Genomic DNA, 108,528 nt, shown 5'->3' on the forward strand with positions numbered 1-108,528 from the left:
TTTTTTTTTTTTTTTTTTTTTTTTTTTTTTTTTTCTTATTCTCTACCTCCTTCTTCCCTTCCCCTGTCCTTTCTTTTTTGGTTTTGTTTGTTTTGAGAGTTAGTCTCGGTGTATCTCTGTAGTTGGCCCAGACTAGCCTGGAGTGCTCAGTTCTCCTGCTTCTGCCCCCTCTAGAGCTAGGGTCACAGGGGTCAGCCCCCACATCCACATACAGGTTTTGCTCTCTGTGAAATCAGCCTAACCAAGCAGCCCAGAGAGCAGCCGATAGGGAGGGTGTCTTAGTCAGTGTTCTATTGCTGTGAAGAGACACTGCGACCATGGCAACCCTTATAAAGGAAACAGTTAATTGGGGCTGGCTTACAGGCTCAGAGGTTTAGTCCGTTATCGTCATGATGGAAAGCATGGTGCAATGTAGGCAGACACAGTGCTGGAGAAGGAGCTGAGGGTTCCACATCCAGATCCACAGGCAGCGGGAAGAGAGAGTGACGCTGGGCCTGGCTTGAGCATTTAAAACCTCAATGCTCACCCCCAATGACACACTTCCTCCAACAAGGCCACACCTACTACAACAAAGCCACACTTCTTAATTATGCCACTCCCTGTGACCTATGAGGGCCATTTCCACTCAAACCACCACAGAGGGGCTTCCTGGTCAGGATGCCCATCCTGAGACCAGCCACCTCTGATCTCTGGGCTTCATTTACACAAGGAGGATGGCTGTTTGACCGTCTCACCTCTCAGGGCAGTCATGGGAGTAAAAGAGCTAGCCACAAGAGTGACACGGTGCTCCTAGTCCTCCCCCTACCACGGGGCCTAGGCTTAACATCTTCATCTGGGATTGTTGTTCAGACATGTTGAGGAGACTTTTTTTTGCTGCCCCTGTTCTATTTGTCTTGCATCGGGTTCCTAAAGTAGCAAAGTTTGAGCCGTGGGTTCAGGAAGATGCCTGTCAGTAGCTACTTGTGTTACTGTTTTCCAAATCCATCTTGTGGGGGCTCAGTGCTGCTGCCCACTGAGAAGCTAATGCCGGGCCCACGATGTGGGTTATATGGGCTGTGGAACTGAAGCTGGGGAGTAGCCTTGCTCAGAGCGGCCCTGCCCACCAGCATATACCCTTTGCCTTTCTCAGCTGCAGAAGGCTGCCGAGCCCTGGGTCCTGAAGCATTCAGACCTGGAGAAGCAGGACAACAGCTGGAAAGAGGTGAGGGCATCGCTGCTCCCCATGCTTCATCGGCTCCAGAAAATTCCTTGCTCGTGGGAAACGTGAGAGAAGGGTGCTAACTCTGTCCCCAAAGCCACACCCTTCTTACACCTTGGGCTTCTTAGCCCCAGGATCACTGCCCTATGATTCAGACATGGGAAGGGTCCTCCACTGGGGCCGGTCTGACCATGCCTGGGAGAAACTCCCGGCTAGTTCAGTTAGACATCAACAGAAAGCAAGCCTTCATAGTAGTTGTGCGGTCTTTGGTAAGTCACTGTCAGTCTCTGGGCCCCAGTTGTCTCATTGCCCTGGCCTAGTCCTGAGTGGGGACGGTAGGGTCACGTTGGAGGAGTTCTCACGCAGGTTCAGGGGGCATTGTCCATAGAACACAGAGCTGAGTTATATACAGGCCCTTCACATCGTCCTTCCCCCTCAGGATGGCATGCTACGAAGAAAATGGGGCTAGAGAGGGCAAATGCCTATGCTGGGGATCTGAAACACAGTATTTTGCGGGGACCCACAGGGCTAGCGATGCAGTTCTGATAACTCATAGGCCCTAAGGGCTGTGTCTGTAGACCTGGGGAAATGTCACCATCTCTGTCATCGCCGTCAACTGTACAGCACTGTCACAGAATAAGTTCTAAGTCTCAGACAGTCCCTCTTTCCGTGGTCCCTCATTGCCCTCCAGGTACCAGAGCCTGGGTCACGTTGCTATTGTAAGGGATTGCTGCTGACCGCATCTTACACCCCGGAAGAGAGCGTGCACGTGTGGAGTCCTGGGCTCAACCCCCACACTGGTCTGCTGTCACCTCCCTTTCACAGACTGGTCTCCAGAGCTAACCCTTCTCGTCTCTTTCTTTGACAGACACGAAGTGAGAAGATCCATGACAAGGACGGAGTTTCTGAAGCTGAGCTTGGGGGAACCGGCTTAAAGAGGTGCTGGCCGCTCACCCCTCCCCCAGTCCTGGCCCCACCCTGCAGCTCTGGCCCCAGACCCGTGGACCTTTGGCTTTGAGTGTCTTCACTCCCCGGTCCCATGCGTCCACTCCTGCCTCCATGAGAGTTGGGAGAACTACCAGATGTTTTTGGTTGTTTTTTTTTTTTTTTTTTTTTTTGCCTTTGGAACCTCAGTCCCTCGGGAACTGAAAAGCTTGGGGCCATGAGGATTGCAGCTTTCTGTTTAATATTGATTCTGAGTATGGAAAACTGGGGCCTCAGCTGCATTTGCTGGCAAAGAAGCCATTCGGCTCCTCTGGGGGATCCCTGTTCCTCCCTGGACTTTGAGTCATGGTAGATATCCGTGCCTGGGATTGTTGGGCAGTGTCCACTGTGCCTCATGCGGTGGCCAAGGGGTCACCCAGGGATAGTGTTCCCACCATTAACACCCTCCATGAAAGAAGTGAGGGGCTGTACTGAACATTGTGGGGGGGGGTCACTGGAGCCAGAGGACCAGGCTTTAATTCTAGCTCTGCCATTTCCAGCCCTGGTGCCTGGGTACATCCCTCTGTCTAATGGGACAGTTGGAGATGCCCCCAGAATTGCCTAGTGACCAGTCATGTCTAGAGGACTCAGTAGCCAACCCTACCTGGACGTGAGACAGGGAATGAAGGCAGCAGGTCAAAGGAATTTCAAATGGTTGATGGATGGGGGCCTGGGGTACTACCCAGTTAGGCAGTGGGTACTTGGAGCTCAGGATTGCTGAGGAACCTGGGAGCCAGCAGAGGCTGAACCAATCGGATCTACCCCAGCTAAGGAGGCCAGGTGTTTACTCCAGATCCCACCCATTTTGTGCTGAGGGCTGTGTTCAGGGGGATTGAACTGGCTTGAGGTTGAGTGTGAGCCTGGTGTCCGTGCCTCTTGAGTATATGGGTAGTAGTGCAGAGAGGGTCTGAGGGGCTACCAGCAGGCTTGTCTCTAAAAGATAGTCGAGACTGGCGTGGCCCCCGCATGCGTGTCCAGGTAAGTGGACTGGCATGCTCGACCTGTTATTTTTCCACTAATTCCATTTTCTTCCTCTCTTCTTCCCAGGACCAAATCAGTTTCCTCCATGTCTGAGTTTGAAAGTTTGCTCGACTGTTCCCCCTACCTTGCTGGTGGAGATGCCCGGAACAAGAAGCTGCCCAACAGCCCTGCTTTTGCCTTTGTGAGCACTGAGCCCGTGGAGCCTGAGAAAGACTCCAAGGAGAAGCCCGGGCTTTCCACCCGGGACTGCAGCCGTGTGGGTCCCCTGGCCTGCCAGGAGCCTGCAGGGAGGCAGATGCAGCGCAGTTACACTGCCCCAGACAAGACAGGCATCCGAGTCTACTATAGTCCCCCAGTGGCCAGGCGCCTGGGTGTCCCTGTGGTCCACGACAAGGAAGGCAAGATCCTCATTGAACCAGGCTTCCTCTTCACCACAGCCAAGCCCAAGGAGTCAGCCGAAGCTGACGGGCTGGCTGAGAGCGCCTACAGCCGCTGGCTTTGCAACTTCTCCCGGCAGCGCCTGGATGGAGGATCCGGGGGCAACAGCCAGGGTTCCGGACCTGCTTTCCCTGCAGCCTTGCATGACTTTGAGATGTCGGGCAACATGAGCGATGACATGAAGGAGATCACCAACTGCGTGCGGCAGGCCATGCGCTCCGGCTCGCTGGAGAGGAAGGTAAAGAGCACGTCCAGCCAGACGGTAGGTCTGGCCAGCGTGGGCACGCAGACCATTCGGACGGTCAGTGTGGGCCTGCAGACTGATCCTCCCCGCAGCAGCCTCCACAGCAAGAGCTGGTCGCCCCGCAGTTCCTCGCTCATGTCTGTGCGCAGCAAACAGATCTCCTCCTCCCTGGACAAGGTCCACTCTCGCATTGAGCGGCCATGCTGCTCGCCTAAGTACGGCTCACCCAAGCTCCAGAGGCGATCAGTATCCAAGCTGGACAGCACCAAGGACCGCAGCCTGTGGAACCTGCACCAAGGCAAGCAGAATGGCTCGGCCTGGGCCCGCTCCACCACCACACGGGATAGCCCGGTGCTGAGGAACATCAATGATGGGCTGTCCAGCCTCTTCAGTGTGGTGGAGCACTCGGGGAGTACCGAGTCAGTCTGGAAACTGGGCATGTCTGAGGCCCGAACCAAGCCCGAGCCTCCCAAGTATGGCATCGTGCAAGAGTTCTTCCGGAATGTGTGTGGCCGTGCACCGAGCCCCACTACCGCAGCAGGAGAGGAAAGCTCCAAGAAACCAGAGCCCCTGTCCCCTGCCAGCTACCACCAACCCGAGGGCGTAGCTAGGATCCTGAATAAGAAGGCAGCCAAGGCAGGTGGTAGCGAAGAGGTCAGACCCACCATGCTCTCCCAGGTGGGGAAGGATGGTGTCCTTCGGGACGGAGATGGAGCATTGGTCCTTTCCAGTGAGGTAAGGATGGACTTAACCCTTCTCTCAGAAAGGGGGATTAGCCTAGAGTTCAAACTCTTCCATCTTGTTTTGTGCTGCGTTTTGTTTTGTTTTGTTTAAAGTCAGAGTCCTGTGTAGCCCAGGCTGACCTTGAACTTTCTTTGTGACTGAGGATGACCTGATTCCCTTGCTTCTGTACTGGGATAACAGGTATGTTCATGACATGTAGTTTGTATATGGTGCTGAGGATGGTATCCTAGGCTTTGTGCGTTCAAGGTAAACATTCTGGCAACAAGGTTCATCTCAGGACCCTCTTCTGACTCTTAAACTCAGGGAAGATATTTGTGTGTCTTACAAATATCTCTGGAACTCATTCCATAGATGAGGTTGGCCCAGAACTCATAGAGACCAGCCTGCCTCTACCTCCTGAATGCTGGGATTAAAGGCGTGAGCCACCACAGCCTGAACTTAAAGAGTTCTTATGTTGAGTGGGATGGACGTGAACATTCTTGACCTGAGATAGCACAGACCCAGTGTGAAGAGACTAGTGGGTGCAGCTCAGCTATCTGCCTTGCCACCATGCCACAGGGGTTGGCAGCGTCCCCCAGAGAAGGGATGTGCCTATGGAGTAGGCTCGTTGGGCATTCTGTGTTTAGTGGAACTATTGCCTTGGTAGTTTAAGATTGCTGTAGTAAGAGGATGAATGCCAGAAGGAAAAAAAAAAAAAAGGCTGTAAAAAGCTAAACATCAGGGCCCCCCTCCCTCATTCTCAGAACACTGGCTATAACACACTCACTAACGGCCACTTCCCCACCCCAAGACTTCACATCTGAGTCCTAGGAGAATGTCTTGCTACGCACCCCACTCCTGATACCGATTCTGTTGTGTTAGGAATTATCTGAGGTTTAGTATAGGAATATGTCTAAGTTAGTGTTGGGGGTGGGGGGGAAGGTGTGGTCTCTGCAGGATGAGAGAGTCTTATGGAACTGAGAGTGGGCCTGACTCTGTACAGAGCATCTCTCTCTCCTCTCGATTGAATCCCCCCCCTTTTTTTTTTCTTCCAAGACAGAGGGATTTGAGTCAACATCTCTTAGGTGCTTGAACTGGAAGCTATAAAACCAGAGTTCTGCGGTGTTCTACTTGGTCCTTAGGCAAATTCAAGGAAGGGAGGAAAGAAGGGGGGAAGGAGGGAGGGAGTGGGGGGGTCTAAAGGTGACTCAGCAGTTAGGAGCCTTTGCTGTTCATGAATAATACCAAGGTTTGGTTTGCAGCACCCACATCAGACTGTGCACAGCTGCCCGTAACTCCAGTTTCAGGGACCTGACCTCCTCTGGCCTCTGCGGGCACCTTCATACACATGATGCACAAAGGCCCATGCAGACTCACAGACATATACGCAGATATAAAACAAATAAATCTTAAAAGAAGAAAAAGGAGATTGGAGAGATGGCTCTGCTTGCTCTTCCAGAGGACCCAGGATCAATTCACAGCACCTACATGGCAGCTCACAACCGTCTGTAACTCCAACTTCAGGGGATCTGAAACCCTCACACAGACATGCATGCAGGCAAAATAAAATGTGAAATTTTATTTTCACATTCAGGTGAAAATAAAATATTAAAAATGGAAAAACAGAAAGAACGTAAGAGAGGAGAAAGCTGGGTGGTGGTGGCGCACACCTTGAATCCTAGCACTGAGGAAGCGGAGGCAGGTGATCTCTGTGAGTTTGAGGCCAGCCTGGTCTACATAACAAGTTCCAGGGTAGTCAAAATTACACAGAGAAACCCTGCCTTAAAAAAAAATTACATTTCAGATTATTTCATTAAGTTTGATTTGCAGAAATAGGATAAAAGAATATTTGGAGATCTGTGAGGCATTTGTTGTACTGTCTAATAGTATTTCAGAAGAGATTGTCTAGATCAGTTTTTTATTCATTTGTGCCATATAAGTCTAGATGTGAGGCCGTGGGTTTAGTCCTAGTACATTAAAGAGGGAGAGAAGAAGAGGGGGAAGGGGAGAGTGAGAAGGAGGGGAGAGACAATATGAATGAACATTAGAATGAATGAGAGTTTCGATTTTAAGAGTCTTGTATAGGGTCTGGCCAGTGGTTTAGTTCCAGTCTGAGTCTCAAGGCCTGAGAACCAGGAGAGTTAATGACTTTAACCCAGTCTAAAAGCGGGCATCCTCATGGCCAGAAAGTGTTCTTGTTTCAGTTTAAGTCTGAAGGCAAGAAAAGGGAGCAGCAAAAGGTGCTTGCCATCAAATATGATGACCTAGGTCCAATCCCTGGCACTCACAGGTGAAGTAAGAAAACACTCAGGAAAGTTGCCCCTGACCTCCACTGCATGGATGCATACACATATATCCCACAGTGCAAAATAAATGAATAAACGTGTTTAAATTAATTAAAAAAAAAATAGAAGCAGGAACAAGAATCCAGTGTTCCAGTCTGAAGATTGTCAGCTATGAAGAATTTGCTTACCTTGGGGGAGAGGCAACTGTTTTAAGAGAGCTGATTGGATGAGACCCTCCCGCATTAAAGATGGTAATTTTCTTTACCTAGCCTGAAAACTTAGGTTTCAGTCTTACAAAAATGCACCCTCATATGAATGCCTAGAATAATGTTGGTCGTGGTGTTTAAGTGCCCCGTGTCTTAGTCACTATGATATAAAGTGAGCCATCACAAGCCAGAGGTGGTGGCTCATGCCATTGATCCCGTATTTTGGAGGCAGAGGCAGAAGGGTCTCTTATCAGTTTGAGACCAGCCTGGTCTACGTGGCAAGTTCCAGACCAGCCAAGTCTCTGTGGTGAGACTTTGTCTCCAAAAACAAAGCAGCAATAACAAGCGCCATCACGTTCATAAAGCTGTCACAGCGGGACAGAACAGTGAGGGTCCGGGAAGCTGGCCAGCAGTTAAGAACATTCACTGCTCTTCAAGAGGACCTGAGTTCAGTTCTCAGCACCCACCGATGACTCACAGCCGCCTATAGCTCCCGTTCCGAGGGATCCTATGCCCTCTTCCGGCCTCTGAGCGCTGCGCGCACGTGGTGCATTTACATACAGGAGGCAGAACACTCAGACACATACAACTAAATACACCTCTTTTCAAAAGAGAAGGGAAGCAGGGACAGAACAGGGCTGGAGTGTAGTTTGATGGTGAAACCACTTGCCCAGCACACAGGAAGCCCTGAGTTCAATTCCCAACACTTAAAAGGAGAAAGGAAAGAACAAGGAATGTGTTGCTGAGATGTGTTGAGTGCCTAGTAAGTAATGAGCCCTGTCATTGCATGTCATGCTTCACTTGACCGACACACTGCTGAGAAACACAACATGTCTTTCACCATAGAGAAGAGGTAAAGGCTTGTAGATGTGTCACTCGCCTAGTAAGTGACAGAGCCAGGACTGAAGAGCAGTTGGGTTTTGTAGCAGTGCTGTTGAACCATTTCTGGGATCTGATAATAATTTAAAGAATGAGTGAGACCAATATGGTGGCACATGCGAGGCAGAGGCCGGTTGGATCTCTGAGTTTGAGGCTAGCCTGGTCTATAGGAAGGGCTACACAGAGAAACCTTCTCAAGCAACAACAACAACAACAAAAAAGAATGGCTACCTAAATACACATCAAGAATGAATCAGGGAACCCCCAGTACTGCTTGCACATGACACTGCATCCCTGTAATCCCGGCTCTTGAATAGTTGAGACAGAAGCACCGCAGGTCGAGGCCAGCCCTGTCTGCATAGAGAATCCAAGGCCAGCTGGAGCTTCACAGTATGACCCTGACCCAAAGAAACTAACTGAAAAGTCAATTGGAGCTGAGGATGTAGCTCGGGGGTAGAGCGCCTGCCTGGCTTGCTCAAAGCCCTAGGTCCTACACTGGGGGAGAGAGGGAGAGGAAGTAAATTGGAAAATATCTATTTCCATTTAGTAGAACACTGTAGAGACCCGGGAGCTGGAGAGATGGCTCAGCAGTTAAGAGCATTTTTTCCAGAGGAAAAAATGGCTGTTTTTCCAGAGGAGCTGGGTTCGGTTCTCAGAATTCACATGGTGGCTCACAACTGTCTATAACTCTAGTTCCAGGAGATCTGACACCTTCTTTTGGACTCTGTAGGCACCGCATACTTGTGGCACATAGACATACATGCAAGCAAAATGCCCAAACTCAATAAAACAACAACAAAAACAAACCAGCAGAGACCTAGCCATTCACAGCAGCATCTGAAAAATGGGCTTTGGGGATGACACCATGCTGGTCAGTGTATGCTGTAAAATGTTGAGAATCTCAGCTGTAGACAATGGCTGCCTTCTTCTTTACAGACTTTATTAAAATGTGGATCCATTGCTACCCTAACAGGATCAGTGTGATAAAAATCGGTCTAGAACAGGCTTGCAGCCCCTGGGAAGCAGTGTGAGAGATGGCTGAGTCCTGGTTACTGGGTGGCTGTAGCCTCCTGCTCCTAACCCTCTTCTCCCTGTCTCTTCCAGGATGCCGTTTGTGACTGTAATTCCCAGTCACTGGCCTCCTGCTTCGTCCGGCCATCCCGCAACACCATCCGGCATTCTCCTTCCAAGTGCAGGCTGCACCCTTCAGAGTCAAGCTGGGGTGGGGAGGAGAGGGCAGCCCCCCAGTGAGTCACAGAGCAGCTAAGCTCCCGCCTCAAGCAGCCCAGACCCTGAGATGAGGCAAGGGGTCACAGCCTCAGCCTCGCTCTGCCCAGGAGGAATAGCAGCTGTACCACTGCCAGAGAAGAGCTTTCACATCAAGGTAAAGCAGGGTGTCCCACTGACTGCTGGGAAGAGACCTCTGATTTCCAGGGGAAGGCAGTGAGCAGGAGAAAGACCAACCCTGGCTAACCAGGACTGGGCCTCAGAAGCACCTGAAGAGCTCGGCAAGTCAGCTCTGGATCTTAAAGGGGGCCTGGCACCACCCTCACCACTTCTTAGAAGGATCCAGAAAAGGAGGCATTTCTGGCCAGGCTCCAGGAAACAGGGCTTACAGAGATGCACCCTACTGACCACATGTGGAGGAGAAGATACCACTTTGCTTAGGGCCCACCTCAAGGCTCTTGGGAGAGCTGGGCCTGGGGAGTGTCACCATTGCTTTCTCCTTCCAGCCCTATGCTCTGGTTGCAAGGTCTTCCTGGAGCAGGGAAGGGGGATATGATAGAGCAGAATCCAGGGCCAAGTCCACTTGGAATCCTGGAGCCCTGGATCCTCCCTGCCTGTACCTATATGTAGCAAGAATCGGGAGGCAGGTAGAAGTGTATAGGGTTTAGAGTTAGAGGCCAGAAGAGCTGACTCCCTTGCCAGGGGCACATGAAGGCCCAGCTTCCGTAGGAGATCCATGAGAGCAGAAATGGGTGTCGTCCATCTCAACACCTGATGTAGGTAAATGCCTACATGCTGTGCCTCGGTCCGTAGGGCCTCTTTCTTGGTAGCATGGGTGGGTGCCACAATCCTGCAGCAGGCAGAGGGCAGAAATGCTCCCTGGGAGAGACTCTGTCAGGCCAGAGAGAGCGCCAAGAGGCCAGTGTCCCCGGACGTAAGCCCAAGACAAGGGCCTACAAACATTTCTTGCCTAGATTGTTTATTTGAATTTTTCATACTATAAATATTTAAGGTGATTTACTTTATTTTAATAATTTAACTTACCTTCCCCCAAAGCCCCCAAGGTAATTTATTAGAGGTTTTCTTGCCACGGGGACAACGCGACACCATGACGTTTCCCCATGTGGCTGAGGCAGCTCAGCACCGGGCTCAGATCTCCTGGTTTTGTCAGAAGGGCCCCTTGGCAGAGCTCAGGCTCTGTACCTCGTTCCTCCAGTACCACTGGCCATCCGGTCTCAGAGCACTACTTTTCCCTCCTCAGCCGGTACTTGGCCCGGCCTCTAAAGGCCAGACTGTAAATGCTTCAGACAAAGTGCAGGCCAGAATGATGTCACCGCTCCCCCAGCCATCCTCCATGATCCTTCGCATCCCTCCCCTCCCTCCAACATCTTTCCTCATGAGTCAAACCCGGAGGACCGCAGCTCTGTTCCGAGCACAGCGACCCCTCCACGTTCCCCAAGAGAGAACTCGCAGGAAGCAGAATGAACGTCTAGAATGTTGTCTGTTGCAGCTTTGCACATGGATCTGAGAGTGTCTACCAGACTGCCAGCCTGTTCACCAGCCCTTCTCTTAGCCTTATAGCCACTCATGGCTCTTCTAGCCCAAGCTCTACTGCCTGTCTTTCCTACAGCCCTAGGAGTTGCCTGAGCCACGCCCGTAGAACTCGGCTGCAGTATGGGGAGGCTCGCGTGCCTCCCCTTGGTGCCAGTGAACCAATTTCAGTTGTACACATGTGATGTGCTACCCTCCCGTCCCTGGCTGGGGATCTGGACTCATCCAGGGATGGGTTGGCTTTTGCGCAGAGTTCCCCATCAGAAAGGCAGAGATCCAACTGCATAGCTGGTTTGCTTCAGGACTAGGGAGATGCATCTGCACTCCCACCTACCAGTTCCCAGGCTACCTTTTAAGGAACACCTGGACCAGCCACCCAAAGCCCCTCGGCCCCCTTCCCTATGGGCAGTATATCAGGGTCAGCCCGTTCTACCAGCTGTTGCCTCATGTCCTAATAACTTGCATGGGCAAAGTCAGCAGGCCGGTGGACCATGGGCCAGGTCCCTCCAGGATGCTACTACTCTCCTTGAAGAGGTCAGAGGCCCCTCTAAGGTTATTTCCAGCTGAGGGGAACCACACCAGGCCACAAGCCACCAGAGGCCTTCTGCCACCTCCCAGAGCTGCTGAGAGCCAGGGAGGCTTGGAGAAAGGTCCCCATAGGCCTGAACCCCAGGGCTTAGGGACCATTCAGCCTTACCATCGTCCTCCATCTGGGTTGTCGTGCATTTCCATTGTCTCAGCACCTGGCTCCTGTGGCCCCAACAGGTGTTGCAAGCTCCAGGTCTTGGTTTTCAGTCCCTGTTTCTAATTCTTGCTTGCCACTGTGCAAGGCTGCTTGTCACTGTCCCTACAGAAGCCTTTGGACGTGGGGCTTAATGGGGTTGAAAATGTTGTGTGTAAATATTGGTTTGGTTTGATCTTTAGCGTTTTACTTGGTAACTGGTTCTGTTTTCTTTTGGGGGGAGGTGGAAGGGTTGGTTTGTAAATCTACTCTTTAAAAATGTAATTTCTAAGTTTGTTTGTTTCTTCAAATGCTTTTTATGTCTTGGTAACATTCCCAAAGCAGAAAATTGCCTGGCTTACAGGGCCACGCCCCTGGAGGCCTGCGGTCGTGGGAAGGAGCAACACCCTTCCTCCTATCCATCCTGTCTGTGCACCTCTGTTTTCTCTCCTCCTTCAGCTTTCTACCTCCTTTTTCCTCCCTCCTCTCTCTCTTCTTTCTCCCTCCCTCCCTAATGTTCCAAGGAGCCTTGGGGTCCAGCCCTCTAAAAGATTGTCTGGCTTGTGCCCACGGGTTGACACAAATTGGCTGGGGACATGAGGATGAGTTACATGACTGAAACTAAACTATGTCTTCTCACCTCTTCTAGGGATAAACCAAATTAGACTGTCTTGGAGGCAATGGTGACTGGTTCTGAAATGAAGTTCAGAGCTCTTTGGGAGCCCCTGACTGAACAGGCATTAGAATCCATTTTCCTTTGCCCTGTAGCCTTCCTCCTAGTCCTTCTTCCACTAAGGCTGCCATCCAGAGATCGTGTTCTATAGGCCCTAGAATTGGGCCCTGTCTCTTGGTCTCTCTAGGGATGCTCATCTTCAGGAGACAAAACTGAGTATTCTAAAGATTTGACTGGGTGCCACCATGCCGCTTTGTGTACCTTTCATGGACATAGCTGTCACTCAGCTTTGTCTCCTGCCCAGAGACCACCCAGACTCTTCCTCTTCCCCAGAACAGATCTAGTTCCAGCCTTAACTGCCCACTAGCTCCCTCTGCCACCTCGCTGTAGTAACAACCATCCCCCACCATCCTCTCTAGAGCACTTTACTGTTGAGGGGTCACATCCCCCCATCTCTCCTCAGTCTCTCCTCGTCAACTCTTAAGAGGCAGTTTTGACATGACAGGGCTTAGTGCTCTCATTCTGCAAGTGAGAAAACAGGTACAGTTCTCACCTGGAGCCTGGAACCAGGAAGTCACCATCTTTACAGCAGGACTCTTTCTTATTTTCTGTACAAACTCACTGGGACACTGGCTAGATTCGGGGCATCCCAAACATAACACTGCCGAACCCAGAGACAAGAAATGCAATTCTGGACCTTTGTTCCAGTGGGTAGTCCGGGACCCCTACACCTAACCCCTGTGAGCATCCTGCAGATTCCTTGGGCCTTACCTTCCGGACAGAGGACCTATAGGGTTAGCTCCCTGGGAGATAGTTAAGCACCAGTGACCACGGTGTTCACACTCACAGCCTCAGCCACTCAGAGCTCTTGCGTTTTCAGCCAGTGTTCATAGTTCTAGGTTCTGAACAAGAGCCCTGAGCACTGAGCTGGGATATTGGGGGGAGGGGTATGTTTGCTGTAAATTTGAAAATAAGTGTTGGGCTATGTAATGTTTATCATTAGCTCTAAGATTTTTATCTGGGCTGTCTTCCATCCATGATCCTATGGTACTTGCTTGTATTCCTTATCCAGGCCTTTTCACGCCATTATTGGAGTCCTTCCTCCCAGCCCATTTTTATTAACAACAACAGGGTGTTTCAGGCAAACTCTGCTTTGGGTAAATGACCCCAAGGATTTACAAAGGGCATCAAAAACAGTGTCCCACCTTAGTCGCATGTAACAAAGCCAGAGCGTTGAGGCTGATGACACAGGCTCTAATTCCAGCTACTCAGGGGCTAAAGCAGGAGGATCAAGTTCAAAGTCTGTTTGGTCTATAGAGTGAGTTCATGCTCAGTCTGGGCAGTTTTCTGAGAACTTATCTCAAAGTTTGTAGAAAGTGCTGGAAATCTCAGTGTTAGATGATTGCTTCACCTGGGGTAAGGCCCTGTGTTCTCTCTCTAGTATTGGGAAACAAAACTAGAAAATCAAAAGGTGAGAACTGCAGATATAGATCTCAGTAATATATATCTATTGAGATATATATTATATCTCAATTATATATATATTATAAATATATCTCAGTCTTGCCCAGGACTGCCAAGAAAAAAAGAAAAAACTCATTTCCCCGATCTACCTACTATAATCCTCATATCACACAATTTAAATTATACTCCATTGCTTTTTGTTTGCCTGACTGCTTTTATATTTTTAGACACGATCTCGCTGTGTATCCCTAGCAGATCTGGAAATTGCTATGCAGACTTCAAATTTGTGTTAATTCTCCTGCCTCTGCCTCCCAAGTTCCAGAATTATAGGCATGCACCACTATACCCAGCCTTAGGTTTCATTCTTGAGTTTCCTGGAGACCATGGTAAGAAGAGAAGCATGCCAGGCTTTTCCTGTCTTCATCAGTCAATCACATGAGGCAAGCCTATTCGCTCCCAGAGATGGAACTAATGTGGAGCATCAGCTCCTTCTTTAACGACCGCGGAGCTGATTGCTGGTATGCAGGCTCACCTGAGATAAAGCATGCTTTCCAGGTGACTCCTTACAAAATAATAAACTGCACCAACTTGAATGACTGTTGCCAAATCATGTGGCTAGCTATGCCTCAGTTTCCCCAGCTATGACGTGGTGACTATGGTGAAGACCAAATACATCATGCCTGTTATCTCCTTCAAAAAAAAAAAAAAAAAAAAAGAGCTGACGTTCTATATACATTTTATTTTTTTTTAGTAATCGTATTTTTTTTTATTCTATATACATCTCTTATTTGGACTTTTTATGTGACCTTTGAAGTCTCCTCCCTGTCCCTGTAAACTTACATCCCCACACCATCCGGGAAGTGCCGTGTCCAGTCCTACCTCCCAATTCCAAGCTTTGCTCTCCAATATGCAATTACCTTGTCTTGTGTTTATATTGTATTTCTCTCACTAGAGCCATCCTCTTTCCTCCATGCATCGTGCAGTGCCATCTCTTCCGGTCCCCCTCACCAGACTCACCCCACTCTCTGCCTCCTGTCTTCTTGTCGACCATCTCCCCATAACAGCCACATCACCTTTTACTGGGAGGATGTGTGATGAACATGAACTTGCTCTTCACCTTTGGGTCTTCTCTGCCCTGCCCGCTCTTGGCCTTGGTGTAAAGCAGGAAAAGCTTGACTTCTTTTTCTTTGGTCTGTGTCTATCTGTGCATTCCGTTGATTCTCTCCTGGCCTTCATCTCATCCAGATCAGCTCATTTGACAGAACTCCCCCCCCCCCCCCAACCAACAGCATTTTCAGTTTGCAGAATCCACAGACTCACAGAAGGGGACTGAAGATGTGACACTGGGCCGCAGACCTCTACCACTGATCACTTTCCTTCCTCACCCTCCTGGGACCCTCTGCCTACCCCATTGACTCTGTCCCTCTTCCTGCCCTTCCCTAAGGGAAGAGACTTTGGTTTCCTCCCAATATCCTGGAAAGACTGAGGCAGTTGAGTCTGGCTCCCTTGTCATACCACATCTTAAGCTGCCACTTACATGAAGGGAGACCTCAGCTGGCAGTCTAGAAACCGATCCCAAGTTGGAGTTTCCCAGTTTTATGGTCCGCTCAGAAGCACCAGGATGACCCTGTAGGCTTCAAACATTCTTTGTGTTTTGGGGTCCTTCAGCCTCCACTGGATACGGGGCTCTGGCACCCCTTGTTCTTTTCTTGGCTCTACTGTTGATCTCTTCTCTGAACAGGGGTCTCACCCACTACATTATTCCTATCATCTATCCAGATCTTTTGGTGCCTCTACAGCTGGGCCTTGCCAGTATGGCTTGCCTTAGGAGTACCAGGTTGCCAAAGACACCCCTGGCGACTCTGTTCCCGCAGTAGAAGCATCACTGGGAAAGCTGACAGAAGTGCAGATTGTTGGCCCCCACCTGGAACCCACTGAAGTGGGCCCAGCAAGTTGGGGTATGAAAGCGCGTCCAGTTCATTCTGATGGAGACAAGTGCGCCCACAGCAACAAGGTTGCTGGCCTAGGTGAGCTGTTGTTGCAGCTTGGGCAGGAACTGGGACTGGCCTGAGCCATGAATAATGGAAAACAACCAGACAGCAGGACTCCTCCATTCAGGGCCTCTGGGCCCAGCAGAAACAACACTATGACATCTCCTCTCTCTGGAAGCTGGAGGGGGAAGGACGGTCTTGCAATCTTCCCTGTTACCTTCCTGGCTTCATTTCAGCCCAGTTCACCATCCCCCACTAATTTGGGTTTTGGGGAAAGCTGCACAGGTGGTCACAGCAGGCAAAGGGGAGAGTCTCTGGAGGCAAGAGGCAAAAAGGACCCTTTTTGTTTATGCGCTGGATCCTCACCTTCTCCAGAGGGCCTCTGTGCAAGGGGAAAGGAACCTAATGCTGCAGGAGAGCCCCCTGCCCACTCACCACCAGCATCCCACACCGTACCTCCTTGACCTCTCGATTCCCAGGGAGACCTTGTAGACAGTGCCAAAAATCAGTTCCAACCCCCAGTGCCTGGGGAAGAGCTAGAAACTGCCTTTCCTCCTCATCCTGGCTCCCCTCCCCAACCTGGCCAATACTGTGAAGCCCTTTCCTGCTCAGCCCGGTTTCCTGGTGAGGGTCCTGCAGTCGTGGGCCCTGGGGACCACTTAGGAGGGAAGGGACCAAGGGCATCCTTGGGCCAACTATCCACCTCTCCCTTCTGCTCTTCTTCCTTCCCCTACTTTTCTGTCCCCCCTTTCTCTTTCTTCTCCTCCCCACTCCGATACCCACCCCAACCTTTCTGTGTTTAAAGGCTCCTTCCGGGGACAGATGGAGTGGTAGGACTGCCGTCTAGTCCACCAGCTCTCCTCGCCCTGTGTCTTATTTCAGACATGAGAACTGTACAGTGTAAACTTACAAAGTGTTTTTAATGGTTGTAGATTGGAAATAAAGTATGTCACATAAACAGTTGCTTGTTCTCTGCTCTCTGCTTTTCCCTAGGGAGGCTGGTGGGGCCCCCAGCAGATTTGAAAGCTGACTCCATCCCACCTGGGGTTGCTTAGGAGGAAGGGAAACTGGTGCCAGCTGGCTGGTTTGGAATCACCTAGATGGGGCCGCCAGGGGCTCTGGTGGCTCATGGCTGGTGACTCAGTGTCTCCCAGGAAGTGTGTTCACCACTACTGAAGAACAAGTGCAGAACACTCAAGAAGGAGAGAAGTAGAATCAGGCTTTTCTGCAATACACTTACAATAATTTATTATGGGGGGGAGATACTTTTAGACACAACAGTGTGCAATTACCTATCCCAAATGTATTGCATCCCACCAGTGGTGTAGGGCTGAGGGTTTGGGAGCTGGGCAGTTCTAGTTCAGCGTTCCTGGAGGCTTCCAGTTAGGCTGTGAGTATTTGCCCCTTTTTGACTCTGGGGATGGAACACAGAACCTGTCTCATGCATGTTAGGCAAGTGCCTTACCAGAGAGCTCTAGGCCCAGGTAGCCTTGTATTGTTCATTTGTATTCCTGACTAGAGCTGAAGACTGCTTTACAATGTGGCTAATTCACAAACCTGGCAAGTCGCTACGGGCCATCGAGTAGGAGACTCAGTTCCTCAGCACGTGGAGAAGCTTGTGTGTCGCATTGCGGCTTCTAGCACTCTTCAGGGGAAAGGGTCATCGGGGCCGTCTTGGCAGCTGCCTACTTACTGTAAGTGGGGGCACAGTAAAGAAACTGCCAACAGGACCTCTCCGTGATAGGGTTAAGGCAGTAGTAGAGAACCGTGAGTTGTAAGGAGAATGACTAGATGGAGGGTAGGAAGCAGAGGAGCTGATGGGAGTTTAGGGTGGAGGAGAAGGTGAGGGCTAGCTGGTATAACAACTGCTTTTGGTAGTGAGGGAGCCGGCAGGGCAGCATGGGCTTTGCTAAGCTGATAGGTGCCACGGGTAGCCAGATGTCCCTTTGGCAGATGGAAACCAGTTTTACAAGTTTCAGAGGAATGCTGGTTTTCATTTAACTGCCAGAAATCCTTCTGTAGTCCAGTTTAGCTCGTTGCTGGATATTTGGACAGCCTGAGACCTAACACCTACTTTTATAGATCCTCTCTTTTTTGAGGGGTGGCAGGGCAGTGTTGGGGCTAACAACAGCCAGGCCTATGCCCACCATAGAGGATCTAATAGATGGTCCAGGAAAATAAGACATTAAGCATCAATCGGAGAAGCAGGGAGTCCCTGGGGAGCACACCCAGAGTTGGGATGCTGAGCAGACAAAGGGGATGGTAATGGATCATAGACAGGAAACAGGAGAGGGTTCAAAGAGAGAAGGAGCATGCCTGAAAGCCTGGTTCAAAGAGGCAAAGACAGGCATGCTGGCATACATTGGTAATCCCAATACTTGGGATGGGGGGGGGGGGCGGGCAAAAGGAGCAGAAGTTAACAGTGTCTCCTTGGCTGTATATTGAGTTTGAGGTCAGCCTAGACTACATGAGAACCTGCTCAAAATAACCAGAAAGGGGACAGGGTTATGAATTCAAGCAATAAAATTTTGATGTGGAACAAGGAAAAAAAATTATGCATCTTATGAACAAGATGGAGCCACGGGAGAATTCAAAGCAAGGATGTTTCCTGGGAGTGGATTCCACAAGGCAGTAATTTCAGCGTGTCCCAACATGGCCAGCCCTGGCTGGGAATACTGAGGTCTGTTTTGGGGACATCAACATGTGAGGTGCTGGGAAATAGGTGCATGGATAAAAGAAACCCAGCTCCAGAAAGTGATATTCAGGGAACCAAGAACAGATAGCTGTTGAAACTACGAGGCCAGAATGGCAGAGTAGACATTTCTGAAATACACATTCCTACCTTTTACCAGAAAACTTGCAAGGGACCACAATTACAACAGAGAAATAGCCAAAGTCATGCTTCAGCCACCTCTTGTTTATTGGAGCGTTTTTTGTTTTGTTTTTGTTTGAGACAGAGTCTCACTATGTAGCCTTGGCTAGCCTGGAGCTTTCAGGCTGGCCTCAAACGCACAAGACAAGTGTCTGCCTCTGCCTTCCCGGTGCTGAGATTAAAGGCATGTGCCACCACACCTGGCCCTTTGTAATCTTCCATATTGCTCTCAATTCAGCGTTCCCAAAGATCAGATCTGAAAGAAATCACTTCACTGTCTCATGAGGGCGTTCTAATGGACCCATACTTTGTCCTGAGGAAGCAGTCTGCTCTGTATACCCTCCCAGGCAAGGGAGAGTGGAGCAGGCGTGGTTTGGGCTTCTGGGTGCACAAAACAACTGGCCTTCAATATGGGGTCAACATAGATGGATAGAAACGGAAAGGAAGGCTTTCCAGGCAAAGAGTATGCTCCAACAAAGAAGCGGGAGCAGGGTTGGCCTGTGTTGAGGCTGGCAAGGTTGTGCTTAGTTTGCTTGGGTACTTAAGGACCATGGGGCGGGAGATAAATTGAGTTCAGAGTTCTAGTTCTCCTTGGAGAAAGTCACTGTCTACACTCTTTGAGTCAAAGAGCTGGGGGGGGGGGGGGGGGGAGCCATGGCCCGCAATAGGGGTATGGCACCAGATTCCCTGGCTTTCATAGGCTGTATAGCGGGGGAGGTCACCAAATTGCTGTATTGGAAAGGGCAACCCCCGGGCTAGCAGTAGCTACAGACGAGGTGATTGGGATCTGGTTGGAAACCACACAAGGTGGGCAGGGCTAGCGCGTGGAACAGCGGAGTACGCATGCGCTCTACCGGAGGCGCGGTTTGCGCGCCCAAGTCTCAGGACGCGCATGCGTAGTTGTTCGGCGGGAGTTTCGGAAGTAGCCACGGAGACGCTGGACCGCGGACCGGACTAACGCGGAAGAGCACCCTCTACGGTGACGCCGAGTTTGCAGAGGTGACCTTGGGCTTCGTGTTTCAGGAACGCCGCCCCCACCCCACCCCCGGACTGGACTGGCATCGCTCTGGGGTTCGGAAGTCGCAGACACCTCCCCGGATGTGGCTCACTCACCCCTGACCCGCCTCTCGGCCGCACCCTCCCACTGCTCCTGGCGCTTCCAGCTGCAGGGCCCGAGGGCTGGGAGACTTTCTCGAGGTGGGACACCGGGGGAGGGCCACGCCTCTCTCCAGGGCACAGCTGGCGGCCCTGACTCCTGATAGTGACCACAGGCAGATTGCTAGCTCGCATTGCTGTGCTCCGGACCTGGGCCCCCTGATAGAATAACAGTGCTCAGAGTTGTGGAACGTGCTAAATGGAGTAATGCTGTAAGAAGGCATTTACTTGGCACAGGCTCGTAAGCGCTTAAATGACTTATTCAAGCTTGAGCCTGTGTGATCAGGCAGAAGGATTGTGGTGATTTAGGTCGTGGAAGGACCCTTCAGTATAGCCCCTCAGCATGCATTCGTATTTCTTTACCAAGCATCCCCAATATTTAGATGTCTTTTGGGAGGGAGAGGTAGGTACTTGCGAGATGGAGAGAAGCCTGTTCCTGCCTCTCTTCGGGACAGTTGTTTGTGACAGGTGCTGGGAATGCGGTCTAGTCCGGCTGGGGAGACACGTAAATGAATTTTACAGCCAGTTCTATAGAGAAAGATGTTTGCCCACCGAATCTGCTGGAATAGTGACTTCATATTTAAGCTATGTTAGGAAGAGATGATTATGTTTTATGGGTAGAAGGACAAATGTGTGTACTGATTAAAAAGAATTTTCAGGAATGGCAGAATCTGGAGAGAATGTGTGGTGGTTTTGTTTGTTTTCTAACCTGGAAAACAAAGATCCTAAAGTCATCAACGGAATTAGGGGCTAGCGAATCACAAGGTGATTGGGAGCTAAGATAGGTTGTATGTAGTTAGCTCTGCAGGAGAGCAGTCAGTGACCCCAGCTGGTAATCTTGGAGGAGGCAAGTGAAGGCAGTTGAAGCACAAGACCTATTATGGGATATGAAGCCCCCTGTGAGACTGGAGGTGGAATGTGAAGAACAGATCACTTCATTTTCCTATTTTTATTTTTTTCACCCAGGATGACTTCAGTGACCACACCAGAAGGTGAGTTTTACAGTGAGATCTAGCGCCTCTTGCTTCGGGTTCAGGCTTTTGAACTGTCACAGAATCCTTGCTCCTGGTGGATTTGGAATCACACGAGTATGCATTGGCAGAATGGCTTCCTCCTTGTTTCCATCACCTGGGAAATAGATTTCCCTTCTTCCTTCTTTCCTTCTGCCTAGGCTCCTAGAAAGCTGATGCTACAAGTGTATGCCATCTTGTGGGGACGTGCATTTTCTTTTGTCACCCTTTGCTCAGACACTTAATTGTGGTAGGTTTGATTTTATATTTTGATTTTTCTGTAACAAATGCTAGACCAGGAACCAGTGATGTCCCAGACTCAGGATCATCAGTTGCAACCAAGTCTCAGCCCTTTGGAAGTATTGCCTAAATCCTCTGCCTCCCTGGAGATGATGACTCAAGGCATTTCAAAGGAGAAAAATCACCTAGATTGGCCTGAAGAGGGGGAAAGTTGTGTTGCCAACAGCCAGGAGAGACTTCAATTGGGGTTGTCTCATTTGTCCTTTGAAGAACCGTCTGTCTGTCATCAAACCAGGAGGCAGTCCTGGCGACGAGCAAGTATGAAAGAAATAAACCGACGGAAGTCATTGGCTCCCTTTCACCCAGGCATCACAGGTGGGGTGCTGTGTACATGAAAGAATGGAATTCCAGCCCAAATATGAGGCAGTGAGAAATGAATGGCATCGAGTGCAGAATAGACAGGACTTGGCTACCTTTTAGCTATGCAACTTTGAACACATCACCTTCTTGAGCGTCATTTTCCTTACCTATAGAATGGAGATAATCCTATGGGCATGTTCTTGTTCATAAGTCCTGATGCCACACACTCAGTGAGTGTTTAGTATTAATTGTCTGTATACATATTAGCTGCTATGAACAGAACTCCTGGTTGCTAATTGTTTTAATATGTCATCCTATCTAGGATCCTAGGAATTTGGGTTCTTCCTATGTCTCATACCCTAAAGTGGAACAGAAGGCCAGTGGATTGATGCCTGCTTGATTCCAGTCTTTTTAACTGGAAATGACTCAGAAGGAAGACACATTAAAAATACATTAAGTGGGGATAGGTATGTGGCTCAGTGGTGAGGCACATACCTAGTGTGCCTGAGGCCCCACGTTTAGTCCCCAGCACTAAAAAAAAAAAAAAAACAAGTAAAATGTCTTTTAGGGATTCCATATTTAAATGTAATTTGAGTAAATTTATAATCATTTGATGTGTCAGTATCTTTATATTCGTTTGATATGCGAGTTTCAGTATATGATGAGAGTGTAGAAAGTCTAATTTGAGGTTGAGCTTCACTTTCTTTGTCTTAAGTCCTTCCCAGTAACCTGGGGGAAATAAAACCACAGTACATACATACTTGGCAATTAGCAGACCCTTCAGTGTTGGAGCTAATGTGATTTCCTTTAAGGTACCACTGTTTTTCCGGGCTGTTGCATGTATAGAAGGGATCTGAGTAAAAACAGAAAGCATGCCATGGCACCCGGGCACATTGTCCCCTAGATGTGCCAAGAGAGTAGTTGTGTCCCCATTCTAGAGCCTCAGTTTGTATAACATGGAATCACCTGTGTAATAAGATGAATTATTTTTCTGGGTATCCCTGGCTACCTTCTAGGCTTCCTTGCTTATGGCTAGAAAGAATCTGGTTGACAGCAGCCAGACAGCCAAGGGGCAAGGGTTATTTTTAAAACAGCCTACTGAAGCTGAAGGGCAAGAATCCTTAACGCCAGGTACTTCCTACTGTACGGTAATTGTTTTTAAATGGATGTCGTTGAGAAAACAGCATCTACATCTTACAGTTGTTTGGGTCGGTGACATGATTACATAAAGCACCCACCCAGTGGGTTCTGATGACTTGCTGTATAATCTAGAGCAAGGAATCTAACCAGCCTGTGTGCCGCAGTGTTGTTAACCATCTGTTACCAAAATAGACTTGATGCCAGGTATGGTCAGTTCTTGCCAGTGATCTCAGCACTTGGCAGTCTGATGCAGGAGGATTGCCAGGAGTGTAAGAACAGCCTGGGCTACATTACAAGACTGTATTTCAAAAAAATAAAATAAAATTAACAAACCGAAGAGACTTGCCTTAAATTTTTAAAGAGCTGTGTGTAGCAGCGGAGGAAAATGTCCGCCCCACAGCAGGTGTTCAGCGGCCACTGGCTAATGTTAAATCACCACAAGGAACACACTGCTTGTAGAAAAGCGTCTTGCAGGCATACTTGGGCTGGAAGCATGACTTCTTCAGCCTTTCCTCAGACAGTTCATTTCCTTTCCTTGGCCGAGTTTCTCCATTTGTAACATGGAGCTCGTATTGTTTATAAGAAATCATCTTCACACTTCAGTGAAGATTCGAGTCCATGCACAGGTGAGGCAGCCCCATCCCAGCTCTGCAGGTTATATATTGAAGCACATTGCAGGGCCTGTTACAGAAATGCCTTCTGAGTCTCTGTCTTTTCTTTTTGGAGACAGGGTTTCTCTGTGTAGCCATGATTGTCCTGGAACTCACTCTGTAGACCAGGCTGGCCTCGAACTCACAGAGATCTGTCTGCCTCTGCCTCCCCAGCACTGGAATTAAAGGCGTGGGCCACCACCCACTCCTCAGTGTGATATTTTCAATCTGCCTTGTTAAACAAGATTTTAGTGTAATATATGAAAAGGTTCTAATAACGCTTGAAAATTTGGATTCATGAAAATGTAAGCTTTATTCCTTTGTGTGACTGGAAAAATTAGAATTCTCTCCTTACTCAGGTAAGGCAGCTTGTCTTTATTAGGTTACGTCAAGAGGGGGTAGATTTTCTGGTTTTGTTTTGTTGACCGAGTGTGATATTCCTTAAATGTGCTGCTTTGTGTCAGAGCTCAGCAGGTCCATCAGTGTGAACTTAGGAGAAAGCAAGCGGCTTGGCGCCCTCCTGCTCTCCAGTTTCCAGGTGAGATTTTCAGGGTCCAGAAGTGTTTCTCTTTGGTGGTGTTTGCTCTTGAGAGAGATCTCAATATCAGTGATGAACCGAGGAAAAGCGGTTTTTCCTGGTTGGAGCTGATTTCAAAGCCAGTTCTCACCTGGGCAGCTGTGCTTCCTGTGGACTAACCTTGCTGCTGCTGTTAGCTGAGCAGCTCAGAGGTTTCCCAGTGTCTTTCACTCATTGTCAGCAAGTGGTGAGACTTTAGAGTGGGTTGCAGTCAAAATCAGTTACTGTAGACATTTCAAGGCTAACTGCGTGGCAGACCAGTGTGGGAAGTATTTGTCTTTGTCTTGTTTTTTTAAAGTTGTGTTTTATGCCCCCCGGTAGCTTATGACTATTTAGATGAGCTAGTAATTTGTGTGAATTAAGTGAGCATTGTTTTCCCTGAGTTAAAAATGAAAATGTAAGCCAGGTGTGGTAGTACATACCTTGCAGTAGATCTGTGAGTTTGAGGCCAGCCTGTTCTACATCTGCAGAGTGAGTATTAGGACAGCCTGGGCTACACAAAGAAACCCTGTCTCCAAGAAACAAAAACAAACCATACACACACACACACACACACACACACACACACACACACACACACACAAATAAACAGAATGTGAACAACATAGCTTTTCCTACTGATCTATATGGAAAGTGTGGGGTGAAAAAGAGGCTGTGTGTGGTTTCATGAAGTTCATCATAAGCATCATGAAGCTACAGACAGCTGGCCTGGGAAACTTTGGTGGTTGTACATCAAGTGCTTTTCTTTATTTAGTTCTCAGTTGAGAAGCTTGAGCCTTTCTTAAAGAGCAGTAAGGACTTCAGCCCGGAATGTTTCAGAGCAAAAGGTGAGCTGTGAAGCACCTACAAGTGCTTTGATCCTGACCGACTCCTTCTGTTGAAGCCAGCCAGTCTGTTTTCAGTGTCCTCTTTTATGAAAGATGCTGTCTCTTTAAAACCAGGTCCCTCACCTTTTTAAATGTCGCCCCTTCCTACTACATTCCTGCCTTTACCTGACTTCTGTAATGCTTTCTCTTCAGGGACAGCGGTCACATTTCTGGGAAAAAGTAAAATTGTATAGAGATCTATGTTTAACTGCTTTTTCATGAGAAAAGTGTAGAAATACTTAAAAAGTTGCCTTCCATTTAGCTATCCACCCAAAGAAAAGGATAAATTTTTCTTTTGTATTTTCTTGTTGCACCCCCATCCACCCATATAGTTATTTTCCTATTACTGTGATAAAACATCATGACCAAGGTATTTAATTTCAGGGAGCTAGAGTACATGTTGGCAGAGCAAAGGCTTCGCAGCAGAAATATCTGAGAGCTCACACCTTGATTTCAAGTAGGAGGCAGAGAGCACACTGGAAATAGAACAAGGCTTTTGAAACCTCAAAGCCCACACCCCCAGTGACGCACCTCCAACAAGGCTGCACCTGATCCTTTCCAAACAGTTCTGCCAACTGGGGACCAAGTATTCAAACACAGAGCCCATGGAGCACATTCCCATTCAAACCACCACAGCCATCCCTGTGGTGCTGGTTACCAAACCCAGGGCCTTGAACTTGGCTAGGCAAGTTCCTCTACCATGGAGCTAAACTTCCAACCCCAAAGATAAATTTTTTGCATATTTACATGACTGTTTTATGTGAATGAGAGGGCTGGAATGCAATAGGGAAGCCTAGAGTAGGAGGAAACTCCTTAATGTCTTTGTCATGTTCTTCCTGTGAGCATTTGTAGTCTTTTTTATTTTCTAACATAAATTTATCCTCTCTAGCATCTTCTCTCTCTGAAGAATTGAAACGTTTTACAGAGAAGCTGGAAAGTGATGGAACTCTACAAAAATGTTTCGTTGAAGATTCAAAAGAGTAAGAGCAATTCCCTTTCCATCTAATTATAACGGAGTTAAAACTTGATAATAATTAATCCAGTGCTTACACAAACATTTATGTGTCACCTCTGTACCACGCATTCTTTAATTATTTTTGCTTTCTTGAGATACAGTCTCCGTGTAGTTTGGACTGGCCTTAACCTATTGGCAATCCTTCTAGCTCTACCTTCCAAGTGCTAGGATTAGAGGTATGAGCTCATGCTTGGCTTGTACCAGGCTTTTCAGGATAATGAGGAAAGGGATATAATAATAAATAAGTCAAGACCCTTTTGTCATATTTGTGTTAGAAGAGATAACAGAGAAAATCCAGTCTCGACTAGTAATAATCCAGGAAGTCAGCAAGTTGATAGTGACGTTGCTAGAGTGTTGAGAGAAGATCCCTAATAGTTTCACTTTCAGATTGGACACAAAAGACCTGGGTAGTGAAAAGTAACAGCTGTGGAAAGATTGAGGGGACCAGTCCTCAGACCTTTGACTGCCATGCAGAGGGCAGCTTATGTCCTGGTGCTCTTTGCAAGCAAGAGTATTAGCAGAATGGGCTGGCAAGATGACTCAGTGGATAAAAGCAAAAGCTCTTACTGGCACAAGCTTATGACCTCATTCCTATCCATACTTCCCTTGGTGGAAGGAAGCGTTCCTTTGTTGAAAGTAGTCTTTTTACCTCTACACACACTGTGTCACATACATACCTATGCATGTGCAAACACAAACATGCCACACACTGATAGTAATAAGTAGAATTTATTGTTAAAAGGATAACATCCCCTAAATTGGTAGTCCTTCAAGACTGGGGCTGCCATCACAACTCATAATTCTAAGAGTCATGCACTTGATCTGAATTTAGAAGTTATGCAAGGTCTGTCCTTTTGCAAGTTCTTGAGAGTGAGATTGCTAATCAGACATGAAATAGTTTGGCCCAACAACGTGTATTTAAGCGCAGGCTGCTGCATCTCTGCTAGAGATACTGCACACGTGCCTTGGTAGAAAGCAAGAATTGCAGCCCTCGTAATCTGTCTTTGTCAGGTGGAAAACCAAGTATATGTGCTGTAGGTTGGCATTTTCAGTGCCTGCTTCTTTCCCATTAGAAACAGAGTCATGAGAGAAATTGCTGAGCTGAGAGGAGCCAGAACACAGAAAGTCTTAAGAACCAAGTTAAAAGGTTTTGGTTTTTATTCTGTTTGCAGTAGTCATGGAATTTTAAAGCTAGGGAGAAAAAGTAAAGGACTATTTTTAGGAAGGTTAATCGCCATGGTATGAATTGGAATTGATGAGAAAAACAGATTTAGAAGCCATTTAGCAATTATTAGTACAAAGTAGATATTGTGTCCAAGATTAAATATTTTCCTAAAAATAAAAAATTATGAATATATTTTAGTGCTACTGAAATTATGTAAGACATTAAAAGCAAGTGTTGAAGGATTCATAGTAATCTCGTAATATCTGTATTCCAGAAAAGCACCAGATTTTTCGCTGGAAGCATCAGTAGCTGAAGTGAAAAAATATATAACAAAGTAAGTGACCCTTTTTTCCATCAGGGAAATAACTGAACCTGGAGAAGATCCTGGTAAGCATGGTAGACAACACTGTGCATCAGGTTAGGAGCTGGAAGGCTTACGAACAACCCTGACAGACAGTTTCAGAGGGTGGAGTCTAGGGCAGAAGGGTGTTAATTTGATTTTAACTGCGTGTGTGTTACTTGATTCAACTAATATCCTCTGAATCAGTTGAGCTTTCTAATCCTTTAATGACCTTTTAATACATTTAAAACCAGATTATATGCCTAAAGTACTTATTGCTGCCCTGAGTGATTAAAAATGTGACCAAAGTTAACTGAATTTCCCTTCCCAAATTCCACAGGTTTTCTTTAGAACGCCAGGCTTGGGATCAGCTCTTACTCCAGTACCAAAAGGCGGTTCCACCTAAAGAGATGCCCAGGTTAGACCTGAGAACTGGAAAAGAGCAGCTGTCTTTTTACTTTGTGGAGTTTGATTTGCATTCATTTCAAATCCATTTGTGCAAACTGAGAGATGGATCTGTGTTCATAATTCAGTCAACTTTAAAATGTCTTATTTGTGCAAACTGAGAGATGGATCTGTGTTCATAATTCAGTCAACTTTAAAATGTCTTATTTATTTTCTTTGGTGGAAAAGGAGGGACAAAAACAGAAGACATAAGTATTGCTGTTTTCAGACCCTGAACAGAATTGCTTCTGTGCTGTGTTTTCAGCTACCATTCCCAGTGCACAGGGAGATGGGCACATAGCTGCCTTGCACTGATTCACCTGCCACTGTGCCAACAACGGTCTTCAAGAGACTTTCTTGAGCTGGAGATAGGCGAGAGTCCCTTGGTTAAGGCCTTAGTGAAAAACACAAAGCCATGAAGGAAATGGCATGGGAGGTATGAGATGTGAGAGGCAGTCTTTGGCTAGGGAAGTCAAGAAGGTGTGAAAGCACTAGATTTTGGGTTACTTCAGCGTTTGAACTAGTTTTGTTAATTTAACATACAGACAGCCCAAGGTGGCCTCAAATTCACAATTCTCCTGTCTCAGCTTCCCAATTGCTGGGATTCCAAGTGTGTAGTACCACAAACCTCTCAGCTAGTATTTGAAAGCTTTTTTCCCCCAACTAAATCTCACCTACAAAGCCAACTATAAAATGTTAGGTGAAACCCTAATTGCAGAGGTGATGTAAAGAGGCTTTGAGGAATATGGCTTTTGAGCGGGGTCAGGGTTTCCTTCTCAAATGCACTCTTATATTGCTTCCAAAAAATGGTTATAAATTCCAGGAAACCTCTTTTCTTTTGTTTTTAGGGGATCAACTGAAAGCGAAGTCACTGAGGTCAAAGTAGATCCTAGAACATATCATGGGTCTTCCCAGGAGGAAGTTCTGAACACAAAGCCAGACTACCAGAAAATAGTACAGAGTCAGAACCAAGTCTTTGCCTCTATGGAGTTGGTGGTAAGTTGCTTCAGGCTTCTTAGGTTGATTACCCAGTTTCTAGGCTTGTCATCTTTTTTAGTGTTACAACATTCTGACAGAATACCTGAAGTGACTTATAAGAAGGAATGTATTATTTGGGCTGCTAGCTTCTGTTGAACCCTATTGGTTTAGACCTGTAGCCATGCAGCAGGTCAGTGGGAACATGTGACGTGGCAGTGCCCCTCATGATGATGGGAAGGGAGGGAAGGAGAGGATCAGGTCCTAATAGTCACTTCAAGGTCACACTCCCACAAACCTAACTACTTCTAAATGTCCCATCACCTCCTCCTGGTAGTAACACTGAGTAGCAGCCTTTTAAAGCGTGAGCCTCAGGGGACCCTCCAAATGCAAGTTAAAGCATAATCTTTGGAAGTTAAAAGAGGATACCAACCTCTCTACCTTGGGAAAGCCAGAAATTTTTTAAGTAAATATATGGTGTTAAATACTAATAGAACAGTAAAAGGGAAGAGAATACAGGAGGAACAGTGGGCTCCTAGCTTCCAGTGGCTATTAGCTCCATTGGGGTTATGCTCAAATGAAACCTAGAGCACCTGACATCTTGGTGGTGGTTTGGGGGTCAGTCTCCTGGGGCATGGAGCAAACTGGAGAAATGTGAGGTATGGTTCAGTGGGTGCCCAGAGAGAATGTCTGGCATTAGCACACCAGGCTGGAAGAGCAGAGTCTACAGCTCTAAAGCAGGAGCTTGCCTGCCCTGCAGCTCACAGGGATCTTTCCTCTGCAGATGGATGAGCTGCAAGGATCAGTGAAGCAGCTACAGGCCTTCATGGATGAAAGTACTCAGTGCCTCCAGAAGGTGTCAGCACAGCTCAGTAAGTGCATCCCTTGAGGGGACCAGAGCTTAGGGGTGGCTGTATCTGATACCATTTGGGATACAAACTGCCTTTTCAGGCATAAGGTCTTTAGACTTAAACCAGATGACTTGTTTTGTTCCCATAGTAAGTAAAATGTTGATAGGAAATGCCTCAATGTATTCTCCATAGAAGCACTCCATGAAGATATACACTGTTTTTTTACTGCTTTAGTGTTCAAGAATACATGAAGTAAAACCGAAGACCCTCCCATAGTTTTTTCCTGGATTCCTCTAGCCATTTTCTTATTTATTACACCATACTGGCCTTCCTCCTGCACTGCCATATCCTTGAGGACAAGGGCTTTATTTATCATTAGTACCCTTCTGTCTGGCATACTACCACATGCAGTTTCCAGTACATTTTACGTGAATTTAATTGAAATGTATATTTTGGCTCCTTTCCTTTGCAGAGAAGAGAAGCACGGAAAAATTAGATTCTTCACCTGCTCGAAAACTGCTCAGACTCCACCTACAGAACTCATCGACCACACAATGATCAGGATCTTGTCAGGGACCTGACCTGTACCTGTAATTTCTGCTGTGAGCTGCCTAGGAGAGGACAGGGACAAGTGTCTCCACACAGGGTAATCGCACAGTGGTCAGAGCTGACTGACCCAGCTGCACAGCACTTTCACGGTTCTGAGCGACAGCATGTATGCATCCAGAAGAATGTGTTGGACACATGTTGTAGAAATGTGCAAGACGCTTGAAATGACCTTCAAAACCAGTGGCCCGTTGCTCAAAATATCCTTATGGCCAGCACTTTTCATTCCATGAAGATATTGTCCAGTTTTAAAGAGCAACCCAAAGACATTTAGAACCAACCTTAATGAAATGTTTTAGGGGCCAAGTTGGGTTCCTGCCATAAAAGAATGAAGCTGAAGTTGTTGAGCGTGGCACTCAGTGGAGGATAGGGTGTTATTACATAATGGGTGGATCTGAGTCACGTCACAAAATTTCCTTTTTCTGAAGTGTTCTGATGTCTGTAGTGTACTTTAGTTTTCAATATTGAATTGATCTCCTGAAATTAAATTCATGGCAAGAAAGGGCTGAGACTTTTTTTTTCCCGTTTGGGAATCCCCTGTGCCTCCCTAAGAGTGGAGCCCAAGGCTTTTCCTGTGCTAGCCAAGGAAAAGCCTCACTAAGCTGCATCTTTACGTTGTTTTAGTTACTGAATGGTGCCTGGAACATAGTCCTATAAGCTCTGTTTTAAAACCAAGGGGGAGCAGTTACTTAACCCCTCATCTACCGTATTGGAAAAATGGTAGAATTTGCAGTATAAGGACGCTGTAAGGATTTGTTTAAAAGCCTAGAACGATATTACCAGTGTGTCACTGAAGACTTAAAAAAATGAATAGATAGTAGAATAGTTAATGAGGTGGCAAAGCTAATTCCTAATTTGGAATACCACATTGAGAACTCAAGCAGACTGCTCTATATACAGATGGAGACCTATGTAGTAAAGTCTTTTAAATAAAATTTAAAAGCTATGCCTAGTTATTGAAGACTGAAGATGATGTTGTCCAAAGTAGAACAAGGAAGAAAAAACTTTAGGCAACCTCCATGAAGCCAGTATTTAAGAGTTAAAGATGGTATTACTTTTCTTTCAAGAGCAGTCTAATAAAGGTGATTGTGCCTTCCTCCATTTTATTACAGTCTATCACATTTGTTTATTTATAAGTGTTCAAAGGTGAAGATAGGAAATGTGTTTGGTATCTCAAGTTAAAAAGGACTAGAACTCTGCCCAACAGCTGGCCATAAGTCTCAGCATCTGCTTTGATAGTCTGCAGGGCAGAGCCTTTCAGAGGCCCTCTGTGGCAGGTTCCTAACTTGTTTCCTGTTTTCTTCTTTGATGTCCATCCTCTTTGCCTTTCAGGATGGGGATTGAGCATTTTAGTCAGAGTCCTCCCTCTTGATTAGTTTCTTTAGGTATACAGATTTTAGTAGGTTTATCCTATATTATATGTCTATATGAGTGAGTATATACTGTGTGTGTCTTTCTGCTTCTGGGACAGCTCACTCAGGATGATCCTTTCCAGTTCCTTGCAGACTATCAAAGCAGATGCTGAGACTTATGGCCAACTGTTGGGCAGAGTGCATGGAATCTTATGAAAGAAGTAGGAAATAGTAAGATCTGGAGAGGACAGAACTCCACAAGGAGAGCAACAGAACCAGAAAAATTGAACACAGGGTTCTTTCCAGAGACTCATACTCCAACCAAGTACCATGCATGGAAATAACCTAGAACCCCTGCACAGATGTAGCCCATGGCAGTTCAGTGTCCAAGTGGGTTCCATAGTAATGGGACTTCTGACATAAACTGATTGGCCTGCTCTTTGATCACCTCCCCCTAAGGGGGGGAACAGCCTTACCAGACCATAGAGGAAAACAATGCAGCCACTCCTGATGAGACCTGATAGACTAGGATCAGAAGGAAGGAGAGGGGGACCTCCCCTATCAGTGGACTTGGGGAGGGGCATGCGTGAAGAAAGGGGAGAGAAGGTGGGATTGGGAGGGGAGGAGGGAGAGGTTTAGGGGGGGATACAAAGTGAATGAAGTGTAATTAATAAAAGTTAAAAAAAAAAAAAAAAAGGACTAGAACATTAAAGAAAAAAAACAAAGCCCCGAAACTTAAATCTCAGCAGAAGGAAGAGAATAAGGAGCTGAAGGCTCTTCTGGGCTACAAAGCAAATTCTAGGTCAGTGAGCTGTGTTAAACCCTCTCAGTAACAGTTGTTGAGCTCCAGGCATTATTAGTGCTTATCATTATCACAGCTTTATGACAGAGGCTTTGTTTTTGGCATTTATAGAACATTGTAAATTTTTCCCAATTTAGCCAAGGATATATAGGTAGTGAGGGTGGCCTGGCACCAGTTCAGCACTTAGCAAATGTTAACAGTTAATAGAAACCATTTAATAAAAGGCTGTCAATACTAGTTTTGCCTTCATTCAGATTGGATTGGGAATAACCACATGGCCTGTTCGTTTGATTTTACACCGTAGCTTGAGAACCTTTGCCATAGAGTGCTGTTTTACCAGCTTGTTCCCTCATGGCTTGTTCCGTCTTCTGTGTTATACCGTCTAAGACCGCCTGCCCACAGTAAGCTGGGCCCTCCCACATGGGTCATTATCAAGAAAATCTACTACACAGTATATTTTGGTGGGAGCATTTTCTCAACTGAGATTCTTCCCAAATGACTCTACATCAAATTGGCATAAAAGTGGCCGGCATTTGCAGCCTACATGTTCATTTTGGTTCTGGTCTGGAGAGGTGGCTTAGTGTTGTAGAGCGTGTAGTGTTCTTGCAGAGGACTAGAAGCATCAAAGCCCCCATATCTCACAACATTGTGCAACTCCAGCTCTAGCGGGAGGGAATCAGCGATCTCTGGCCTAGCTGGGCACATGCTATAATTTAACCAAGAGGGAGAGGTAGGCGGGTGTGCAGACTGACCCTCTTCAAGGCAGTTATGAGCCAGAGCCTCCGAGACACCGCAAAAAGAAAAACTACAGTCAAGATGGCGCTGCTAGGCTCTCCAGGCCTGGCCGCCATCTTTTTTGTAGTTCCAGGCTAAACAGGCGCCTTGCGCATGCGTAACCCCCGGCATTCTCAGCGCGCGTGCGCAGCGCAGCGCCCCCGCCGCCCCCCCCCCCCCCGCCCCTTGTTCCTCCTGCCGCTGCTGCTGCAGCTGCTGTTGACTGACGGCCGGCGCTAGCGCTTCAGGTGAGTGAGCGCCTCTGCCTCAGCGGGCGGAGGGCGCGCGGCGCGCTACACCCGGGTGGCGCTCCCCTGCGCGCGGCGGGCCGACGGCCACACGGCAGGCCCCGGGTCCTCGCGGGCGGCCTTCTCCGAGCCCCCGGCGCCCTGCGCGTTCAGCCCGGCCTCCCGTGCCCCTGCCGGCACCTAGCCCTCAGGGGACTTGGTGTGCGCTGCTGGGGTCGAGCCTCGCTCTGGAGGCCTACACCCTCCATCGCAGGGACCCCTCCCGAGAGCGTCACCCTCTTTCCGTCCCCCGCGGCGGAGCTCGGAGCTCCTAATGCCGAGCATCCACCTACTCCGCTGCCCCTCACAGCCCGGAGAGTTTTGACAGGGGCCTGGACTCGCCTTCGGTGGGTTCCGTCCCAAAGCCACAGAGGTATCCCTCTCTCCTGGGACCCCACGACCCCAGTTTGCATGAAGCCCACTTTGTAGCCAAGGAAACTGAGGCAAGGAGAGGTGAAATGCCGTGTCCAAGGTCATGCGACTGACGAGTGACACGGCCAGCTCTCTAACTCAGGGGCGTCGGGACTTTCACGGACTGCGTTGGTGGGATTTGATTTTGTATCTTTAAATTTTTGGGAAATACACTTGTCATTTGTAGGATTGCTTTCGGACGTCGTAAAAGTGGGCTCCGAATAGAATTATCTTCTTGTCAGTATGGTGGAAGTGCTGTTGTGATAACAATCGGGATGTTAATGTGAGCTGGCTCTCTCCCAAACACTCGCTTCGTGCCAGAGATCCTGCTAAGCGTTTTATTAAGATCGTTTCACCTTTGGACCGCACTGCTTCTTCATCCTGTGCTTCCCCCTTCTTTTTCTTGAAGCCCTTCTTCTCTCCCCCTTCCTGCCCCCCCCGCCCCGGACAGAGCTCTCCTCCCTATCACAGGTAGACTTGGATCCTTTATGTTTTAAGCAGGGAGGCTCTCCCCGGGTGGCTCCCTGACAGAACACAGTAAGCTTTGCCTGCGTCAACACCCACTCTACCCCACCCCACCCCCCAGCCCCCAAGGTATAATTAGCCTTCCTTTTCTTGCTGCCAGGACTAGGCTAGCTGGCCTGGCTGGACTTGTGGAGGTGACAGAGCAGATTTATCCAGTACTCACCTCCTTTTGGGACTTTCTGGCTCTACTCCAAAGCTGGTCTTGAACATTTTCAGGCTTTAAGATAAAAACGGAAAGTGTTGACGCGGTGGAGCAGATTTAAGACACCTCCTTTGATTTGAGTTCCAAATGAACAGCTATAAAAATGTGTTGATTTTTGCCCCCAAAATAACTAGCTCAAACTGCCTTTTCCTCCCTTTGCAAATCCTCCTCCACACTTCAAAGGCTCCACAAAATTTTCAACTTCCTTGTAAAAGCCTTCCCTGCTTAATTTTTCCAACTAAAATTAAATAACACAACAGGCTACAGGTCCGTGTCTTATCCTCAGTGCTATTATCCTCTTGAGATCAGACACCATCTTTGCACCCCCAAATGCCTGGCTCTTAGTATTGGTAAATACCGAATTTCCACTGTTGCTTGTTATTTCTCAGAGGGTGAGAAATAACCCTTCTGTTCGTCGTCTTGCTCTCCAGTTTCTCTTTGCTGTTCTTTCCTTTAGGTCTATCTTCTGATTATCCCCACTCAGCCTTGGTCTACCCTTTTGTTTTTGAAAGTTTGCAGATAATCTAGAAGTCTGCCCAGAAGTGGAGCTGGTGTATGCTTCTTTAGCCTACAGGGAAATTTTTATTTTTATGTGGCAGTAGGAGTGCCTGAGGCTTATGACATTTTAGTCTGTGCTGAAGTTCGTCCGAGATATGTTCCTTCATTCTTTTACTTTCTGTAGCTTATTACCCTAGGTGACATCAGAACCAGCATAGTTTTTATTGTATCTCAATACTTGGTATTTATAATAAAAATTCATGATATTCAGAAGGGCCTCTTGGGAACATCAGGTATGCGCATAGGTTTTTTTCATAAATGAAGCTGCTACCGTTTGGTTTGGTTTTTAGATTTGTTTCTCTGTTTGTGAGGGTGCCTGTGCCTGTGCCTATGCATGTGTTAGGGCACTTGTGGAGGTCAGAGGACAATTTTGGAGAGTCTACTCTGTGGGCCCTGGGGATTAATCCTCAGGTTATCAGGACTGGGGTAAAGTGACTTTACCAGCTGAGCCATTTGCCAGTAAAATTATTATTATTATTATTTTTAAGCAGAGCCTCACTTTGTAGGCTAGTCTATCCTAAAACTCATGATTTTTGTTTTGTTTTTTGTTTTTTTGAGACAGGGTGTCTCTGTGTAAGAGAGCCCTGGCTATCCTGGACTCACTTAGTAGATCAGGCTGGCCTCAAACTCACAGAGATCCTCCTGCCTCTGCCTCCAGAGTGCTGGGATTAAAGGCAAGTGCTACCATACCCAGCTTACTCTTGATCTTTTGATGTCAACCTCTGGAACACTAGGATTACAGGAACATGCCACCATATTTGACTTAATAAAGATCCTTTAAACTTTTTTAAATTTATTTATTGATGGGGCACACATGCTATGCTATGTATGTGAAAGTCAGAGGACAACTGTGTGGAGTCAGTTCTATCCATTCGCCTTTATATGGGTTTCAAGGATTGAATCCAGGGTGCCAGGCAAGGACCTAATAAAACCACTGAAAGACCTAATAAAACTTCTTAAAGAGGTTTTTGAAATTATTTTCTGATATTACTATAAACTATTATTGTATATAAGGCATAGTAGTGGATATTCTGGAAAATTCAGAATTGAATAAAATATGGTTCCTTTTTAAGCAGTTCACTAGCTAACTAGAGAACACTATTTAATTGTAACATATCTAAAACCTGCCTCATTACATTATAAGCAAAGCAAAATGATAATATAATGAGGTGGTATTCCAATGTGGTATATCCCAGGCTGGCCTTCAACTCCTGATTCTCCTTCCTTTATCTAAATACTGGGCTTACAGGCATGTGCCACCCCACACAGTTTGGAAAATACAATAAAATTATATTCAATCTGAAAACAAGCCTAACCCTCTGACTCTGTGTCCTTAGATAGTGCCCTTAGAACTGAATTTGTCCAAGGTCATAGAACTAGGCTTGACATTCCAGACTTTTTATTCATTAAGAATTTGCCAGGGCTAAAGAGGTAGAGAACATGACCGGTGTATGTCAGGCCTTCAAAATCATTCCCAGAACCGTTTTTATTTATTTATTTAAGTTACCAGTGTTTCATCTCTGCATGAAGACATTAACCAGCAACTCTAAAATTCCAGGTATGTGTTTAGATCAAGGAGTAGAGGAGATAAATACATTCATGGCTGTATGGAACATCTGGTCAATGAGGGAGAAGATAACTGTTCTTGACCACTGAAGACAGTATATAGATAATGTCAAGGCAGATGGTAGAGGGATTAGATGTGGTATGGGCTTTGGGGAAGAGGTCAACAGGAGTAGTATGCATAGCAACAGTGTGACCATTTTGGGGGAGAATTAGAATTTTCAGAGCCTGACAGATTGATAGTGTCAGAATTGAAAGGACAAGGAAAACATTTTGAAGTTTGGGTGATAAAACTGAGACAAGGTAACTGTGTCTGCCGTGGTTAAAGGATAAAAGAACAAAACAACAACAACAAAAACTTGGTGTAGTTGTATCAGAACGGTAGTTCTTAGCCTCTACTGTGCATCAGTCAACTAGACAGCTTATTAGCACATTGCTTGGCTTGCTTCTGGAATTTCTGATTCAGTAATTTTTAAGATGAGCCCTGAGAACTGGCAGTTCTAACCCATTCCCAGATCATGTTGGTTCTCCTAGTCTGAGGGCCACACTTGGAGAGCCACTAGACAAGAATGTTGAAAAGCTACTCAGAAAACACCAAAGAACTTGTTCCAGAGAGGGAAAGATGGAGCAAGAGTGAGGGAGAGAAGAAGGGAAGAAGGGAGGGAGGGAGTGAAAGAGAGAGACTGAGACTCTCTGAGACTGGGTCAGTTCTGGAAAATATATATATATAACACCGTAATAGTCACTTCAAAAAATGGGATGTAGGAGCCTAGGGAATTGAGTTTTAAAATTTATACCTTTGTATGTTTGTATGTTATTTTTGCATTGTGCATGAATTGCTTTTGTATTTTAACTGCAGCTTTTTTTTTTTAAGATTTATTTATTATTTATAGGGCATTCTGCCTGCATACCAGATCTCACTATAGATGATTGTGAGCCACCATGTGGTTGCTGGGAACTGAACTCAGGACCTTTGGAAGAATAGCAAGTATTAGTTAACCTCTGAGCCATCTCTCCAGCCCTGCTTTTGTATTTTAAAAAGCAAAGAACATGAGCCCTTGAAGATTTGTACTAAAATATTTATGTATTTTAAAAAGAGCTTGCTTAAAGTGATCTAGTCATACAACAAACATTTTAGTGCCTGCTGTGTGACAGATGCTGGTAGCTTCTGGACATACAAGCTTTTGCTAAAACTTGAAGTCTGGTGATAGGGCTCTGCAAATAACAACTCCAGTTAGGATCACATATGAGCTTCCCAGGAGTGGGAATCTGGGCCTAGCCCTTTGCTTAGCTGATAATACACACTAAATGTATGACTAGATGATCAAATCCAGGCAGGAAATGACAAAAGGAAAGAAAAGAACATCTGGGTGGTTTTGGTTTTGTTTGGTTGTTTGTGGGGCGTGTATGTGTGTGTGTTAAACCTAGATAAGCAAGATGAAAGGAAACAGTTCATCAGGAAGCACTGAGAGAAGCAGGAGGATCAAGAATTGAAGGTATTCTTGGCTACACAACAAGTTTGAGGCCAATCTCGACTGCATGAGACCATCTCAGAAAGGTGCACTGGGGAGGGGAAGGACCCTCTGAAGTCCAAAGATTAATAATATTATAGCTTTAATGTCAGAAAAGGTGTTACCTATTCTGAGAAATTCTCTTTCTTCTTTTAAGAGACAGACTACTTGAGAACAGCATACAAAAACTTGCCAAGATTGAGAACACGTATTTATAGATTTCAGGGTTTAGTCAGTCAGTCAGTCATTTGGTTAGTTAGTCAGTTAGTTAGTTTATAAGACAAGGTTTCTCTGTGTAGCCCTGGCTGTACTGGAACTTGCTCTGTAGACCAGGCTGGCCTGGAACTCAGAGATCTGGCTGCCTCTGCCTCCCAAGTGCTGTGAATAAAAGTGTGCATCACCACCGCACCTGCCAGGGTTTATTTTGGCAAGTGAAAAAACTTTAATTATAGTGCTAATATTATTGTATTTATAACAGTAACCTATACTTTTGTCATTACTTTTCTTTCATATGTGTTTATATAAAATTGATTGGTATATGGAGGATATGTTAAATAGAAAAATGAATTGCTTTGAACTGGGTATGTAACTCAGCAGTTGAGTCCATGCTTAGTATACCCCAGGCTCTAGGTTTGATTCCCAGCCTCCCTCCCCTGGAATGGTATTCTCTTTTGAAAAAATTGTTTCCTGTAATATGCAAGAGGACTCAACATATTGAGTCCTAAGTAAATATTTATTGTTGCTAGCTATAGGAGTGCAGTGTGGAGGAAATGTGTCTTCTTTACATGCTGAGTTGCATTTTGAATAAACATTAATTATAGTACTGAGCACTCTATGCTATTAAATCTAATGTGGGGCTGTGTAGTATAGAGCTATTAGTCTTCCTACCTATTTATGTATAGATGTTACTTTTTGTCTTTCCCAGAGACTTAATATAATAAATTAAGATTAGTTTTCTGGAGTCAACAAGATGGCTTTGTGGGTAAAAGCTCTTGCTGCAAAGCCTGATGATCTGAGTTTGATTTCTGGATCCCATATAATGGTGAAAGGAGAGACTGATTCTACAAGCTGTCTTCTGACCTCCATATGCTTGCTGTCTTCACACACATCAGACACACACACACACACACACACACACACACACACACACACACACTCTTTCATACATTTTTAAATATATTAATTCCCTAAGTGTAGAGTGGCTTCTCCCAGGCTTTGACAATGTCATTTACCACCCAATGCCCATAGTCTACAGTCTGAATTTTTTAGTTGATCAAGATTCAGTTCCTAATACAACCATTATTTATACTTCAACTTGTGAGACATTAAGACCTTTTGGTATATATTTTGTAGTATCCTTAAAGAAGATACTGTTTCAGCTTTTAGGGACATAGCTGTCATTTGGGGGAACTATCAGTATGACGGCTTACAAATCCAATAAATTAGGATAAGAAAAATTGTAAGTAGATCATAAACATGCAATGAAATTACTTCCCAATTGTAATTATAATTTAAGATTTGAAATCATGTCAGCTTCTTATTCATAATTGTGGTAATTTATCAAGAAGTAGTGTTTGTTTAAAAAACAGTTAGAAATGACAGTTTTATCCTTACAGTGTGTCTACATTTTCATATCTCAGGTTTCAGATCGTGATGAAAAGTGAATAAGCCTGGTGGTATAGCTCAATGGTAGTCTTTGTCGGACATGCATGAGGACCTAATTTTGATATCCAGTATGAAAAAGAAAAAGTTGAGTGTTTTGGTTTTTTTTTTTTAATGATAAGATCTTAGTGTCAGGGGCATTAATCTCTAAATTTTGACTCAGAGAGAGCTCAGGTTATTGTCTCTTCAGTCAAGAAGCTGGGGGTGGGGGTAGGGATGGGTTAGAGCTCCTCCTCCTAGTGTTCAGCCTTGGAAGATGCTGCTTCTTTAAAGGCACTATGTTGAGATGGTGTGAACCTTGTTGATGGTATCATAACTTGAGTCCTTAGACATCCAACAGGTAGATTGCTTTCCCGGCAACCCCAGGTAGGTGTTGGTCTCTTCTTTGTAATTATAGTCAAAGTTTGTATATTGCTTTTCTGTTTTAAAAAGTTGCTGATCATGAAATTCATAATAGACTTTAGAAATGTTATTTTTCTATTGCTATGGTAAAATACCATGAGCAAGGCAACTTATAAAAGAAAGAGTTTATTTGGGGCAGATGGTTTCAAGGAGTTAAGAGTCCATGACCATCATGGCAGGGAACATAGCAGCAATCAGGCAGTCATGGTGCTAGACCAGCATGAAGAGCTTATATTTTGAGTTACAACTAGGAGGCAGAGTGAGCTAACTGCTAATAATGTGGGTGAAACCTCCAAACTTCAATGACATACCTCCTCCAACAAAGCCGTACTTCCTCATCTTTCCCAAACAGTTCCACCAACTAGGGACCAAGTGTTCAAATATATGAGCCTATGAGGGCCATTTTCATTCAAATCACTACAGAAACCAAACCTGAAAGAAAAAAAAAAAAAAAAGAAGAAGAAGAATTAATTACCAGTTGGCATCAAACAGGAAAAACTGTTAACAGATTCTTGTCCAAGATCTGGGTGCAGATGTTAACATTTAAATCCTTGCTCTGCTGCTTCCTAACTGCATGGCCTGTGGCAAATACAAAGTCAAGCTGTGCTTCAGTTTCTTTATCTGTAAACAGGGGAGGATTATGCTGCCTAGCTTGTAAGTGTTGGGACATACCACGAAATAATGAATGGATAAAGTGCTAATCCCGGTACCTAACATAGGGAAAGCCCTCAGTAACTGTGGCAGGTATGAACATAAAGCAGTGCCTTGCAATGCCTTCCAGGCTCTTGTTTGTCCTTTACCCCATTCAGACTGTAGAAAGGAACAAATTGTTTTCAGGGATTCTGCCTTCAGCTGGTAGGAACCAGGAGCTCTTCCAAGCTCTGTACAGGCCTTGCCAGCAGCGCTTCCCTAGTGTCTTGAGCTTCATCCTTCAAGAGTAGAAGGCAGATGGGTGTTCTTCTGGTGCTAGAGTTACTTTAGATAAGCCCTGTGTTAGAAAACTCTCAGTTGGTTGGGAGTCTGTAATTAACAAGATCTCTCCATGGGGATTGCTTTGTTCTAGCAGTTATCTGTATCAAGACCCTGGAATGAATAAAATGAATACATAACGCAGACTCCGATTTCCAGTTTGGCAGTCTCTACAAATCTATTTACCACCTGCTGCCTGAACCCAAGAATGACATAGCAGAAGGGTGGGCCTGTTGTAAGGGGTATGGTTTACCTTATCCAGGGCCAAGGAGAAGCAAGGGTGTTTCCTGTTAGAATGAAGATCTCTGCCTTTGGCCCTCCCTCCCCTCTTTTGCATGTGTTGGGAGGAAGGTAGCTTCTGAAACTATTTCTCCCTGTAAAGACATATCCAGATTTTCATTTGCGCAGGAATAATCTGTGAACTAGATTTTAAAAGTTCTGTTTGTTCTATGGTTTGTTTATTTGGCTTCTCAGGTTGTCTCTAGAGATCCTTTGCTTTCTTAAGCACCCCCAGGGGACAGCAGTGAAACCAAACATCCATTACCCTAGATGCTTGGGAGGATGCTTAAGTCAATGGTTTTATGATTAGATTAATTCAGGCTTTAAGCCTGACAGAGCCTAAGAGCCAAGTCATCACATAATCATGTTTCTTATAGATGGAAGTATGGAATGTTGCCCAGTGTCCTGGAATATCTTACAGAATCTGGATTGGTGTCATAGCCCCACACATCCAGGTGTATGGATTTAGTCAAATCACTTAAACTTTCTGTGTTTCTTCCCTTATTGGAGGAGAGGGACACTGCTGAAGACCAGTGCTTCTTAGCCCTAGTTGCATTTAAGAATTACCCATAGACCTTTAAAAACAATGCCTGAGCCCCGCCATGACCAATTAAAATGATATTTAGGATTGAGGCCATGTTTTGATATTCTTTAAAGCTCTCAGGTCCAGTTGTAGCTAAGAAAACTCTGGACAAAGATGACCAAGGAGTTTGTTTGCTTTTAACTTAAATGTTTTAACCTATGAGAATTTTGTTTGCTTGGGTTTTTTGGTTGTTTGTTTTTGAGAAAGGATTTCTCTGTGTAGCCTTGGCTGTCCTGGACTCCCTTTGTAGACCAGGCTGGTCTCGAACTCACAGTGATCTGCCTGCCTACTTCTGCCTCTCTAAGTGCTGGGATTAAAGGTGAGTACTGTATTATATAATGTCCACCTCTTCCTCTTCTCCCTCCAGCTTCTGTATCTTCTTCTGTATCTGTCTCTAGGGACAAGGAGTTTGTCCCTGGAGAAAACTGATTGTCCCTCCCTCAGCAGCTATTGATCTCCTTTAGCTCTTCATCTAGTGTGGGCCTTGTGACATTCCCCCATCTATACTGACATGTCAACTGCTGTTGTCATTATGCGTGTCTTGTTTAGGCAGCCATATTATTGAGATTTCGGGGGTACACCGTTCCTGTCATGCCTAGAAGATGCTATCTAGCAGCGGGTATCCTGGTGGTCTGGCTCTTGGACTTTCTGCTCCCTCTTTGGTGATGTTCCCTGAGTCTTGAGTGTAAGAGTTGCATTGTAGATACATTGATTGGGGTCAAGCATCACATAGTCGGTTGTTAATGACCATTGTAAGCTGCTGTGCCGGACTGGGAATTGAACTGCCATCCTATGGCAGTTCTTTTGTTTGTTTGTTTTTTGTTTGTTTTTTGAGAAAGGGTTTCACTTTGTAGCCTTGGCTGTCCTGAGGCTTGCTCTATAGACCAGGCTGGCCTCAGATTTACAGAAACCCACCTGCCCTCTGCCTCCCAAGTGCTGGGATCAAAGGCGTGTTCTGCCAGCTGAACAGACAGTTCTCTTACAAATTAACCATCTCTCCAGTTGTGGATTTCTGCTATAGTTTTCACCATTTTTATCTGCTGTAAAAGGAAACTTTTTGATAAAAATGAGAGCTGTGTTTTTGCTTAGTTTTTGATTGTTGAGGCCATTAATATATAAAGTTAATTGAAATGTGTGGGTTGATTGTCATTATTTTGTTGTTGTTGTTCTGTTCTTAGTCCTATTTTGTGTTTCAGTGATCATAGCTTCATTTTTTTTTCTTTCTATGGTCTATGATTATTACTTTCTTCAGTCTGAAGTATTGCTTCCAATATTCTCTGTAGAGATGGTGTGGTGTATGTGAATTTTTTTTAGCTTGTTGGTATCGTAAAAAAATTTTCTTTTTCCTTCAACTACAGTAGATAGTTTTTCTGAGCCCAGTAGTCTAAGTTGGCATTTGTGGTCTTTTAGAATTTAAAGCACATTGCTCCAGGCTCTTCTGGCTTTTAAAGCTTCTATTGAGACATCAGCTGTTAGTCGTGTATTCATTTTCTTTCATATGTATTTATGGTTTTTCTCTTACAGCTTTCATTTTCTTTCTTCTTTTTCCTCAAAACAGGGTTTCTCTGTGTAGCTTTGGCTGTCCTGGACTTTGTAGACTAGGCTGGCCTCAAACTCACAGAGATCCACCTGCTTCTGACTCCCTGAGTGCTGGGATTACAGATGTGCATCACCACACCCAGTTTATCTTACAGCTTTCATTGTTCTTTCTTTGTTCTGTATATTTAGGACTTTGACCATAATATGCTGTGGGGAATTTCTCTTCCACTCCTGTCTATGGTGCTGTTGGCTTGTATGTCTTTCCTTAATTGGAAAGTTTTCCTCTCTTATTCTGTTGAAGATCTGGTCTGTGTCATTGACCTGAGATTATTTTCCTTCTTCTATGCCTGTAATTCAAAGATTTGGTCTTTTTATCATGTCACAAAGTTTGTGCATGTTTCTTTCATGGTTTTTGTTTGTTTTGTTTTTCATATTATTTGTTTGAATGGGCCAGTTCCTTTATTTTCAAGTTCTGATACTGTCTTCTACTTTATCCATTCTACTGATAAGGCTTCCCCCTGAGTTTTCCTTTTCCTTTCTTTTTGTTCTTGCTTTTTTTTTTTTTAACAATTTATTTATTTATTAGATATACAGTGTTCTGCCTGCATTTATTACACATTCAGTGTTCTGCTAGCATATATGCTGCAACACCAGAACAGGGCACCAGATGTCATTATAGATGGTTATGAACCATGTGGTTTCTGGGAATTGAACTCAGGACTTCTGGAAGAGCATCCAGAGGAAGCACTCTTTAACTTCTGAGCCATCTCCCCAGCAACACACACACACACACACACACACACACACACACACTATTGGGCTATTTCAGTTTTTCAGTTCCATCTCATTTTGGCTTAAGCTGTCTTCAGTATTTCTATCCCTTTACTGAGTTTAATTTTTGGATCCTCAATTGTCTTCATTATTTTATTCAGCCTTATACTTGTGTTTTCTTGGACTTCACTAAGAGTTTATTCCCATCCTCTTTAAGTTTACTGAAGCATTTGCTTATATCCTCTTTAAACTCCTTGAATTTTTATGTTTATGATTGTTCTCTTAAATTTTATGTCCTAGGGTTCACCCAGGTAATTCTCATTGGAGAACATTTCTATGGGAGTAGTGGGTTTGAGGGGAAACATAATATCTTGGTCTTTCATATTGTTTGCCGTGTGACCTGGGCATGTGGACCTCTTTTACTGGTTGTGTGTCTGATATGAGATTCTAGCCTGTCTTAGGCTGGCTGATACAGGACCTGCATAACTACAGTTTCCTCTGTAGCTTGTCTTCTCTCAAAGCTATAGTGCTATATTATGTGTGATACATTTTTTCTTTTCTTGAGTGTCCTCCTTTGTCCTCTCCTGCATTCTAATTATTCAAGTATATCATTTTAGAATTCACCATTCTCACCTCTGTTGGGAATCTCTTGGCCATCTTAGCCCTTAGTTATATCACTTCTGCACTGGGAAAGCTTCATTTAGCTCTTATGATATGTTCTAAACACTAGATGTGTTAGAAGCCCACCCAGTCAGCCTTCTTTCTTCCTGTTATGGTGGGAGATGCATAGAGATGCTACTTGTGAAACTTTCTAGGATAGTTTTCTTAACTGATGATCATGCCCTACAGAGGTTATTTGGCATTATATGGAGGCAGTTTTGGTTGTTAAAGCTTTTGGAGGAAGATGCTATTGCCATCTAGTTGTAAATGTCTGGAATATTACTAAATATGATAATGTACAGAACACCATCTTTGTCTATGGTGATCAGTGAGGCAGTGTGTGAAATGTGAAGTCAAGTCAGCATTTGCAGTTAGAAAACTTGTGTTTCAGTTCTAGCTGTGCCCATTAATAAGTGGTAGGAGTTCACTCAGTCTGTCTTAAGCCTCAGTTTTTTTTCATCTCTGTAATAGCAAAGATGACAGTACCTCTGTTTTTCATTGTGATAATCAATGAGCTATTAGGAGAGAGAAAGAGAAAAAGAGGACATGAATACATGTGAGTCTGTATGCTATTCCAGTGCTCTGGCAAATCCTCTGGGTGCTTCCTGCCTTTTTTGCTGAAAATGTTTCAGAACTAGCTGCAGTTGACCCCATCCAGCTAATCTCCCTTAGTGTGCCTCTTACTTGCTGCCTTCATTCTGTTTTGAAGGCAATTCAATCTGTCTGCAATCTTACCAAGACCAAAAGTGATTAACTTTGCCCCTAGAATACAAATTAATATCGTGGTGTTAGTATGCCCAGACAAAGCCAAAGACAGCAAATTACTTTGGTCATGGAAGAAAGCTATGAAATAAGACAGTACTTTATTACTGTTTTTTTTTTTTTTTTTAATGTTTTTAAGCACTAGAAATTTCACAGTGCAGACTTCCATGTTCCTTAGGGTCAGACCAAATATATCTGCCTGCTGATTTGGTGAGTGACCTTTACCGAGTTCTTGATTCATGCTAGGTTGCTAACTGGTTGACCCCTTAGAATTTCAATGAAGTGTGAAATATAAGGTGAGTACTTACCCTGAGAAAAATATGAAGTAAAGTACTACATTTACAGAGAATTCAGGATGTCAGCCCTGTCCAGGACCCAAAAAGATCATTCTGCCAATTTTTTTTTTCCAGATATAGAAAAAGAGGCCCAGAAAGGGAAAATGCTTTGACCAGTGTCACTCAACCAGTTATGGGCCTGCCTAGCTCAAGGACACTCCTGATGTCCTTATGAACTCTTTCTAGGACTGAAAGGATAGGAACCGTATATTTCCAGGCTTCTACTTTCTGAGTGGACAAAGGCTTGCATTTTGCATTTATTTCTTGTGATGCTAGGAGTGGAACCCAGTACCTCTTGCATGCTGCCACTGAGCTGTACTCCTGCCTCTACACTTTTAGACCGATGCGTTCTGCAGAGACCTAGCAGCCTCACCAGCAAGCACTTCAGCAAAGCTTCTGAGCTTTTCTGTGTTTTCTCCTTTTTATTTTTTATTTTTTTCAAGACAGGGTTTCTCTGTGCAGCCCTGGCTGTCTGGGAACTTGCTCTGTAGACCAGGGTGGTCTAGAACTCATAGAGATCTACCTGTTTCTGCCTCCTGAGTTCTGGTATTAAAGCATGTGCCACCACTGCCCAGCTTTTTCTGTTTTTTTATTCAGAGGTTTGCCACATTACTTATGTAGTCTCTGCTGATCTTGAGCTCACAGCATACCTGACTCTGTAGTTTTTCCCAACATAATATTTTTATTGGTTCTTTGAGGGTTTCACATCATACACTCCATCATATTTGCTTCCCAGCTCTTCCCTGTCCACCACCTTCCATCTTTGTGACCTCCTGCAGCAGCAAAAAATAAAATAAAAAGTCCAATTTTTGTTATTGGTCAATATTTGTTATTTAGTCAAACGCTCAGTGGCCTGCCCCTTAAATAGAGCTGAGTTCTTCCTTTCCCATACCGCTGCTGGAAGCCATCAATAGTGGAAAGTGATACTTAAGCATCCTATCACAGTTTTTAAGAGTTCTCTTCAATGGCTTCCTGTTTAGGCTATTAGGGAAGGGGGGATGAAGTCACAGAAGTCTTCCATGTCCCTCTTTCTCAGCTGTGCATCTGCAGTTATCAATATCACTGCCAAAGTAGATTATTTGCTCTTTACGGTCCATGGGAGCATGGATCATGGGCTTCCACATGATTTCCGGCATCACCACAGACCATGAATAGAGCTCCCAGTTGCAGGAGGGCCATAGACCCAGACAAGGCCCTCAGCTGCAGCTGGGATCACAGACATCAACATGGCTCTAGGCTGCAGCATAGACCACAGGCATCCACCTGGCCTTCGGTGGCAACATGGGCCATGGATATCACCACAGACCTGGCAGCAGTAAGACCATGGGCCTCCCTGGGTTTTGATATCTTTAATGTTTCTTGCGAGAAGATAAAGGCCTTTTCAGTTCTCAGCCCCCTCCCTTTTCATCATTTGACAGTTTTCTTCTACTCTGTACATCTCTTTTCCCTTGAATTCTTTGACACTGTTTCAGCTTTTCCTCCAGTGCCTCTGAACCTAATGGTTCTACTTTCCATCACTCAATTGTCCTTCTGAAGGACTCAGGGTCTGTAGTTTGGTGATGACCTGTAGGTTCATCTCACTAAAATTGCTCTTACTTGAACTGAGGTCTCTCTGATTCTGGCTTTAATTGAAAATTTTCATTCTTTTTCAGTTCCTCCATCTCCATTCATTTTGGGTCATTATTCTTTTATCTCTCTTAACCAGAAACTTTGACAAAAACCTGTTTCTTCTCTGACCTTGTGCTATTTTTTTTGAATCAACTTTTAATTTTCCTTTATGTTTATTCTTCAGTGATTCTGAGGCTCAGATCCTGTGTATGCTGGGTCAAGCACTGAACGTCCCTCCTAGTCCCTTCTTTATCCTTTACATTTGTTTTTTTTTTTTTTAATATTTACTTATTTTATTATGTATACAATGTTCTGTCTGCATGTACACCTGAACAGCAGAAGAGGGCGCCAGATCTCATTATAGATGGTCGTTAGACACCATGTGGTTGCTGGGAATTTAACTCAGGACCTCTGGAAGAGCACATAGTGCTCTTAATCTCTGAGCCATCTCTCCAGCCCATATCCTTTACATTTGTAATTCCAGCTGCTTGACAGGTTCCAGCCAGGTTCCTACAGACTGTCGTTTTTTGGTATATTCTCCTCTAGTTGATCTGGCCTGTTGAGTCTTTGTTCAGATCCATATAGTTTCTTATATAAAGAACACTTGAATATATTTTCTTTTTGGAAGATGGCAGGATGAAAATAATAAAGAGTCTCTGCTCTATCTCACTATCTCCATTAAAGATGCTGTCAGCGACCCCTCCTTCAGCTCACGCAGTCATCTCAGATGATCTCTAGTCCCTAACAACAGATCACATGCTCAGCTGTTATCCCTCAAAACTGATAAAAGCACCAACAGAGTGTACATTACATTTTGAAGCACACTATTTTTTTAATTTAATTTATCTTATTTTGATGTGCATTAGTGTAAAGGTGTCAGATCCCTTGGAATTGGGGGTATAGACAGTTGTTAGCTGCCATGTGGGTGCTGGGAATTGAACCCTGGTCCTTTGGAAGAAAGGACAGTGCTCTTAACCACTGAGCCATCTCTCCAGTCCCGAAGCATACTATTTTAACAAGTGAGAAGTAGCCCTGTTTTAAAAACTGGCTACCAAGCAATACCTGGAAGTTAATTCCCCTCTTCTTTACTTATTTCATGTTCTCCTTGCCCTTAATTAGCTACTGAAAGAATGAGGTCTTATCCTGGAGTGATGACTCAAACTTCTATTTCCAAAGGATCTGAGTCATTGTTGGTATGTATAGGATTGCTTTAGGCTTCCATCAAATTTATCTCTTAGGGTGCCACTGTGTGGGTGGGGAGGAAGGAACTGATCCAGGTTTCCATAACACAGTCTATGTGGCCTGGTACAGACATTATGGTATAGTGGAGAAAGAAAAAAAAAATGTCGTTTCCTTATCCCTTACATGTAGAATTTCAGAAAACTGGTCCAAGCCTAAGTTTCTCATTTATAAAGTAAATGAAGAGATCTTTCTGGGAGATTGATGTGAGAGAATTCCTGGCATGGAATTGGTGCCCACTTTTGCCCTTTTCTTTTTCTTAAGTTGAAGAGTGACTATGTTTATCACTCTTCATGCTTCCTCTCAAGGAAAGAGGGCACACATTTGTTGTCTACTGTAGCTTATGAAACCTTAACCAGCCTTTTGAAAATATCAGTACCTCTTTGTGCCCGGACGGGACCTGGCAGCAGATTCCGGAACTGCGGGCCACATACCCAGGAGGGAGGCAGTTTGTCCAGCTGAGGGATCTGGAGATGGAGTTTTCCACCATGTGATCTCACTTCTCTTATAGATATTATAAAACTGCTCACTGGCAAGGGCTCAAGATGGCAGGAACTAAGAAAAAAAGAATTCACTGGGTCCCTTCATATGTGGAAGGTAAATGCTCCTGTCTTCTGGCCAGTTTCTAAATAACCCTGGAGCAGCCCCAGCACTTCTTCCTTAATCTGCCCAGCTTGGGAAACAGTATTCTTGAGTTTGCATCTAAGTGTATACTGGCACAGTCATCTCATTTTCTTTTATTGTAGAAGCAGGAGATGGTCAGACGTGGTGACACATGCCTGCAGTCCCACCACTTAGAAGCAGGAAGATCAGTAGTTCAAGGACAGTCTCAGATATATATCAGGTTTGAGGCTAGCCTGGGCTATATGAAAACCTGGCTTAGAAAAGAAACAAAAAATGGAGAGGAGCAGTAAGTGGATATCTTGACTTTGGACCTGGGGTTCCCTGTCAGGTCCACACACCCACAATGAAGTTTCTTATGAGTGAATTGAACTAGAAAATAAAGCAGGTGGCATGGAAAACACAATGTCAGGATATCACCATTTTACATGGGAGAGAAGAACATCATGGGGACAAACTAAAATTCATGTTTTGAGACAAGTTCTTGAATAGCCTAGGATAGCATCAAACTTTCGACCTTCCTGCCTCTGCCTTGCTAGTGGTGGTAAATGGTTATCCTTAGATAGTAGAACTATTCTATCTATTCTGTTATGATACAACTATTCTAACTATTCTGTTATTTCACGTGGTCTAAATTATCATATGAAGTCCACATAAATAGCAGCCCCAGTTTATTTTATGATTAATAAACACAAAATGAATAAGTAAATCTCAGGCATTTTTTTTTCAGAGCTAGAGATTGAACGCAGAGCCACATGCATTCTAGAAAATTAGCTATACCTTCTGAGCTTTGAGTTTCTGTTTCTTGGGCTAGTGATATGTAGCACAATGCCTCTTGTCATGCTAGACAGAGGCAGCAAACCACAGCATCCGACAGCCTTGAGCATGGATGGCAGCAGATACACTGCAGTGCACTACATTGCAAGCCATGGTGTTAGCAGGATGGAAGTAGTAAATCATTTCTGTTCACAGTGGATCTCATCAGGATGTGATCTCATCATCTGTCAGGCATCACAGCACACCAGTCTCTTCTGAAGGCTTTCTTAATTCTCACCAGGTAGAAGCAATTGTTTCTACTTGAAACTCTTGTCTCTTATTTTTATTTATAATTTTATAAACCATTGTCATCTCTGCTGTTTTGTATGTTCCTAGGAGGCAGGGACACTCTCTAATCTTTCCTGGTGCTTTGCACAGTAGGTCCCCAGTAAGTGGTGTTTAATGGCTACATTCCAAACTCATTGAGTTAGCATTTTTTCCTGACTTGATGGGTCCAGGGACAAGACAGAAGGGAGAGAGTGTGGAGCTCTGAAGTCAGGGTGAGAATCATGTGCCTGCAGTATCCAGTGTTTATAATCTATTCATGGCAGAATGGTGGGATGAAGGAATGCTTTCTGGTTAGTTACTGTTTCTACCTCAGCCACTTTCCTTTCTTTGAACTCCACAGTGTGGTCCCTCTCTAATGGCTACCTATTGCTATAGAACATAGTGCTTCAAGACAAAATCATTATCTTTATAGTTTCTGTGCGTCACAAACACAGAAACAAGCTTCACAGAGTGGTTCTGGCCAGTGTGTCCTGTGTTTGCAGTCAGGTGTTTCTGTGGCTTAGACATCTAAACTCTGGACAGGGCTTTAGGATTCATTTGCAAGATCACTCACATGGCTAACAGGTTAGTACTGATATGTTGGTCTCTCTGTACAGATCTCCAGGTGTCTGTGTGTGCCTTCACAATGTACTAGTTTTCTCCCTTAGTGATAGAAATTCAACATCACAGAAACTATAATGTCCATTAATGGAACTCTTAAAAGTCAGATTTTATCACTTCTCTTGTGTTCTATTAGTAATGTAGGTCATTCCTGATTTATTTGGGTGGGAGATTATATGTGTGAATATCAAGAATCAAGGATAATAGGACTCACAAAGGCCGTCTCAGAGGTCAGCTACTATCCTCCTATCCACACTGAGATTCCTCAGTCGAGTTGTTGATTCATTTTCACTGTTGTTGCCATTATTAACCCAGGGTCTTATTCTGCATCATTAACATTCAGTTGTTGCCTTCCGTAACCCCCTCTCCACATTGTTGCCTCCAGAAGCATAGTTCTGAGGACATTGTTCTCTTACCACCTTTAGGAACCAAGATGTATACCACATGAATGCAAAGGTTATTGTATTTGTTGTTTCTTTGTTAAAATATCACCACAGACATAGTAACCTAGAACAATATACCTTTATTATCTCAATATTTAATGGGTCCCCACTAAGGATGCAAACGAGGTGTCAGTTAGGTATACCTCTCAGCTGAGTCTCTGTTGGGGAAGAATGTTTTCAGGGTCATGTGGTTGTTGGCAGTATTCGGTTTCTTGTAAAGATTATTGAACTGAGGGTCTCAATTTCTCTCTGTAGTTTTTCCCTTGCTGTTTTAAGGGAAGCTGCCCTTAGTTCCCTGTCACATGACCTGCTTATAGCAAGCCAGCCAGCTCAACAAAGCTAGCAGGGCAGAATGTCTTTCAGTAAGATAGATGTTAAAGTATTTTGTAATGTAACCACACAAAAGCACTGGTGTACATTCTATCTCATTTCCTTCATTCTGTTAGTCAAAAGCAAGACACAGATCCTGCCCACACTCTTGGAGGTGGGGTGGGAAGCTGTGAAAAGGTATGACTATCAGAGGGGAAGAATAACCATTTGAGAGTCTGTCTGCCTCCAGTCTGTGTCTGCTGCACTCTCTGCAGTACATGATATACACAGAGGAAATATACACAGAATATCTGAATGGATAGTGTTATGTTCCAACACTAGCTTAAGTATCTGTTTTCTCTTCCTTGTCTTCTGTTTCAGAGTTACTGGTTTATTCTTGATACTTACCCACTCTGAGCCCTCCTCATGGATGAACTTCAGGATGTTCAACTCACAGAGATCAAACCACTTCTAAATGATAAGGTAAAGACCGTTTTGCTTTAGTTAAAATATGTACAGGTGGTTTTCTTCTGCTATTAATTATGTTTATATCATCAAAATACTAAGTAAAATATTTAGCTTGATTTTTAGTTGTGGGAATACTGTAAAAAAACTTATTTCTTAACCTGCTCTTTGATGTCTGTCTTGCCTTTTCTTTTTCATAGGCAAATTCAGTCATATTTTGAAGTTTTTCTACTTTATAGAGATCTGAAAGAAAAAAAAATAATATGACCAACTTATATAAAAAGTGTGAAGGTAGTATTCGATTTAGAATCAAAATGTTTTGACTTTTAGTTTCTATAAGGAGATTTTAACATGCATGGCTAGTGATGTATACAGGCTACAGTGCTTTCTCAAAAGTTTGTTGAATCTACAATATGACCTTTTGATCAACATAACCATTTTCATCAGGGATAGATGCGAGTATTATGTCTCATTTTTTGGTGGTGGGGTGTTGGTTTTTGAGACAAGGTTTCTCTATGTAGCCCTGGCTGTCCTGGAGTCCACTCTGTAGACTGACCTCCAACTCAAGAAATCCACTTACCTCTGCCTCCCTAGAACTGGAATTAAAGATGTGCACTCCCACACCCAGCAGAGTGTACCTCATTTTTATCTTAGTGCTAGAGAATTTCATGACGAGTGGCATAGTTGACAGCCACCAGGACTCAGCAAATACAAGGCATGATGTGAGGTGTACACATCTGAAACTCTTTCCTACACTGTTCTTTTGGTTTATTGTCCTAGTCTTCTGTTAAATACTTGATAGCTTGGTGTGAGGAAAGAATTGAGTGTGTGGATAAGGTGGGTGGGTGAGAAGGGGTGAGAGCACCAAAAGATGTTGATGATAATTATCTTTTTCTGTTCAAATCAAGGCCTTTTATAACATCTAGCTCTGCTGACTTATAGTCTTACTGAATTATATTGCATCCTGCCAACCCCATACTCACCCCTTTTTCTCTCTGTTACTTTTTCCTAGATTTTATGTTCTCTCCTTTGGCAGTCTGTACTTTTTAAACACCCTCTTGACTTCTGCTGACTGCCTCACGATCTTTCCAGAAATCTCTATCCATTGGCATGTAACATTTCTGTGTATATGAAGGACTGTACCTAAAATGATGTGCCATGAAGAAGAGGAAGTAACTAAAATCTACAACTGTAAAACTCGTGTCTGGCCACAGAAATAAATATTCTCAGGGCAAGCAGGAGAGTTTAGCTTAGTAAGGAAGTAACCTCTCCTCAGTCTTGTTAATCATCACAGTCAGGCAAGGGATTGTTTAAAAATGCAGATCGCAGACAAGTCTAAGGGGTAAAGACTGCTCAGTAGGTCTCAGCTTTACTTATTGTTAGAACTACCTGTGGAGATTAAGGCTGATACCTTACTGGACTAGTCTGGGATATAGTATAGTTGCTTTGTTTGTACTGAGGACTGAACCAAGGAATTAGGATTGTCAAGTGCTCAGCCATTAAAGCCACTTACTGCCATCATCTTTGTTACTGTTTTGAGAGGGGGTCTCACTGTGTAATTCAGACTGGCCTTGTACTCTGGATTCTCATGTTGTGTCGTGTCTTGCTTGTTCAGCATTTTTTTTTAAAAGCTTCCAAGATTGAGACTGGACCATAGTTAATTTTGATTGTCCAATGGTAGAAACACATGGCCTGATTGACTTCAGATAATTGAGGACTGAGACACAAATAAGGGCGTTGGCCCTTTCCTGGCCCTGAATAGCCATATGATAGTTGAGGAGGCATATAAATACAGAAGTTAGTTGCCTGCGTATATCATAAAAAAGGCAGTTGGAGAAGGAAAGGGTAATGGTTGAGCCTATAGAAATGGACTGAATTGGGGCTGGAGAGATGTCTCAACAGCAAAGAGTGTGTATTTCTCTTGCAGAGATTTGAGTTGGGTTCCCAGCATCCAGGTTACACAGCTCATAAACTGACTATAATTCAGGCTCCAGGAGATCTTATGTCCTTTTCTGGCCTCCATGGACACCTACGTACCTGTGCCCATACCCCCACAAAGGCACACACACACACATAATTTGCAAAAAGAAAAGAAAACCCTTAACTAGTGTCTGGGCCTCTCTGAGGCTACAGGGATGCTTCAGCTTAGTCTAATATGTACCTTGATGTTATAGAGTGAATTGTGTTCCCCCCAATTTTACACATAAAAACTTTAGCCCTCACCACATATGACTGGAAAGCAGGCTTTTTGATGTTAGTTTTAACTGTTAACTTGATATGATCTAGAATTCCCTAGGAAGAGGGATTGATTATCTAGATTGAGATTGTCTTTGACATGACTGTGTGGGTTTGTTTTGATTATACTAAACAGTGTGGGAAGACAGCCTAGAAGAAGCAGGCACCATTCTCTGGGTTTGGGTCCTGTACTCTATAAAAAGGAGAAAGTGAACTGAGTAGTGGAAAGCACATATGTATTCATTATCTCAGCTCTTGCCTGTGGCTGTGACTAGCTGCTTCAAGTTCCTGCCACCTTGACTACTCAGCTTTAATGGATTATAACCCGGTTTGTTAGGTAAAATAAAACATTTCTCTCCTTAGTTCCTTTTGTCAGGATTTTTAATTATAGCAACAGTACAAAACTAAGACAGACCTTTATAGAAATGATTAAAGTTCAATAAGGTCTCAGAAAGATAAATCCTATCTGATAGATGGCCTCTCCCTGTTACCTTATGAGAACAGAGCCCTCCTTAGAAATTGAAACCTCAACCTTAAACTTTGCAGCTTCCAGAACTGTGAGGAACTAACTTCCTGTTGTAAGTCTTCCCATCTATGGTTTGTAGCTCAAATGTACTGACACCAAGCAAAGGCTCAGTCCCTAACATATGTCAGTTCCTCTTTGCTATGCTTCTTCTGTTCCCATCCGCTTTCCACATTCCATCTTACTTCTTTCTCCCTGAGACATGTGCCTGTCCCGTTTACTATTCATGCAAGTCCCATGTTAGGACAGAGTACACAAAAATCCCCGTTGAACAATGGCATTTCCAAAGAATTCTGCCTCTGTAGCCCTCCCACCTTCACTAACCACAGGGATTCCTAGAATTTGAAAACTGTCAGCTTAGCTCAGTAAGTTGGTGCTTTTGTATATGTTATAAGAGAAAATGATGAGGCAAAGTGCTTTGCACCCACCCATGGTTTCATTTGATGCTGTAAACGGCTTTAGAGAGGACAGATAAGGGCATTTCCATACTGCTGAGTAAACTAAAGCGAAGAAAGGGAGTGGCTCTCTAGATTGAGTTCCAAATAATGCTTGAAGGATTTCTTCATATTGGCACTGGTGTTGTTTTGGACTGGATATTGTTTGGGACACTGTTGTATGCATTGTAAAATGTTTAGCAGCACTTTATCCTGTATCCACTAGATGCTACTAACCCTCCCCTGGTGGTGACAAGTAAGAAGATCTCTAGATATTGCTAAATATCCTCTTGGGTGCAAAGTCCATGGTTGACACTCACTGGTATTGAAAAAAAAGCTTCTGGATTAGAAAGAGTAGATGCATTCACAAGCTTTTGTTGTTTTGTCTTTCTTCCCTCCTTCCTTTCCTCTCTCCCTCTTTTTCCTTCCTTACTCCCTTTCTTCCTTTCAGGTGTGAGCTATCCTGATATTGTTCATTTACTAAGTATTTTTTATGTGTCAAAAGCTTTACGTACATTCTTTGTTAGTGCTCAGATTATCTCTTTGTAGTAGTATTAATCTTCACTTAGCAGATAAAAATATCTGATTGATAGGTCAGCTTGCCCAATCAATAAATGGTAAATCTGGAACTGAAACCCAAGTCTTTCCTAGTCTAAAATGTTCTGCTCACTGTTGTGACCATGTAGACTTTGCCAGTGTGACTTTTCTTGACTCTTTAAAAAGGAGCACCCTAGAGATACATATTATTTTACTCCGTCTTTCTCTTCATAATTTGCTCTTAGCCTAAGACATTGCCAAACCCTTCCGAGGTTTCAGGGAGCTAAAGGAAATGTAGACCAACCCTATTACAAAGAAACATGTCCTGGGCTGACCATAAGAAGCATTTTCCATATATTTTAAGAGAAGCTCATGGTAACTTGTCTCATCACTTGTTGGTACTCTCCTGTTTTATTTTAGTATAACTGTAATTTTATCTATAGCTCAGACGTGTTGAGAGTGGGTGAATTTGCTCATTTTGGCTGCAGTGAAGAAAAGAAGCAACCACAATACAGAATGTATAGATCTATAGGTGTTCTGTTTTGTGTTTTCTCAAGTAACACTGTAAGCGTGGTGGTACAGAACTAGAATACCAGTGCTTAAAAAGCTGAGATAAGAAAACACCAAGTCCTGGATCACACAGCAGAACCCTGCCCTAAAAGAAAAAAGAAAGCCAGGCCTAGAAGCATACCCCTGAAATCCTAGCACCTGGGGGACAGAGGCAAGAAGGTTGTTAAGAGTCTAAGGCTGGCCTGGGTTGCATAGTGAGTTCCAGGCTAGCCAGGGCTACATAATAAGACTCTGTTTAAAAAAAAAAAATGTTTAGTCATTTTCAGAGTATTTTTACAAATATTATATTTTTCTCCAGCTGGGCATGGTGGCACACACCTTTAATCCGAGCACTCCGAAGGCAGAGGGAGTCATATATCTGTGAGTTCAAGGCCAGCCCGGTCTACATAGTTAGTTCCAGGACAGTCAGGGCCGTGTAGAGAAATCCTGTCTCATCAAAAAATAAAACAAAACAAGCAAGCAAACCAAATATTGTATTATTATTCTAGCCTCTTGTCCGAATATCAACTGTTTTACAGATGAGGTTCATATCTTGTTCAAAGCCAGTGTCTATTAAAGTGTTAGAGCCTAGACTAGCACCTTTAACTTTTAGCTTTGATCTTGCTCTGGGGGTCTGGCGCTCTTCTTACCATCTGCTGTTGGTGCTTGTTAGGTGTTCAACCACCTCACCCAGCAGATGTCATACCAAGCAGGAGAGCCAACCATGCTTCATTCTCCCTGTCTTTTAGTGTGCCTACTATTGCTTTAGATACTGCAGCACCTAGTAAAAGCCAAAAGCCAAGTATGGAAAAAAAAAAAAAAAGGAAGCCATCGTTGTCTTCTGAAGAACTGAAGATATATCAGGAAGGGGAATAAATAACCAAAGGGATAAATGGAAACAAGTTTTTCGCTTTTTTTTAGTTATTACAAAAAATTATGAAATAACCTATACTGTAGTTTAAGATTTGTCTTTCTACTAAGGACTGAGCATGTAAGCAAAGGGGAAGGGGATGGTGTAAGAATTTAAGAGAAAAAACTCTGGGATCAACTTAAAATATTTTTTAATTGATATGGCTGTTGTATCTGTGTGTATGTATCTTATGTGCCTGATGTCTACAGAGACCAGCAGATGACATTGGATCTCCCAAGAATCATAGTTAGAGATGCTTGTGAGCTGTCATGTGGGTGTTAGAAATTGAACCTGTGATCTCTAGAAGAGCATCATCAAGCATTCTTAACTGCTGTGCCATCTCTCCAGGCCCTAAGAGCAGCATATTTGTAAGCTCCAGGAGAACAGAAGCAGAAGCCTCAGAAAATAGTGATTAATAATTTATGCTAATTATCTTAATTATTAAAGACAGACGGGGTATTTTTTTTAAAGATTTATTTATTATGTATACAATGTTGTGTTTTGCATGTACACCTGCACGCCAGAAGAGGGCATCAGATCTCATTATAGATGGTTGTGAGCCACTGTGTGGTTGCTGGGAGCAGCCAGTGCTTTAACCTCTGAGCCATCTCTCCAGCCCCAACAGATGGGGTATTTTTAAAGCTTATTTAACCCATCTACTTGATCACTCTCATATTTTCATTTTAATCTGTTGGGAAGGATTTTTTTAAAAGAGACATGGCATGTTTTTCTTTTCTCTGGAAGGTTCTTTGTTATATTTTTTGCCCCAATCTTAAGGATGGAACCTAGGGCTTTTGGCATGCTATCCAGGCATGCTCCCCTTTAGAAAATTTTTATCTTGAGAAAGAATTTTGCTAAGTTTCTAGACTGGCTTGGAATTCATAATCATCCTGCTGCAGTAACTCATATAAGGTTGGATTACAGGTGTGCTACCTCACTTGGCAGACAATTTTTTATGTCATTTTATTTTTAAGATAAATTTATTTTTAAAACTCTTATTGTTGTAACAACTTACTATCCCAACTTTAGTTGCTTCCCTCTTTTGTATTCGTGTCTGCCTCAAATCCTGTATCTCTTTTGAGATGTTCATAACCTCTTCAAGATGACAGTTTTGCACTTGTTCAGTGTCAGGACCAAGAATAGATTGTGAGTCAGACTTAGACCACCTTCCTGCTTCGAAGTCACAGAACAGACAGATTCCCCAAGTCACTTTGGAGTGTTGCTTTTAAGGTCTTATAATCTCTCTCTCTCTCTCTCTCTCTCTTTTTTACATTGTGGCCATAACCTTATACTATGCTTCAGAACTTATTATACTTGTTTTGCCTACCTGTATGTGTGTGTGTGTGTGTGTGTGTGTGTGTGTGTGCGCGCGCGCGCGCTGGCAGAAGACAGATGGGACTGTCAGTTACAATGGTTATGAGCCACCATATGGATGCTGGGAACCATACTCAGATACTCTGGAAGAGCAGCCAGTGCTTTTAACCTCTGAGCCAACTCTGCCAACCTACTTTTTACATTTCTTGATGTGACATTGTATTGAGAGGAAAAATTTCTCTTCTCTCTAGTAATTATTGTTTCTTCCTTCCAAGTTTTTTAATTATTTGTATTTCATACCCCTCTTCTTTCTTTGACTGGTTCTTAGTTGCTTTTTTCTTACTCAGTTGGGGGAATTGTTTGCTTTGAAGTTATCTTTTTCTTTACTAGTTTGCTTATTGTTTATTTATTTATTTATTTATTTACTTATTTATTTATTTATTTATTTATTTTGGTGCTGAAGTTGGAACACAGGGTTTTGAATATCCTATGCAAACACCCTTCTATTGAGCCACATATAAAGCTCAGAGAACTGCATAAAGATGTTCTCTCTCTCTTTCATACACACACATACAATTAGATAAAAGAAAAATGATTTTTTTTTCCTTTTTCCCTGGGAGTCTAATCATTTGATTAAGATTTCTGACAACTCCACAACAAAGAAGATAGCTGGCACTTCTGGAAGAAATTGCTTGTTTCTACTTTTAACATCTCTATTATGCTCATCTCAGAGGCTCATACATTACAAAATGCCTTGTGATTGCTATCACATGATCACAAGGAAGCTGAACATATACACCCAGTGACAGCTGCTCCCGAAGAGTCCAATCAGATTAGAGGGATTTTCTTTAGTCTTTTTAAATAATCCCTAAAGGAACCTCCAGGAACACTGTAAGACTGAAACCCTAATATGAGCTGTCTTTAAATCTGTGCTTTTTTTGTTTGGTAAATTACAAAAGGGAAACACATGCTTATTGTAGAAAAGCATTAAGAGAATTAATCTCTATGCAGAACTAGATGGCAGCTAATGTTTTAGTATTTTCCTTCTGATCTTTGCTTTGTTTTTTGAGACATGGCCTCATAGTCTAGCCAGACTAGGTTGGAACTCGCCATGTAGCCCAATGTGGTCTTGAGCTCTCAACAGTCCTGCCTCAGCCTCTAAGGGCTGGGATTATAAGCTTGGACCTGGCTCATGTTTTAAAATTAGCTTGCTTATTGTATAAATCAAGGAATTCAACTGCTGGTCATTTATATCATACTGAAACCATCTACTTTAGTCTTTTCCAGAAATTAAGTGCAATGGCTTCTCTGGAGAAGTTATTATCTATATCCCTTGGGGCTAGTAGGAGGCATTCAGCAATATAATGGTTTTTTTGTTTTGTTTTGTTTTGTTTTTTTGCTTATAGTAGCCTTTTCTGAAATGTGCTATCCTTAATCTGCTTGGTTGTCATAGCTGTCTTCCCATCCTGTAATTGTATCAGATTTTAAAATTATTTATTCAATTTTAGTCAAGAATGATGCTCAGACCATCCTTCTTTGTTTGTTTGTTTGTTTGTTTGTTTATCATTAGTGGCACCTGAAGTTTCCTGATGGTTGACCTGTTGTGACTTTATTGTGTACATTTTAGAAAACCCAAAGCTGCTTTTCTAGAACCTTAGTCCTTCAGAAGGTCAGCAATATCATACAGAAGTTTCTGTAATCATTTTAAACCCAATAGCAAGATGTACTTCATATGCCTATAATCTCAGCACTCAGCAAGGAAAGAGGATTATGAGTTCAAGGTAAGCCTAGGCTACATAGTGAGAACCTGCCTCACAAAACAAAATTAAAAACAATGTAAAAACAATTATACACATACATGCACAACTTAGATTGTTCATGTAACTACTGGCTGCCATATTGGGTACCACTGCTCCAGATCAATCCAGCTGGTTCTACTAGTTCCCTCCTGGGCAGGATAGTTTGTTTCTTCTGGTGTGTGTACTCATAGAGCTCTGCCTCAACCTCTGTTTTATCTTGACAGCTGGGTAAGTGGCAGGATCAGGAAGAATGGTGTTTTCCTTTTCTTTTTTTTTTTTTTTTTTTAATGTTGGAAATCAAATCCAGGGCCTTGAACATAGTAAGCCAGTGCTCTCCTGCCGAGCTACAGCTCTGTCTCAGGGAAAAACTATTTTTAAGACAGTCTTCTTGAACAATCAGGTATCTAGAGGCACAGTGTTGAGAAAGGCGCTTATTAGCAGCTACATGCCTTCTGGAGGCTCTTAGGAAGATGAAAACATGGGCTATTATATAACAGTCTAAATAATAAGAGAGCTTTTCAGGAAAGGGCTTATACTTCATGAAAAATCAAGTCGGAAGAGTTTTCTCTTCTTTCCCAAATACATCACTTGTTACCCTTTTTGTACTCCTATGTTGTACCCTTTCAACTCTGGCATCTTAAACACTGCACAAGTACCTCTGAATGTCTCCATTGACTCCCTTAAGCATTACTATCATATAACCCCCCCCCCCCTTTAGAAGCTTGGTGAATTTCATTTGGAGCTTTCAGATATGTTGTACTTCTTAAATGATACAGTGATTTTTTTTCCCTCTTTTTTCTTACTGGCTATTTTGTGGGATATAATTATTATGCTAGCCTATGAAGAACTGTTTGGATGTTCTTTCCTTCCATAACTTTTTAGAAAAAACAGTCATTGATTTTTATTTATGTTTGTGTGTGTGAGCCTGTCTATATATGCACCGTGCACACAAAGGCTAGAAGACATCCTCATATCACTCAGAACTGGAGTTACAGTTACAGGTGGTTGTGAGCCACCTAACCTGGATCCTCTGCATGGAAGCATGTGCTTTTAACTGCTCAAGCATCTCTGCACCCCCTAACATCTTATTTCTTTTTTATGATTCACTGTTTTTATTTGTATTCATGTGTGTGTGAATATGAGCACATGCGTGGGGTGACTGCAGGGGCCAGAGGTTCTGGATTCCATGGAGCAGGAGTTACAGGTAGTGTGAGCTACCCCACATGAGTGCCAGAAACGAACTCGTGTCCTCTGCAAGAGCAGTGTGAGCTCTTGGTTTTTCAAGATAGGGTCTCTCTGTGTAGCCCTGGCTGTCCTGGAACTCATTCTGTAGACCAGGCTGGCCTCAAACTCAGAGATCCGCCTGCCTCTGCCTCCCGAGTGCTGGGATTAAAGGCCTGCACCACCCTCCCGGCTCCCAGCATTGCTTTTCTTAAAGAAGAAATCCAACAAACGTTATATTTGAAGTTTTCATTTACTGGCTTTGTCTTCTTCCTAATTGTTTCTTTAATTTATAGATCTGGAAACCTTTTTCTCTTCTCTATCACTCTCAGGGTAGCCTCCAATATCTTTCCTTTCAGGTACTTCCCTCGTGTTAAGGATGAGCTTTAGACTTTCACCCTTTTTCTGCACATCCTTACTGCTTTCTTTCCATAGGAGATATGGCACAAGATTTGCTGGGTTGTGAGGCTTTATCTTCGTATTAATCTCATGTCTGAAAATGTAGGCTGCAGTAACATATCAGACATCTACCCTCTCTCCAAACCTTTTAGCGAGAATGATTTTAGTTTGTGAGAAACAGAAGGCTGCACTACTTTTACTGTGAACTAAAGTTACTATACATTTGGAGAAACTGACTGTGTTTTCTGCCTTCTATTGACAGAATGGCACACGAAACTTCCAGGACTTTGACTGTCAGGTAAGGACTGTCTGAGCACCAAAAAGGCTCTGTACTGGATCCCTACAGTGCCTCTGTCCTTGTGCTGCTGGTCTTAGAGGAGTGGATCTTGTATTGCTGTTGATTGTTGTGTATTGTTTTGTTGAAGCAGGGGCTGTAGCCCAGGCTGGCCTTGAACTCATGACAATGCCTCTGTGCTTCAGCTTCCCAAATTCTGGATTTACAGGCATGAACTACCACACCTAGCTGGAAGTGTGCTCCTCATAGCTAATCATGACTTCTTAGTGTTCTTTTACTCACTGGATGAAGCTTATTTAAAGTGATTTGCTATCATATTCACGAAGTGTCTTCTAGGAACCAGTCTAAGGACTGTAGGTTACTTGGTTGAGCTGTGTCTTTGTGATTGAGATCTCCTTTTCTCAGATGACATCAGAGTCCTTATTTGTCACAAGTGGAAAATGGAAGGTTGTCACCAGACTGCAGTAAAATAGATGATGGGCAGTTTAGAGAAGAGACATCTTACTAGCAAAACTGTTTCCTAAACCAAATTATTATTAATACAAGATGAAGATTTTTCTTGGCCTTATGTTTAGAAATGCAAACTTTATCCTGGCTCAGTATTTTCCTACATGGAAATGTTCTTCATAATCTATTGCCAATTAGGAAAATCAGTAAAGTGAGCCAGCAGTTCTCTACCCACCTACTTATCTGTTAACTAGTCCTGAAAAAAAAAAATTCAAGAAAGGAACACACAGAGATATATAAGGAACGTTATGAGCCCACGCAGCCTGACTTTCCCATTCTGGGATTTGTGCCATTGCTATGACATGAAGTCGATTCAAAGGGTACTACTGGCAGGAAAGGATAGCACTTCAAACTGTAGTCCACGTTTCCAGTATCCGACCATCCTGCATATCCACAGCAAAGAATTATTTCCACTGTGTACTTATGTTAAGTATAGTCTTTATAGCATTAGCACCAAAATGAAAAGACAGTCTATGCAATTCTTGTTTTGAGAATTTTTTAAAAATACTGTTTGTATTGGCAAACCAATTCTATCATAATTATTGGTCCCCTATGATAGAGTGTCTACTAGATATGATCTTTGAAATGTATGTTTTAGAGAAGCAAAGCAATATTATAAGGTTTTTATTGTTTCTTTTTTCTGGGTGAAGATATTGCATGATTAGGACTAAAAAAGTTGCTCCTTCTAAATCCATTACTTTTTTTTTTTTTTTTTTTCTGGATAAGTCCAGAACTAACATTTAAGAAATTCACTTGTCCTTAGAGCTGAGGTTATGGGGCAGGTTAGATGTGGCTTACTGTGCAAGGGCAGACTGGTAGCATTGTCTTTGGGTTAGATGTGGCTCACTGTGCAAGGAGACTGGTAGCGTTGTCCTTGAGCCCACTCCCAGCTGGTTTTTATGTCAGTGGCAGAATCGCCCTGTGTGCTTTGGAGTCAGTCACTCAGATTTTAAAAGTCTTGAGAACTTTTGATACTTTGTGACAATGGGGCAGTCAAGGTTGTGTTTAGCTGTTTTTAATTTAATCTGACTTTAGTTATGGTTTGAGTCCAAGTTGAATGAGTTGGAGTTGATTGCTTTCAACATAATTTGCCTAGAAGGAGATCACTGAGATAGAGTGACAGGAGGACTCGGTGCAAGGCACTTTAGAAATAGTATTTGTGCACTCCTACCTGAAAGCACTTGCTTTCATCAGGTACCAAAAAGTTAGGCAATTTAAACCATCTATTTCTTCTGCCTCTGTCGTCCTCTCTCCCTTCCTCCCTTTCTTTCTCTCTTTCTCACTGTGTGTGTGTATGTGTGTGTGTGTGTGTGTGTGTGTGTGTGTGTTGTGCCCTCCGATCTTCACCTGGAGATGGAACCCAGGGCCTTGCTCATGCTAGGCAAGTACTCTGTTTTCATATGTAAATATATGTATAGATTTAAGTGAAATTAAAATTAATATTAAGGCTTAAAATTAGTCTAGCAAGGGCTAGTAAAATGGCCCAGTGCGTTAAGCTACTTAAGACATAAGCCTGATAACCTGGGTTCAATCCCTAGAACCTGTATAAGGTACAGGGAAAGACCAACTTCATAAAGCTGTTCCCTGACCTTCACATGTATGCTGTGATATGCATACACGTATGCAAGGCACACATTATAATACTCTAGCAGGGACCAGTGAGTATGTAAAGGCTTACTGCATAAATCTGATAATCTGAGATCAATCTCCAAAATCCATTTTTTTAAGCCACATGTAGTCAGCAAGATGGCTAAGCAGGTAAAGGTGCTTGCTGCCAAATTTTAACAACCTGAGTTTGATTCCCAGATAACAGGAGAGACCAAACTCTCACAACTTGTCTTGTTACTTCCATGTGCCCGCCATGGCATGTCCAGTCCCATCCCAGTAAATAAATAAATATAATAAAAATTTTAGAAAAAAAACCTAGATGCAATGGTATGTATCTATAATCCCATCACTCCTATGGTGAAAATGGAGGCAGAGACAGGAGAATATCTTAGAAGCCCACAGCCTACCTAGCCTGGAGTATACAGTATGACAAAAACAAGAGAAACCTTGCCTGAGCAAGGTAGAGGGAGAAAAGTGATATTTAATGTTGCCCTTTGATCTTCACAAGTGTACTGTGCAGTGCATGCATTCCTTAACAACAGCAGCAAGAACAGTAATCACTGCCGCTGCTATTGCTGTTCTTATTTTAAGTTGGAGCTGTGACATAACACAATTATAGAGCTCTTGCCAAGCATGTGTGAGGCCCTGGATTCAATCCCCAGCCCTGGAAATCAACAACAAAAATCTGTTTTTCTGCTTTATTATTATTATTATTATTATTATTATTATTATTATTAAGTCCAGTACTATTGTGTTTTGCCTGTCTTTGGAAATATGACATAACTTTCTTTGATTGACATACTTATCTGATTGATAAGAAAGTTTAAACCATATTTTCACCAATATAAAAATACAGTGGGTTTATTTTCCTTCTAGTACTGCTAAAAATAATTATTAATCTTGAAAAAAAAAGCATACCCAAAAGTCTTGATACTTTATGTGAAGCTTTAATATCTTCTGGCATTGTGAAATATAACTTTAGTTTAGATCTGATAGAAATAGAATGATAGCAGGTGTTTGTAATTGTCACATGTTTTTCAGTATTTTTGGATATACGGGTTCTCTGTGTTAAAAGAAAAAAAATGACTAGGGATGTAGCTTAGTGGTAGAGTTCTTGCCTAGCATGTGTAAGACCCTAGGTTTAATCCACAGCATTCACAGGCACACACACAGGAAATATCATCTGATAGGAGCCCTAAGGCATAGGAACTGTGATGTGAGACGTCAAAGATGGCCCAGCTTGGTTGAGGCTACTTTCAGTTTGTTTTCTTACTGTGATAAAGGCCATGACCAAGAACAACTTGGAGAGGCAAGGGTTTATTTCATTTTATAATGTATAGTCGATCCAGGAGAAACCAAGCTAGAAACTCAAGATAGTTACCTGGAGGTAAGAGCTGAAGCAGAGGCCATGTAGGAGCTCAGCTTACTGGCCTGTTCCCCATGGCTTACTCAGCCTGCTTTTTTATGTAACCCAGGACCACCTACCAGAAGTAGCCCCAGCCATTGTGGCAGATCCCTCTACATCAATCATTAACCTAGAAAATACAGACTTGTCTACAGGCAGTCTGATGGAGCCATTTCCTCAACTAAGGCTCCCCTACCACATAACTCTAATGTCAGATAGACCAAAAAAAACTAAGTGGGACAGCCTCCTAGACATCCATGGCCACTGCTAGGAAAGAGAGCAGAGCAAAAGTCCAGCCAGCACAGTCACTCGCTAAATGGAAACACCCTGTGGTGTTGGTGGTGTTCACTAGAACAACTGTACCACAGGGTAAACCGGTCTTTCCTTTGGCTCTTTGTTTTGCCTCAAAGAATCTGGGATGAAAATGTCAGACAGTCACCTCAGGATCATTAACCAAATGTACAACTTATGTCTAAACAGCAGTTTTCTCTTCTGTTTTCTTTCCTAATCAACTGTAGATCATACAGATCATTTCAGCAATGAAAATGTAATTAAATGTGTACTATTTATCTTGATTCTTGTCACAAGTGGTATCGTTGCTGTTTAGCTCCTCTGAGGCAAACAGAAGTTAGAATGTAGCTGTAGAGTAGTAAAGGAAGGGGTTGTTCGAGGTGATGTGGTTAGAATTGATGAGAGGGGGGAAAGCAATTACTGTATAATGACAGTGACAAGCATCTCACTGTCCCTTAGCCTTTGAGATGCTTCTTGATTCTTTTCTCTTGTTTGACTGCTTAGAAATTTGGAGGTAGAGCTGAAACAAATGCTGTAGCTCCTCTGTACATACATTATGTCACCATGTGGAAAGTAACACTTTTCCTAGGATAATCAATAGCAACTTAAGAAAATTCAGTCAGTCAGGTGTTGATGATACATGCCTTTAATCCCAGCACTCAATATTAGTGGATAGTAAGAAGCTCTTCTTTGGCAGGATATATCATTCCACAGAAGGAGCTGATAATGAATGATATAGAATAATCCAAGCTTGGCCAAGGATTGAATAATTCCACATTGCCTATTTAATATTAGTTGCTCTGAAGAGGACCCATTTGAGGAGCAGATAGCATCACTATAGTGTGAATCAGTGTATATGACCACTTCTATTAACATGTTCAAACAGCTTTAAACTTCTGTAGATCACGTCACTTGGCGAATGGCTTGTTACCAAATAAGAATTAAGTTGGTGTCAAGATGGGGTCTTTACAGAAAAATCTAAAGTTAAAAAAACAAAATAAAGAAAAAAAAAAAAACCAAAATCATAAATTACCACCTGCATGTACCCTCTGTAAGTAGAGGGTGTATTCATCCAACAGACCATATCACATTACAGATATGAAGGCTGCCAACTTTTCAAACATTCCAGCCCAGAGCCACAGTGCTAAGATCTCTACTGTAACATTATGATAAAGTCTAGGACATTGTTCTCATTGGTAGAGAAATGGTCACATATGAATGTCATGCACACCCCTGAAACACCATTAGAGAGAGTTCTGTGGTGTTGTACGGGGTTGGTTATTTGCTCTTTCTCTCTTCTCATTGTCAGCTAAGGTTGTGGAAAGAAGATATTGGAGCTGGTTCTGAAGGAGGAAAAGACTTTAGGTTGACATATTGCAAAAGAGTTTCTCACATGAAAAACGTGACTTGTGGGAAGGCTAGAATTGTGGGTGGCTGCAGAGCAACAACTAAATGCCTAAAAGTGTTGTGTGAACTAGAGTGAAAAGTGTGAGATGCAAGAGGGGAGAAAGTTAAGACTAGAATCAGGAAAAATGTGTCAACAGAACTTTAAACAGGGAACTTGATAAGGCAGAGACTAATTGGCAGGTTTTTTAGTTTGGTTGGGTTTTGTTTTGGGTGCGTTTGTTTGTTTGTTTGTTTGTTTGTTTGTTTGTTTGTTTGAGACAGGGTTTCTCTGTGTACCCCTGGCTGTCCTGGAACTCACTCTGTAGAGCAGGCTGGCCTCAAACTCACAGAGGTTCACCTGCCTCTGCCTCCTGAATGCTGGGGTTAAAGGTGTACACCACCACCACCAATGCCAATTGGGTCTTTTGCTGTGAGAGTACACAAGTGAGCCTTATCCCTAAGTACAGTAGTTAGGTAGTAAATGGAGCATTATATTAAAAAGCCCTATGTGTTGGCACTTGCTGTATATCTCAGAGGAAGTACAGTTGCCTAGAAGGACCTGAATTCTATACACATCACACATACACACACATACACACACACTTCCTACTTAACAATGGAAGACTCATACTCTAGCATGATAATTAGGAAGAGTAACATTCCATAGTAGCAGAAATGTTGCTAGAATGGAGAAGATAGTGGCAGGCATGAAGTGATCATACTTTAACAGATATCAGAGATAAAGGAGCAGTGTCACTGTGACAACTCAATTAGTTAAAAGGAGAGAACATGAGAAAGAGACCAAAGTTGGTGATTATGCAACTGGTAGCATCCTACCTCAGGTTACCGACAGGCTCTCTGACTACGGTGCCATCTTAGGTTGATAGGGCGAGACAGTCAGGATAGATAGAGATGCCAGCAACCTGTGTGAGCGTAGGTTGTCTCTTAAGCCCTGAGTGTGATGGGATGTGTTCATAAAGTACACAGCCTCAGAGGTGGACACCAGAGCCTGTGAGAAACCACCTTGAGCTCCACCCTCTGAGCACAGGCTGCCATTGTGGGCCACATTCTAGAATGCTGGTGTGGAAGTCCCTAGAGAAAGAGCCAGTAAGGCAGATGAGGGTTGACTACAGCAGAAAGGCGGTGGCAGCTCACACACTGTAGTGGCCGGACCATTGAATTAGGTCCAGAGCTGTGATCTCTGCACCTCTTCCCCTAATTTACAATGGAGATGTATTCACAAATCTCCACAGAGGTTAGTGCCTTCCTTCTCTTCATGCTGTTGCTCTTAGACCATTTACATTCACATTCTTTCAAAAGGGAAAGGAACTCCAAGAAAATAACAGAAAACAATAGACCCAAATGGGACAACAAATAGATAAGACTCTTGGCCTTTTGATGTTTTGGTTGTTATGGGGGAGTGGGGACTAAGCTCTCCCTGGAATGGATGAAATTTTGTTTAGGGCCCAGTTTTGATTCTGAATTTCATGTACATTGTGAGTGATCACAAAGCAGTTACATTGCCCTGTTCCCTTACTCATTTTAAGGTGTTTTTAACTCCATCTTTGACAACTCTTTTATTTTTAATTTTTTAAAATTTATTACAATTTATTCACTTTATATCTCAGCTGTAGCCCCTCCCTCATCCCCTCCCAATCGTGCCCTCTCTCCCTCTTCTCCTCCCATTCTCTTCCCCCTCCCCCTCCTTTTAAAGACAGAGTTTTTCTGTGTAACAGAGCTCTGGCTGTTCTGGAAATAGCTCTATAGACCAGGCTGGCCTCAACTCATGGAGATCTGCCTGCCTCTGCCTCCCGAGTGCTGGGATTAAAGGCAGCAGCTCCGTTTTTATCATGGTTCTGTTCTTCCCTTTTCAGTTTATTGTCCATACCTGAACAGGGAGGGACTGGGAGAATCCTGTGTTAAGGTCACATTGTAATTGAGTGTTTTCTTGGGTCTCACTCAATGGCTTATCTGAGGTCCAAGTGGACTGTTTAAGCAAGAGTTTATTAATGGCTTGGGTAAGGCAGAAGGAAAGTTCTACTAGTAAGTGGTCATAGTGACAAACTTAGGAGACCTTTTTTTGAACTATTATGTCAAGCAATTAGAGAATTTTTTTTCTCCCACAATTGTTACTCCATCCTATATATTTCTCAGTAAACAGAACGTGGAGATGAGATACTGTCCCCTTGAGTTCCCTTTCAGAATCCATTCCCTTCCACAAGGAAACAAAGGCCTAGGATTGGCAAACATTGCTTCTCTTCCAATACTGTATTTTTTAAATATTGTAAACACACACAATTCGTAGTGTGCTATGGAATGTTTTTTATGAATGATTGAATGATTTATTGTACACACAGTCTTATGCATCCTGTTTTCACTGGGCGCTGTCTTTTTAAGAATTTCTTGGACTTAATGCTTATACTGCTAGTTTACTAATTTTTACTTCATTATATAAATAAATTATAATTCATTAATTTCCTTGTTATATGAGTTTTTAAAAATAAACATGGTTGATCATTTTGTATATATAATTATGTTTGAGGATTGTTTAGATATACCTGAAATGAGGATTGTAACCAGGGACACATAAGATAGTCTTTTTTTTTTTTTTTTAAAGATTTATTTATCTACATGAATACTCTGTCTGCATGTACACCTAAAAGTTAGTAGAGGGCATCAGACCATATTACAGGTAGTTGCTGGGAATTGAACTCAGGACCTCTAGAAGAGGAGCCAGTGCTGTTAACCACTGAGCCATCTTTCTAGCTCCCGAGATACTTTTTAAAAATGTACTATCTTATTTTTTATGTGTGTATGAGTGTTTTACCTACATGTGTGTCTAGTGCCAGCAGAGGCCAGAAGAGGACATTACTGGAGTTACAGATGGTTGTGAGCCAACAGTGGGTGCTGGAAATCAAACCCAGGCACTCTGGGAGAGCAGCCAGTACCCTTAACTACTAAGCCATCTCTCTAGCTCCCAAGATACTTTACACACACACATACACACACACACACACACACACAAACACACACACACACACACACACACACACCTCTGAAAGTACAGCTGCTGTAGGTAGACCCTTCTTACTACAGAAATTCCAAACATTTCTCAAGAGCAGTTATTCTAAATTACCTGTCTGTCAAGTGTACATGTGTGTGCCTTTCTACATTCTTGTGTATAGCATTTTGTGGGATTTGGTTTGTGTTTTCCTGATAGCTTCTTAATTTTCTAGGGAAGTACTGTGTTTGTCATAAGCAGTTATTATGTGTTAGTTGGGTCTTTATTTCATTGGTTGACACTTTTCAAAATATAGTCTTTCTTTTTTATTTTTATTTGTTGGTTTATTTTTCGAGACAGGGTTTCCCTGTATAGCCTTGGCTGTCCTGGACTTGCTTTGTAAACCAGGCTGGCCTCAAACTCACAGAAATCTGCCTGTCTCAGCCTCTCTGAGTGCTGGGACAGACTATAGTATTTCTAAGGCAGAAATGACATTTCTCTGGTTTGCTCTATTAACTTCAAAGAGCCCAGCTCCGAATATAGCATATAATAAGGGTCCAGTCAGTAGATATTTAGTAAATTATTAACTTGGTGTGTTTGTATGCATGACACACAAGACACATACATGTATCAATCCCCTCAGTAAATCTGGCATGTCTATAAATGACAATAACATGGATTTATTTCTTATACTTTTTCTATTTAAACCTTATGATTCATTTTATAACCATTTCACAATACCCAAGTGTAGTCGTTACTTATTCCTTCCTTTATTTATGCCATTTAGTGGGCTATTGTAAGCCAAGTCAGTAACCAGAGTATCAAATAGTCAAGTATGCAGACCATGAATCAGTAAAGATCTCTTTCTTTTCTGGCCTGGAGCCTAGAATTTGAGATATACTGATGTCCTATTAGTATATCTTTTCCACATGAAAGAAACCAAAGCCATAACAAGGTTCACTATTAAATAGAAAATTATACTGCAAGCCCATTGCATTTGTTGAGATTCACATCGGCACAATTAATACTTTCTTATCCATGTGAAACTTTCCAAGACAGATGGAGACTTCAGCAGAAATTCACGAGGCTAGTGACCCGTCCCTCGGGCTAGTTGAACAGGGTCCACCTGAAAGAGGGAGTGGAAATTGCGGGACGGAGACGCGAAGAATGGAGACAAGACAGATTCCTGATCAAGTCTCAGTTTACCGAACGTACAGACAACACTTATAAAGGAAAGGGTACAAGCAAAATTTTTTCACAGTAGCAACACATCTGTGCCACCTGGCAAGGCATGCCGGAATTCACTCAAGGTCACACAAAGTCTGCTGTCTGGTTCCCAAGGTTGCAGGGAGCTTGCTATCTACTTCTCAGGCTCAGAGCACCCTGCTTGCAGAGACCACCAAGGACAGTCTCTGAGAAATGGAACTATGGATAAGACCCGCATCTGCCAAGGCCAGGAGGCAGAATTCCAATTACCAGACTCCTTCAGGCTAGGTGCTATATTTTTTTATATAAAAGTTGGAGAGGACTAGAATAAATCTCAGCATTCTGCCCCCTCTTCCTTTCCCATCCATCATTCTCTGTGCTGCAGGCATTCCAAGAGCACCAACTGCAAACCTTTCTGGCTTTATTCAGTTCCCTGAGCTCAGCTCTATTCTCACTGCTTCTCAACTTAATTTTGCTTTGGTTTGTGTCTTAGGGGATATAGAGAACGAACTTCCCAGTACACCTTAAGCCAGAAGCAGTCCAGGATGTCTCAGGGCTTAAGAGCACACACAGCGAGGACCAGGAGTTAGTTAGTGGAGGCCACCTGAAAGCTACCAAGATTACCCCTATTCCAGGAGAAGCACCAAGTCACAGATGTGATCTCTCAGCCTCAAACACAACTCCTAGGGAAGAATGCACAGCACATGGCCAGACAACTCCCTGCCTCTAGGAAGCCATGGACCAAAGGTTTCATTCTACAAACATGGCAGCCAGGAGCCACTTCCTGTAAGGGACAGATGAGATAGGACACACCCAAGAAAAGAGAGGGATTCTAGGCAGATACACCTTTCTTTTTTTTTTTTAATAATTTTTATTTTTTATATTAATCACGGGTTATTTACTTTGTATCCCAGCCATAGCCTCCTCCCTCATTCCCTCCCAATCCCACCCTCCCTCCCTCATCTCCTCCCTGCCTTGTTCCAAGTCCACTGATAGGTGAGGTCCTCCTCCCCTTCCATCTGACACTAGCTTATCAGGTATCTTCAGGACTGGCTGCAATGTCCTCCTCTGTGGCCTAGCAAGGCTGCTCCTCCCTTGGGGGGGGGGGTCAAAGAGCCAGCCATTGAGTTCATGTCAGAAATAGTCCCTATTTCCCTTGGATACCCTTGGGAACCCACTTGGATACTGAGCTACCATTGGCTACCAGATACACCTTTCTATGTCTACCAAAATTATCTGCAGGTGGGCATGTATTCAAGATCTTTGAAGACTCTGGCTTTTTACCTAGGAACAGTTTTACATCTTCAGTTCCTTAAGTGTTCTTTCCCTAAATATTTCCTCCTTTTTTTTATCCAACTTGCTACTCTTTTTCTCATTCCTGATTACAAATTCATGATCAACAGATCCTTGATTTTCTGGGCTCCTAAAACTGAGCTTTGAGGACAACAGGGGATCTTTTTCTGTGTATTTATTATCTATTTGATTAGTAGGATTAGAAAGTTCAAATTGTGTGAATAGCCCTGCTTCTCTCCGCTAGACTTATACTTCATTAAACCTTTCTGAGATTTTACATTGTCTTAATTACAGGAACATGACATTGAAACACCCCATGGCATGGTCCACGTCACCATAAGAGGCTTACCAAAAGGAAACCGACCTGTTATCCTGACATACCATGACATTGGGCTCAACCGTATGTATTTGATTTACAGCTTTTCATCATCATGTGCAATCTTTATATATTAAGGAAACAGTCTATGAGTTCTTAAAAAAACTTTATTTTTTGTATGTGGCTAAATGCTTTTAGTGAATGTATGTATGTGCATCATATATGTGCTTGATGCCTGTGGGTGTCAGAAAGGAGCATCAGATCTCCTAGAACTGCAGTTACAGATGTTACAGATGATTGTAAACCACCATGTGGGTGCTAGGAGCCAAACCATGATCTTAAAAGTAAGAGCAGCAAATGCTCTTAGCCATCTCTCCAGCCCCAATCAATGGTATTTTAATAGAGAAGAGATAGTCTTCTTTCTTGTGTTAAGGGAGGAAACTATTTATTTATTTATTTATTTATTTATTTATTTACAATTTGTTTATTTGTTTTATGTATATGTGTATGCTGTTTTTCATGCACACCAGAAGAGGGCATCGGGTCATATTACAGATGGTTGTTAGCCATTATGTGGTTGCTGGGAATTGAACTCAGGACCTCTGGAAGAGCAGCCAGTGCTCTTAACCACTGAGACATCTCTCCAGCCCCAGTCTTCTTTCTTAACACTCCATCTTTATTGTTATATGCAGGATTAATGTTCTTAGGTAGTATGTAGGAAAGTGTGCTTGGGGAATTTTAGAACTAGTTTTTGCCATTCTGTTATGTCTGCTTAAGGCTGAAAGACAAATCTGTCAGCTATTAAGAAAGTAGAGCCGCCAGGTACATTGATTGGCACTCACCTGTAATCCCAGCACTTGGGGAGGCATAGGCAGGCTGATCTTTGTAAGTTCAAGCCGGCTTGGTCCACAAAGGAAATCCAGGACAGCCAAGACTACGCCAAGATACCCTGTCTCGAAAAACCTAAAAGAAAGAAAGAAAGTAGAGCCAAAGTCCATGTTACTGATCCCATTGTGGTGGTTCTGGAGAATGAATGCAGGACTGCACTCAGGTGAAGTAAGTGCTCCACCACTGACCTACATCCTTAGCCATGGCTGTTGTTGTTTTGTTTTATTTATATGTTTGAAGTGAGAAGAATTTTGTTGTGAGAAACTCACAGCCTATCACCACTTTTTTAAGGAGGTGCTCCATTGTGGTACAGTTTGAGTATCCCTATTATCCAAACTCAAATGCAATACCACTATAAAATATTAAGCTGTTGTAGTGCTGCTCTGATGTTACAAGTAGAAATGTCCATGCCTGACTTGACGTAATAAGTCACACTCACCAAAGAGGTGCACTAAAAATAGTGCATACAATAATCAAAAGGTAATCTGTATTAGGTGTATGTGAGATACAAATGAATTTCATATTCAAGTTTGGCTTCCAACCAGAAGATCTCTCATTATTTATATGAAGATGTTTGAAAATGGAACATTCTTGTCACTTGTGTTCCAACAACAACAACAAAAAAAGCATTGCACAAAAGGAACACTAAACATGTGGTGTGAGATTAGTCTCTAGGCAGTGATAGTGTAATGCCAGCACTTGGAATGTCCTCTCAAGGTTAGGTTCTCAGTACAGTGCACACACTCTGCAGACATGTATCCTTCATGCTGCTCTGGCTTTCATAGCATTGAGTTAATGGCCCAGGGATGACCCTAAGTATGGGAAGTAAGGAAGGCCCAATGGTAAAAGAGTAAAAATGGAGACAGCATCTTCTCCACCCACATAGCAGTTCTGACAAGGGACAAAACCCCATGTGGTGAATATCAGCAGCTGAGGAGATCCTCTAGCCAGGGTCAGGCAAAGGTCAGTGTTCCCTGTCAGGTAGAGGAACAAGGTGCATAGAAGGCAGCACTGCGGGTAGATTATCTGGTTCCCCACCAGGAAACCCAGCAAACATCCACAAGGTAGTTTCTGCTGTGACCCCGTTGCATGGAACTGAGAACCAGCTGTTTGTTCTCCAGTCACTGAGGTGCCTCTCTGGAGTCTTCCCTTCGGCAGCCAGAGTCACAGGCTTTGTGCAGACCCCTCACTTGAGCAGACTGCTGATGAGAAGGGGGTGAAAGAACACTGGCACAGCACACAACTGGGGAGAGCTGGGGAACTCGTGATGCATGGGTGTTCTTGTCTCACAGATAAATCCTGTTTCAACACATTCTTCAACTTCGAGGATATGCAAGAGATCACCCAGCACTTTGCTGTCTGTCACGTGGACGCCCCAGGCCAACAAGAAGGGGCACCCTCCTTCCCAACAGGGTAAGTAAGGCCCCAGGGGAGATCTCTGGGAAGTATGCAGGCCAGGAACCAATGGGGGCTCCAGGGGGCAGCCTGGTGTTTCCCTCCCACTTGGTGGTGTTGCCTGCCTGTCTTTCTGCCCTAGGTCTCAGAAGCTTGTGTGTGCATCTGTGGAGGGCTCCTGGAAAGCCTCTTCATGACCAGGACTTGTGTTCCTGTAATCACAAGGCAGAGTGTGTCTAGATCACCCACTTCTCGCTGACTTTGATCTGTCCCCTGACTCATTCACTTTACATTTGTCACCTTTGTGTCTCTTCCTAAATTGCCAAATACCTAGGCTGATCCCAGACTCCTTTGAACTTGCCCTGGGAGTGCCCTCCCATCTGAATTCCCCCCTAGGGGTGGGTCTTGGACACCTGGGGAACCATTTATTCTGAAGCCACCTTGACAGGCAAGGGCACCATCTGCCTGGCCTTGGCGCTCATCATTATCCTAAACTTGCTCTGCATGTCAGAGTCACAGGTGCCCAGTGTCCCTGGACAGGGCCCAGTGAGAGTTTTTGGGGGAGGAGGGAGCCCTTTTCCTTGCCAGTGACTTCTGTAGACATTCCAGACAAGTGAGAGCCTGCCCCTGCACAGACACTGTTTAAATGCTTTGTGTTTGTTCGCTCCCGTGAGCCACACAACCCTATGGGATTCTGTGTCTGTGCAAATAAGTAGCAGAGCTGGGACTCAGCCCAAGAAGTCTTGTTCCAGAATCTTCGTCAGCTCTGTCCAAGGTGTTGTGTGTCTCAAATACAAGTTGTCATTTGTCCAGGTGACAGCCATCAAGATTGTTTTCTAATTTGTGCACAAACGGTGTGAGAACACTCCATCTCTTACAATGCTCAGCAGAAGCAGGCTGACTGCCCTGTTAGTTGTGACCAAACATGGGAGATTATCACACACACGCACATATGCATACACACACATACCTATGCACACACACACATATAAGCACACACATGAGCACAGTGTCATCTCACTGAAAAATATCCTGTCCCTGTCTGAATCTGTCACCTCTGTGACTTTCTCCTTACTCTTCCTGCTCTGGGCCAGCTCTGGGCTTGCCTGGCCATTTTATATCTCATCATAAATAAGTTCATATCATGAATAAGCAGTTCATAAAATAAACTTTATCTTGTACCTAGGTGGAAGCAATGAGCATTTATTCTGAGGAACCCAAGTTCTGTAGTGGTGCATAGGCCCAGGAAAGCATTATATCCTGTTACAGTTAACTGCTTCAGTATGATTGGTAAACTGTAAGCTATTTCCTTAGTTGACTCTTGCTGCTGGACATGCCTGAGTCTGGAAGTGAATGTTAAGGGTTTGGAAATAGCACATAGTGGGCCATCTACCCAGTTCTTTTCCTGTAACTTCCTCTGATACCAGGAGTGTGGCCCCTTGTATTTCTTCTCACATGGCAGTCATGGAGGATTATGGAGCGCACCACAGTATCTCCAGGCATTACATCATATTCTTAGAACCTTTTCTTTTCTTTTCTTTTCTTTTTTTTTTTTTTGAGACAGGTTTCTCTGTAGCTTTAGCTGTCCTGGACTTGTTTTGTAGACCAGGCTGGCCTCAAACGAACAGAGATCCACCTGCCTCTGCAGTACTGGGGTTACAGGCATGCATGACCACACCTGGCTGGGGAAAAAAATCTTATATTTCTCTAAGACTTCTGGACTGGTCAAGGTCTCCTAGTATCTGGGAACTGTGGGTGCTTTCTCATTCAGGAGGTGTTCTTCTGGGTTTCAGATATCAGTACCCCACCATGGATGAACTAGCTGAAATGCTGCCTCCTGTGCTTACACACTTAAGGTGAGTAGATGCTATGTTCTTCCAGTTTCTTCCTGGTCATTGCTATAAAGAAACCCAGGCTTTCACTCCAAATAAACAGATATTATTCCATTGATATCTGTATCCAGTTCTATCACTTTATTGTTTTATCTTGAATATAGTCATGTACCAAACAGAAGAGTCCTTTGTTCAGTGTGCTTAAGTGGGAGATAAGTGTAGTTGACAAATAATCACAACAAAATGCCTTAAACAAGGTGTGCCTGGGGGTGTATCTCAGTATTAGAACACGTTTAGCAAGCACTGTGCCCTGGGATTGGTCCTTAGCATTAAGAAACATCAGTACAAAAAAGTCAGTGGATATTATGCTAGATAAATGAGCATTTGTCTATCTACTTTAATAGATAAATGAAGCTAGCTAGGGAATGTCTCTCAGGTAGGTCCCATACAGGGCAGAATGCCAAGGCAGAAGAAAAGACTAATTATAAGATCAAGCAGAAAAATGGCATGTTGTAAAATCTGATAAACACAGACCAGATTCATCGGTCTGAAAGATCAGATAAAAGTTGCAGTGTCTTTATTGGCATAAAAGAAAGACATTAGAAGATTTTAATCCTGGACTAATACAGAACTTTTAAAATGATTGCCATATGTATATAAATTTTGAGTCAGTAAAACTACTTAACTTAAAAAAGGGATTATTCCTGCTCTAGTCATTTGTAGAGGAGTAAAAGAAAAACACATGAATGCAAGTTAAACAACCATAGTCATTCAAGAAAAAATGAGGATAGCTTGGAACTTGATTCTGTTAGGAGATGGATTGAAATACATTGTAAGGGCTGAAGAGAGGGCTCAGCAGTTGAGATTCCTACTCCTGCAGAGCACCTGAGTTTGGGTCTCAGGCACCCTGCCTGCAGCTCCAGCCTCAGGGGATCCAATGCATTCTTTTGGACTGCACAGGCTTGCACTCACCCTGCACCTACCCACACACAGATACACATAAACTTAACATCATCTTTAAAAATACAACAGTTTGTTTATTTTAAAAAGTTAAAATATAAAAAAGTAAAGGGGATAGTAATGAAAATATTCCTGAATAGTTTTGACAAGATTTGGTGATGAATTTTTAGGTAGTAGTAAAAATGGATTACAGGTTCGAGACGTGTATACATGCACACACACAGTTTTTTTGAGACAGAGTTTCTCTTGTAGCCTGTTGTCCTGAAACTCGCTATGTAGACCAGACTGGCCTGGAACTCACAGAGATTTGCTTGCCTCTCTCTCCCAAGTCCTTTAGTTTAAAAGTGTACATCACCACACCCATAGCATACTTTATTTAACTATAAAGCAAACTTGAAAGTAGGTGTTATCATCCTTGTTAACATAGGTAAGACGCTGAAGTTTGAGAAGTAAAAGAAGCTTAGCCAAGCAACTGTGAGATCCTGCAAATGCACCCAGCTTATATGCTCTCCAAAGGTAGTTGACTCTATAAGTTGTTTATCTGTCCTATTCACAGTATGAAGAGCATCATTGGTATTGGAGTTGGAGCAGGAGCCTACATCCTCAGCCGATTTGCAGTAAGTACAGGAAGGGTTAGTCTCAAGTCTCAAGTCCCCCAGGTAGTGTGTGGGTCCCAGCTGAGGGCTGTGCTAAATGGCTAGTGTTGCTCTGGGCTTCTGTTGCTGGTTCTGTAAGTTCTAGCTGCTCCAGGCACATGTGTGTGAAGGCTTGCTTTATGCGTAAAAGACCTGAAAGTCCACAAATGAGGACAGGACATTATAAAAAGACCCAGAAGCGGCTTCTGGGGAGACTGTTAAAGCCATAAAAAGTGAGTTTGAGAAGAACTTGAAATGACACCTTACTGTAACAAAACAGTGGGACTGCAGCTTCCTACCAAACCCTGGGGAAGGACTCCTGTTGTGAAATTTCTCCTGGGTGACAGGAAAGTGTTTTCTGGGATGGCATTGCCTGTTGTTCAGATGGCTTCAAGAAAGCACTTTCAGGGCCCATGTTGTAGCAAAGCAGCCCACATAAGCCCGAGTAGGCCTTATTATGCCAAGTGTTTTAGCACACTTGCCCAAAAGCAAGTCCCCTATAAGCCAAGCAACTGCAGCATGGTCCCCTCTGCTACAGCAACAAACATCTTGTCTTCCCCAAGCCCCACCCAAGGGAAGATGACTCAGTCTCATTTTGAGAGACTCGTTTCCAGGTGCTGGGTCAGGGTTCAAGAGCTATTGTCTGCAGATGCTCCAAAGCACCTCTCTGCAGTCTTTCTTTCAACATGAGGCGTTGAGGCCTGACAGACCTGTGGCCACTGCTTTAGAAGAAGTGGGGAGTGGGAGTCTCACACGGCTATCTTTCTCTCTCTCAGCTCAATCATCCAGAGCTGGTGGAAGGTCTTGTGCTCATTAATATTGACCCGTGTGCTAAAGGCTGGATTGACTGGGCAGCTTCCAAAGTAAGTACTAAATAGTGGTGTCCATCTGTTGTTTCCTGGTCCCTTAGAAAATTACCATTTTATGCAGTTTAAGGGCAAAATGAGATGTTTTGTTTTGTTGAGTGTTATGAACTGAATATGCTATACTAGTATTTTTAACATCTAGCTTCATCCACAGCCCCTCACAAAATGTTTTAATTATGTAACTTAAAATGTTTGCACATGTCACCACTCAGCCATAGAATCTCCTACCTTACCAGATCTCCTACCTTGTCCTGACTGACGCTCCTCGCCAGTTATTACCTTTCTTTGGCTTCTGTTACCAGCAGAGAGGTCTCATCTCTTCTGAAGCTTCATCTAATTGGTATTATAGATTATTTTCTTCTATGTCTAGCTTGTTCTCCTTATCATTGCAACAACAACAAAGGATTTCCTGCTATCATGTTTGTTTCTTTTTTGTATAGAGAATGAGTCCAGACCTTTCCACATGCTAAGCGAGTACTGTAATGCTATGCCACGCCCCAACCCTTACCATCTTTTTAAAAGTTATAGGTTAGAACTTGCATTTCCCTAAGAGGCAGTTGACATCACTGCCTTTTTGGAATATTTGTGTAAAGTTTCTTTTAAAATCTTCTGCCCCTCAGGTAAGTCTCTTGCTAAATTCTTGTATCTGAAATGTCTTCTCTTAGCTTGGCTTGCATTTTTAGTCTTGTAGTAGATAAAACGGATGAATAAATCATAATCTCTAGTAAACTCAGAAACAACTCTTTCCTACTATTCCAATAGTCATATGGATTATTAATGTTTACTATATGAAAAATGAAGGAATTTGGTTTCTTAAATATATGCCAGCAAAATAAATATGCCATAACCTAACAAATATAAAAATCTTCATGCTAAACTAGAATAAAAGAAAGATCATGGAAAAGGCATCATATTCTGTTACCATTGGGTTTCCCCATGCTAAAACACTGTTTACTGTTTTCAGTTGCAATGGAAGCAGTCCATTTTCTTATTGAATTGCGTGCTATTTCTATGATTTAATTTAAATCTTCGGGTGTTGAAGTTAAAGCAATGATATTTTCCATAAGAGAAAAATAACTTAAGCTTTCCTGGTCAAAGATGACTAATGTAATGATTTCATTTTTAAATAATTTTAATTACAATAAATTTGTGCTACTGAAAGAAGTTTCTCCAGAGTATTATACCTCATTTATCACATGTATCAGGGATTTTTATTGATACTCAAACCCATGATATCCAGTAACTCACTATGGGAGAACTTTATAGTGATGTAGATTTAAGTGGAGAACTAATAATGATATTTAAACAAATTAACATACCTAATTCTTACTGCTTAACAGCCACTGTTCTTAAATGATTTATTTTTATGTTTATACTGCTCTTCTCAGGAAAATCAAGCCAATTAATACATTATTTAAGGTATTAAATAATGGTAGAAACTCAACAAGCCAGGATATTTGTGAAAACATTGTAACACAAAAAGATAGACATAGTGTATATACCAATTATTAAAGGGTAACAAAAATTTGATACTAAGAATAGAATAGTATATGATCAAAAAATGATCTTATTTAAGCCAGATGTGAAATGGTGGTAAGAGTTTGAGGCCAGACTGGCATAAAGAAAAACCTATCCAGGCCAGGTGTGTTGGTGCACGCCTTAATCCTAGCACTCAGGAGGCAGAAGCAGTCAGATCTCTGTGAGTTCAAGGCCAGCCTAATCTACAAAGTGACAGCCAGTGGTACATAGAGAAACCCTGTCTCAAAAAACCAAGAAAGGAAAAGAAAAGAAGAACATACCCAGGCCAGAAATGGTGAAATCCTCCTTTAATCTCAGGACTCTGGAGGCTGAAACAGGCTACTCTGGTCTTCTTACTAAGTTCCAGGTAAATGAGAGCCTGTATATATTTTCTATCTATAGAAACCAGCAGACCAGGTTCTGTTCCCCACCATATTTATTACCATTTTGGGGAATATTGCCTTCCCTAGATTTAAATGGAATGTTCTAACAATGCTGTTGCCAGCTGCTGTGGAATTCTCCCACAGGCTAACTTATGCGACATGTCTGCCTAGAATGTGGATATACTCACTCCTGTACTAATGGCACTGATGGCATTCATAGAAAGCTTTGGGTCTCTGAGCGTTATGAATAGTGTCTTGGACAGCCTTCTGAACACCTGAAGTGAGCTGGGTGTTAGTCATCCTCTTTCATTGGTAGCCCATGGCTCACTGATAGCCCAGGGGAGATTTCAGGCCACCTTTCTTCCTTAACCTTTCACCCATGTCCAGGTCCTCAGTATCAATCCCACCCAGAGACCAGGAAGAAAGCTGACAGGGGAATGGCAAGATCATTTGAGGTGGAATTTTTTCTGAAAATAGACTGTCTCCACATTTACACAGATTGCTGCATTTATTAGATGCATCCTTTTGAGATAGGAAGAATTGAGAGAAAAGTGTTAAAAATGTGAGAACATTCTGTAAATATAGCAGCTATTCCTCCTACTCCCTGAAATAAAGATGGCTAAAACTAGAAGGAATTTTATTTTTTTGTCTCTTGGATGTCTTGGGTAGGGTTGTAAGTCAGTTTCTACCTGCCATCGACCCAGTGTAAATGCAGAAATAGGGGCAGGAATGAAGCAGCAGACTGACACAAGTTCCAAGTTGCATGTTTCAAAGGACTACCTGACTTTCCTTCATTCTTCCTTCTCCCTCTCTATTACTTTTCTCTCTTCCTTTTTTTTTTTTTTTTTCTTTTTTCTTTTCTGTTTGAGATAGGGTGTCCTGAGGTGACTCAAGTTAATCTCCAAGTCCTAGGCTAAAGTAAAGTAATCCATCCACCCTGGTCTTCTAAATGGGTGAGACTGTAGGCTAAAGTACAAAACAGCTTGCCTACAATACCCCTATTTCAAAACATGCCATATTACCCTGGAATAAAGATTTAGCCTTTTTCAGACTTTTGTTTCTTTTAAACTGCTGTGCCATACAAATATTTGGCACTAAATTGCAGGGTTTGATTTGTTTATTTAGGGAAAAAAAAAAAAAAAGAACTCTCAGGAGGCTGGAGAGATGGCTCAGCGGTTAAGAGCACTTCTTCCAGAAGTCCTGAGTTCAATTCCCAGCATCCACATGGTGGCTCACAACCATGTATTATAGAATCTGATGCCATCTGGCATACAGGCATATATGCACACAGAACACTCATCCATATACTACATAAATAATTTGTAAAAATGGTCTCTCTATGTAGCCTATGCTGACTGGTAACTTGCTATATATCTAGGCTTTCTTCATACTCATGGTGGTCCTACTTCAGCCTTTCTAATACTAGTAACTGGAGTTACAGTTGTTTATCACCATGCCTTGTGGTTCCTTTGTTTATTGAGGGATAAGGTATGTGCAGTAAAATACACCTTCCTTTAGTGGGCAGTCTGTGAAATGCTCACATATGCTCACTCTCTCAACACAGTTTTTATCTTTTAGCTCTCAGGCTTGACGACCAACATTGTGGACATAATTTTGGCTCATCACTTTGGGCAGGTAAGCAAGCACCTGTGCAGTCTCAAGAGCTGGGTTTATTGCCTTGCACACAAAGCCTCATTGTGCTTTAGGAAAGAAAGAGGGACCTTGCAATGTACCGCATCCTGGCAGATGACATGTCCCATGCAGTCAGAAGGGCATGTGGCCCTGCAAGGGCCAGGCCTGCAGGAGAGGCTTCTCTCAGCCTCACCGATCTTGGCACTTGGAGAGTGACAGAAAGCAGCATCTCCCCCACCTGTCCCCTGTGAGCAGAATGCCATCTGTGAATGTTTGACAACACTGGTGCCTCTCCAGACATCTTTCGAGCCATGAGGAGGTTCAGGAAAGGCTTACAGAAATAGAAGTTTCAGACGGAGAAAGCAAAGAACACTGAAATGTTATTGGGGAAAAGAGCTCAGAGATGATCGTATTCAACTTCCTGGAACTGACGGACTCTGAAATCTGCAGCAGGACTGACTGTTGTCCTGTGGATAATTAGGAGTGATGGAGACCCTGAGCAGTGAGGGCCAGAGCTGTGCGCTGACTGGAGTGTGGAGGGGCAGTTCCAGGGCAGGGCAAAGGCTGGTCAGTTATCTGCATACTTAATTCTAAATATACCTAAGGAAAAATGAAGGTTGGGCTAGATCAGGCTGCTGCCACCTACTGATTATGTATGTGCTAAGTAGTTTTTGTTTTGTTTGTTTTAATCTCATGAATGTGGTATAAGGCTGGATCCTCTGGAAGAACAGCCAGTGTTCTTTACCGCTGAGCTCTCTGTCCAGCACCTTTGGCTTAATTTTAAGAGAAGGAAACCAAAGGCTGGAAACACAGCATAATATGCCACCATTGTCTACATAGAAAATGATGGAGCTAACATTTAAATCAAGGTCCAGCTCCAAAGTCATAGTCTTCCTTTCATTGTTTTCTTTTATTTCATTATATTTTTATAAATGTTACAAATTTACACTTACTTTAGATCAAGGAGCTTATACAGTCTTATCACAGAAGATCTGCAACCCATTTCATTTCCTGTTTCTTAGAGTCAATCACCTTAGGTCTTCTGATTCCTCTCTCTCTTGCCTTTGAGACAATATATGTGCCCAGGCTTGGCCTCAAAGTTATATCCTCTTCCTTTAGCTTTGCAAGTGCTAGTATTTTAATCTAGTTCTTTGTGGGTAGATGGCCTCCATCCATATTGTTTTCTTAACAAAGAAGACATAACTCATAAATGCTATGATGCAGGTACTGTAAGTGCATGTCTTTGTCCTATGGATTCTCATGTACTGCCATATATATTATTATATGGAATATCTCTATACAAAGAGAACAGAAATATTCTCTGTGCTCTTCTTATTCATTAATCCCCCTAAACAGAGTAGTCGCTCTGTTTTGCATTACCCCTCTTCTTTATTTTGGCCTGTTTTTGAACTTAAAATAAGTAAAGTCATAGTGTATACCATGTGGACCTGGCATTCTTCGCTTATACAACTGTCTTTGGTATATACCATTCCATTTACCAGTTGGGGCCCTCATTTGACACACTATGGAACTGAGCTATGTTGAGGCCATCAGTGTTGTTGATGTTAAAAAGATGTCATTCAGTATATTGGTATTTTAGTAACTAATACACTCCATTCCAAATCCCCTCATAAGCAGAAAGTCTTTTTTTTTTTTTTTTTTTTTTTTTTTTCTTATGAGATAGGGTTTTTCTGTGTAGCCTTGGCTGTCCTGGAACTTATTCTGAAGTCCAGACTGGCCTCAAACTCACAAAGATCTACCTGCTTCCATCTCCCAAATGCTGGGATTAAAGGTGTGTCCAACCACCACTCAGTGAGCAGAAAGACTTTTGTCACTGAAAATACAAACTAAATAAGATGGACTTATTCTGCAGCTCAGTTTCCTGCTGTTTTCTTTTACTTATGCTAGGAGGAGCTGCAGGCCAATTTGGACCTCATTCAAACCTACAGACTGCACATTGCTCAAGATATCAACCAAGAAAACCTCCAGCTCTTCCTGGGTTCCTATAATGGGTAAAGTTGTTTCTCATCCGTTCAGTTAACTGTGTAGTCCAACTCTCAATCTGCTTGACATCTAAGCAAGCAGAGAGGAGAAATAATTTACTGTTTTACTGTTACTGTATAATGGTATTGCCTATGATGTTTGATAGAAGGGTTAGAAGAAAGATTTTTAAAAGAGCTTTAAAGAAGTAGACTGTGAGTTCTAAAAACAGTTGTAGTTTCTAGGTTGTCTAAGGGGAAAAAATAAACCCAAGTTACATATATTCAAAAAAAGCAAGTAATGTTGGGATCCAGAGGGAAGGAAGCATATGTAGGAAGACAAGGGAGAGAACACCTTGGTTGATGCTGTTTGCTGATAACTTACCACAAAGCAGGCAGACCCTTGATTATTTCAAAATTCACTGTGATATCTCTCCCTGTCAGAGTGTAGGCTGAGGAGAGCACTGATTCTTACCCTAGGAATGGTTTCTCCAAAGAAGGAATGTGCTGGGGAAAGGCTGCATGAGTCAGCTGTAAGTCTGAAGAGTTACACAGCCAGGAAGGCACAAGGCCAAGTTCTGAATCTGGTCTAGAGAGCTTTTCTATTTTTAATTGAAATAAAAAAGATAAAAGTCCTGTGCACAGCTATTATAAGTAAAACTCTCTTCCCACATAAAAATGTGCCATTCCCTCCTCCTAAGGGCTCATTCCTGCAGACCACTTAGAAAACTCAACTCAGACTAGAGGATTTCGGCACTGCTGTTTGAGTCTTAAATTCCCACCCCCCCCTTCTAGCATCCCACAAAATCCCTGTAGCATGCAGGGTGCCATGGAATTACAGCTCAGAGGACAGCTTAGGGCCCTTCCATCCCTGGGTGTGAAGAAAAGACAGTGTTCCTAGACCTCCATATTCTCCATTACATATCCAGGAGACACATGAAGGGCCATGATTTTCCTACAGATAATGCTGGTTCTGCTTTGCTTGTGCAGACGCAGAGACTTGGAGATTGAAAGACCTATACTGGGCCAAAATGATAACAGATTGAAAACATTAAAGTAAGTGCCTCAGTCTCCCCACTGAGTTGCCGACTATCTGCCTGTCATGGCTGATCCAGTGTTCAGGAATGTTTGCCCTTCCTTGCTGGCTGACCCCTCCTCTTCCACCTGTTCCTAGGTGTTCCACTTTACTGGTGGTGGGAGACAGTTCACCTGCTGTGGAGGCTGTGGTAAGTACGTCCTGGTATGAGGAGGCTGGGATTGCAGTGTAGTCGAGTGTGCTGAGACATGGGAACATGGCCACACTAGGTCATGTGTGTCTGATGGCACTTACCAGGTTTTACTGTTACATGTTTTGAAAAATCAGTTCCTCGGCAGTCTGCAGGTCTCCTTGGGTTGATCATTTTGGTTCTTGATGGCTCTGTGCTGGTGTCCACTCTGTGGCAGTTATTGTCAGATTTTTGCACTCAGCCTTCCACCTGGGGCAAGTTACCACCACAAATCCAGTGGGTGGGAAAGCTGCCGAGGGCCTGTAACCTCTCTCTTATGTTGACTTAAATAGCATGTTCACTTATTTTTTTAAAGGTAGTTTATCCAAATAGCCCTTTTTATCTTGTTTCTACATTCCTGTTTTTAGAGAGGTGGCGCCTCATCTGAAACTCCTCTAATCAGGGTTAGACCCTTGCCAGAGTCCCTTAGCCTCTGGTGGCAGGCACTTGCTAGATAGCCCTGGGATACAAGGACAAAGCCCACAAGCGCTAGTCAGGATGAACACCTGGTTCTGCTCACTAATTCAGCATCATTTTGAGCATCTCCTATACAGTGGTGAGGAGTGTCGGCTGGTATCTCTATTTGGGGACTGAGAAAATGCAAAGACAGGTCAAAGAGGCTGGGATGTAACACAGGGCAGAGCATCAGCGTGTGCATGGCCCTGGGTCCAGGCTCCAGCCCTTCTGGAACACACACAGTTCCGGTAACTGTGGTTAGTTAATTAAACATGGAGACATTGTACATTATATGAATTACGAAGTAGTGAAGGAAAGCATGGCTTATTACGCTAAACCCAGACATGGAAGCTAATTTATTAGGAAATATTTGTAGCTTTCTACTATATTCTGAGCACTGTGATATTAGCCATTAGATATCCATTTTAAAATTCTACCTGTAGGATCATCACATTTTCTATTAAAAAAGGTGCATTTGTTTATCATAACCTGCATTGTCATTCATAGAGCAGATTAATCTCTGATCTCGGTTCTAGACAATCTCTTAACTTTTAAAGGAGTTTTGTATACCTGCCCATGAGCAATCCCAAGATCCAAAGCTCCCCTGGATTTGTGATTCTTGCCTAGGTAACTTGAGCCACTCCCTGACGAGTTCACTGCCTCTTCCTCCTGCCACATGTGCCACTGCTCTCTCCAGCCACTCCACCCTGTCACCTCAGAAACTACCTTACCTTCCACAGTCAGCTCCAGTCTGCTCTGAATTCACCACTGTGTGTCTTCACTTCGTAGCACTGCTGTAGTGACATGTACGCACTGCACGATCCTCCCTTCTCTACCCTGGAAGTCTCCTGATGCCCACCTCTTCTTGTCTGTCTCTGAAAATCCCACTTGGCCTTCTTTGTCTTCATTCCACATAGCTGTAAGGTTTTTGAAGTTATTTCATTTTTCTTTGTGGTTTGTATAGTGAAACATACTCCTGGTTTCCAAGCTCTTATCACAGGTTTTATGTGTATAGTCTTAGAAAACGTGATAAGGGAAAGCTGTTTGATTAAGTGAACCATAAAATATTGACCATCTAGAGTAGAGGTATATGGCTCAGTGACAGAGCATATGCTCAGAGATTATCTTCCCAAACCGTTTTCTTTGAGGACACCCTCATGGATAGAAGGGTTCAAGATCCCAAACATGGAGATGTGCCAGATCATCATCCCTGATTTTGATGACCATCACAGTGGAATGGTTACAGAAGAATTCAGCTTCCTACTGGAGAGCCAGAGACCTTGAGGCAGAAGAGTCAGTGATTGGGGAGTGGCAGCCCTCCCCTCCAGGCAGGAGGGGCTGGGCAGGGAGTTGGAAACTGCTCAGGCCCAGCTGACAGGCCAGTTGTGCTGGGAAGACATGGAGGAGATCCCAGCAGGATAGGGCCATGATCCTGTTTACCTCTCAGAGAAGAGAGGTACCTTGCCCACATGTCATATTGTCTTTAGATTCAGCATGCTATTCATTAAAGTCTAAAAACATCAGGAAAGGAAATGGCAGAATTTAGATGAACTCTGAACCATCAGACAAAGTGTGCATTACACATGACACCTAATCTCTCTGGCTTAGAAGATCACCGGTGTGGTCATTCCAGAAATTTATGAAATTGTTTTCTTTTTCAGGTTGAATGTAATTCTCGCCTCGACCCTATAAATACAACTTTGCTAAAGGTAATGTGTTTTCTGTCACAGCTGACCATTTATGATGAGTGAGATACATTTCAACTCTGTGTTCTAAGCATCACTGTATGATTCTCTTCTCTCCACTCATGGGTGCCATGTTCTATGTGTGTGTCTCCCCTCTCTCTCTCTCTGTCTGCGAGAATAAGAAAAAATATTAATTACATTTATGTATTTATTGGGGGGGGGGACACAACACATGCCAAAGCACAACATGTGAGAGTTAGGACACATTGCACAAGTCAGTTCTCTCCTTCCATCATGTGGGTCTCAGGAATGGCACTAAGGTCAGCAGGTTTGGCTACAAGCACTTTATTCTCTGAGCCATCTCACCAGCCCAAAGAGTATATTTTCTAAATTAGTCATATCTTGCCCACTGAAAAATAAACATGTAGTGAAATATTAGTGGCTTTTTTTTTCCTGTATGTTTTTAGATCATAATATCAGAGGACCTCAGGGTCTGAGCATGGTGGTGCATGCATCTAATCCCAGCACTCAAGAGGCACACGTGGATCTCTAGTGAGTTTGAAGCTAGCCCAAGATACATGTAGACAAGATACCCTGTCTACAAAATAAACAAACAAATGGCTGGGATGGTAGCCTATGCTTATAATTCCAACTCATAGGAGGCTGAGGCAGGAAGATTGCTATAAGTTTGAAGCCAGCCTGAGCTACATGGTGAGTTCCAGGTGATCCTGCATTACAAAACAAACAGGCAATAAAGATTAGAAGATATTATAGCTCTATGTCTGTTTTCCTCCATTTATGTCATGAATATTTTTCTATTCCAATAAGAGTTAAGTGAACATACAAAATTACAAGAAATATAGTAATACTGAAAATGCTTTATTTCTTGAATCCTTTTTTTGTTGTGTTTTGTTTTTGTTTTTTCGAGACTGGGTTTCTCTGTGTAACAGCCCCTGCTGTCCTAGAATTTACTCTGTAGACCAGGCTGGCCTCATACTCACAGAGATTTGCCTGCCTCTGCTGCTCAATTGCTAGGATTAAAGGTATATACCACCATGTTTGGCCCCTGTTTTATTTTTAAGGAAAGTTTTAAGAATATCTTAGTGATAAGGCATACATTTGTTTTTCTCTTATGATTGTTATAAGTTTCTAGATTATCCAGATTCACCCTCATGAAGTATTCCCCGAGACAGAAGCTCTGGCTAAGCGTTGTCCAGACAGGATCATCTGCTCATCTATTTGGGGACCTGGGCTGCTGCTCTGTCTCCATCCACATGGCTCCTGCCTTCCTCCCTTTCTCTCTAAGTGTGTGTGTGAAAGGGAAGCCCTGTCACCAGAAACAATGTGTAACCCTCAGCACACACATAGGCTTTAGTGCTCTGAGCCTGCCAAACTCACACCACTCTGGACTCCAGATGATTGATGGGCTTCTCTAAATTATGGATAAAAAATGTATGGTTTCAAATTTGATTTTTACAAAGTATAGTGGTGCATGCCTCAAAAAAACAGATCTGAGAGTTAAAACATCAGGAGTTGAAGTTCATCCTCAGCTGCATGGCAAGTTCAGGCTATATAAGACCCTATCTCACAAAACCAGGGGCCAGCCAGATGGTTCATCGAGTAAAGGCACTTACTGCCAAGACTGACAACTGAGTTGATGGTAGAAGAGAACTGACTCCCACCTATTATCTTTGATCTCCACACACACACACCAGGCATGACATGTACACACACATATACACACACAATACATTAATGTAACTTTTAAATTTTAATAAAGGTACTAGGGGCTGGAACTCATTGGTTAAGAGTGGTGCATACTTACTCTTGAAGAGGATGCAAATTTGGTTCTCAGTACCCATGTCCCTCAGGCACACAAGTGCCTAGCTTCTGAGGATGTGATACATCTGACCTCTATAGGCACCTGCACTCATATGCACATAATTTTTTTTTGAGACAGAGTTTCTCTATTATCCTTGGCTGTTCTGGACTTGCTTTGTAGACCAGGCTGGCCCCAAACTCACAGGGATACAGAGATCCACCTGCCTCTGCCTCCTGAGTGCTGGGAGTACAGGTGTGCACCATCGCACCTGGCCAAAGATTTATTTTTATTTTATTGTTCTTATTGTGTTTGTGTGTGTACATGCATGGTGGATGTGACCCTCCTGACAGGATGCCAAGAACCAAATTTGGGTCCCCTGGAAGAATAGTAAGTGTTCTTAACCAATGTGCCATCTCTCCAGAACACATACACATAGTATTTTGGGGGGATTTTAGGAGCCTTTTTGATTGTATATTTTTGTTTGTTTTTTGAAACAAGGTCTCTAGCTGACCTGGACTTGCTATGTAGTAGACCAGGCTGGCCTTGAACTCAGAGATCTGCCTGCTTCTGCCTCCTTTGTGCTGGAACTAAAGTTATATACCACCATGCTCAACAGTACACACAACACGTTTAAAACAATTAAAATTTTAAAACAGTTAAAAAATAAAAAACTCATTTGTCAAAGAATATTTATTTATTTTATTTTTTTTTTTTAAGACTAGGTTTTTCTCTGAAGCTCTGGCTATCCTGGAACACACTCTGTAGATCAGGCTAGCCTCTAACTCAGAGATCCGCCTGCCTCTGCCTCCCAAGTGCTGGGATTACAGGTGTGTGCCACCACTGCCCAGCAATAATATTTATTTTAAGAAAGAAAAACTCCAATTAGTTTTCACTTCAGTAGCCATGAAGGTTTATTTCTAGGCACACACACCCATCCACGATAGCCTAGAGCAGAGCAGACATTTCCTGTGGCAGATTGAACAGATTCTCAAAACATCTGATGGATATCAGTGCATGAAATAGTTTTCTTGGGCAAGGTGTGTACTTCAGAGGAAATCTAGCAATCATGTGTTTGATTTATTTTCATTTTGTTTTATTTTATTTCTTTTTAAATTGTTCTTTAACAGTTTCAGGCATTCAGGCATTGTTTTGTTTTGTTATTGCGTTTTTTGTTTGTTTCTTTGGATTTTTTTGTTTGTTTGTTTTTTTGAGACAGAGTCTCTCTATATAGCCTTGGCCATACTGGAAGTTACTATGTAGACCAAGCCAAACTCACAGAGATCCATCTGCCTCTGCTTCCACATGCTGGGATTAAAGATATGAATCAGCACACCTGGTTCAGACATTTATAATATTTTTCATCACACTCATCTTTCTACCCTTTGTTATGTCTCTCCCACCAAATCCCCATCCCATTTTCAAGTCTTTTTGTTTTTGTTTTTACTTTGTAACCTACTGGGCTCAACCAGGACCACCAACATGGGCAGGATGTGGTTCTGTCCACTGGAGCATAAGTCACCAGTGGCCACACCACCATCTCCACCAGAAGCCCTCCACTACCTTTAGCTTCCCCAGGCAGGGTAGGGCCCTATGTCTCCTCCTTTGTTTTGTTGTTGTTGTTGGGGGGGGCTTGGTTTTTGTTTTTAAGAGACAGAAGCTCCCTATATAGACAAGGCTTGCCTGGGACTCACTATGTAACCTGAAATTGCTTTGCCCCAGATGTCCAGGCTCCCATTATAGGCATGTACAGCAATGTCTAACCAGTGGTTAGCTTCTAAACTTTGCAAAAATCCCAACCCACACTAGTTTGGTATATTTTATATTTGTGAGATTAAATGGTTGTTTCTCATGCTTGTTTTTCTCAAATTGTTCCTTCTTAACATCAAATTCTTATGCCTTCTATGGCATTCCCCTATCTTAATTAATGGCTCCTATTTAAATAAGGTTTTAATTCTAGCAGTAAAACAAGGGATTCATATACCTTTAAATAATTATTTTATTTCATGTGTATGAGTATTTTACATATATATGTATGTTTGTATGTATAGTATATATACCTATTGCAGACCTATTCAGCCAGAATCTCTGAGATGGTATCCAACAGTCAGCTTTAATAGAAGACTATAGTACATTCTAGCAGACCTCCAAGACTGCCCCATAAAAACCTTTTAAAAGTGAAGAGCAGCACAACTAAATCCAGCTGCAGGAGGTGAGGAGGGCGTGGACAGGTCTCCCCTCCTGGTGGCATCACAACCCTTCATCATAGAGTAAGGACAATAAAGAGATGAAGGGGGTTAGAAAGTAGACTTGGTGCCCAAGCACCCTGTCCCTGACTTCTTCTAGGGAAAGGGGCTTTACAAAGCAAATAAGTTTGTTTGGGTGCAGGCAGAGCCAGCATGAAAGTTGTAGCCGGCAAAGCTGTCAGCTCAACAAGAGGCATGAAAGCCTGGCCTAGCATCCTTTGGATGAGCAACACTGAATGTCTCTGTCAGGTTTTTGTCCAGTGGTATTGCCAGCATCAAGACCACATAGAGGGCACTGACATGGTATAAAAGGTGGATGCAGTTAAGCATCAAGGAACCTACAGTTCATTCCTGACCTCTTTGAAAGAACTTGGGATGTTGAAAGCAGTCCCCTCAGTGGAGGTCCTGCTGACTTAGTGTTCTTCCTCTTCTAGATGGCAGACTGTGGAGGACTGCCCCAAGTAGTTCAGGTAAGAAAGTGTTCAAGTAGTAATCACACATACACGCATTGCTACCTTTCTACCTATGCAAAAGTGAATGTGTTCTTTGTTTGTCCCCCCAGCCTGGGAAGCTCACCGAGGCCTTCAAGTACTTTTTACAGGGAATGGGCTACAGTGAGTACCATGTGCTTTCTGTTTACGGATGATAGGGTAAGTTTAACATCTGGGTGACCACGATTCTCAGGACACAACCCATCTGCTAGTCAGACCTTAAGTGGAAAATAATCAAGTCTGGAGCCTTCATTCATCTGTGCATGTGCTTAAGTTAGCCTGACGGCTAACATATGTCATCAGACTAAGAGGTGGGTTTGTTTGTTTGTTTTGTTTTGATTTTTGAGACAGGGTTTCTCCATGTAGCTTAGCTGTCCTGGAACTCAGTCTGTAGATCAGGCTGGCCTTAAACTCAGAGATCCGCCTGCCTCTGCCCCAAGTGCGGGGATTAAAGGTGTGCACCACCACACTTTCTCTAAGAAGTGAATCATCATAGCACACTAAGGCTCAGGTGTGTTCAGTGTGCTTCCTAGGGCAACCAGTAAGCAGCATAGTCATGACTGAACCTTCCAAGTCTAACCAGGCCTACATCTTACCCACTGAAGCTTTGGCTGCCTTGGCCATGAATCAGAGTATATGGTATATCTGAACCCAGCAAATTAAAGCTCCTGGCCCACAGAAACAACAGAGAAACTCCAGGAGAAAAGGACAGTGTCCTGAGTGAAATCTGTTTTGCCACAAGATGAGCTAGCAGTGTTTAAAGTACAACCACACATGTGCCCGCGTCATGTGCCGCTGTGCTGGGCTCTTATCTCTCAGACTCCTGAGCTTTCTCATTTGTCATAGAAACTCACACTTGCTTCTCTCAGGGGGAAATAAATAGAGAACCACCTTTATCCCCAGTACAGAACTCTTTACCCAGCAGGCAGTTCTTCCATCTTTGATGTCCATTGGATGTTGACCATTGGTGGGCTGCCTCAGAAGTTGGGCCCTGGGTTCAGAACTGTACCTTCCAGGAAGACCATGTGTGTCTTGTCTAGAGTGGCTATGTTGTCCCGTCTGTGAGCTGCTACCAACCGAGCCCACACACACAGCCCCCTGGCTCATCAGGAGAAGAAGTCCCCTCCTTACCTATTCTCATTCTTTCCCAAGAAAATACCTGATCATGCAGCCAGCTTCTAATCCAGGGTAGGGTGGCTATACAGAATGAGGGTGGAATAGCTTCATTTGTCTGTTTAGAGAAGTGGCATTAAAGGTACCTAAGCATTGATGCTCTTCTCTGGGACCTTTTAAGAAACTTTCATCCCTGGCTGAATATCCTGTCAGCATCTTCTAGGCAGCCAAGTTGTCACTTAGCCCTTGTGGGCCACTAACCTGCCTTTTCCTGTGTCCATCCTGCTTCCAGTCCCGTATGTGCAGCTCAGTCACCTCAGCAGCGAGTCAGGTACCTTCCTGTGCTGGCTATGCCCACCTCCCAACCATGCTCTTCCTGCTGCATTGGCTGCCTGCAGCATGTCCGCGGTTTCCTGTACAGTGAGAGCCCGATAGAACAGGGCTCCGTGTGTTCTAAGAGTTTACCATACAGATCAGGCCTAGTCCCTATATGAAAAGAGGATTCCATTGAACTGCCCAGGCCTCCTCTCACCCTCAGCCAGGGTAATAGCAGCAGTAGGGAGGGTCCCTCTTCCACCACCACCACCACCACCACCTGTTTGCTAATCCTTGAAGTGAGCCCTAGACAGGAATCAGCCTTGACTCTAGGTAGAAATGGTAGCATCTATACCCAGAGACCACCACAGATACTGTATCTTTTGACCCCAGTGATGAAATGACAGCAGGGACAGTGAATGATGATCCAGAATAATAGGCAGTGAGTTCTCAGGAAAGGACCTATTCAGGATATGCTAAAGCTAAAAGGATCTTAAAGTCAAAGTAGTAACAGTACAAAAAGGGAGTATAAATTAAATAATTCCAGATTCCTGTCCTCTCCCAACCCCTGATCCCAACAACCTGTACCTCATCCCTGTGTAGCGATCAGCTCCAGAACACCTTTTCCCCCTTCTTCCTATCCGTGTCTCCTCCCCAGAGGGCAACAGTAACCTGTGGACACGGATGGTAGTCTTGTTGTATCGGGCTTGCACTGTGTTTGTGAAATACCTCCCTACTTGTGTGGTTTGTTGTTCTTTCTTTGGTCTAGTCTTGCATGCACTGCAGGTTTTGGTGACCAGTATGTGTTCCCAAAGCCACCTTCCTAATCACTGTATGAATGGTGTGGGCACAGCTAAGAAGCTTTACTCTGCCCGTAGGGTTTCCCATCCTACTCTGAAGTGCAATCTGGGGAGAATCCAGATGCAGAGGATCAGAGCAGCCTTGCATACAGTCCCTCACCTAGAGCAAATAGTGCCAAGTGGGGTACCTCTTATGTCATCCTGGGCATCATCTTAGGTGGGCTGGGAAAGGTAGTCTTTGCTGCAGCTTGTAGATTATCTGAGCTTCACCAGGCTCCCCTCTAATCTCTTGGTTCTTTGTTACAGTACCGTCGGCCAGCATGACCCGGCTCGCCCGATCACGAACCCACTCCACCTCAAGTAGCATTGGCTCTGGAGAAAGTCCCTTTAGCAGGTCTGTGACCAGCAATCAGTCAGATGGAACTCAAGAATCCTGTGAGTCCCCTGATGTCCTGGACAGACACCAGACCATGGAGGTGTCTTGCTAAGCAGATATTCCTCCCTTGGACCATGCAAGTCCCTCCTCTTTGAAATGACCACTCCATAATAGAACATTTCATCCTGTCAGATGGCCTCCACTTTCACTCATGCATGGCCACAGAACCTTTCTCTAGTAGCCTGGATTTATCATTCTCTCCACACACCTTTTTGTATGTACCAAGAACCACACCCATGCCATTACTGTAACATTCCAACATCTTGAGCCGATCTGATCTCTCCATATTTTCTCTTGCCAGCCTTTCCCTGTGCTCCCTCAAATATGTATCTGACAAGATTCTTTGATTCCCAACTCCATGTGTGTGCGAGCACGCGTGTCTGTGTCTGTGTGCATAGTTCTGTGATTTTAGACATGCTTTCTTATAGCGCTTCTGCAAAGGGACTTGTTTGCATTCTCAGTGGCATTTTTAAGGGAAAGACACAGAGCAGATATCTGGTGGCCACAAGATTGAGTTTTGGTTCCACTTGGACAACGCTGTTTGCAGAGTGATTTCAGGAGAGAGCAGGTGGGAGACTGCAGTTCCTGTGTGGGCCACTGATTGGCTGAGACCAGCAGAAGGGCTACCTGTTACACAGAGAGGCAGGCAGGGAGGCAGGTCCCCAGCCCCCCATCCACGTGGATTCACACATGTTGTATAAGTCAGAGGGGAGGAGCTGAAGCCCATGAATGATGTCTGGTACACTGTGGAGTTTTCTCCAAAGATCTGTCCTAAGCTCTAGATTAGCCAAGGAAGATGGACGCAAAACACCAGACTCCACTCTGCAGAGTGCAAGTGCTGTCCCTGTAGCAGCTGCCACCACTTAGCAGACACCCACGTACCTGCAGGAAGCACCTCCCAGGTCTGGATGGAGAGAGGTTCTCCGTCCCTCAGTCCCAGAAAAGGGGACAGTGTTATTTAAAGATGCCATCAATGGTCTTAGTGGGGGAAAAGGAAGAACCATTAACACAGCATCATGATAATTAAGTGTAGCCTAGGTTTTAGCAGGCATAATGGAAGCCAAGTCACACTGAAGTGGAACCCATTTCTGGGGAAATCTTAAGCGTGCAGTGTCCCTTTATAGGAGGAAAGGGGACAATCTCAGGGCAGCCCTGTCCAGGTTAGAAATATTTTCACCTCTCTGTTATTGGTGAGGGGTCATACCAGCCAGGGAGACCCTTTGGAAAGGAAGCTGCCACACAGCAAGGACTCCTCTCTCATAAGTATCCAGATGTGAGCCTAGCCTAGCCAGGGTCATGTGGTTCCAAATCTGAAGAAGAGGTTTTTCACACACTCCTTGCTGACTGCTAAGACAAGAAAGGTGTCACTCGGCCAGAGTGTGACTTTTTACAGATTAAATAAAGCTGTATATGTCTCATTGTTACCTGGCTGCTGCTGTTATTTCTCTAAAGCAACTCTACAAGGGTTGGGGTGGGAATGAGTTTCTTTTACTGGTTCTGGACTATTCATTCTCTTATCTGTGATTATTTCTCCCATTCAGTGACTCTTAATAATGTGTTTGAGGTCTCACAGCTGGTAAGGGCAGACCATGCTGAATTTACATCTACCAGACACATCCTGTTCCTCTCAAAACTCCCAAGAAGACTTCCAGTGCTGTTCTTGATGAGAGGGAGCCAGAGTCTAAGGAAGCTGGTCCACATCGTATGTCCCATCATCTCTGGAATTAATGCTCTTAACTATCCTGTAATAATTTACAACCACTTTTCTGAGTTCCTCTTAAGATAGCAGGCTATACTTCTATAGACACTGTTGAACTTATGTCCTCTATAAATAGTTTTAGGAGGCCACCATCTTGTAGAGGGTAGAAAGAATGGCCCACTCTGAGACTAGAAGTGGGCTTTGCTTATATCAGGAATGAAGGATTCAGGAGGAAAACAGGTGGCTATAACAAGTTTCTAAGGTTCCATAGGAACATCATCTGCTCTCCCCACCTGCTTGCCTCCAGGAGACTTGCATTCTTCCATCCACCATGGCCTCATATACCTGCTGCTCCCTTCTGGACTACCTGCACATAGACTATTGGCCCTGGACAGTCTTCTAACATGACTGAAGAAGAGAACTCTGGGTTATCCTCCAAAGACACTGTAAGCTGCTTTATCTGCAGTTGCTCCCACAGGGTGAGATTCTCAGTTTGAAAAGGAGTAGAGATAGGAACAGATATGAGTGGGCCTTTTGAGTCCATTTCAAGCTCTAAAATAAAACAAAACAAAACAAGCCCACAAAATCCCAAGAGAGAGGACAGCCATCCTAGCTCTACACTGTCTAACCTGCTGCCTGAGCAGCAGGCAGCTCATCCTCCACAGGAGATCATTGAATACTCTTGACTTGGGACATTGCAATGAAAATGGTTTGGTTTCATTTTATTTTTCTCAATGCTCTCTTTTGTTTGAATTCTGAGCTGCTCAAACTTCCAGGGAACTGACCCTGAATTCTCAAATTCAGGCTCAGGAGCCTTATCAATGGAGCTATCCAAGCTTCCCTACAATGAAAATGGGATTAGAGAGAGGCAAGGCAGCCTGGGCACTGTGCAGTTTCTGCTGCCTCTTGCCCACACTCTGCCCACCCACTCACCAGGACACCACAGACATGCTGTGTTGCTCTGAAGTGCGCCAAATGATCTGATCTCTTCTACAAATGTGGCCTGCACCCGTTTCTCCTCGGCCACACTGCCGCTGCCTGGGCCTCTTCACCAGTAGTTAACATGTCTTGGTCAGACCAGGAAGACAAAGTTGCAGAGTCCTGGAGAGGTGCCCAGCAAAGATCAGCTCCCTTATGGCCCAAGAGTCCTGGAGGGCTTGCTGAACTAGAGCAAGGAAGTTACTCACCTCCAATCCCTTCAGCCCTGTGAGGTTAGTGTTAGCATCCATCATCACAGGAGATAGTGCAAGCTGCATGCTTTGCCTGAGGTCACACAGCTGGTCTGAGTTAGTCCCCCATGCTACCCATGGCAAGCATAAAGCCAAGCGCTTAGCCTGAACCTCATACTCATGGCCAGCTGAAATGGAAGAATTGCCCTGGCAGTGAGCAGATCCCAGCCCTCAGCGGGCAGCACCACCACCGCCCTCACCAAGGCTGCCAGTCCCCAAAGTCTGAGAGGAAGGGGCTGTACGGGGCCAACCCTGGGGCACCAGCCTACTTGGTGTTCCCAAACTCTGTGCTGTGGACACTGAGCTCCTGCACAGAGGCAGCAGAACAGATGCTGTTCCTCCAGATGATGCCATGGGGCTGCAAGACAAGTGCTCAGGGGGCTTGGCACAGAGGAGCTGTCGTCCCAGCAAGGCCGGGTCTCCACTCATTGGTAACTATTCCAGGTCATGGATGCCATCCCATGGCATTGCTGGACTCCACCCTCCTCCAGGCAGCATGTGGCCGAGGGCAAGGAAGGTTACCCCCCTGTATCCTCACACCATGCTGTGACCTGGCCCTTCCAACTGTGAACCCTTGGCAGTGCCTGACCAGCTGAAAGGAACCAAACAGGTGAAATTACATCTTGTCCTACTGAACGCAATGAGACCATCTGAAAAGAAGTAGAAGACATAGCTCCCGTCACTGAAACACTTAACATAGTGTTGGAAAATGCTTTTCCAATACACTGTTTCGATATAGGGCCTTTAGGGCCTTTCTTGAGCCTCACTCAATGTTGAGAACAGGAACACAGGATTATGCGGTAATAACAGATGAAACAAACACTCAAAGTGGAAATGGCGGTAGTCACAAGGTTCACTCAAAATGAGTTTGGAGACAGCCTGGGGAACATAATCCCCAGTTGCTTTCACTTTTAAAAAGCAAGAATATTTGAAAACTTCTTAAAAATGAGTGTGAAACTAAAACTTGGAATGAACCCAACAAAGCAAGTAAAAAAGGAAGAGTTCCTGCAAAAATGTGTCACAAAAGACATTCAAGACCAGGAAGGAAGTGTGGTCACAGAGCTGGCTATACAGGCCATTATCCACCAGACCCAAATGTCTGCTGTGGTTATCCCCACTCCTCAGATGAGGAAAAGGGGCACCAAGAAGGGAAGTGACAGGTCAGTCCCTCAGACACTTGCAAGCCACATAGACTGACGTAGACTCCCAACAATCTTACCCTGTGCTCTGGCACTGGTAACTGTATTCAGTGTCCTTCTGCTGATGACTCCTATCCTGAGCCTCTTGCTTCCCCCTTGGCCCATCTCTAACCCTAGCCGTGGCCCCAGACATGCCTACAGAGAGCTCAGTGTCTTTTGACCAGCCCTGCCACCAACTAACAGAATGTGACCCCAGGCCTAAGGGATGGTTCCTCAGGCCACAGGAATTCAAAGGAGGACAGCAAAGGCTGAAGACTGCTAGAAAGCTTTCTGGGAAAGGGTGCGGCCCAGACAGATCCAAAGAGAATGGAAAAGGTAGGCCAACCCATGGAAAGAGACATCACTAAAAAGACCTGAGCTCCTACACAGAGGCAGCAGAGAGCAGTGGTCTTCAGAATGAAGCAAGGCCACAGTCTAGGAAAGATCGATGCAGAGCAAACAACTTATAGCTTGCTGGCAGTCTCTGCTTGTGAAGAAAGGGCTGGGGCCTGAGCCTGACAGGAGGGGTCACTCCCAGTGTGGGTCCAGTGTCTGGATCCTAGCTAGTATCCACGGGCTGTGTCTCCACAGTAGCAGCCTTTTCCAGTCTCTTGGCAGTGCACTTTAGAGAGATTGCAGAGAAATGATGGGAAGAATGCCCAGTGGAGGAAAAAAACCTGTCCAGCCCAAGCTCTGTTTCATCTGGTCCCGGCCAGGGATAAGCAGGTAGGTCATTTCTGTGGGGTCACCAGGCCCTTCCCAGGCATCATGAGATCTCACCACCTCTGGAACTTTAGCCAACAACCCTGACACAACATCAAGCTCCAATGAGAGCCCACCAATACCCATCCCTGTGAGCCAGACAAAGGCTCCTGGCCTCTGCTGACCTTGCAGTAGTGGTAAGACCATCCAAGAAGCAGGTAAAAGAGGAAGTATGGTGAGCTGGGCAAGGAACTCGTTGATGGAGCACCTGGTTAGCACACAGGAAGCCATAGGTTCCATCTCCAGGCCCCACACATAAAATATTTAATTCCTCAGCCACACTGTCTGCATTCTCAGCATTCACCAGCCTCATGTGCTAAGTGGCTATCTTGTTGGATAGCACGGAAATAGGATATTTACATTGTTGCAAGAAGTTCTAGACCTAAAATTTGCTGTGAAATACTTGACACAAAATTTTTTTTCCTGCTGTGTATGTGTGTTTATTTTTAATTATGAGAGGGAGGTACACATGAGTACAAGTATTTCTAGGTGCTGGAAGCATTGGAGCCTCTGTAGCTGGAGTTTTGTGAGCCACCTGACATGGATGCTGGGAACCAGACTTGGTGCTCTGCAAGAGCAATGAGAGCCCTTGGCCTCTTAGACAGCTCTCTAGCCCTTGTTTCATTCATTCATTCATTCATATATACATACATACACACACACACACATATCTATATGAAAGCAGATAAATTTGCTTTGAACTCATAATCCTGCATCAGACTCCTTAATGTTGGGACCATGGGTGTTCACGAGCACTTGTGTGAGTTTAGGATTCCTTGGTGAAAAAAAAAAAAGTATGCAAAATACACATTACTATTATTTTCATTTATTTTATTAATATTTAATTATTTTTTCAAAATAATGGAATTTATACTTGTGATAAGTACTTTGATCATATTCACACTTTCTTATCCCTCTTGACCTCTCCCATCTTCCCTCTTCCTGAAGATTTTTTCTACTTACCTGTTAGAGGGAGAGAATGTTTATGCACACACATGATTTTATGTGACCTGTGTTCCACAAATGAGCGAAAACATGGAACATCTCAGTCTGGCTTATTCTACACAATGATCTCTAGCTGCATATATTTTCCTGAAAATGATATGCTTTTCACTATGAATGAATGAAACTCCATTATGTGTACACGATACTTTCTCCATTCATTTGTTCACAATCACCTAGGCTGATTCTAAAGCCTGACTCTCATGAAAGTGCTAAAATAAATATAAATGTGCAGATTTACCATGACTTGAATTTCTTCAGGTATATATGAAGGGGCATTAAAATGATTTTCTAAGATATCCCTGAGCAAAAGCTCCAGCATTTAAGATAGTTGGGTAAACAAATTATCCTAGAAATTTTAATATTTTTATGTCAAAACTAACTATGGGCTTAGGTTTAGCTCTTAATGCCTAAAATAGCCCATACTTACATTTTTTAATAAAAATCACTTTATTGTAAGTAATTTTCAAATAAAAATATCACACAGATTGACTAATATAGCCCACAAACAAGCACTTGCCTAGATTCAAAGTCTGTAGATCTCAGTGAATTTCTACATAGTTAAAACAACCATTCAGAAGCCATAGAGCTTCACTTTGGATTTTATACTTTCACTATTTTATGCACATCCACTCACACAAAAGGAAAAATCCATGATGGAGCTAAAACTAGATAAAAGGAGCTTTTTTGTGATTTGTATGGATTACCTGCATCCTGTCCTTCCTCACCATCTACAATGCCCTTTCCTGTTCTGCTGTCTACATGTTATACTATCCCACGTGCACCTGTGTGCATTATAGACTAGGATCCACATAGAACATATAATTTTTTTCTACAGTTGGCAACCTCCATATTATATCAATCTCTTCTGAAATCACTTCTTGATTTAGAGTTTCTGAATAACATATTAGGATTCTCCAGAGAAACAGGAACAATCCAGTGTGCATGTGGCTATGCATGTATGTGTATTTATATGAAGACTGACCATAAGAAATCTGCTTGTGTGGAGGTGAAGCTGCGAAGTTGGACTGGTGAGAAGGATGAACATCTGGGGACAGTTGGCACCACAGTCCTGGGCCACAGGGCAATATGGAGCTTAATGGACATGGCAGTTTGAGTAAGTAAAGCCCCCCCACCCCCCAGTCAGCTCACATACTTGAACACTTGGTTCACAGTTGATGGTACTGTTTGGGGAAGCTGTGGAACCTTTACGAGATAGAGTCTTGCTAGAAGAAGTGTCACTGAGAACAGACTGAGAGGGATTTTAGCTTCACCCCATTTCCAGTTCACTCCCTCAGCTTTGTGTTTGGGGCTGAAGATAGTGTCTCTCAGCCTCATACTTGCTACGATGCCTCCCCTGCTACTGTGGACTCTCCCTTTGGAATGGTAAGCTAAAATAATTTTTCTGTAAGTAGTTTTTGCTCAGGACGTTTTATCACAGCAGCAAAAGTAACTAATACAACATAACTGGGTCACATGCAATCCTGGGAAGCACTACGGCCAGGGAGAGCACTGAGCATTTTGTGGAGTTGGTCATTCACGCTTCAGCTCCTCATTGGCAACTAAGTCTATGTAAAGACTTAAGAAAGAAAAGTGTAATGGAAGCTTTGGTTTCTTTGTATGTTATGTAAATATACTTTTGTTTTAATCCCAGGTGTGGGATTTTAGTTTGTCCACACCTGTTAAATGTCACGTGTAGGGCGTGATCTTTGCCAGCTGGTAATAGCCTTCCACATGAGGCATGGAGAGGGGCGTGCTCTAGTACTCTGAGGGTGTAAATATGAAGCTGAGAAAGAGAGCAAATAATGTTTTGGAGTGGTGTTCTGTGTGGCATTCGGTGTTGGCGTGTGGCATGGAGCAGTCTGGAGAGATCAGAGACAATGTGACGGTTTGGAGAAGACATATGGAGAGAAACACTTCGGGGCACAGCAACATAGAGGAGACCGCTGGCTGCATCTGTGGTTGACAGAGATTGGTATAGAGCCCTAAAGAACCCCGTGACCCTAAACAGTCAGGGACGTAAAAAGGTCTGGATCCTCTCTCCCCACTAACCTTTTCTCTCTTCTACTTAAGTTTGGGGGGTTGGTGGAAAGGAGGTAGAGGCCTAAACACCCCAAATAATGTAGAGGTTTTTTAAAAGACCACTACAGGTGGATTTCTGCTACAGAAAAGAGTCATTTTAGGTTGATATTGCCAAAGAAGTTTTCAGATTGAGTGCGGCTAATGAGAAGAGTGGAGCTGTGATGTGCTGAAAAGCAGAAATGGGAATCCAAACGTATTGGCAGAACTAGGTTGAAAGGTTTGAGAGGTAAAAGTGGGGAGTTAATGCCAAGTCAGAGAAAAATGTGATCTAATGAGCCAGTGGCTAATGAGTGAATTATTTTACTGTGAGAGTGAATGCAGCTGTGAAAGCCAAAGGGGTGAAGTCATAGGATATTGTATCAAAAATTCTTGGAGTGGGCTGATGAGACTCCACCCATCCCTGAGGATCTGTAGAGAGCTAATGGTCACTGGGGGAAGAAGAAACATTTTTCCCTCCTGTGGTACAGTCAGGTACACTGATAAGGTGTTTCTGTAAATGACTCATATTCCTAAAAGCAATAACATGACACTCATCAGGACACACATGCACACACACAAATTCCTATATAACATTGGAATATTTGTACTCTAGTATGATAATTAGGAAGAATAACTTTTCATAGTAGCAGAAATGTTGCTAGAATGGAGAAGAAATAGTGGCAGGCATGAAGTGATCATACTTTAACAGATATCAAAGATAAAGGACCAGCGACACTGTGACAACTCAGCTAAAAGGAGAGAACATGAGAAAGAGACCAAAGTTGGTGATTATCCAGCTGGTAGCATCCTACCTCAGGTTACTGACAGACTCTCTGACTAAGGTGCCATCTTGGGTTGATAGGGCGAGACAGTCAGGATTGGTAGAGATGCCAGGATTGGTAGAGAGCGTAGGTTGTCTCCTAAGCCCTGAGTGTGATGGGATGTGTTCATAAAGTACACAGCCTCAGAGGTGGACACAGGTTCCCTTTGGGCAGGAATAACTTTGTATTAAAGAACATAATAATAGCATTCTAATAAAACATGCGCATCCATGCCCTGCCTCAATGCCCTCTTTTTATTAATGGATGGTTAATATTCCTGGGTTATGAGCAGGGTCAAGTGTGTTGGGGGAACTGGGATTACATTCTACATTTGGGTCATGTCTGTGAAAGGATAGATTATCTGATAAACTGAGTAATAAATTAGAACTGAGGTCTGATGTTTTTTAAGATAGGGTCTTTTTTAATTTTTTCAATTTTTTTATTTTTATTAATTACAGTTTATTCACTTTGTATCCTACCTATAGCTCCTTCCCTCCTCCCCTCCCAACCTTACCCTCCCTGCCTCTTCTCCACCTATGCCCCTTCACCAGTCCACTAATAGGAGAGGTCTTCTTTTCCTTCCTTCTGATCCTAGTCTATCAGGTCTCATCAGGAGTGGCTGCATTGTCTTCCTCTGTGGCCTGGTAAGGCTGCTCCCCACTCAGGGGGAGGTGATCAAAGAGCAGGCCAATCAGTTCATGTCAGAGACAGTCCCTGTTCCCTTTACTAGGGATGCACTTGGATACTGAGCTGCCATGGGCTACATCTGACCTGGGGTTCCAGATTATCTCCATGAATAGTCCTTAGTTGGAGTATCAGTCTCAGAAAAGACCCCTGTGCCCAGATTTTTTGGTTCTGTTGCTCTCCTTGTGGAGCTCCTATCCTCTCCAGGTCTTACTATTTCCCAATTCTTTCATAAGATTCCTTGCACTCTGCCCAAAGTTTGGCTATAAGTCTCAGTATCTTCTTCAAAACCCTGGAGGGTAGAGTCTTTCAGAGACCCTCTGTGGTAGGCTCCTGTCCTGTTCCCTGTTTTCTCCCTTTTCTGATGTCCATCCTCTTTGCTTTTCTGAATGAGGATTGAGTATTTTACCCAGAGTCCTTCTTGATTAGTTTCTTTAGGTGAATATAGGGTCTTTCTACAAAGCCATGGCTGGCCTAGAGCTCACTATATAGACCAGGCCGGCCTTAAACTTACAGAGATCCACCTGCCTCTGCCTTCCAGGTGCTGGAATTAAAGGTGTGCACAACCATGTCCAGCCTTGAAGTCTATTTTTTTTAACTTATCTTTATTTTATATTCATTGGTGTTTTACCTGCATGTCTTTCTGTGTGAGGTTGTCAGATCCTCTAGAACTGGAGATACAGACAGGTGTGAGCTGCCATGTGGATGTTGGGAATTGAACCCAAGTCCTCTGGAAGAGCAGTCAGTGCCCTTAACCACTAAGCCATCTCTCCAGCCCTGAAGTCTGCTTTTTTATTCATGTCTCAGGTTAGAAAAATCCAGAGTTAAAAGTTTTTAATTCAGTAGTAAAAGTATTCTTCCAACAGATTTTTCTACCTGGTATAGGTTGAGCAATCCCTAATCCAATAATTGAGAATCTAAAATGCTATAAATCTGACACTGAGTGCTGACAGAGAATAGGTAAGTACTCCAAAAGGCCAGCTGCACTATAATGCATAGTGTGTGTTCCTGTTCAGTGTCAGCCCCAGAATTATAAAAACATAGCCGTTACTTTAAAAATTACTTCAGGCTATGTGTATTAGGAATATGTAAAAATAAGTCTACCTTATGTTAATCTTTAAGTCAATCCCCAAGATGTCTCTTCCTGTGTCTACAAATATTTCCAAAGCTAAAATCCATACCAATCGGCTAGCAAGCATTTTAGAAGTGGCTGTGCAACAAACAGTACAGATGTAGGCTCTATCCTTGGGGCCAGAATCTGTAAATGTGTGTCTTTCCTATTGTTCTGGCTTCCAGAGGTGGCATGTGTTGAGTTGACAGCCCAGAGCCTACGCATGGGAAGTGAGGAAGGCCCTGTTGTATCTGAAAGCCCCCTGTAGCGGTCTTTTTTTAAACTCCTACTTTATTTGGGGTATTTAGGCCTCTACCTCCCTTCCACCAATCCTCCAACCTTCAGTAAGAGAGAGAAAAGGTTAGTGTGTGGAGAAGCCCAGACCTTTTTACTTCTCCCTGCTAATTAGAGTCAAGGGGTTCTTTTAGGGGTATACCGATCTCCATCAACCATAGATGCAGCTAGCAGGCTCTTCCATGCCACTGTGACCCGAAGCGTTTCCATCTGAGTGCTCCAAACTGCCATACTATCTCTGATCTTTGGTCTCTCCAGACTACTACACACCACAAGCCAACACCAAATGCTACCCCTTCTCTTTCTCAGCTCTCAAATTTACATTCTTGGAGTCCTAGACCACACCCCTCTCTGTGCACACATGGAAGGCTGTTACCAGCTGGCAAAAGCCATGCTCCTCATGAGACAATTAATAGATGTTGACAAACTAGAGCCCAACTATAATCCTATACTTGGGATTAAAACAAAAACATAAAAACATACAAAGAAACCAACACTTGCATTACACCCTATGCTAAGAGGGTAAAAATGGAGACAGCATCTTCTCCACCCACATAGCAGTTCTGACAAGGGACAAAGCCCCATGTGGTGAATATCAGCAGCTGAGGAGATCCTCTAGCCAGGGTCAGGCAAAGGTCAGTGTTCCCTGTCAGGTAGAGGAACAAGGTGCATAGAAGGCAGCACTGCGGGTAGATTATCTGGTTCCCCACCAGGAAACCCAGCAAACATCCACAAGGTAGTTTCTGCTGTGACCCCGTTGCATGGAACTGAGAACCAGCTGTTTGTTCTCCAGTCACTGAGGTGCCTCTCTGGAGTCTTCCCTTCGGCAGCCAGAGTCACAGGCTTTGTGCAGACCCCTCACTTGAGCAGACTGCTGATGAGAAGGGGGTGAAAGAACACTGGCACAGCACACAACTGGGGAGAGCTGGGGAACTCGTGATGCATGGGTGTTCTTGTCTCACAGATAAATCCTGTTTCAACACATTCTTCAACTTCGAGGATATGCAAGAGATCACCCAGCACTTTGCTGTCTGTCACGTGGACGCCCCAGGCCAACAAGAAGGGGCACCCTCCTTCCCAACAGGGTAAGTAAGGCCCCAGGGGAGATCTCTGGGAAGTATGCAGGCCAGGAACCAATGGGGGCTCCAGGGGGCAGCCTGGTGTTTCCCTCCCACTTGGTGGTGTTGCCTGCCTGTCTTTCTGCCCTAGGTCTCAGAAGCTTGTGTGTGCATCTGTGGAGGGCTCCTGGAAAGCCTCTTCATGACCAGGACTTGTGTTCCTGTAATCACAAGGCAGAGTGTGTCTAGATCACCCACTTCTCGCTGACTTTGATCTGTCCCCTGACTCATTCACTTTACATTTGTCACCTTTGTGTCTCTTCCTAAATTGCCAAATACCTAGGCTGATCCCAGACTCCTTTGAACTTGCCCTGGGAGTGCCCTCCCATCTGAATTCCCCCCTAGGGGTGGGTCTTGGACACCTGGGGAACCATTTATTCTGAAGCCACCTTGACAGGCAAGGGCACCATCTGCCTGGCCTTGGCGCTCATCATTATCCTAAACTTGCTCTGCATGTCA

General features: G+C 43.7%; 3 protein-coding genes and 1 long non-coding RNA gene across 6 annotated transcripts in view; all 4 read left to right on the forward strand.

Annotated features, from left to right (window-relative positions):
- Soga1 (suppressor of glucose, autophagy associated 1) overlaps positions 1-16,520 on the forward strand; it is a 66,043-nt gene extending 49,523 nt beyond the window's left edge. For both annotated transcript variants that reach the window (XM_055602207.1, XM_055602208.1), the window contains 4 exons: positions 1,130-1,201; positions 2,067-2,137; positions 3,230-4,580; positions 9,043-16,520. In XM_055602207.1, coding sequence (XP_055458182.1) covers positions 1,130-1,201; positions 2,067-2,137; positions 3,230-4,580; positions 9,043-9,189 — 1,641 coding nt within the window. In that variant the 3' untranslated portion in view covers positions 9,190-16,520. The remainder of the gene's footprint in view (positions 1-1,129; positions 1,202-2,066; positions 2,138-3,229; positions 4,581-9,042) is intronic.
- Positions 16,521-19,370: 2,850 nt separating this feature from the next.
- Dsn1 (DSN1 component of MIS12 kinetochore complex) lies at positions 19,371-30,333 on the forward strand. The gene is made up of 11 exons (XM_055602209.1): positions 19,371-19,634; positions 20,559-20,584; positions 20,897-21,217; positions 23,457-23,530; positions 24,324-24,396; positions 25,325-25,415; positions 26,890-26,949; positions 27,296-27,373; positions 28,248-28,395; positions 29,159-29,246; positions 29,698-30,333. The coding sequence occupies exons 2-11, from the start codon at positions 20,560-20,562 to the stop codon at positions 29,781-29,783; spliced, it is 1,044 nt and encodes a 347-aa protein (XP_055458184.1). The 5' UTR covers positions 19,371-19,634; position 20,559; the 3' UTR covers positions 29,784-30,333.
- A 2,601-nt stretch (positions 30,334-32,934) lies between these two features.
- On the forward strand, positions 32,935-97,534 carry Ndrg3 (NDRG family member 3). Of its 2 annotated transcripts, XM_055602229.1 has the most exons (17): positions 32,935-33,007; positions 52,084-52,185; positions 62,351-62,386; positions 73,375-73,480; positions 75,577-75,697; positions 77,473-77,535; positions 79,028-79,088; positions 79,883-79,969; positions 83,452-83,508; positions 85,414-85,517; positions 86,475-86,540; positions 86,659-86,710; positions 88,867-88,914; positions 93,390-93,425; positions 93,518-93,569; positions 94,852-94,890; positions 95,981-97,534. In XM_055602229.1, exons 2-17 carry the CDS (start codon positions 52,129-52,131, stop codon positions 96,160-96,162), a joined length of 1,167 nt encoding a protein of 388 aa, XP_055458204.1. In that variant the 5' UTR covers positions 32,935-33,007; positions 52,084-52,128; the 3' UTR covers positions 96,163-97,534. The 2 variants fall into 2 exon arrangements, with proteins under 2 accessions (XP_055458204.1, XP_055458205.1); XM_055602230.1 differs by lacking the exons at positions 32,935-33,007; positions 94,852-94,890.
- A 6,418-nt stretch (positions 97,535-103,952) lies between these two features.
- LOC129672698 (uncharacterized) overlaps positions 103,953-108,528 on the forward strand; it is a 6,090-nt gene continuing 1,514 nt past the window's right edge. The window contains exons 1-2 of the long non-coding RNA XR_008719536.1: positions 103,953-104,007; positions 107,916-108,036. This is a non-coding gene — a long non-coding RNA (uncharacterized LOC129672698). The remainder of the gene's footprint in view (positions 104,008-107,915; positions 108,037-108,528) is intronic.

Source organism: Psammomys obesus, unplaced genomic scaffold, assembly GCF_907164565.1.
Source record: "Psammomys obesus unplaced genomic scaffold, mPsaObe1.curated_primary_1811, whole genome shotgun sequence".
NCBI classification, from domain to species: Eukaryota; Metazoa; Chordata; class Mammalia; order Rodentia; family Muridae; genus Psammomys; species Psammomys obesus.

Coding starts and splice junctions, on each gene's coding strand:
- Dsn1 (XM_055602209.1), top strand. CDS start 20,560: ATGACTTCAGTGACCACACCAGAAG. Junction 23,531..24,323: donor TCCTGCTCTCCAGTTTCCAG/GTGAGATTTTCA, acceptor TTCTTTATTTAG/TTCTCAGTTGAGAAGCTTGA. Junction 28,396..29,158: donor TTGCCTCTATGGAGTTGGTG/GTAAGTTGCTTC, acceptor TTTCCTCTGCAG/ATGGATGAGCTGCAAGGATC.
- Ndrg3 (XM_055602229.1), top strand. CDS start 52,129: ATGGATGAACTTCAGGATGTTCAACTCACAGAGATCAAACCACTTCTA. Junction 75,698..77,472: donor GCACCCTCCTTCCCAACAGG/GTAAGTAAGGCC, acceptor TCTGGGTTTCAG/ATATCAGTACCCCACCATGG. Junction 94,891..95,980: donor TCACCTCAGCAGCGAGTCAG/GTACCTTCCTGT, acceptor TCTTTGTTACAG/TACCGTCGGCCAGCATGACC.